This window comes from Dryobates pubescens, chromosome 11, assembly GCF_014839835.1.
Source record: "Dryobates pubescens isolate bDryPub1 chromosome 11, bDryPub1.pri, whole genome shotgun sequence".
Lineage (NCBI taxonomy): Eukaryota > Metazoa > Chordata > Aves > Piciformes > Picidae > Dryobates > Dryobates pubescens.
In genome coordinates this window covers 15782009-15926187 of record NC_071622.1, presented here as the reverse complement: position 1 = coordinate 15926187, position 144179 = coordinate 15782009, and positions in this window count along the sequence as shown.

Genomic DNA, 144179 nt, shown 5'->3' with positions numbered 1-144179 from the left:
GGGGCAGAGCAAGAAGATTACAGGGGTAATGATGATGAAAGGCCAGATGTGGCAAAAAATTAGAATGAGGCAAGAGAACACTCAGCACTTGTGAGACCTCGCCTCAATTACCCTGTGCAGCTCTGGGCCACTCACTTCAGGAAGTATATTGAGGTGCTGGAGTGGGTCCAGAGAAGAGAGATGAGACTGATGAGGGGGCTGAAGGAAAGTTGTATGAGGAAAGGCTGAGGGAGCTGGGGTTGTTCAGCCCAGAGAAGAGATTCAGAGGGGACCTTATCACTCTCTGCAACTACTTAAAAAGAAGTTGTAGTCAGGTGGGAGTCTGGCTCTTCTTCCAGGCAACCAGCAACAGGATGAGAGGGCATGGTATGAAGCTGTCCCAGGGGAGGTTTAGGTTAGATATTAGGAAGCACTTCCTCAAAGAAAGGCTGATTAGGCACTGGAATGCACTGCCCAGGGAGGTAGTGGAGTTGCCATCATTGGAGGTCTTTAAGACAAGATTGGATGTGGCACTTGGTGGCATGCTTTAGCTGACGTCGTGGTGTTAAGTCATAGGCTGGACTTGATAATCTCAGAGGTCTTTTCCAGCCTCAATAATTCTGTGAGTCTCCGATTCTGTGAAAACCTGAAATCTTAAGAGCACCCTGTTGGGATGAGATATAAAGCACTGCATTTTGCAAGGTAAATTAAAAGAGAAGACCCAGGCAAAATTGTCCATTATTTGATAATCAACCAAAATTAATACTTTTCCATTCTGACATTTCAAATTATAAGCCTAGTTCTTAATTACTTAACTGCTATCTATGTGTGTAATTGCTTCTTAATTGTCAGAAAGTGTATCTGGCTAGGCAAATGGAATTTAACATGGTTTTGGCATTTCTGGAGAGTGTAGGGTCATATGTAAAGAAATCATAAAAGCCATGAGTGGGTTGGGCAGACATGGCTGCAGAGAGAGGAATACTATTAAATGCACTTTTCTTAGAAGAGGAAAACTGAGTCACATTCTCTGTTGCTTTGCTGGTTTCATTATCTGAGTATTTAGATCCTTATTTTCAAAGGGGTGTGAAGGCAGAATTAGCACCTGCTGTAAGTGTACAGAAAATTCTCATTTATTATTCAAATCGCCTAAGTGACAACTGATGGTGACTAAATTAGTAGGCAGCTTGGCAAGTGGATTGTTTATAAACTGCTCTGAGAAGTGAAAACCAGCTCTTCTGCTGAGCTGAGCACTTTAACTGGGAACTTCAACTGAGAGTTTTAACTGCTATCTGAGAAAAATTATGATTAAATACAGGAGTATCCAAAGATTTTTTGGGTAACCATTAAACACAGGATTTGGTTTTCTTCCTGACAGAAATGGTAGTCTCATATCTCCTGTTATTAGTAAAACATTGGTCAAAAAGTAACAAGCTTTTAGGAAGATGTATGCTTATAAACCCCCTGAGTTTCTCTTCTACACTGCAGTGCTTTGAGTTTAACAGTAGGTCTCCCTTTAGTCTATAAATGTAGAAGGAAGCACCTGCAGAGTGATAAGGTAAGGGCAGATCTAAAGAGCAAGCAGGCACCAGCAACTGACCTGCAATCAAAGCAGCATCCTTCCTGGCAGAGTGGCTAACCATGGAGATAAGGAGACAGGCAGTGTGGCCCATTGTCCAAGTGTGATCTGCTCTGCTCTTCCCTCTGTTGTCACTAAGCCTTTTGATACACTTGGTGGGAGAAGCTACTGAAGTGATCAGCAGAGTCCGGAGCAGCCTAATCTTTGTAGACACTCCTCCCAGATTTATTTCCCACCTGGACATGTGCCTGGGTGATTCACTTTAGGTGATCCTGCTCCAGCAGAGGGCTTAGACTAGCTGATTTGCAGAGCTCCCTTCCAACCCCTACCATTCTGTGGTTCTGTAATATTCCCTTGGAAAAAGGGCTTTTCTTTTGGCCTTTTTTAGGAAGTCCAGGAGGAGTTGAAGCCAGGTGAAAAATGGGGAGAATATTTGCAAGCAGCCCACATCCCTGGGTTTTGTGGACATAAACCCCACATCTATCAGTCTGGCAAGGCATTGCTTCCTGAGGCTATTAATGACTTGAGCTAACGAGAGACTTAGAGAACTATTTATAGTAGTGATGTGCCCTCAGTTCTTCCCTTATAGCACTAATGAGGCATTTCTTAGCTGTTGAAGGGAAGAGATTTTAATTCCTCACTCTAAAATCATGACTAGGCTCTGTGGTTGCAGATCTCAAGCATCTGGTAGATCATTTGCTAGCTGTCAGCAGCAGAGCCTATCTATTTTCTGGATCAAACCACCAGAATACCACAGCTCTTTAATTGGGGCCCTGAAAAAAAAAAAACCAAAAACTTGGAGGGTCATAAACTTTTATTCAGCTCCACTGCACAACAGGCTCAATGATATGCACATCCACACAGAATCAGGACAGTCTCTAATCCTTTCCTTCACTGATTAATAGGGTCATTTTTCTGTTGCAGATTTAAGGCATTAGTGTAGGCAACTCCTGGAGCTATTGTGTGGCTTAAAAGACATTGATTTTGCACAGTGGTCTTCTGGTTGTAAAAGTACCGGTAGGGAACAGTCCATCTGAGCACTGTCTGAAGACAGCATAAAAATATTGGAGTGCTCACTACTGTCAAGCTATTCTGATGGAGAACTGCAGCAAATTAATTCTTTTCTCAGCTTTTTCCATGTTGGGTTTGCTCCTCCTCTCTCTTCTATCTACCAGAGGGCCAGCTGGGATGTATCAGCATCAGAAGTATGGGAAGGAAATCCGAGCTGTTATGTCTTGAGTAGAGCAGACTAACTGAGTAACTGAACACTTGGGCTTTTTACTTCCTTTGCTGGATTTCAATGCTTACCAGAAATGATCTTTTGGCAGCCATGTTTGCAACATGCAGCAACAGTGGTGGTTTTCCACCTATCCCTTGCAGATTCCTCAGATCTTATGAACCCTCTAAATGTCTCTGCCCTCAGGCTGAGAACTGAGGCAGAAACCAGCCTCTTCCTAGAAACTCCCTTCTGAAATCTGCCTCAGAATGCAAGTGCAGAGTTTGACATTGGATGTTATTTTATTTATGTTTAGAAAATTCAGTATCAACTCTACTGCTACTGCCTTATGTCCTTGGATTGTAACCCGAGGATGAAAGTACAAGGATTTTGGATTACTGTCCTCCAAAGAACATTCCCAAGAACAGGTTATTTCTCTCCAAAAGTCCATACTTGAAATGTAAACCTGAACATAGAAGATGCTCCTAGAGGAGTTCACAACATATTGTAATTCAGCAACTCAATATTGCACAAGACATAGGACAGCACAGACTTGGCCAGATGGATCTCTTATACCACTCAGATTTGGCCTCAGTGAAGCCTGGATCAATATTATGCCCAGCTCTGAGTGTAAAATTCTTTCACTGTTTAGTTTTTATCAGTACTGTTTTTTAATCAATAATTCAGCTTTTCCCTAGCAGAACACCATCAACAAATACACTGTTATTTAGTCATATCGTAGCATAATATTGTAACGTGGACAACAACTTCACCAACAGCCAGCAATGGGCCCTGGTGGCCAAGGAGGCAGATGGTAGCCTGGTGCATTAAGAAGACTGTGGCCAGCAGGTGGACGGAAGTTCTCGTCCTCTACTCTGCCCTGGTGAGGCCACATCTGCAGTATTGCATCCCCAGTTCAGGAGAGACAAGGAACTGCTGGAAAAAATGAAGGCTATGAAGATGCTGAGGGGGCTGGAGCATCTCTGTGAGGAGGAAACGCTGAGGTGTGCAGCCTGAGAGGGGATCTTCTCAAAGCTCGCAAGAGCTAAAGGGTAGGGGACAAGAGGATGAGGCCAGACCCTTTTCAGTGCTGTTCAGTGACAGGACAAGGGGCAACAGGCACAAACTGGAATCAAGCAGGTTCCATCTGAACAGAAGGAAAAACTACTTAGCTGTGAGTTTTATGAAGCCCTTGACTCAGGCTTCCCAGAGAAGTTGTTGAGTCTTGCCTGGAGCAATTCCAAACCCACCCGACCACTGTGATCCTGGGCAGTCTTTTGTGGGTCACCTTGCTTTAGCAGGGGGGTTGGACTCAGTGATGCCAAGAGGTCCCTTCCAAGTCCCACCATCCTGTGATTCAGTGATTTAACAGCACACATAAAGCATTACAGAATATTTCCAAGCCAGACCTTTCATTTCTGTGCCAGCCCAAAATAACTGTCCTGAAAGTCTTCCTCTTATTTTATGAGAAATTTACAAGATCTGAGCTGAAAAGATTCCTTGACTCTCATTTTCATTGATCTATGGGAAAGTGATCTAAAGTTCTACAATGCAACATGCATAGCTGAACAAAGCAACTGATTCTTTTCACAGGAGGAATGGTGGAACTACTTATTCATAGATGGATTCATAAGCAAACCTCAGACTGCAGCGTATTTAGGTATCATATCACACTAACAGACATCTTGTCAATGATTTCTAGTCAGCAAACCCTGCTTCAGAGCATGTCCACCGTCCATAATTATCTTTATAACATTAAGGGGATTTACTGGATTGGCAGAGACATTTGTTTTGTCTCTTTGCATAAATGTCTACACTGACAAAGTCACTCAACAGACTCCTTTTACAAAATTACTTTCACAGAGTCACAGAATATTAGGGGTTGTAAAAGGCCTTGAAAGATCATCAAGTCCAATCTCCCTGCCAGAGCAGGATCACCTAGGGCAGGTCACAGAGGTTCTGAAAGTCTCCAGAGAGTCTCCACAACCTCTCTGGGCAGCCTGCTCCAGCACTCTGTCACCCACACAGTAAAGAAGTGTCTTCTCATGTTGAGGTGGAACCTCCTGTGTTCCAGCCTATACTCATTGTTCCTTGTCCTATTACTGGACACCACCAAAAAGAGCCTGGCACCTTTACCTTGCCACCCACCCCTCAGTTATTTATAGATATTGATAATGTCACCTCTCCAAACTAAACAGCTCCAGGTCTCTCAGTCTCCCTTCACAGGAGAGCTGTTCAAGTCCCTTCATCAGCCTCATAGCTCTCTGTTGGACTCTCTCCAGCAAATCCCTGCCTCTCTTGAAGTGGGAAGCTCAAATCTGGACACATTATTCCAGGTGTGGTCTCAACAGGGCAGAATAGAGGGGAAGGAGAACATCCCTAGACCTGCTGGACCTGCTAGAGGGCTGGAAGCCCTCTGTTGTGAGGACAGGCTGAGAGAGTTAGGATACCTGGAGAAGGTTCTGGGAGGACCTTATTGCAGCCTTTTAACTTAGGAAAAAACTTCTAAGAAAGAAGGAGAAGATTTTGTCATGAACCTGTAGTGGTATCACAAGAGACAATGGTTTTAAACTGGAAGAAGGTAGGTTTAGGCTGGTCATCAGGAAGACATTTCTTCATTATGAGGGTGGCTACCTAAAGCAGTTTGGATACCTCACTACTAAAACTGTTTATGGTCAGGTTGGACAGTTCTCTGAGCAACCTGGTCCAGTGCAAGATGTCTTTGCTGATGACAGAGTGGTTGGACTAGAATCTTTGAAGGTCCCTTCTCACTTAAACTCCTGTGTGATTGCATGACCCTGTGCTTTTTCTGAGCTGTTCCTGTTTCCGCAGAGCTCGTAATCTACATATGAACCATCTGGTTTACAGGCTTCATTCAGATCTTTGCTCATCCTCATTCTCTCATCTGAATGAATTGCTCATCCTGGAGGTCATCTCTATGAGGAAGATTATCAGCATTAGTCAGCATGGATTCACAAAGGGGAAAGCTGCTATAGCAGGGGTTGGAAGGGATGATCTCCAGAGGTCCCTTTCAATCCCTACCATTGTCTGATTCTATTATTCTGTTACTCAATGATTCTATGACTAGCACAGTAAAGGGCTGAAAGATTACTGCTAGTAGTCTGGAATGAGATTTGGGGTTATATTGGATATTTCCACGCAAAGTAGCAGCTCTCTGCACATTGTTGGAAAAGTACTTGAATGGCTTTGAATAATTAGTAGAGGACTAAAGATCAAAACATCATTAAGCTACTTAATAAACCCAAGGTGAACCAAATACCTTGAGGGTGCCTTGCCTGGGTTTCTAATCTCTACAAAAAGACATATCTGGCAAGCACAAAATAGTAGGGGTTGGAAGTGACTTCTGGAGAACATCCAGTCCAAACCCCTTGCTAATGCAAGTAGGCTTAGATAAGGCTGCAAAGGGATGCATCCAGGCAGGTTCTGAAAGTCTCCAGAGACAGAGACTCCACAATCTCTCAGGGCAGCCTGCTCCAGGGCTCCAGCACCCTCACAGCAAGGAATCTCCTCAAGTTCAAGTGAAATCTCCTGAGTTCTAGTTTGTGCACATTTCCTCTTGTCCTGTCACTAGGCATCACTGAAGAGCCTAGCCCCATCCTCTTGTCCCCCACCTTTAGCTCTTGCTGAGCATTGATCAGATCCCCTCTCAGGCTGCTTCTCTCCAGGCTCAACAGCCCCAGGGCTCTCAGCCTTTCCTCCTCACTGAGATGCTCCAGGCCCCTCAGCAGCTTTGTAGCCTTTGCTGCACTCTCTCCAATAGTTCCCTGTCTTTCAAACAAAGGAACACAGAACTGGACACAATACTCCAAATATGGCTTCAATGGGGCAGCAAAGGGGAGAAGAGCCTCCCTTAACCTGCTAGTCACACTCTTCTTCATGCACAATAGCAGACCATTTGCCTCATTGGCCACAAGGACACACTACTTGCTCATGGTGAGCTTGTTTTCCACCAGCAGTCCCAGGTCCTTCTCCACAGAGCTGCTTTCCAACAGACCAATTCTTCACCTGTACTGGTGCAGGGAGTTCTTCCCCCCCCAGGTTAGGTCAGGTTAAACTGGGTCTCTCCACATGTTTTACTTCTACCTGCAGTGAATTTCACCTCCAAACTAATTCTTCTGCCATTCATTCTTAGAAATTCCTGCTGCAACCCTTGGTCCCAATTTTTGCTGCTCTCCCCAGCTCAGTGTAATCTGCAGACTCTGTTGTGCTTCATCTAGGTTTCAATATTGTCACTTAAATTGCCAAACAGCACAGCTGCATTAAAATGTAACAGACAATTTAACAGACACAATGTGGAGGGCTAAGTTGGACTCCTGTTTCAGAGAGTATTCCACAGGGTGGAATTCTGCATGGAGACAGCATGTTTCCTGTTTATCCATCCTTCCTTCCTTACCTGTTGCTTTCCAAGAAATTCTGCTTGAAATTTGGACATAAGGAATGCAATTATCTTACATTAGCTAACATTATTCCTTCTCCAAGAGCAATAATATTTCATACCTGGTTTATGAACTAAGCAGCATGTAGGAGAGTGTAAAAATTGAAATTTGATAACAAATTATATTGGCAGGCCCTAAAATAACAATTACCAGTGGAGAGCCATTCCAAATCAGTTTATAATGGCAAAACTCATCTCTAGTTCTGGTGCAGACTGAAAGTTGTGCTCCTTTCAGATAAATCTATTTTATCCACTGATGGGTAACCACTTTGATAGCAAAACAATTGCAGTCTGCAGGCCACATGATAGAGGGAATTACATCAATGTGCTTTGGAAGAAAAAAGCTAAAGAAAATAAATGCTTGAGCATGCTAACAGAACTTTGGGGTTAAGGCTCCAATGACTGTTTCCCCAATTTTCATTAGAAAAAGGTAATGATTTATTAAATAGTAATCCCTTGCATCTGACAATATCTGCAGGTGCAGTCTGGAAATGGGAAACTAACCTGTGCAATTTCAACTACAGGAACTTCTTTTGACAGGACCGTGATAGGACAAGGGGCAATGGTTTGAAATTAGAGAATGGCAGACTTAGAGCGGATGTTAGGAACAAGTTCTGCACCATGAGGGTGGTGGAACACTGGAACAGGTTGCCCAGGGAGGTGGTGGAGGCCCCATCCCTGGAGATATTCTAGGTCATGTTTGACAGGGCTCTGAGCAACCTGATTTAGTGCAGGGTGACTGCAGGGTGGTTGGACTAGATGACTTCTAGATTTCCCTTCCAATCCAGTGCATTCTAGGATCTTAAAGGTCTTTTCCAGCCTGGAAAATTCTTTGGATCTATGATTTTATTAATACACAACTGGCTGCTTGAAGCTGACGAGTGACTTGTTCACAATTTGTGTGTTTGGAATAAAGTGTGAGGTAAGTTTGTGGAAGGATAATGATTTCCTTATAAAGGGAGGTGGGAAATTGCTTGTGTTAGACACATACTGAACTCAGGCTGATGTTAACTCAGTTCACCAGTATTTGAAGGACTGGAGAAACAAGTGGAACAGAGATTGAAAGGAGAATGACATCATCTCCCCTTGAATCTTTTTCACAAAGCAAAATGTGTTGCAATAAGCAGCATTCACGCCAAGCAAAATACTCTGGGTGGTAAACCCCTGCAGCCTTGCCTCCAGGGTCCCTGTTGTTCACAATGGGTGTAGGAATCAGCCCCAGCTCCTGCTCTTCTCTTGTCTATATTAAATGGAGAGAGACATAGAGACACATGATCATGCTTAACACCTCAGATTATAGAATCATACAATTATTTTGGTTGGAAAAGGCCTACAAGAGTCCAATTGCCAAGCCAAGACCACCATGGCCATGCCATCAAACTGTGTCCCAAAGTGCCATGCCCACACATTTCTTATAGAATCATCGAGGTTGGAAAAGTCCTTTAAGATCATCAAATCCACCTGTAACCCAACTGCCATAAACCATATCCTGTAGCACCACATCTACAGCTTCTTGAGCACCTCTGGTCATGGTGACTCCACCACCTCCACGGGAAGCTTGTTCTACTGCCTCTGCTCAGCTCCAGGTCAATCTTTCTGAAATGCTGATTTGCTGGCATTTTTCTTGGAGAAAAAGCATCTGTTTACCTCAGCCTACTTTACTGTAGATACAAATTTAATAACAGCACTTGAGGGTAAAGAGTGATGAAGCCAGTAATAAAAATTTTAAGTAAAATTGGGTAATTAAAGCTCCACTGAGGACACAAAACAACTACATGCACACAACCCTATGTTTGTGATCAGGTAGCTGTGTCCATCATTACCTGGTAGACACATGAGCTACCAAAATAAAATGTAAATGCTGTCTTTCTGCATGAGAGAGAGAATTAAATCTTCATAGCTGGATTTACTAGAGATGCATTGAAATCAATCTTTTTAAAAGACATTTTAAGGGCATAAACAAGCGTTGTATATACCCAGGGCAAAATTAAACATAAAAATGTATTGCCTCTGAGGCAGAACAAAATAGTTTCTTGCAGTGAACAATATTGCAGAGTCGCAGCATGGGTTTTGAATTCTATCTCAGCAAAGAGGCTCAGAAAAAGAAAAACACATTAATAATAAGCTTCTGTCTGTGATAATGGAAGTGTGGAAATTCTTGATTTTAGTGTGCCATACAAGTGAAGAAAAGCTTTATGTGTTTTATTTTTTCCTTTCCTATTTTTTTTTCTTCTTAATGCATAGCAACAACCTGTTCTCTCTCCTCTTGGTGACCATGTTGTGATTATATTTCACTTAATAGACAGCTAGCAAAACCAGAAGAGAGGCAAGCTCACTCACCAGGATAGGTTTTGCTTTTCCTCCCTTCTACTCCTTTCCTTCCTTCTACTCCTTTCCTTCCTTCTACTCCTTTCCCCCCTCCACCTTTCCCTCGTCCGAACTGGTTTCTCATATTGCACCAGGCAATGCATAACTTGACTGAGAGAGAGAAATTGTCATTCCTTGTAGTGTGATTCCCATATGGGAGATCTGAATCTTTGTCAGATCAGAGCATCATAACCAGTGTGACAGCACAGAACTGCAGCGTATTTCCATAAAACCTTGGGATAATTTGCCTTTTATTTTACCTTTGGGTATCTGTGCCTGCTCTAACCCCTTTCCCTACCTGTGCACTGGCTCAGAGAATGACTTCTGCTGGAGGATGTGAGCAGGCATTGTCCCCCTCAGACTAGGTTGGATCATTAGCACTTGGATGAACTCACTTGTAGTTGATGGATTTGGGAGCTAACAGAGCCTCTGAGGGTTTTCAGCTTCCAGATATTTAATCATTATGCACAGGACATGGAAACAGTTGCAGAATTCCAGAATCCCAACATGATGGTGGTTGGAAGGGATCTGTGGGAATCATCCAGTCCAAACCCTCTGCTAAAGCAGGGGCACCCACAGCAGCTTGCCCAGGGTTACAATGCCCAGGTTTGGAATCTCTCAGAATCACAGAATGAGAGGGCATGGAAGGGGTCTCTGGAGATCATACAGTCCAACCATTCTGCCAGAGCAGGGTCACCTACAGCAGGTTGCAGAGGACTACAACATGAGGTGGGATTTGAATGACTCCAGAGGAGACTGCAACCTCTGTGGGCAGCCTGCTCCAGGGATCCAACACCCTGACAGCAAAAAGTTTTTCCACATGTTCTGATGGAACCTCCTGGGTTCTAGTTTGTGCTGCTGCCCCTTGTCATACAACTGCACACCACTGAGAAGAGTCTGGCCCCATCCTCTTGCCTCTCACCTCATAGATATTGATAAGTCAAACTAGAATTCTTCCAATTTCTTTGCTGTAGCAGCAGCATGACTTGAGTGAGGCATTTATTCTACTTTTTTTCCTAATGGCAAGTTTGTCTGGTGTGTAAGATACTGAAGAAGAGGAATGGGAATACACAGAAGCAGAGCTGAAAGCAGATGATCACCACGGAAGCTCACTCCGTGGTGCATGGTCTCGCTGCTGTACAGCAGATGTACCATATTTACTTTAATATCTTTAAAACAGCATGGATACAGCTTTACACATTCTGTGGTTCCCCACAGGAAATCATTGCTAGTTTCCATAATTTTTTCTTTTTAAAGATCCTGGAAGACTCTCTTCCTTTTATATCCATTTCTCCACTCCACCACATCACTTTTCCCATTTTTTTTTCAGTCACTATAACTCCTTTGAGAAGTGTCATATTCAGAGTTCTCCCACTGATGAAAACTTGAATGGTAATTCTTATGAAGCCATAATGGATCCAGCAAAGAGAATAACAACCATTGTCTGCTTCGGCTTGTTTTCCTCCCTCTAAGCAAAAAGAGAGTTTCAGGGTTTTAATTTACACTGAATTTTGCCTGTTCTTTTATTTGATTTCTTTCTTTCTTCTTTCCACCCTGCTCCCCCCCCCCCCCCCCCCCCCCACTCCCCCCATGATATCTTTACCATAGCTGGAGACCTGGTTTTGTATTTGGCTAGTTAAAAGCTTTTCATCCCCGCTCCTGCCTGCTATACATATTTCCTTTGGGAATACTAATATCTGCCAGTGGGAAATAACTGCTGAACAGCAGCTTCCTTTGTGCTGAGCTAATTTAGGACGGTATTCACCTTGCTCTCCACTTTGTAAAACCAACTAGTGGTTGGAGGCTTTGACCTTCTATTTCTAAATATAAAAATAAAAATGTCAATGCAGCTGTAGGGAACAGATTAGAAAATTGCCCTTCCTGGAAGACAGGAGAGAATGAGGAAGATCTAAGTAGAGAAGATGCATATTAATCCTCTCTTACCTTCTTCTTTCTACTTACAGCCAGGGAAGAGAGAATTATAGACTCATTGCATTGTCTGCCTAGTGTTGGGCATGGATGAATATAGTTGAATTCTTGTTTGAGATGACCTCAAAGCATTGCACTTTGTGCAAACTACTTTAATCCCATAAGGCTCCTGGAAGTCTGGCTTATGGGACTCCTGAGTCACTTGGGCTTGATTCCCTAGTTTAGTTCTACTTGGTAAATGGTGGAAACTCTTGCTAAACCATGCTGGGTCATGGGAGCACTGGAGCAGGTTGCCTGTGGCATCAGCCTGGACAGGCTGGAGAGTTGGGTGGAGTGGAACCTCATGGAGTTCAACAAGGGCAAGTATAGAGTCCTGCACCTGGGGAAGAATGACCCCCTGCAGCAGTACAGGTGAGGGCTGACCTGCTGGAAAGCAGCTCCATGGGCACAAAGTTCATCATGAGCCAGTAATATGCCCTCATGGCCAAGAAGGCAAATGGTGTCTTGAGGTGCATTAAGAAGAGCGTGACCAGCAGTTTGAGAGAAGTTCTGGAGTCTCCCTCTCTGGACAGATTCTAAACTCACCTGGACATTGTGGTCCAGGGCAACCTGCTACTGGTGAACCTGCTTTAGCAGGAGGGCTGCATTAGATGATCCCCAGAGGTCCCTTCCAACTCCCACCATGCTTGTCCCCACACAGCACAAGCAAAAGCTCATGTAGCAAAGGAAACACAGACCAGAAGTAAGCAAGAATTTCAGTTATAGAAGCAGTGTGGAAAAGGCAAGGCATGGACTGGGAAGGGATTTGAATTGTGGCGTGGAAGAGAGATTTCAGTGTGCCCTTCTCTTGGGGCCTGGGCGTTTCTTCCTCCCCTTCCTGGGACTACAAGTGACCATGGCTTCTCTCCACCTTGCAGCACACAAGACCTTTTGGCAGCACTGGTGCCAGTGAGGGGGATCAGCTCCTCATCCTCAGCTGTCCCCAGACAGGGCAGGGGCCACTCACTCAGGGGATACCCTGGTGCCCCTCAAAGCAGAGGAGCCTGAGTGCCCAGGTCTGTTCCCAGCCCTGCAAGAGGCCTCCCCATTGGCACTAGCATAGAGTTGACACTGAACTATAGAAACATGGAATCTTAGAATGGAAGGCACCTCTAGTAATAATCAAGTGCAATGTCAGAGCAGGGTCACCCAGGGCAGGTCACACAGCAACACATCCAGATGGTTCTTGGTAGTCTCCAGATAAGAATACTCTACAAGCTCTCTGGGCAGCCTGCTCCAGGGTTCCAGCACCCTCAATGCCAAATTTTTTCCTCATGTTCAGATGGAACCTTCTAAATTCCAGTTTGTGTCCATTGCCCCTGTCCTATCACAGGGCATCACTGAGTAGAGCCTGGTCCCTCTTCTTGACACCCACCCGTCAGATATTTGTAACCAGACCATTTCCTCTTGTCTCATCACTTGTTACTTGCGTGGGCAAAATGCCCTTCAGGGTTGTCTCTATTTCATCTTGTGTTTTTGCACAGGTTCAGGCCATCCGGGAGCAAAACCAAGGGACTTAATATACTCCAGAAAGCCAAGAACTGTTCCTTTCAGTTTTCCAAGTATTCTCCATATCCTAAGGTAAAAAGGCTGAAACATTCAAGTGAATCCCTTATATTCCCTTTAAGAGTAAAGAACATAGTGCTGAGGAGAGGCTGTCTGAGGACAAAGAGGAAGGGAGATTTATTTCTGCACTAGTAGGAACAGCACCGTGCTGGGATAGAATCTATGTAAGAGATAAATCCTCAAGTGCCATCTGAGATCCGAGATACTTCTCCAGACTGGAAATTCTCACATCCACTGCTACAACAGGATCACCTAGGAACGCCTCCAGGTGAGTTTTGAATACATCCAGAGCGGGAGACTTAACAACATGTCTGGGTAGCCTGCTACCCCCTTTTGTTTGAGTGAACATTGCTTGAAAACCAGAAATATTTAGGCTGTCATCCATAGTGGTCCAGGGAGGGCTTCTTGGCTGCTAAATCATGGTAGCACTTTTCTGAATGAATCAATATTTTCTGGCTTATAAAAATAACTCATGAGTTAACAAAAGGGCTTATATTACATGCTTAATTGTGGCATATCTGATGCTGATGTTTCATAGATCCATGGAACAGTTTGGAACCTTAAAGTTGCGATTCACCTGCCATGGGCAGGGACACCTTCCACTACACCAGGGTGCATCCATAACCTCCCTGGGCAACCTGTTCCAGTGTCTCACCTCCTGCACTGTAAAAAATGCCTTCCTAATCTCCAGTCTAAATCTCCTTTCTTCCAACTCAGAGCAATTGCCCCTTGTTCTATCACTACAAGCTCCTGTCAAAAGTCTCTTGCCAGCTTTCCTGTAGGCCCCTTTTATCAAGAACATGTTATTTTATACATTTAATTTAACTTTCACCATTTTGGCAGAGAATATTGTATAGAAACAGGAAAATGTAGCCAGCTACTAGTGCAAATTGGTGTTTTAAAATCTCAAAGCCTTTTTCAGACACAAAACCTATGTCCCACTCATATTCCCTCCTCCTACATTTTACCTAGCTCAGATAATACCTGAGGAACAAATTAAAAGTGCAGCTACTCCACTTACAATGTGGCATTGTGAACAGGGCCTCTTCTACATGATAACAAGTGTACAGGCTTAATTAGGCTGCTGATAAAAGACCTATTTGAAGCCTGTTCAATTCTTAAAATTATTTCTCCCACACACCTCAGTGGACTTTAAAAAACCTCTAACTTGGTGTGTGGTGAAAAACCCCTCGCAGTTTGGTGTGTCTGGTTTCTGTAATAGCTGGCTGATGGAGGGCGTTGGGGTGACAAGGTCTTGTTGAGGTGACAAGGTCTTTTTTAGGGTGACAAGGTCTTTTTGGGGTGAGGTTTTCCCTTGGAGAGGTACAAAACTTGGTATCAGATACAGGGGGCTGGGAGCTCTCTGCTGTGAGGCCAGGCTGAGAGACTTGGGGCTGTTCAGCCTGGAGAAGAGAAGGCTGCAGAGAGTCCTTCTGGTGGCCTTTCAGTTCTTGAAGGGATGGATCAGAAAGCTGGGGACAGATTTTTGAGCAGGGCCTGTTATGTTAGGGCAAGGGCTGATGGGTTTAAACCAAAAGAGGGAGGTTTAGGCTGGAGAGAAAGAAGAAATGTTTGATGCTGAGAGTGGCAAGACCCTGTCACAGGTTGCCAGAGAGGTGGAAGATGCCCCATTCCTGGAAGCATTCCAGGTCAGGTTGTCTGGGGCTCTGAGCAACCTGCTCTAGTTGGCCATGTCCCTGATGACCGCAGAAGGGTTTGGACTGGATGAGCTTTAAAGGTCTCTCCCACCCCAAACCATTCTATCATTCTATGAATCAGCTTGTAGCATCCCTGTGTGCTCCCAAACAGCCCGTCAGAAAGTCAAGCCAGCACATACCTGAGGTCTGCTGGATGTTTTCTTCAGACATCAGGTCAAAGCATGTTGCTGGGCTTTGGTGTGACAGGCTGCTGGAGGTTAAACAAGATGATTTTGCCAACTGGCTTAGCAGCAGCTGTGACAACTTCATAAACTACAATGGTTCTTTTACTGTCTGGCCAAATGACTAAGCCAGGCTGATTCACATTATGTCTATTTATTAAGTTGTTTACATAATAACCACCCAAGGACTCTAATAATAAGGAGAAACTGGATTTCATCCATATGGCATTTATTCCACTCCAGTTACTTAAGGCAGAAGCATCAACAGGAACTTCAACCAATATAATTGCCAACCTTCCTTACTCTAAAGAGAAACATAAATGTTGTAGCCTGTGAAAAATGGTAAATTGATAAGCCCAGTGAATAGAAACTTTTCAGTATGCTCTCAGAAAACCATAGCAGGGCTGGAAAAATTGTCAATCCCAGTGGCACAACACAATTTTATTAAAATACTGCTTTTAAGGCAACAGACTAATATTGTTTGACCTGCAGGTTCATTAAAGTATAATCTTCTGATGGAACTTTCTATTAATATTCCAAAGAGGTAGCAAAAAAGAGGAGGAAGGCATAAAGGGCTGTGAATGGTGCAGCTAAGTGTTTGGGAGACAGAATATTTGAAACACAGGATTTTCTGGGAGGATTTTTATAAAAGGCAGAATTCTCAGGGGAGAAATATCATGGAAATTGTGTTTTAACAACACTGATTTCCGAATTTGCAGGCGATATTTTCCTGTGGAGCATTCTGTTGGCATTAAAGGGCAAGCAGACAATACGGAGTGACTGCACTAGGCACAAGATGAGCTTTTACCAGTTAACATAAGACCTCCCGACAGGGTTGTGAGCTGTGCCATCCAAGGTTTACAGCTCAGGTACTGCTGACCTATGCATTATTCAGAGCTGTAGATCAAGCCACTTTGTCCAACTACTGACTCTCTGTTCACTGCAGTCATTTCAAAACTGAGGTAGAAAGAAAAGGTAGTTCTGGGATTTGGTAAGAAAAAAAAAAAAAGAAAGGAGACAATTTTCATCCTTTCTGTTTGCCACAACAATTCCAGTGTCATCTGAGCTGGCACTTAGAGAAGGAAGGATTTGATATAGAGTGGTAAGGAAATATCTGAGTAGGACCATGAGAGGTGACTGAAATCATAGAATCATAGAATCAATAAGTTTGGAAAAGACCTGAAAGATCATCAAGTCCAACCTGTCACCCAAGACCTCATGACTACTAAACCATGGCACCAAGTGCCATGTCCAGTCCCCTCTTGAACACCTCCAGGGATGGTGTCTCCACCACCTCCCTGGGCAGCCCCAATGGCTAACAGCTCTCTCTGTGAAGACCTTTTTCCTCACCTCGAGCCAAACATCCCCTGGCACGGCTTAAGACTCACCCTCAGGTTCTCTGTGTCTGTGCAGCTTCAGGCAGATTGTTGTCCTAATTGAATAAAGGTAATGCTTCTAATTTTCCAGCCTTCCCATATCACTTGCTGTTATATGCTCCAAGCTTTCCTGCTCTTCAGCCTGCAGCACGTTTTGTGATTTTAGATTCATTAGCTGTTGCAAATGTAGTGGATAACAAATGGCTGTGCTGCCATTCATTGACACCTGGGCAGGCTGAAGATCCGGGTAGTGGGTAACCACATGAAGTTCAACAACCCTTTACTCCAATACAGGTGAGAGGCTGACCTGCTAGAAAGCAGCTCTGTGGAGAAGGAACTGGGGAGTGCTGGTAGACAAGTTACTCAAGAGCCAACCATGTGCTCTTGCGGCTAAGAAGGCATATATGCCACAGGAACATTAAAAAGAGAGTGACCAGCAGGTCACTGCCCTGGTGAGGCCACATCTAGAGTACTATGTCCAGTTATGGGCTCCCTATTTCAAGAGAGGGGACTACTGGAGTGAGTCCAGCAAAGGGCTACAAAGATGATGGGACTGAAACATCTCTGTCAGGAGGAAAGGCTGAGACCCCTGGGACTCTTGAGCCTGGAGAAGAGCAGCCTGAGAAGAGATCTGATCAGTGCTCAGCAAGTACTGAAGTCTCAGGAGCAAGAGGATGGGGCTAGATTCTTCTCACTGGTGCTCAGTGACAGGACAAATGAGCACAAATTGGAACCCAGGAGGTTCCATATGAAGAGGAGATAAAAATTCTTTGGTGTGAGAGTGCTGGAGCTCTGGAGCAGGCTGCCCAGAGAGGTTGTGGAGTCTCCATCTCTGGAGAGCTTCCAAACCCGCCTGGTCATTGTGACAGGGGGCAAGCTGCTGTGGTTGACCCTGCTTTGGCAGGGAGTTCGGACTGGATGATTTCCAGAAGTCTTTTCCAACCCCCACCATGCTGAGATTCTGGGATTCTGTTAAACTCTCTGCAAAGGATGTAGGGCAGAATTAGTTTCTTTTTTTTCATTACCTTCCCTTTCTTATGCTGCTGAACAGTGCCTGTGGTGTCAGTTTCATCGTCAAGTGCTGTGTTGAGCACTAAGCTATGTGGGCCAGTGACTGTGCTATGGCCTGGGCATCTCCTGAGCCACTGGGTAAGGAGCTGTGGGTCCAGACATGGAACTTAGATGCTGCTGTTTGGAGGGTGTGTGGATACAAGTACTGGTAGGACACAGTACAAGGATTGGTATGGTATGGCAAGAGAAAAGCTAAATCTGAAATTACCAATTTTATCACAGCAACCTGAGGGGTCAAAAGGGCAGAGATGAAAGAAAGACCCTTTCATGAGGTGCATTAATGAACCAGAGGAGTGTGTCCTGGTGATGGCTGTGAAATAGATCTGCATTTTTACTGGAATGTGCTGGGTTTATGGCACGATTTCAGAAGACTAATGAGCAAAGCTATGGCTGTCAGGTGATCAATAAAAGATGAGAAAGTTTTTAGGATTAGCATCAGAAAACTGTTAAAAGGCAGCAGGAGAGAAAGAAAAAAAATACAACTTTCATATGAATGCAAAATGGACAAATGCACAGAGGGGCTTAGCTGTTGCTTTCCCTTCACTTTCTTCATGTTTTCTCTCTGCATCATTTTCCCTCTGCTCTGAACATTCAGCATGAAATGACTTCCATTTACTCAACTACTAAGACCGGTGGAGACACCACTCCAATTTCTTGCCCTTCCTTGATGCAGTTGTTAGATGATTCCACATAAGTGAGCATTACTTGACATGAAGCAATTGTCAACAAAACACAGATGAGAGGAGGAAAAGATCAGTCTGACTCAAAATCACCTCCATCAAGTATGTTCTCCAAAGCAGCTGGAAAATATTCTGCCTCTCAGATGACATTGGGAGCTGTGACATGCACTCAGTGTCATACTAATGCCTGAGGGCATTGCCTAGCTATCCATTTAGCAGACAAAACTCTGTTGATCCATTGTCAAAATCAGAACAAATTTGCTAAATAAAGCCTTGTAGCTCCTGCAAGCTAATTCCATGTATTTATTCTGAGCAGGATCTGGTTGTGATTGCCCACACTGCAATGCAGCAGACATGAAGGTATGTATTTCAGCTGATGAGGAGTAATAAATGATTAATGCAGTCTGATATCAAGCCAGAAGTTTTCAACTTAAATAAATCTTGGTTGACTGATATGAACTCAGGATCCAATCTGATTTTCATTGATGTAAATACCAATTAGCACCACAGAAGTCTCTGTTTGCCATGAGTGCAATCAATGAAAAGAAGGGTTTCATTTGAACCACTCTTTCTTTGAAGGATTGTAAGTACACACAGTGTGTATCTCAAAGAGAAGCCATCATTAGAAGCAAAAAATTGTAGTTCTTTGAAAGTCTTTGAAAGTATTATTGATATTTATGCTTGTTTTTAAAGTATGGGGCAGGCAGAGAGGAGCCAGGATAGCACCATATATCTTTCTCTGTTAATTATATAGAGTTTGTGGTGGTCCAAAAGTTCAGTCACCTACAGCACTTCACAGAATTACAGAATGGTTTGGGTTGGAATGGATCTGCAAAGATCCTCAACTAGATCAGATCACTCAGAGCCCTGTCCAGCCTGATCTTGAAAATCTCTAGGGATGGGGCCTCAACCATCTCCCTGGACAACCTCTCGCAGTGTTCCAGCACCCACATGGTGCAGAACTTGTTCTTAACATCCAATCTGAATCTGCTCTTCTCTAGTTTCAAAGCATTGCCACTTGTCCTGTTATGCAGGCCTTCTTGTAGCTCCCTTCAGGCACTGGAAGGCTGCTATTAAGTCTCCCCAGATCCTTCTTTTCTCCAGGCTGAGCAACCCCAGCTCCCTCAGCCTGTCCTCGTAGCAGAGATGCTCCAGCCTCCTCCTGATCATCTTTGTATCCTCCTCTGGACCTGCTCCATCAGGTGGATGTCTTTCCTATATTAAGGGCTCCAGAGCTGGACACAGCACTCAGGTGAGGTCTCACCAGAGCAGAGCAGAGGGGCAGAATCACCTCTCCTGACCTGCTGGCCATGATGAATTTGATGCAACCTAGGAAGCAATTATGCATTTAAACAGCTAGTTTCATTTATGCTAAACATAATCATATTACAGAAGAATAAAAGTTAAATCTACACAAGAGAAATATCACAGAATTAGCACTGCATACATAGCCATGTCATCTTATCTCAGCCCTGCCATAGCAATGCTGAGATTATTTTCTTTAACTACATGTTGAATAAGACCACAGTTTACATTTCTTGACCAACTCTTAACCTGCCCACTGGGCTGCTCCAAATAGATTAAAGCTTTTGATAAAGGCTGAGGTCAGAAAGTTTTTCTTTTGTTTCCTGGTTTAACACCACCCCAGCAGTACTGATTATTTTGAAATGCCTAAATGTGGGAAGATTGAAACTCAGCAGTCATTGAAAGATCATCAAGTGTCCTACATCAGCTATTTAAACCTTCTGGCTTTGGCAGTCACTGCTTATGCAGCATCCTTCTTTACTCTTCTTGTTGACAGCATCACAGAAAAGAAGGATAACAAATATTTCAGGAGGTTCTCCAGGCTGAAATGTAGCACCTTAAGGGAAGTAAATAGAACCAGAGAATCACTTTGGTTGGAAAAGAGCTTTAAGAGTATGTCCAACCATTCTCTAACTCTACCTAGTCTACCAGGAGTTCTGCAGCCAGTTCTGGCCTCCTTAGTACAAGAGAGGCATGGTCTTACTGCAGAGTGTCCAACAAAGGGCCACAAAGATGAATAGGAGACTGGAGCACCTCTCATGCTTTCCTCTTAGGAGAGCTGGAACTCTTCAGCCTGGAGAAGAGAAGGGTCAGGAGGATCTTTATCAATGTAGATAAATACCTAAAGAGTCTGTTTAAGAGTTCCAATCTCAAATGTGGATTTTTTTTTCTACAGCAAAATTTCCATTATTTGCTGTTGATCTTCACCACAGAGAAAAAGAAAGCAAAGCCAACTCCTCTTTATCAATTAAAAATGTTTTAGGAAAGAATTAAAGAAAAATTCTGTCACTGAGGTGGTGTTTTGTTTATTGTGACTAGAGCTCATTAACACTTGTCTTTAAGGGGTAATACTAGCAACCAAATACACAGTCATAAAATCATTTTGGTTGGAAAAGCTCTTTAACATCATCAAGTCCAACCGTTCTCCAACTTGACAAATTCTGTTGCTAAACTATGTCCCTCACCACCACATCTCTGCCTGTTTGAAATGCCTCCAGGGATGGGGATTTATCCACATCCCTGGGCAGTCTGTTCCAGTGCTTGAGTACCTTTTCCCTGAAGAATTTTCTTCTATTGCCTGACCTAAACCTCCCCTGGTCCAACTTGAGGCCATTTCCTCTAATCCTATCACTTGTGACTTACTGGAAGAGACTAATCCCCACCTATCTGGAATCTCCTTTCAGGTAGCTGTAGAGGGCAATGAGGTCTCCCTTCAGCCTCCTCTTCTCCAGACTGAAGAACCCAGTTCTCTCAGCTGCTCCTCACTAGACCTGTTCTCCAGACCTTTCACCAGCTTCATTGCCCTTCTCTGGACCTCAATGTCCTTCTTGTAATGAGTGCCCCAAAACTCAGCTCAATATTCAAGGTGTGCTACCAAGCATATTGTCTTTGGACTGTCTCTACTGATGATGCATCGTGCTTTTCCTCACACAGCTATCCCTGGCTGCAGATTAAGGCCATTACTCTTGTTTAATTGACACAGAACAGATTTTTGCCTGTTTCCCCCTCCCCACCCCCCAGCTTCTTGCATATTTGATGACTGTTCACTCATTCTCCTTTAGTCCTCCCTTGCCTCAGTTATCTCAGTTTTCAATCTCCCTTTGCAGGTTGTGATTTCTGGATGTCTAATTATTTTTTATTACCTATTTTCTTTTCTTATATTTCATTAAAAATGTGAACACACCTTTTCATTAGGGAAAATTATTTCTATTCTACTCTTTGGGGAGAAGAGATGGAGTAATTCTTCACCTGCTCTCTTCACTTTCCTTACTATTATCTTATTCTGCTTGTTTCATTATTTGAGATTTATTTTGTTCTAACTGCTTTTGATTCTTTTCTAACCTCTGCTGTCTTTACCAGCCATCCATGGACAGCTGGGTCTCTTTCAAAGTTTCCTTTTCTATTAAGGAAATCTGAGAAGTGAGCAGTTTAGTGTGCCTGATGTACAATAGCTTTCACAGCTGGGAAAATGCATTTGAAAGGACCCTTTCTATCACTGGGAAAGGAAAGATAGACTGTCAGAGAAGCGAAAGTTCTGAAAATGTATATTTTATACCAATTTATTCCTCTTCACACTCAGGATATTGCAGAATTTGTATTTAGGATATCAAATAGGGAGCAAGGCTTAGAGAATATTGAACTGAAGGCAAACAAAACTCGTGTGTAGACTGGAAAAAAATAAGATGAAAAAGGAGAGAGAGCTGAGAAATACACCGTTTTTCTCCTCAGCAATATTTAGGTCTTTTGTTGCAGCCCAGGCTGCCATTGGCCTTCTGTGCTGCAAGATCCCATTGCTGGCTCATGTCCAGTTTCTCATCCATCAGCACCTCCAACTCCTTCTCTGCAGGGCTGCTCTCAATCTCATCACCCCCCAGCCTGCACTGATATCTAGGATTGCCCCAGTTTGGTTAGAATAGAATAGAATAGAATAGAATAGAATAGAATAGAATAGACCAGGTTGGAAGAGACCTCAAGGATCATTGAGTCCAACCTGTCTCCACAGACCTCATGACTAGATCATGGCACCAAATGCCACGTCCAATCCCCTCTTGAACACCTCCAGGGATGGTGACTCCGCCAGCTCCCTGGGCAGCACATTCCCATGGCTAACAGCTCTCTCCATGAAGAACTTTCTCTTCACCTCGAGCCTAAACTTCCCCTGGCGCAGCTTGAGACTGTGTCCCCTTGTTGTGGTGCTGGTTGCTAGAGAGAAGAGACCAACCCCCACCTGGCTACAACCTCCTCTCAGGTAGTTGTAGAGATCCTAACATCTAGCCTAAACCTCCCCTGGCACAGCTTGAGACTGTGTCCTCTTGTTCTGGTGTTGGTTGCCTGGGAGAAGAGACCAACCCCCACCTGGCTACAACCTCCCTTCAGGTAGTTGTAGACAGCAATAAGGTCTCCCCTGAGCCTCCTCTTCTCCAGGCTAAACAACCCCAGTTCCCTCAGCCTCTCCTCATAGGATTTGTGCTCCAAATCCCTCACCAGCTTTGCCGTACTGAACCTCATGAGAATACATCAGGTGAAGTCCCTATATGCGCAGACATTTTAAATGCATACAGTGTCAGCTATTAGCTTTGGCACCATTGTGACTGCTGGTTGTAATGCTCTGATTGGACTTTTAAGACTTCAAACTGGCAGTAAATCCTTGGCTTTGGATTCAGGGTGTGTTTCTTTTGTCATTTGAGAGATTATAAGTGTAAGAAGCTTGTGGGATTTGAAGCAGCTTATTGTGTAACTGGGATGCAACAAATTGGCAGTGCTGGACCTTCTGAACCCAAGCTCCAAACCCACCTGCCCCTGCTGTGTAGGTTTAGACAAGTCACTTCTGTCTCTCTGTGCCTCATTATTTTTCATCAGCAAAATAAGGGAAGGGAGACTGACCTCTGCTCATGGAAAGGACTGAAAAAAGAGGAGCTGGGTAGTGTGCATCAAGCTGAAACCTGCAGAAAATTCAATGCTGAATTCCAGGACTTGTCTGCCTCTCGAAATTTGAAGTCCAAAAGTTCACTGGTGATCAGACAATGTCTCCAACAGCACTCAAGTTTTATTCTTCTTGTTGACTCCAATATCTGAAGAGGGCCTATAGGAAGGATGGGGAGAAACTGTTCACAAGAGCCTGCGGTGACAGGACAAAGGTCAGTGGTTTCAAACTAGAGAAAGGCAGATTTAGATTGGATATCAGGAAGTTCTTCAGTATGAGGGTGGTGGAACACTGGAACAGGTTGCCTGAGGAGGTGGCTGAGGCCCCTTCCCTGGAAATATTCACAGTGAGGCTTGACAAGACCCTGGGCAGCCTGCTCTAGTTGGGGATGTCCCTGCTGATTGCGGGGAGGTTGGACTAGAAGACCTTTGGAGGTCCCTTCCAGCCTGGGCCATTCTATGATTCTATGATAACGAGAAAGAGTGACAAATGTTGGTTGTATCAATTTTCCCATCATGTGCAATTTGCTAATTGCATGTCAGCTTCCAAGGAAAACCCAACCCCTCAGAAGCATCACCAGGGAGACAAGTGGAAGATATGTGCCAAACAAATGTTAATCTACTCCCGGTTTTGGAAAGTAATTTGTACACTGTGATTACTATTAACTACTGCTCTAATCTCTGGATCAATCTTTACTACTCCTGTTTTACTACACAGACAAAAAAAGGTTACCATTTTAGAGTTGTTAGCCAACCTGAAATGCATGTGCCTTAACTCACCTATTAGTGTTTTGCTCTGGGGCAATCTGCTTCTATTAGGTGCAACGTCTGAGCAGAGCAGCAGTCATCAGCAGGCAGGCAAGGATGTCTGTAGACCTGCTGGCACACAGTACTGGATCACACTGCTTTCATCTTGTGGGAGACAGTGTACATGGGTAGCATCTTCCCTGTCAGTACTTAACCAGGAGGCCACGAGCACCGTCAGAGCTATCAGACATAACACTGACATTAGAGCCCAGCTTCAGCTATGTGCTTTGAGCAGTGAAACTTGGAGAGTTTATGCAAGTTCTTGAAGATTCACATCCTGGCTTCACATCACTTCTCTTTGCTTAAAATCTGGAGTTCACAGAATCACAGATTCACAGAATGCATTGAGTTGGGAGGGACCCTTGAAGGTCATTTTATCCAATGCCTTGCAGTCAGCAGGGACACCTCCAACTAGAACAGGCTGACCAGGGTCACATTGTGTCTGATCTTGAATGTGTCCAGGAATGGGCCTTCAACTACATCTCCAGGCAGCCTGTAACTCTCATCACCCTCGTTTTGAAGAACTTCCTCCTGATGTCCAACCTAAATCTATCCTGCTCCACTTTCAAACCTTTTTCCCTCATTCTGTCACCACAGGCTCTTCTAAACAGTCCCTCCCCAGCCTTCCTGTAGGTCCCCTTCCTATATTGAAATCCAGCTCTAAGGTCTTCCTGGAGTTGAGTCTTCTCCAGGCTGAACAGCCTCAATTCTTTCAGCTTGTCCCCATAGCAGAGGTGCTCCAGCCCTCTGATCATCTTTGTGGCCCTCCTCTGGACCCTCTCCATCAGGTCCATATGTTTCTTGTGTTGGAGGTCCCATAGCTAGACAGAGTACTCCAAGTGAGGTCTCAGCCAAGCAGAGGGGCAGCATCACCTCTCTCCATCTGCTGGCCTTGCTGCTTTTGATGCAGCCCAGGATGTCATTGGCCTTCTGGGCTGCAAGTGCCCATTGCTGGCTCATGTCCAGCTTCTCACCACCAGCAGCACCAAGTCCTTTTGGTCCAATCCAGGTGCAGGACCCTGCACTTCACCTTATTCAGCCACGTGAATTCACCTTTCCTTTTGAAGGGTTTTTGTTATTGTCACTTTTTGTTTACAAATACTCAAATTACCACTACATTTTAAGAGCAGTCTTGGGGATATAATCGATGTTAACTTGACTGTTACCCAATTTGTAGCACTATGACAGTGTAGTCAGGAAGTAGTGTGAGTATTTTACCTACATTTGTCACAGGGCTGGGCTGGCCACTTGACATGTGATAGAGGCTCTCCACAATGCCTTCTGCCTTCCCAAGGGGAAGAAAAAGGAAAGAAACTCTGCCAGGGGAGGGTTAGGTTGGAGATGAGTGGTCAGGGATTGGAACAGTCTACCCAGACAGGTGGTGGAGGCACCCTACCTGGAGGTGTTCAAGAAAAGTGTGGATATGGCCCTAGGGGACATGGTTTAGTGGCCATGGTGGTGTTAAGTTGATGGTTGGACTTGGAGATTCTTGAGGGCTTTGACTTGATGATGTTAGAGGTCTTTTCCATCCAAAATAATTCCATGATTTTATGATTCTATGAAATACCTTGTTTCCTCTTCAAGAAGTTTGTTCTTGATTGTGAGTTACTTATGTCAGAGGGAAAGTGAAGAAAGTGCCTGAAAAACTGAAATAAACTTTGTAGAGAATGGAAGGTTCTCCATGTGATAGCTTCTGGCTAACAGGTACAAAGACATTCTTTGCTCATATAAAACCAGTGATGTAATTATCTCAAATTTACCTTGAGGATAAATTCATCAATAGAATAAATTTGTTCACTTACTCAAAGCAAAATATAGTGATGAAGGCAATTCAAGACCCAGCTGGAGAGTTTCATGGAAGGGACTGTGGAGTAGAGCAGCACTAATGAGGAGGGATGCAGCAGAGGCTTTTCCTAGGATCCAAAACTTGAAAGACTCTCAGTGCACAGGAATTTTGTTGGAGGCTCTATGAAATGAAGTCTCAAGTAAGACACTGACAGATCACTTGTGGGGGAATAGTCACCACATGCAGCCATTTCAGAAATACAGACATTTCAAAGGCATTTATTTGCTGTGTTCTCCAAGGGCTTTACAAACTCCCCAGTCAGATGAAAGTTAATAGCAGTAGTAAAAAAAAAACACTCTGTAAACATTAGAAGTTCTTTTAGAACTTTTTTTCTCTTCCTTTTTAAATCAAGCCATGGTGTTTTCATTTTGGACTGTACCTTTGAGCATAGTTATCTCCATTCTCTTTGCCCCTAGACTCAGTACCTTGTACATTGTGCTTAGGGATGTTTTGCTGAGGTGCTGGACGTGTCATCAACCTTCTTTCCATAGCATAGGGCAGGAGAGGTTTATAAATACCTCAGCATCTCCCCTGCAATCTCTGTTTGCTCCTTGCCCACTGCATGCTGATGCTGAATTGCTGTTTCTGGGGTGAGAAGTTCAGCAGATATGAATCAGTCTATAGCTCCTGATGTAGTGGGACAGTGACACTGAAATGCCAAATCTGTCTGAGAGCCAGATTTGGGAAGCAAACTTGATATGTCAGTTTCAAGAGATGAGGCTGGGCTAGCCACCAGACCTGTGCCAAAGGCTCTCCATGAACCCCTCTGCTTCCCAAAGGGAAGAGAAGGGGAAGAAGGGAGAGGCATTGATGGGGTGGGAAAGAAATTAAACCATCTGGGATGGAAAGAACTCTCCACATCAGTTTCTCCCTGCTAGAAGCAGCTGCTGGCTGTGCAAACCTGCCCCGAACTTCAGAAAGTGCTTCACTGAGCAGAGACCGAGCTGGGAAGTGACAGCGCTGAGGAGAATTGGTTCTACTCTAGCTCAAACTAGGACAGTTATTCATAGTTTTGAGCAGCCACCTCAATTCTACAGGAAGCTTCTGAGTATCCTACATCATTCACTGAAATTCCTGGGAAACATCTGTGCATATATGCCCAAAGGAGAGCCATGGAGTGGTTTAGGTGGTAAAGGACCTTGAAGATCATCTAGTTCCAAACCACTGCCATGACGCCTGACACCTTCCGATAGACCAGGTTCCTCAAGACCTCATCCAGCTTGACCCTGACCATCTCCAGGGAGGAGTCATCCACAATCTCTTTGGGCAATCTGTTCTTGTGTCTCACCACCCTCCCTGTCTTACAGCAACCTTAAATGCAGCGCAATACAGTTTTACTGAGTAGACTGTGGCAATAATGTTTAGAATTTTACCTAAAAAGTTAAAACCTAAAGGTTAATTCTGGTCATTAGAAAAGGCAACCACTGCAAAGCTGCAGGTTTTCTTAATGGCTTTTCCTCCAGGGACAGTTGTTGCAGAGTGATCCTGCAATGAAAGAAACAGGAGTTCTTCTCTCCTGTTCCTAACAACAAACCCTTGCTCTTATCTTACAAGCCCCTCCGTTAATTATCTCTGAGAAAACCTCCATTAAGGCTTCCATTTATTTTTCTTGATACTTTGGCTTAGTCAAAGAAGTCCATGTTAGCTAAATAATGCATAAAGGAAACCTCCTTTATCAGGAGCTGAAACCCACTGATGATATATGCACAATTAATTAAATTTTATTATTTTTTTTTTGCCTTGGTTTCTTTCAACTGAGAGATAAAACAGAACAAAAATAAATACATTAAAAAAAATGCCACTTATCTTCACTAGCCAATAATTACACACAAAAACCTCTCAAGTGTAATGAGAAACGAGGTGAAGTGAGAAATATTTTGCTGTGCATGGAGCTTAAATAAACAACAACAACAACAACAGCAAAAAAGTAATGGCATGTTAAGGATCTTTCCTCATCTATCACTGCTTAATGACAACATTTAAATGACAGAACTGGGTGAACTCCATTGCTATAACAAGTTTCAGAGGCTGGAACAGAGCTGAGATTGCAAGATGAGGTTATTTCTGAAGCAGTGTCCTGACAAGGAAACATTTTGAACTCAATTTATTTCTCACCTAGAACAGATTTTTAGAACGATACGGATTTAATACGAGCCTCTGGTGTCTACAAGGACCTGCAGCCTCATTCTCAGAGAAACCATGACTGCCCTCCAACTGGAAAGACTTGAAACCTTAAATTTCATGGACTCAGTGATAAAAAATATCCTGTTGTAATTGTGTAGTAGGCTAAGAACAATGGTTCTGAATTGTTTTTTTCATGGACCATGCTTTGCAGCAGTTAATGTCACAGCATGGTAACATCTAGGTCACATAGCTCAATGGGACATCAAGAAGGGTAAAACATTTTCAGTCTGACTCAGAACTGATTGCACAACAGTTCTTATGCTGCAATATCCATGAGCACCAAAGAAGTGTGGGCTGAGTGATTTGGCCAAGGCTAACTGCAGGTGAGGGCATTGGTGATGCTCAACAGAGAGTCACCATGCCATTGCTTACCTTCTTGAGCTGCTAACAATGTGTGGGCTTTTGGATATGCCTTATTGTATGATTTAGAACCTCACAGGAACTCTGATCTTTCCCTTGCTTTAGTTTTATGTGTAATGTCTCTCCGTCTGGTGCTTCCACAGCCGGACTCTCCCATTCATTCACATGAACCTGAACTTCTAGTATGAATGTCTGTGTAAGGACAACTCCACGGGGCATTTGCATCAAAAAGTAGCAGGAAAGGTACAACACTATCCAATGGTGTTTAGCAACAAAGAAGGAACCAAGTTTTGACAGGTTTTCAAAGAGTCATAGAATTATTTTTGTTGAAGGACACCTTAAATATAATGAAGTCGAACGGTTGCAAGTCCACCGCTAAATCATGTCCCTCAGCACTGTATCCACAGGGATGGAGACACAACCACTGACATTAACAGCCTGTTCTAGGGCTTGACTGACTTCAAGGGGAAGAAATTGTTCCTAATATCCAACCTAAACCTCCCTTGGCACAACTTGAAGCCATTTCCTCTCATCCCATTGCCTGCTACTAGGCAGTAGAGGCTGAACCCCATGTAGCTCCAGCCTCCTTTCAGGGTGTTTTATAGAGTGCAAATTTCTCTCCTCAGCTTCCTTTTCATCCAGACTAAGTAACAGTTTACTCAGTTGCTCCTCACAAGACTTGTGCTCCAGACTTTTCACCAGCTTCTCTGGGCATGCTCCAGCCCCCACAATGTCCTTCTTGGAGTGAGGACCCCAAAATTGAACACAGTATTCAAGGATCTATTCATGTTACCTAACACAAGGCATCTGATTTGTTCTATTGGTCTCCAGATATTCTTTACCCAAGGAAAGGTGGAAGATGCCTGAAGATGCTAGATTACCTAATTGAGGATTGTATCCACTACATGTGCATGTATTGATAAGTATTCATGTGTACATAGATTATACACAGATCAAAAAACTCTAGATACAATCCAACTCTGATGCAGTCTTTCTAAGATAAAACCTGCTTTGAGAGATTCCATTGAAACAGAATTTTTTGTATGTATGTATATGCTTTCTGCTTTGCTCTGGTGAGACCCCACCTGGAGCACTGTTCCCAGTTTTGGTGCCCCAGCACAAGAGGGACATCAAACTGCTGGAGCAGAGGACACAAAGATGACCAGAAGGATGAAGAACCTCCCCTGTGGGGACAGGCTGAAAGAATTGAGGCTGTTCAGCCTGGCTCAGGGGAGACCTCAGAGCAGCCTTCCAGTACCTGACTGGGTCTTACAAGAAAGCCAAGAGGGGAATTTTCTGTGGATCTCTGTATATGCATATGTACAGATCTGTAAATCTAATGGAGAATATGGACACAGCACTGCTGTGACATTGCTATTAGTGCAGACAGAACCACCACCAGCAGCACCAGCAGTTCTGCCAACAAATAAATAACCACAAGTTTAGATTCTGCCTTGTTGACTCTCAGATACTGCAGAGACAGGGGGCAAAAGCAATCTCAAATGAAATGCCAAAGCAGCATCTCCTTGGATAAAGAATGTCATGGAGGTGACCAAGCAGTAACAAAAGCAAAAGGAATATCAGAAATGTTATTCAAGGGTGCTGATTCAAGAGGATTTTGTGATTCAGGTCACAGCTGTTAGAAGTGATTCAATTGCTGGGTATAGATGTGTGAATTCAAAGGCGGTATCACACACAGCAGGTCATCTCTCACAAGCTGCATGTCCCTGCTATGTTAGATTTCTCCAGTTTTATGGCTTCTTCAAGGGCTTTCTCAGCCCTTGTTTTTCACTTATACCCTTTAGGGGCTGGTCCCCACAGAAGGAAAACAGTTCCCAGCCTTAGAGTCTGTACTGGAAGCTCTGGGAGCTACAAGCACTACCTCTGAGAAGACCCAACTTAGCTTGTTCTGCTTTCACTCACCTTCCCCCAGCTATTGCTAAAAGTGATTTGAGTTTTTACCCTAATGTTCCTCTCCAACACTTCCCTGGGACTGACAAACATCTCCTGCATTTCAGTGGTGCTGACCATCTCCAGACCCAGGTCACAGAACCCTCCCATAGATGCTCAGGTAGGGAGGGCAGAGGTGTGAGTGTGTAGGTGCAAACTGTTTTGCAAGGCTCCCCAGCACCCAGAAAGAGGCTGTGAGGACACAGCATCCACAGACAGGCTCAGTCATGGCCCCTAACTTCTGGCAAAACCCTTGGGGTGGTGTTGGGTGAAAAGCTGGAGGTGAGTCAGGTGTGTCCTGGGCTGATCCCCAGCAGTGTGGGCAGCAGGGACAGGGAGGGGTTTCTGCCCCTGTGCTCAGCTCTGCTGAGACTCTACCTGCAGTGCTGGGGCCAGCTCTGGAGTCCTCAGCACAGATATGGACTTGGTGGAGAATGGCCAGAGGAGGCTGAAGCAATGCTGGGAGGGCTGGAAGCCCACTGCTGTGAGGCCAGGCTGAGGCAGTTAGGGTTGTTCAGCATGGAGAAGAGACTTATTTTATAATGTCCAAACTAAAAGAGAAAAGACCAACACCAGCCTCACTCCAACCTTTCAGGCAGATGTAGGGTGCAGTAAGATCTCCCCTCAGCCTTCTCCAGGCTGAACAACCCCAGCTCCCTCAGCCACTCCTTGTACAATGGCCTCCAAACTCCTCACCAGCCTCACTGCTCTTCTCTGGGCACTCTCCAGGACCTCAAAGTCTTTCCTATACTGTGGTGCCCAGAACTGAAGGCAGTACTCAAGCTATGATCAAACTGCAAATTTTGTTACTTCTGAGAAGACAGCAGAAGAGAAATGTGATCAGCACTTGTGTACTGATAAAACAGCAGCAGCAGTCAAGGTAGCCACCCATGAATTAACTGCCCAAACATATTGATATCCCAGAAAACAAACACCATGTTTCAGTTCCCAGGCTTCATCAATATAGAGGAATGGAGAGAGACACAGAAGTGATGATGAAAAATGATCTGTAAACATTGGTAGGGTACTGTGTGAGATGCATCGACACAGAAGTCCCAGCAACCGATATCTGGCAAATATTCTGGGACCTTTAACATTCCAGGGCAATTTTGAAACTGCTCAGAGTTTCATAGCTTAAGAAAACAATGAAAAGAAAGGAATCTCATTCCAGCATGAAATCAACAGAAGAGAGAGAGCTGTACCATTGTATTACAGAAAATCTTGAGGCTATCGATAGTTTTCTGTGGGACAAATATTGATTCAGTCAGAAGATAAATATGCATCTATTTCAGGAGCTCTGGAGAGTTCATTCATGCTGGATATTAATGCATTGATCATGCCTTCAGGTTTGCTATCCCTTTTCTCCTTTCTGCAAATACTTGCTGCAGGCATTCTTGAGTTTTGAAGAAAGGGAATGCTTCTTCTATAGCTGTGCAAAATTTACCAATATTCCAACATGTCCAGGCTGTACAGTTGCACATGCAAACACAAATGCTCATATGTGCACTCATTTATGTACAGAGTCATAGAATGGCAGGAATTGGAAGGGACCCCTGGATATCATCTAGTCCAACCCCCCTGCTCCAGCAGGGCACCCACAGCAGGCTGCCCACGATCACAACATCCAGGTGGGTTGGGAATCTCTCCAGAAAAGGAGACTCCACAAGCTCTCTGGGCAGCCTGCTGCAGGGCTCCAGCACAATCAGAGCAAAGAAGTTTCTCCCCCTGGCTTCCAGCTTGTCCCCATTGCCCCTTGCCCTTTCACTGGGAACCACTGGCAAGAGTCTGGCCCCATCCTCTTTCCCCCCATCCTTTAGCTCTTGCTGGGCATTGATCATATTCCCTCTTACACTGCTCTTCTCCAGGCTCAACAGCAAAATGGCTCCAGCCTTTCTTCCTCACAGAGATGCTCCAGACCCCTCAGCACCTTTGTAGCCTCCACTGGACTCTCTCCAGCAGCGTCTTTTCTCTCTCCAGAACTGGACATAATAGTAGAGGCATTAGTATAATGTACCAATATATGCATTAGTATAATATACTAGTATTAGTATAATGCACTAATATTTTATAACCAGTATATTATTTTTCCAATAAAACTATGTTAGCATAGATATTTTTTTTTAATAGAATTGCAACAGAGCTCTAAACCAGTAAGTGAAAAAAAAAAGTAGCTTCAACTATCCTGAATCAGAGCAGCTATGAAAACAAAACACGATTGATTTTCCTTTCAGTTCTTTGCTTGTAATAGGCTAAGAATAAAGTACATGACCCAATATGTATACCATCAAAATGCTGACAGGTAATTAGCTAACCCCAGAGATGCAGATGCCCATGAAAGTGCTGATCAAGTGTTTACCCCACACAGAAAAAAATATATGTTGCACCTAGAATGGCTGTGTGAAACATTAAGTCATCAGCAAAAAAACCCAACATGGCTACAGGAGAAGAGAGCAAGGCCATGAAAGGAAGAGATGAAAGATAAGGAAACGTCCAAACAAAAGGTCCAAAGGAACTTGAGAAGGAGCGATCCAAATGTTTCTATAGAATTCCTATCTAGATTGTTAATTCATTGAGAGCACTTTGTGTAACAGACCAGTATCTTACTTGGAATCAAGATTTTATTGGGTGAGTGGAGATATTAGGATAAGGAGAATATTTAAGTAGCTAAAAATATGTATCAAACCCACAGAAGGGAAGGCTCAGGAGAGACCTTCTAACTACACGTCAGTTCCTGAAGGAAGGATGGGTAGGGAATATTTCAAAGGGCCTGTGGTGATGGGATGAGGGGCAGTGATTTGAGACTAGAGCAGGGGACATTTAGGTTGGACTTCAGGAGAAAGTTCTTTACAATGAGAGTGGTGAGATACTGAAACAGGTTGTTCAGGGATGTGGTTGAGGCCCCATCCCTGGAGACATTCAAGATCTAATCTGACGTGTCTGTGTTCAGCCTGCTCTAGTTGGAGGTGTCCCTGCTGAGTGCAGGGGCGTTGGACAAGATAACCTTTGAGGGTCCCTTCCAACACAATGCAATCTGTGAATCTGTGAATATGGATTTGTATAAGACTTAGGTGACTTCTGCTTAATAGTATTTGTATGTGGACTTGATTTAGTGAGGGATTCTGTGCCTGATATGACCAAAATTTTTTAATGAGCTGTCAATGAAGTGTCATGATTTGAAATGCAGAGAAACATTTGCAAGTGCTGTGTATTGCTCGTGATGTTGTCTTGATACACAGTTTGCATTCACATACCTGTTACAGACACATCTCTAGAGTGGTCAAGCATTGGAACAGGCTGCCCAGGGAGGTGGTGGAGTCACCATCCCTGGAGGGCTTTAAAGGTTGTTTAGATGTGGTACTTAGCAATATGGGTTAGTGGTAGACTTGGTAGATTGGGGTTAATGGTTAGATCTGATGACCTCAGGGGTCTTCTCCAACCTGAATGATTCTAATGATACTATGATTGTAAGATGCCAGGTTAAATAACTCAAAACCAAGCTCCAAAACTGAAGGAAATACTTTAAAGTATTCGTTATTCATTTTTCTGTCCTCAGCTAAAGTGAAAAACCAACTTGTTCCCAACTTCCAGGTAAATATGTGCAAGCATCCATCTAGTTTTAATGTGTGTCATGGTGCCCAGTACTTCTGGGCAAGTCTGGTATGGAACAATGAGAATTCTTTATCATAATTGCAGCTAATTTTTGATGTGAAAAATCAGGAAAAGCCTCACACATCTCTTTTGTTCTATTTTTTAAGCCAACTGGATAATTTACATTTTAAGTGCTCATTAAGGTGAAAAATGTCAGGCCTGTAGAACGAGCAAATAAATTACCTTCATGTCTTTTTCTTTTCTCCCCCTTCCCCCCCCCCCCCCCCCCCCCCCCCCCCCTTCTATTAATCTGGCCACCACCAAAAAAAAATAATTCTCAATTAATAAGGGAATGAATTTATTATATGTCAAATCACATGCTGGTTGAACACTGTTACAGTTCATTTTAATTAGGCCTTTCTCACTGCCTGCAGACAAGAGGACCTGCAGTAGAGCTTCAAATACTATCATTGCTGTTACAGGGTTACTAGTGGTTAACATCAATTATATTTTATGGAATGTTATTGCTCCGAATTTTATGGCTTCTACTGGAAGATTGTAAGATTCACTGTCATCCAGATGCTTTGCAGAAGCAGGTTCAGTGTGTCCAGTTCTTGGGTTTTCCAACAGCCTTCACAGAGAACAATTGCACTTGCCAAAAGCCATCTCAGAGTGTTTAGAAGGGTGTCCATTCACTATGGCTGGCTCTAGAGAAATTGCTAAAAAGGATAAAGCTGATGGATATCCAAAACAGTTTATGTCCACAAGCAGCAGATCCTTGTATCTCTTGCAAAGCCTCTCTTTTCCTCAAAGGAGGTTTGTGGAGGTTTGTTTGTGAAGTTTGCTCCTAAGAAATAGGAGCTAAAGAAAGAAACTTATTGATGTTTATGGATCTTGCCTCTGGAGGACAGAACTCTGTCTATAGGCAAACTCTTCCATGCAGCTATGTAAGACTCAGTCCAGAGAGAGACAGACAGAGAAAAGCCCTGAACCAACAAATAGACCAATAAGACAGATTGTGTAGCTGCTGTAGCCACTGGCAGGAAACAGCTGGAGTTTATTATGCGTGCATTCATAAAGCAACCTTGCCCTCCAATCTCCCTATTGTGATATACAGCTCTTGTGTTCCATGGTCTTAGCAATGCTTGAAGCTGATTAACTTCACCCCTGCTGCAGGAGACAGAGTACAGAAAAATTAATAAATTAAAATGAACTAGGAAAATGTACTTCTGAAGGGACTGGGACTGTGCTTGAGGAGACATGGCAGGAACAGCACCCAGCATGGTGATCAATAATAAATCACAGAATGCATCAGGTTGAAAGTGGCCCTCAAAGGTCATCTTGTCCAATGCCCCTGCACTCATCAGGGACATCTCAGGATCGATCAGACTGCCCAGGGCCCTATCAAGTCAAACCTTGAATGTCTCCAGGGATGGGGCCTCCACCACCTTCCTGGGTAACCTGTTCCAGTATTTCACCACCTCATTGTGAAGAACTCCCTCCTCATGTCCAATCTAAATCTCCTCTGCTCCAGTTGCAAACCATTGCCCCATGTCCTGTCACCACAGGCCCTACTAACAGTCCCTCCCCAGCCTTCCTGTAGGTCCCCTTCAGATATTGAAATGTAGTCAGGAGGTCTCCCCTGAGCCTTCTCTTCAGGATGAGCAGCCCAAACTCTCCCAGCCTGTCTTCGTAGGAGAGGTGTTCCAGCTCTCTGATCACGTTTGTGCCCTCTTCTGGACCCTCTCCATCAGGTCCATATGTTTCTTGTGTTGGAACTCCTATAGCTTGACACAGCACTGTAGGTGAGGTCTTTGCAGAGCAGAGGGCCAGAATCACCTCTTTCCATCTGCTGGCCTTGCTGCTTTTGATGCAGCCCAGACTGCCATTGGCCTTCTGGGATGCAAATGCCCATTGCTGGCTCATGTCCAACTTCTCATCCACTCCCTACCCCCCCACCCCCAAGTCCTCTGCAGGGCTTCCCTTAATGTCTTCATCCACCAGTCTGGATCGATATCTAGGATTACCCTTACCGAGGTGTAGGATCTAACACTTTGTTTTATTCAACCTTCTGAGATTCTCCTCACTGGACAGCATCTTGTTCTTCTGTTTTATCAGTGACACATCTCAACTTCTGCAAACTTGCTGAGGGTACAAAGGATGGATTTTGGAGCAGACCAACATACTCCTGAAAAATTCCTGTTCTGCAGGGTGCTTCTGTGCTCACCATCCTCAGCGCTGATAAAAAGCAAAGAAGCAAACAGCAAGCAAACTTTAAGATATCTGCATAGAGGAAAGAGGCTTTACGCTTCCCAAAAAGGATATCTGCTTGGATAGATCCTTCAATCAGAGATTTCTGGGACAATGAATATTGTGCAGCATGTAAATTCCCTTCTTTTCCTTCTCAGGGAAGGCAGATGGCAAGTGAGCTTTAAGAAGTCTATTAAATCAGATCTGATAAAGAGCAGACATAGCCTAGCAGGGGTTATAAACAATGCACCCTGCCTGATTCAGACAGTCAGTGAGAGGCAGACAGATACCTCCAGCTCATACCCTGACACAGCCATTAGGTTAGAACAAAGGAGCTGAAAGCCTTCAGACTAAGCGATGCTCATTTGAAAATAGCATGTGAAGGGAGTACAGGAGATAGGCTGATCTTCATCTGGGTACCCAGGTCATTACAATCTTCAAGAAAGACACTTTTCCTAATCTCCAACTTAAACTTCCCTTGGTACAGGCAGACCATTTCCTTTTGTCCTGTCACTTGTTACTTGGGAGAAGAGACCAACTCCATCTCACTCCTTTCATGGAGCTGTAGAGAGCCAGAAGGTCTCCTCTCAGCCTCCTTTTCCCCAGGCTTAGCAAGCCCAGTTCCCTCAGCTGCTCCTCACCAGACCTGTTCTCCAGACCCTTCACCAACTTTGTTGTCCTCCTCTGGACATGTTCCAGCTTCTCAATGTCTTTCTTGGAGTGAGGGGCCCAAAACTGGACCTATTACTTGATGTGTGACCTCACCAGTGTCTAGTATAGGGGGGTAATCACTTGTCCTGCTGGCCACACTATTGCTGATCCAGACCATGATGCTGGTGGCCTTCTTGGACATCTAGGCACACACTGGCTTATCTTCAGATGGCTATCAACCAACACTCCCAGGTCCTTTTCTGCTGGGCAGCTTTCTAGCCACTCTGCCTTAAGCCTGGAGTGCCTGAACTGATATCCAGGAGCTGGAGACAGATGTGGGAGGGGAACAGCACCTGTCTGGGGGTCTGAGTCTGGGTATGAGGTGAAACACTGAACAGAACAGTCTCCAAAAGGGGAACCAATGTTCTTTAAAATGAGACTAGTTCAGATTTAGCTGTGCACCACACTGATTCTGTTGTTTCAGCATGCTTTTCTTCCTTTTGGTGCAACAGCACACGCTGGTTGGAATATCAGGAAATTTTCCTTAAATAGCCTTGGATAGAAAGTTGCCTTTATTGTGTAAGATGCAAGAATGAAGGAAAGGAAGTTGTCTGATGGAGAATTGGAAGGAAAAAGGCATGGATGAGAATAAAAGGAAGAAACTGAAATTGCTTTGGGTAGAATAGAATAGAATAGAATAGAACAGGAGTAGAATAAACCAGGTTGGAAGAGAACTTTGAGATCATCGTGTCCAACCCATCATCCAACACCATCTAATGAACTGAACCATGGCACCAAGCACCCTGTCAAGTCTCCTTCTAAACACCTCCAGTGATGGTGACTCCACCACCTCCCCAGGCAGCCCATTCCAATGGCCAATCACTCTCTCTATGAAGAATTTCTTCCTAACATCTAGCCTAAGGTGGGGAGGTTAACATATGAGCAAAACCATAAATAATTGAGCCTCCTTATCTGTAATCTGTGTTTCTTAAACTACACTTTAGAAACACACACACACTCAAATCAAAAGGGAACAGACCGAAGGCTCCAGGGAGACCTTCTGGTGGCTTTTCAGTACTTAAAGAGGTCAATCAGAAAGCTAGGCACAGACCTTTGATCAGGGCCAGTTGTAACAGGACAAGGGGTGATGGTTTTAAACCAAGAGGGAGATTTAGACTAGTAAGAAGGATTTTTGTCACCGAGGGTGGTGAGACCCTGGCCCAGGTTGCCACAGAGTTGGGAGATGCCCCATCCTTGGAATCATTGTAGGTCAGGTTGCTTGGGACTCTGAGCAACCTGCTCTAGTGGCAAATGTCCCTGCTCAGTGCAAAGGGGTTGGGCTTGATAAGCTTTAAAGGTCCTTTCCAACCCAAACCATCCCATGATTTTATGAAACCCAAACCAAAAAACAACCCACTGAACCTCCCCAAGCCCCTACACCAGTTTTTAGCTCTCTGATTAGCAAGAATTTAGGCCCTGGCTCTAATATAGCCCAGCTTGGATCATATTGCTGTGATAAAACTCTGACAAAGGGCAAATGACAGAGACAGGCTGGGCTGTTGAGATGGGGAATGTCAGCAGCTCATGGCCTCAAGAGAAAAACCCCCATGGAAAGGTGAAAAATGCTAGTCTGAAGCTCTGAGATTGCACATAGTTTTTGTTGATTAGATAGTGTTGGGTGATAGGTTGGACTCGATGATCTCGAAGGTATTTTCCAACCTCCTATTCTATTCTATTCTATTCTATTCTATTCTATTCTATTCTATTCTATTCTATTCTATTTCTATTTCTATATCCTTCTTGCAGAGTTCCTCTGTAGCTGGCTACAGGTGCCTGAACAAATTGATGTAAAAAGGAAGAGAGGATTTGCAGACCTTACCCAGAATATTCTTTTATATTCAGTTGCCAGACAACTCAATAGATAGATTTACATTTCTCTTCACTCTTGGGTCCTCACATCCCCCCAAAAGTTATTTGAAATGACACTGAGCTTTTGAGATTCATGTAGGCATAGCATTGTTCTTTTGAGTTTTGCATCATGAGCAGTGGCTTTCCATTAAAAAGAAAGCCCAGTGAAGGCCCCAAAAAATGTTGTATTTGTTGGTCTGAAATACAAAAGCAGCCTGGCTTTGAATTCAGAGAATCAGTTTGTCACGCTAGCTGCGTCTCTGACTTTCCTGGGGGGGTTGTGGTTTTTCTGTTTATTTTTGTTTTGTTTTGGCATTTTAAAAACAAACAAACAAACAAACAAACAAACCCCAAACCAACTTTTATCAATTTTTTTTCTTCTCTCTAATTAAAAACAAAGCAATCTGCTTAGATGAAACATTTCCATTCATTTGTTTAGCAACAAGACACCTGAACATGAAACAATTATGGTTAGTAGAGAGGAGAATTGTTGAAGTATCCCAAGTTAGTGCCCAAGGCTGCTTTTCCTTGTCTCCAGTGAGTGAACAATTCATTGACTTTGGTAGCTGTTGCTGTTGGTACTTTGCACCACTTCCTAGAAGCAGAGGGCAAACCAGAGGTGTTTGTTTGCAGAGCTTACCCGGGATATTCTTTTATATTCAGTTCAGACAACTTGATAGTTAGATTTAAATTTCTCTTCAGTTCTGGGTCCTTGCATTGCCCCCACCCCCCAAAAAAACCCCCACAACAACCAACCAACCAGAACACCAAAAATATCTGTAATGACACTGAGCTTTTGAGATTCATCAGGCATAGCATTCCATCTTTACAGTACATAGCATTGCAGTTTTACAGTGAAGGTGGTGAGACACTGGAACAGGTTGCCCAGGGAGGCTGTGGATGCCTGGAGGTGTTCTAAGCCAGGCTGGATGAGGCCTTGAGTAACCAGGTTTAGTGGAAGGTGGTTCTGGCCATGGCTCAGGGGTTGGAACTAGGTGACCTTGAAGGTCTATTTCAACCTAAACCCATTCTATGAATCTATGAGTCCTTTGATGCTTCTTACATTTGAGATTCAAAACGAGTTTAGCTGCATTTAGAGACATTTGGTAGATTGAAAACCTTAAAATACCTAAAATATGGAGATATTTTTTCCCCACATAAATGAAATAAATTTTAGATTACACCTTTGCATAAATAAATCACAGCAAAGTCTGTTTCTCCAACCTTCCAGAACTGTTTCTCCATCATTTCCTTAAATGTCTGACCTTCTTAGAATGTAGAAACAGTGGCTTCAGGTGCTGAAATAGCACAAGACCCTTGCAGCTTGGGCTGAATTTTTGTCATTAGATCTCATTTTTTGTCATTAGCCCGAGAACTGTAGGGTTTGCTTCCTCAGGAAGAATAGGAGATTTTGGGTCATGTACAAGAGGATTATCTCCATCTTTTAGGGTGATGATCCATGTGGGGTCAGCCTGTGGTGGACTCTCAAAGTCAGCTCCACTATGCTCTTTCTTGGCAATAGCTTATAGCAGTTTGGAAGTAAAATCCTTTGTCCCTTCAAAGAGAGAGAGGTCAGGCAGTCTAGCACGCCTCAGATGCACCTGCAGCTGAAAGCAAGCCAGACAATCTGTCTGCAACCTCTGGAAAGGAAAAAATGAAATCCTCATAAAGAAAAACTTCTGGTGACAGATCAAAACAAAGTGTTTTGTTTTGAGGACACAAAGATGCTCCAGCCCCCTCAGCATCTTTGTAGACTCCACTGAATTCTTTCCAGTAGTTCCCTGTCTCTCTTGATCTGGGGAGCCCAAAACTGGACTCAGGACTCCAAATGTTGCCTCATTAGGGCAGAGGAGAGGGAACAGAATAGAATAGAATAAACCAGGTTGGAAGAGACCTTCAAGATCATCACGTCCAACCCATCATCCAACACCACCTAATCAACTAAACCATGGCACCAAGCATCCTGTCAAGTCTCCTTCTAAACACCTCCAGTGATGGTGACTCCACCACCTCCCCAGGCAGCCCATTCCAATGGGCAATCACTTTCTCTGTGAAGAACTTCTTTCTAACATCCAGTCTGAACCTCCCCTGGCACAGCAAACCTCCACAGACCTGCTGGCCATACTTTTCTTAACACACCCTGTGCTTTCAAACAACACAAGACCATTGTGATGGACAAGAGGAAGACCTTTTCAGAGACATCAGACACTCCCTTTGCAAACACTGGTTTACACTGTCCTGTCAGCACAAACTCTGGTTTACACTGTCCTGTCAGCACAAGCTCTGGGTTGCAATATTTCTGTACTGTGACTCTGCTTGGGTGACTCAAGGTAGGTCAGGGGAAGATCAGCAGCTGTATTCTAGGACTCAGGAGCTGTCATTTAATGTTTCTGAATAATCAGTTGTGCTCCTAGGGAATATCTCCTTTCCTTGGAGCCTACTCCAGGCCAGAACCTGAACACAGCATGAAAGAGGGATATAATTTTTCTGATGAAGCATTAAGCTGATCCCATGTCTGTGCTTTTCTATGAATGATTTCAGTGCATTGTTTTATTTCACTGCTGTTTCCAGTTTCTCTATCAGCAAATTATTTTCCCTCTGCTCTTAATTCTGGGTTAGAATCACAGAACAGAAGAAGCCTTGCACATCTTTTTTGTTCATCTAAAAGTGATGAAAAGTAAAGTAAAGATGTCAATACTCCTGTCTCCCAAATTCAGGACAGTGTATGCTGAGATGAATGTGAAGCTTCATAAGCTGGTAGAACAAGCATCACTGGACAACTATTAGGAGTGTGAGGAGTATTAAATGACCAAAATAGGAAGTTGGTGATGTTTTATGGAGCAGGGTCTGATATTGTCTATCAGATCAACAAAGAGCAAAATCTTGAACTGTAATAGTTCATCCTGTGGGCAGAAAAACTGGATTATAAAAACAGACATCAAAGCTGTGTTAATGAAACAGGCTGATGGTGTGCTAGTAAACTGGAGCTGATGAACTTGGGAAAAGCTAGAAGCAAGAGAGGGAAAGCTGAGAAGACATAAATCTGATGTCATCATTTTGGCAATAGCTCCTTAAATGGTTTCTTTCATTGAACACCTACACTTAAAAAGCTATCACATATCTTGAGCTTCATCAATTAGCTTCTCCTTTCTTTTTTTATCATTCCAGGAAAAGATGATTTATGAGGTTTTATCTCTTGGAGACTCTGGTTGGCCATGTGAAAGGTCCTGAATCTGGGTTGGGCCAATCCCAGGCACAAATCCAGAATGGATGCAGAGTGGGTTGAGAGTAGCTCTGAAGAAAGACTTGGAGCTGTTGGTTGCTGAGAAGATCACCATGAGCCACCAGCATCTTCATGCAGCTCAGAAGGCACTTGTGTGCTGGGCTGCATCAAGAGGAGTGTGGCCAACAGAGCAAGAGTCATTCTGTGATGTTCACATCTGAGGACCAGTGTGATACTTTACTATTACAAGCTTGTTTTACATTCCTGTGGAAAACCACCTGCTTTAATGTGCTGCAGACCTTGTCAGGGGTTGTGTCCCACAGGAGAAGCTGATCAATGCTGCCCTGGGTCACTTGAGCAGTCTGGAACTTCTGCTAGTTCAGTGAGGGCAGTTGTATGATTTACTACCAGACACCGCGTCATTACCTGAGGCCAAAACATGAGACATGCTCAGTACATAGAGAATCGGACAGTTTGCAGCTCAAATAATTGCAGTGAATTTAAGGGGGGTGGAGAAAGGTTTGTTTGCTTCAACCAAAGGATGTTTTCAACGTGAGATTTCCAAATAATGAAGTAGCATCCTGATCCTCACCTAGACGTTCGCTCAAAAAGCAGAGGCAAACACACAGAATCTGGGAGGTATGACAGGAATTTTAATAGGGACTGAGCACTGCAGAGCTCAAAACAGGACCCAGAAGAGTAATTCTGAGATGGCTGAGGAGAGCACAGCTCTGTGAAAAGGCAAGCACCTTGAGCTAGTGGAGACCTTCATCACTGTCACAGACCTCTTCCTTCCTGTGCTTTTTTCTTCATAAACTCCTTAAACAGACTCTCTAATTAAATACCACAGGATTCTGTGTGCCAACAGAATGACTGAAAGTGAGCCACTGCTCTTGCAGGGATGAGGGTAACCAGAAGCCTATCAGAGGACAGAGTCTTGGGGAATATTCTCCCCCAGTTTGTGGGGGATAGTGATGGAATTAATGGGAAATCTTTGAAAGACCACTGGACTTGGATTTAATTAAGAATCCCATGAACCATGGCATATCAGCAGCAGCATAGTGCACAGTGTGAAATATAATTGTTAATGTAAAGGTTAATGAGTTAATTAGCCAGATTTAAATGTTTAATTCAAATACATGTCCCCCCATTCTCTGTAACAGCAGCCATTTTGTTTCCTGTTTACGCAGATCTAGGGCATTCTATCCCCAATATTCTCTATAAGTATAAAATCCAACAGATTGCAGAATCACAGACAACCCATTTCAGACTCTCACCACTTTCATACCAAAGAACTTCTTCCTAAAATCCAGTCTAACCCTACTGTACCTCAGCTTAAAACCCTTGCCCCTTGTGCTGTTGCCAGACATATTGCTATGCAGATAAGACCTGCTGTAGAACACACCAACGACTTCATGTTCATTCTGTTTTCCCATCAAGTCCTTTTTTCACTGTTTTATCACTGTTGGTAACTGTGCCGTGCTGTCCTTGAGCAGTGCTTGCCTGCATGCACCCATTCCACCAGCTTTCAATCACAGGGCACCACTTCTCACCTCATTTAAACAATGTGATTTAGACGGCTGTCTGAACACCACCATTCCCATGCTGCTCAGGGGAAACAAGCACTCGGTATCTTTTCAAAGCTGTGCTCCTGCTTCCCTTGGTTCAAAGGAGGAATCAAGCCAGGTATCTGCTAGTGCTGCTTCAGCTTGAAAACAAGCTTTTGTTCAGAGACCCAGCCTTTGAGTCCCTGTCTGCCACTTTTATTTTCCTCCAGAGGAAGCCAGCATCAAAGACACCAAGAAATAGTGACAGGTAACACAGAGGCATAGAAGTGTCATGACAGTGCCAAGGCTCAGCCTGCTATTCATCTTTTGGACAATAGATGTGTGTATTTTGGAGGGATGCTTTAGAAATTGAAAAGCCTCTTCCTTTTTCACCCTTTCCTCTCTCCCCCACCTGCCTACCAGAATCAAAAGTGCTCAGTGATTTGGTCTTCCTTGGTTTGGGAAACATCTCCTGCAATATTTGTCAGTTTTTCAGCAATAAATTACAGCATCATTGAATCTGGAGATTAGGAAAATATTCTCAAGAGTGAGGGTGGTGAGACACTGGAACAAGTTGCCCAGGGAGGTTGTTGATTCCCCCTCCCTGGAGGTGTTCAAGGTCAGGTTGGATGAGCAACCTGGTCCAGTGGGAGGTGTCCCTGCCCATGGCAGCAGGGTTGGAAGTAGATGATCTTTGAGGTCCCTTTCAACCCAAACTCTAAGGATCTCTCAAAATCAAGAAAAACACAATAAAAATGACTCATAATTTCCGTGGTTGATTATATACAAAATGCAGGATAGATCTCCTAATTTTTAGCACAGTTTTCTTATAAAAATGGCATTTTTAAGTGTATTTTTTTTGTCTCCATAAAACTCTTAAACTCACTGGGTATTTGCACTCAAATTTGGCAGAAGGGCAAAGTCAAAGACATTTTAAATTGATAAAAAAATTATTAAAAATAGAAATGGTTAGAAGAAAAATTCTGTTGTTATTTCTCACTGGCAGAAACACCACTTTATGGCCTGCATACACAAAGTGTAACATCTGAGCTTCACAATGGCCTGGGAAGCCATAGGTTTTGCTGCTTTTATGGCTCAAGAACTACCTGGCCTTATGTTCTGGGTCCTGAATCTCTAGTAACCTAAAGGAAGAAGGACTGTGTAAACAGCAGAGTTAAGTATGCCCTAGCAGGAACACATCTGGAGTACCGGGTCAGGTCCTTGGTTCTTCATTTCAAAGGAGACAGGGAATTGCTGGAGAGTTCAGCAAAGGTCTACAAAGATGCTGAGGGACCTGGAGCATCTCTGTGAGGAGGGAAGGCTGAGAGCCCTGGGGCTGTTGAACCTGGAGAGGAGTAGCCTGAGAGGGGATCTGATCAGTGTTCAGCAAGAACTAAAGGACAGGGGGCAAGAGGATGGGGCCAGACCCTTTTCATTTGTGCCTAGTGACAGGACAAGGGGCAGTGGGCACAAATTGGAACCCAGGAGGTTCCATCTGAACAGAAGGAGAAACTTCTGGAGGCCTGGAGCAGACTGCACAGAGTGGTTGTGGAGTCTCCTTCTCTGGAGAGATTCCAAACCCACCTGGACATTGGGATTCTGGGCAAGCTGCTGTGGGTGTCCCTACTTTAGCAGGGGGGTTGGACTGAGTGATCTCCAGAGGTCCCTTCCAACCACCAGCAAGTGGGATTCTGTTATGAATTGACTAAATCTTCCTTTTCCTATTTGCTCCTACCCAGATACCTGAGAGATGAGAAATAATGCAAACAATCACGTGAAGTAGTGACTTGTTTGCAAAACACCACAAGCCAAGTCAAGTTCTGCCAGGAACTCTTTCATCCCACCCACCATCTATTCCTGCCAATTTTTGTTTCTCACTGTGACAGTTCAATTTTCAATTTGATTAATGACTTCATTTCAGTGCTTGGAGTATGTTTTATATTACTAGTTCCAGAAAAGAAAGGCAGGTAATTAGATAAATACAGTGAAGTAGCTCAAAAGACTTCTCAAAGTTGTTAATCTAGTAAGAAAGTAGCATAAATAAATATGACAGAATGAGGGGGCTCTAAAAATATCCCCTTCAAAGTGAAGGTTGCTTTTTTTTCCCTGCATATTTTTGCTGCTGATTGGAAGAAGACAGCCAGGTCAGAAGACAGCTAAATGCATGAAGGAGCATGAGGAGTATCTGAAATGTTAACCTGGTCTAATTTATGGAGCAGGCCTTAAAAGTGAACCTTCATGTTCCCCTGCAGGTCAGTGCTCATAAAGCACAGAAAAATCAGTTCAAACAACTCACTTTAATTATGGCTCACAAATGCTGTTCTTTGTGCCAAGATGATAATTGAGATAGTTATTTGCCATGAGGTGCAACAGCAGCTGTGGGCTATAACACAGGCAAGTCATCATTGCAATGCTCATTATTTTTCACTAATTGACTAATTTCATCCTTCACACCTGTCTTGTATAAAGCCTGGTGGTATCACAGTAGCCTAAGAAGTTGATATATATCCCCTCAGACAATCTATAGCTCTCTCTTTTGGGACATTAGAAAAAAAAAACAACTCAAAAATCCATATTTTAACTGTTTGTTCAAGAGAGCAGCCTTACAGAAAAAGGCTTGGAGGTGGTGATGGATGAGAGGCTGGACATGAGCCAGCAATGGGCACTTGCAGCCCAGAAGGCCAACGACATCCTGGGCTGTACCAAAAGCAGTGTGATCAGCAGATGGAAAGAGATGATTCTGGCCCTCTGCTCTGCTTTGCTGAGACCTCACCTGGAGTACTGTGTCCAGCTATGGGACCCCCAAGGCAAGAGGGACATGGACCTGATGGAGAGGGTCCAGAGGAGGGCCACAAAGATGATCAGAGGGCTGAAACACCTCTGCAATGAACATGGGCTGAAAGAATTTGGGCTGTTCAGCCTGGAGAAGAGAAGGCTCTGGGAAGACCTTGGAGCTGCATTTCAGTACCTGAAGAGGATCTAGAGGAAGGCTGGGGAGGGACTGTTTAGAAGGGCCTGTGGTGATAGGACATGGAGCAATGATTTGCAACTGGAGCAGAGAAGATTTAAATTGGACATGAGGAGGGAGTTCTTCACAATGACGTGGTGAAATACTGGAACAGGTTACCCAGGAAGGTGGTTCAGGCCCCATCCCTGGAGACATTCAAGATCTAATTTGACGTGTCTGTGGCCAGCCTGCTCTAGTTGGAGGTGTCCATGCTGAGTGCAGGGGCATTGGACAAGATGACCTTTGAGGGTCCCTTCCAACACAATGCAACCTGTGAATCTGTGAATATGGATTTGTATAAGACTTAGGTGACTTCTGCTTAATAGCATTTGTATGTGGACTTGATTTAGTGAGGGATTCTGTGCCTGACATGACCAACATTTTTTAATGAGCTGTCAGTTAAGTGGCATGATTTGAAATGCAGAGAAACATTTGCAAGTGCTGTGTATTGCTCGTGATGTTGTCTTGATACACAGCTTGCATTCACATACCTACTACAGACACACCTCTGCAGCCTTAATAAGTAAGTCTGAAGAGCAGATAGAAATATAAAGAGATTTATCAGTCTTACTTCAAACTGTAAACATCACATCAAACCCCCAGTCTCTACTCCTGTGAGAAGTAAGATGTGTACAGATTCTTTACAAAGTACTAGCTAGTCCAAAACTGCAACACATTGTGGTTGCTTTTGCTCTACCTGCCCATGTTTTGGGAGTGTTTCTCCTGAGGAAGGCTTTGAACACCAGAATTCAACATGAAAAGAAACTTTTTTGATGTGATGGTGCTGGAGCCCTGCAGCAGAATGCCCAGAGAGGTTGTGGAGACTCCTCTTCTTCTCTGGAGAGATTCTAAACATACCTGGACATTGTGATCCTGGGCAAGCTGCTGTGGGTGACCCTGATTTAACAGAGAGCTTGGACTGGGTGATCTCCAGAGGTCCCTTCCAATCCCCACCATATTGGGATTCTGTGACTCTGACAAAACCCCTTCAAGCTGCAACATAGCCATGATACATGTGCTGCTCTTCTACTGAGCAGGAAATAACAGAGAACTAAACCTTGCAACCATCAGTGTTACCTGAGAAGTTCAGAGCAGCAACACCAATCCTACAAAAGCCATTCACACAGTTATTAAAGAACAGGCTGGAGGAATGGGTTGAGAGGAAGCTCATCAAATTAACAAGGACGAAGGTAAAGCCCCACGGCTGGGATGGACCAACATTCCTCAAGGGTGTGGGCTGGGCCTGCCGGGCCAGTGATGAAAATAGGATAGAATACTGACAAATGTGGAACCAGAAAGGAGCACTAGAAGAACACATTACTTTTGTTCAAATTCCCATGCTCTTTCAGTTTTATTCCTTAGACACTTAGCTCCTTGACTTTGAGCTGATCTGCTTTATCTCCTGCCAGACATTTCCTCTGGTAGGAGATAAAGCACATAGGCAGGAGCAAGTGAACACAGGCACATCACCTCTTGCTTGTTCCTCAGTTTGAATTACTGAAACAACAGCTGACAGGCTTTTAATGGTATGGCTCAGTGGAGGTCAGTGCTAAGGAAGAAGTCATGATATTCAACTTCATCACCCATTTCCTCATCTTCACGTCCAGAGATGCAAAGATGTATGAAGAGCTGGCAAATGACCTCTGCATGCCACCCTGATTAATTGGTGGGATTTGCTTTCACCACTGGGTACCAACTGGTCTGTCAGATTAATTATCATTCCCTCAGAAGGCTATTTCTCTTCCAGTGCCTTCTCCTAGAGTCCCAGCAACATGCATCACACAGGATGAGGAGTTTCCAACAAACTGGTTTAGGTACCATGGAAGCCACTTTTAAGCATCCTCTTTCTTTTACATGGGTTGAAAAAAGAAAGCAGCACCAAAGTAAGGTTTGAACATGTTAAAAGGCAGGTTGCCACATCACATGACAGGAGTATAATATAATGGACAGTAACATTGTCAGAATTTTAATGAACAGGTCTGCTTTTCAAACATGATTAGATCCAGGAATTTCCTGAATCTCATAGGGTGCCTGAAATCTTGCCTTCTGCAGAAGTGAAAAAGAAGGAGCCAAGTTCTCTATTCCAAGCTTTATGCTGGTCTACTTCCACATGCATTCTGGAAAAAGTTTCAAGCTCTCAGTTTTCTTACTGAGACAGCTTAGTGGTCACCAGACTTGGATTTAGATAGTGGTTGTGGCCTAAAAAATAAAAGTCCTGTTGTGAGCTAGATGCATATGTAGTTCTTTCTGTGTCCTTTTCACAGAATGATAGAGGCTGGAAGAGACCGCTGGAGACCCGCCTGGGTCACCCACAGCAGCTTGCCCAGAATCACAATGTCCAGGTGGGTTTAGAATCTCTCCAAAGAAGGACACTCCACAACCTCTCTGGGCAGCCTGCTAGCACCCTCACAGCAAAGAAGTTTCTCCTTCTGTTCAGATGAAACCTCCTGGGTTCCAGTTCATGCCCATTGACCCTTGTCCAGTTGCTGGGCATCACTGAAAAACAGGTCTGGGCCCATCCGCTTCTTCCCCACTCGTTAGCTACTGATCAACATTGAGAAGTTCTCGTCTCACACACCACTTGGATCTGATGACATTAGGGTCACAGGAGTTTTCCTTAAAGAAGAAAAAGACAAAGTATGTGCTACAAACTGTGGTGCAGTGTAAGAGCCAGTACAGTAAAGCAGATCCTTGAGTAGTATTGTAGACCAAAGTGCTTGATCTAATTGAAAATCTACCTGGACACTGTGACGCTGGGCAACCTGCTCTGGGTGACTCTGCTTTAGCAGGGGGGTTGCACTAGGTGATCCCTAGTGGTTTCTTCCAACTGCCACCATACTGGGATTCTGTGATTATCTAATTCCAAGCCTGGCTCCTGTGCACAGCTCAGAGTTTGTGCAGCTGCAGGTTCAGCCCCAGCTCTGGAGCTGCCTGTGTTACCGTGTTATTTTTCCATTCCAAAAAGTTGCACACAGAGCCATAGGTAGGAAAATTCAAATGAAAAAGTTCCTAATGCAGCCTAGCTATGACATGATTACAACTAGGTTAAATATATTAGTTCTCCACATATTACACTAGAGGTCATGCAACATCTAATTTATTTCCCTGACTTTCACATTTCACACTCCCCTGAATGTAATTTCTTTCAATTCTCCCCGCTGTCGGTAATTGGTGTGCCACACATCTCTCTTCTCAACAGACCCACTCTGATTACACTGGCACTGCATTTTGTGTATCTATTAAGAACCAGGGATCAAACTTTCCCCCAGGCTTGGTTTCCATTTCTGTCTCTCATACTCATTCATTTGTTAAGGGCATGAAGTCCTCGTATATTTCACATTTAGAAAGGTTAGTTCTCTCTTAAGAAGAAAAAAACCACCATGCAACACAACCCCACGACACTTGCCAGTGGCTGAGGTTGTCGTTCAGACCTCACATTTTGTTTTGCACTTCACCTTCCCCTGAGATGTGCTGTAGTATTTTCAGAAATGTCCTGTTCCATGCAAACAGGGAAGCCTTCAAATGTTAGCCATGATGAAATGTAAAGTTTGGGATATTTTGCACACTGTTGCAGGAGCAATGGAAGATTGAAGGAGACAAGAGCTCAGTTTTGTTTTCAGATCTCAAAGTTCTTGCTACTTCTCTTACGTTCATGAACAGTTTCTCCACATCTGCTTCTGTTTGTAGCACTGATTTTTATGGTTGTGGCAATCTGCTGAGTTCCAGCAAGCAGCTATTTCTTACATCCAGGTTTCAAAGAATCACAGAACGACAGAATGTTAGGGGTTGGAAGGAACCTCTAGAGATCAAGACACAGTCTCAAGCTGCACCAGGGGAGGTTTAGGTTGGATGTTAGGAAGAAGTTCTATACAGAGAGAGTGATTGCCCATTGGAATGGACTGCCTGGGGAGGTGGTGGAGTCGCCATCATTGAAGGTGTTCAGGAGGAGACTTGATGGGGTGCTTGGTGCCATGGTTTAGTTGTTTAGGTGGGTTGGATTGGTTGATGAGTTGGATGTAGGTCTCTTCCAACCTGGTTTATTCTATGTATATTCTATGTATATCACAGAGTCAACCCCCCATGCCAAAGCAGTATTGCCTAGGGCAGGTCACATAGGAATGCATCCAAGTAGGTTATGAAAGCCTCCGGAGAAGGAGACTCCACAACCTCTTTGGGCAACCTATTCCAGGGCTCCATCAGCCTCACAGTAAAGAAATTTCTCCTCATGCTCACACAGAACTTCCTGGGTTCCACCTTGTACCTGTTGCTTCTTGTCCAGTAGTAACTGAGCATAATGAAAAAGATCCTGGCACATTCATCTTGACACTCACCCCTCGTATTTATAGACATTGAAAGATTTCCTCTCAGCTTTTTCCAGACTAAAAAGCCCCAGGTCTTTCTTTGTAGGACACTTGTTCCAGTCCCCCAATGACCCTTGTAGCTTCCAATAGTACTCCCTCCCTCAGATCCATGTCTCTCCTGACTGGAGAGGCCAAAATTGGACTCGGTATTCCAGATGTGGTCTCACCGGGGCAGAGTAGAGGGGCAGAAGAATCTTCCTACTCCTACTGGACACACTTTTCTTGATGGACCCCAGGACAGCATTTGTAGTCTTGGCCACAAGGCCACATTGCCATCCCATAGAGAACTTCCGGTCCACTAGGAAAGGTTTAAAATACATCTCAGAATCTGAACTCTCATTTAAAAAACCCACCTGTGCAGAGCCTTATGGTGGAGACCATATCATTGTTCCTCATCTCCAAGTGCTTCAGTCTCCAATGAAATATTCCTACAGTATATCTCTTACATATTCCCACTTATTAATCCTGTGGCAGACAGAACCAGGATCTCTTTGCACCTGACCTTTCTCTATCATTTTAACTGCTTCACACTGTTTCTCAGGTTGTAAGAACCTGTCTTTTGTTGTTCTCTTGGTACCTGACTGAAATTATTATTACTTTCCTTTCACATTTAGAACTCTAAGTGATGTGAAAAAGACCTGTGAGCCAGTAACAGGACAGGTTGTAAGAAGGAGAAAGGAATACATGAGGATGTCTACCCAGCATGTTGTCTCTCTTGGCAAACCCTCCTCTTCTCATCATAGAATCATAGAACAGTTGGGGTTGGAAGGGGCCTCCAAAGGTCATCTAGTCCAACCCTCCTGCAGTCAGCAGAGACATCCTCCATTAGATCAGACTGCTCAGAACCTTGTTGAGCCTCACCTACCTCCCTGGGCAACCTGTTGCAGTGTTCCAGCATTCTTGTGGTGCAGAACTTGTTCCTCACATCCAATCTAAATCTCCTCTTCAATTTCAAACCATTGTCCTTCATCCTATCACTGCAGGCCTTTGGAAACAGTCCCTCTACAGCTTTCTTGTAGCCCCCTTCAGGTACTGGAAGACTTCTATTAGGTCACCCCAGAGCCTTCTCAGGGCCATTTCCTCTCCTTAATTGTTACTTGGGAGAAGAGTCTGACCCCTACCTCACTCAAACCCCCTTTCAGGGAGTTGTAGAGAGCAATGAGGTCTCCTCTCAGCCTCCTTTTCTCCAGGCTAAACAACCCCAGTTCCCTCAGCTGCTCCTCACCATACCTGTTCTCCAGATCTTTCCCCAGCTTCACTGCCCTGCTGTGGACACAGTCCAGCCCCTCAGTGTCCTTCTTATAGTGAAGGGCCCAAAACTGAACCCAGTATTTGAGGTGTGGCCTCACCAGTGCTGAGCAGGGGGGGGCATGATCCCTGCCTGCTGCTGCAGGTCATTACTACATCCTGCAGCCATTACTACACAGAAGTATCTCCTGTTGCCTACCAGGGAGAACAAATAATAATTCAAATTAACCTTACTGTGTAATGAAATTTTGTTACATATCATTATGTTATACTATATAATAGCTATAAATCAATCCTAGGAAGCCATTTGTTGAAATGATGGGGTTTTTCTGTGTGACAGAGTGAAGCTAGAATCCTCCCTATGATTAATTCTTCAAATAACAGCAAAGTACAAAGTGGAAAACATATAATTTTGTAAAATGACAGCGGTTTGGGACCCTTGAAACGATTCATTACGTTTAAGAACCAATAGAGAGGCCTCTTCAACAATATATATCATGTAATTTAATTATAACAAGGAAGTTGGTTTTGCCTGACAGCCTTCTGGAGGAAAATGTGCTCAAGTGCCCGCAAAGCCAGCTGTCACACTTTCCCCGCTTCCCCTGCACCAGACTTGTTTGCAGTCTTTTCTCTAACTTCTGCACTTAGGACAAGGGCAAATGGTCTCAAGTTACACCAGGGGAGGTTAGGAATCAAAGAATAAGAGAATCGTTCAGGTTGGAAAAGACCCTTGAGATCATCAGGTCCAACCATTAACCCTGCTCTACCAAGTTCATCACTAAACCATATTGTCAAGTGCCATGTCTAAACAACCTTTAAACACCTCAAGGGATGGTGACTCCGCCACCTCCCTGGGCAGCCTGTTCCAGTGACTGATCACTCTTTCTGTGATTTTTTTTTTTCCTAGTGTCCAACCTAAACCTCCCCTGTTGTAGCTGAAGGCCATTTCCTCTTGTTCTATCACTAATTACCTGTGAGTAAAGAACAGAACCTACCACTCTCTATTGTCCTTTCAGGTAGTTGTCGAGGGCTGTAAGATCTTTCCTCAGCCTCCTCTTCCTCAAACTAAACAGTCTCAGTCCCCTTAGCTGCTCTTTATCAGACTCATTCTCTAGGCCCTTCACCAGTTAAGTTATTCCTGTTTGCCCCTGCTCCAGCCCATCAGTCTTTCATGTATCAAGGTGCCCAAAACTGAGCCCAGTACTTCAGGTGTAGCCTCACCAATGCTGAGTACAGGGGGATGATCACTGCCCACTACTGCTGGTCATACCAGTGCTGATCCAAGCCAGAATGCCATTGGCTTAGATTGCATATTAGGAACAACTTGTGTACTACAAGAGTTGTCAGGCATTGGAACAGGCTGCTCAGGGAGGTGATGGTGTTAAAAAAAGTGTAGACAGGCACTTTGGGAGAGAATCTTTAACATTCCTTCCAATCCAAACCATTCTGTGATCCTATGATTCTGTGGTTTAGTGGGCACAGTGGTGTTGGGTTGATGGTTGAACTTGGTGATCTTTAAGGTCTTTTCCAACCTTAATGAGTTTATGATTTCCAGCGCCTCAAAAGCAATCTGTTGGCCATTTGCCAAGAACATTTCCAGTTCAGAAACATATCCACAGGCTATTTTTGACGTTGTGAAGTGCTGTGTTTCATCAATAGGTGGTGCTTTCAGAGGTTTTCCATTTGTTGTTTTAAATGTTCCTGACTTAATCAGGCAGATTGCTCCCCTGCCTGTTTGCTTCTCCAGCCATTGTGTTATGCATAGATGTTTCATTTTAACATATAAAAGTAAAGCTTCCAGTCAGGTTGTTTTCACATTTCCAAGCCAATCTTTTCCAAGATATGGAAAAACCCCAAAACCCAACAGGACAATGAAAGAAGGGAAAATATAATCTTTTGGGGGAAGCTACTAATGTTTGCAGTTGTTTTCTTCTTTCCTGCTCAGAGACTTCTTACCTTTTTAAAGAGCACAATTACAGAAAGGTGAATTGGGCTTGATTCACCATCACTTTTTGCTGGTTTTATGTTAAGTGTTGCTTTTAATGTCATTACAAAGGCATAAAACTAAAATAAGGCAGTAGTAATTCAATTCCAACACACATACCAGGTAGTAAAAATGTCTGTAGGGAAGGAGCTTTAAATATATTTAGATAAATAGATGCTTCAACCCACCAACACACACAGGTTTATGACTATCCCCGATCCATAGCAGACTGCTCATCTCCATCTCTGGGAGTTCCAAACATGTGAACTGAGGGTAGGTTATGCCTCACAGAGATCATAACATCTTTAGTATTTTGGTTTTCCTTCTCTATCATGCTTGGTGCTGCTGGAGAAATCAGATTTGCAAAACAAAATAGTTTAGACCTCAGGTCGCTCGGTAATTCCTAGCAACCAACTTCATTCCTGGTGCAGCTCCATCTGTTCCCAATGAAATTATGTGTGGTGAATGTTGCCCAAAGTATTTGAAGCTTGAGGAGCCATTAATTTTTGTAAATTTTGGAGGCACTACCAAGATGGGAAGGAGAGGGGTTAGTGATGTAATTTGGGAGGCAATGGGTAAGAAAAGGATTTAATTAAGTGTAATGAGGAGGCATTAAAGCAAAGGAAATTTGCCAGTAGGCTGATTTAAAAACATATACATATTCTCAGTGCTCAGATCAATTTAACAGTTCAGTAGTCATCAGAATAACGTTGAAGTCCCACTGTTTGAAGCAATTAAATGCATGGGCTTCAAATAGAAAACACATATAAACCAGAAACAGCAAATCACACAGGTCTGCTTCACCACCAAGTACTGCTAGTTTGAAATTGTTCCCACTGTGATGGCAATGCTTGGTGAGACATAGGAACATTGTCAATTAAGTGGATTATTAATTTGTCATCTTTGATGCATGTTTCTTTGTTTTAATCAAGGGTCAGGGCTGGGCTGGCCATCAGATCAGTGCCAAAGGCTCTCCATGATGCCCTCTGCCTTCCCAAAGACAAGAGAAAGGGAAGAAGAGAGAGAGGCTGATTGGCTGGGAAAGAAATTAACCCAGCTGGGATGGAAGGAAGAAGAATACAATGGAACAGAGGCAAAGAGACACAAAGCAAGAGCCAAACAAAACTCTGATGGCAATGATCTCACCATTGGCACCACTGATGATGCAGGCAAGCACTGGGCAAGTCCCATACTGGACTCAGAAGCAGATGGGAACCACATTCAGGAGCTGGATTCTGAAACTGGATTCAGGAACACACAGATCAGAATGGAAGGCAGAAGGGACAGAGACCTCCTGGGACACCAGCCAGTGAAGAAAAAGGTTTGATCCTGGTGATCCCTCAGCTTTCTCCTGAAGATGCCATCCATGGGATACAATCTCTTATTGGGCAGTTGAAGGTCACCTTTTCTGTCTGATCCTCCGTACAGGTGCCACCTCTGCCTTCGTACACCCCAAGGTGAGGCACAAGCTGTGGCAGTGCCCTTGTTCTGCAGAGGAGCAAGTCTCAGGAAGAGCCTTTCTGCAATTCAGCCTTTGGCCATCATCTTCTCCCTGCTAGAAGCAACCCCTGGCTGTGGAAACCTGCCCTGGACTTCAGAAAGTGCCTCAGTGAGCAGAGACTGAGCTGGGAAGTCACAACACTGAGTAGAATTGGTTCTGGTTTAGCTCACACCAGGACAGGTTTAAAGCTAGGTTACAACTGCCCTAACAAAATGCAGTTAAGTGTTTGCTTTTCTTCTTCCCTTCAAGCAAACTGAAACTAAATATTTTGCTGAAACAGTGAAGAAAGTAGTAAAAGTCTCCAAAGAGCTGTGTAACTTGGAAGAGTGATCCTCGATAGTAAAAATTAAAGGCTCTTATGTTTCATTGGATCAAAAGTACTTTAAATGTTATCTATGTAAATTTATCACTGCTTATTTGCATTCCATTCCATGAGTACTTAATACCATTGATTTCCCTGTTTGGCATGGCCATTAAAGGACAGGGCAGACACACATGCTCTGGAGAGGAGTTATTGAGTGCGGTGTTAAAAAGTGAGCAGATTAAAAAGGCTACTTGCAAGAGACAGGCATGGAGAGTTAATGAAGTGTGGTCCCCACAATCCATCAGTTGTCACACCGCAGCTATCCAGCGATAGAATCAATCGAGATGCCGTCAGATACACCCCACTGCCTCACTGGGAAGCCTGCCCTCAATGTGTCATCACGCAGGTATTTAAGCATGGGGCCAAACTGTGTACAAAGCTTAATGTGGCTCTGGGCTTGTAAACTCTGACAGAGGCTTTTATTTATTTTATGATTTTTTGTTTGCTTTCAGCACACTGCTGTTTATTGTACATGGCCCAGCAGGTGTTTTCCTAAGGTGGAGCAAGGTGGTTTTGGAACCAAGACTTTCTCACCACAGTTCAGACATGAGAGATTGTGGTTTAATTAGTTTTAATACAGGTAGAAGAACTTTTAAAACTAAGATGTTTTGACAGCTATTTCCCCCTGACTATTTTTTGCTGTGAAAACTGATTTTGGAGCTCCATCCTTTCCCTCTAAAAAGTGCAATTTCTTGCAGACTGATGACTCTGACCCTGTTCACGCAAGCAAAACAAAGCCAAAAGCTAGATATAGGCTGAATACAAATTTAAACTGAAATCAGCTTAAACTGTAACACAGCATCTTTAGGTAGAGAGAAACAATTCTTATTTGAATGCTCTTGGTTGGTTTGAGAAGGGCATTGTTTGCAAACAGACAGCTGATTATTATAGATGCCAATGGGACAGAAAAGGAGAGAAGCCCAAACAAATTTTCACATCTTTTTGAGAAGACTGCTATCTAGGTTGTGAACATTTGAGTGAGGCTTTCAGAAATGAAGAGACAGATACCAGCAAAAAGACCTCCTTACCTCAGCTCTCATTACATTTAATAGTCATGAGTCAAGTTGAAAAAGGCATCAGAAATTATGCCATATATAGTGGGTTTAAATGTTAGCATCACATGAGACCAGTATAGAATGCACGGAATTTCACACAATCATAGAATGGTTTGGGTTGGGAGGGACCTGAAAGATCATATAGTTCCAACCTAAAAGGGACACCCTCTTCTAGATCAGGTTGCTCAAGGTCCTGTGCAGCCTGTCCTTGAAAACCTTCAGAGAAGAGGCATCCACAATCTCCCTGGGCAACCAATTTCAGTGTCTCTCCATCCTCATTGTAAAGAATTTCTCCCTAATCTCCAGTTTAAATTTGCCCTCCTCAGGCTTAAAGCCATTGCTCTGCTCTGCTGAGACCCCACCTACACTGCTGGTGTGGTTTGGTCAACTGTATGAATCAAAGTTGCTTCCAAACTGATTTCAACAATCTTCTTCCACTGTGTACTGCTTCTGGCTACTGCTGTGCCCACCACCTGCATGAGCCCTGTGCTTCACCCAGTTCCCCACCACTGCTCCATTCTTTGCCGCTCCTGTCTGACTCTCCTGTTGCTCCTTCTTCCCCTGTACCCCATCCTCTCCACACAGGAGCCTCCATCTGTGTCTTTCCAGTTTGTCTTGTCCTTGATTCAAATCAAGCAGCACAGAAGAGCTTGCTACCCTATCCAATAAAGCTCAAAATCAACATCATTCCACGTGGACATTTCAGAGTGTCTGTTCTGCCCTGGCAGGTCAACTCATTTTATGAGTCACCTGCCATAATTTTATTTCATCTCAGTGAAGCCAGCAGCCACAGAAATGGCAGGAACGTGCTCCAAATGTCAGCCTCATTAGGGTTTTAAACTAATTACCTAAAATCAAAGTTAGGTATTTTGAGCAGAAAGCACATAAATTTTGTGATTGTTGCAAGTCAGACACTAATATCCCCTCACAAGAGTGAAAGACAGACCAGATGAATGAGGATTATTTTTACTTCCTATTGCATTAGCGCTTGCATTTGAATGCTGTGGTGTTTCATGTTCTTTCATGGCTTCATCAGGTGTGATCTTGGAGGAGAAGGAAAGAGAAAAATGTCACCCAGGGAACTTTTTATCCTCTACTTGAACTACAGCTCATCTCGATGCCTCATGTTTACCTACAGAGATTCATAGAACGGTTTAGGTTGGAAGAGACCTTAAAGATCATCTAATTCCAACCACCCTGCCATGGGCAAAAACATCTTCCACTAGAGCAGGCTGCTCAAGGCCTCATCCAAGCTGGCCTGGCGCACCTCCAGGGAGGGAGCATCCATAATGAAACTGGGCAACATGTTCCAGTGTTTCACCACCCTCCCTAGAAAGAATTTCTTCCTAATCCCCAGTTTAAATCTTCCCTCTTCCAGCTCAAAGCCATTGCCCCTCATCCTAGTACTACAAGTTCTTGTAGTGGCCTTGAACACCCTCAGGGAGGGGGCATCCACAAACTCTCTAGGCCACTCCAGTGTCCTCCAGTGTCTCACCACCCTTACTGGAATTTCCTCCTGATATCCAGTCTCAGTCTGCCCTCCTCCTGCTCAAAGCCATTGCCCCATGTTCTGTCACCACAAGCCCTTGTAAAAAGTCCCTCCCTAGCTCTCCTGTAGCTCCCTTCATGTACTGGAAGACTGCTCTAAGGTCTTCCTAGTGCCTTCTCTTCTCCAGGCTGCACAGCCCTAACTCTCCCAGCCTGTCCCCATAGGGGAGGTTCATCAGCCCTCTGATCACTGTCACTGTAGGCCAGTGACAAGTGGCATCCCTCTTGGCATCCCTGGTACTGGGACCAGTGCTGTTTAACATCTCTGTCAAACACACGGACAATGGGATTGAGGCACCCTCAAAAAGTCTGAGGGTGACACCAAGCTGTGTGGTGACACACTGGAGGGAAGGTATCAAGGCCAGGTTGGACAGGACCTTGGGCAACCTGGTCTGGTGGAAGGTGTCCCTCCCCATGGAGTGGGGTTTGGAACTGAAAGATCTCTAAGGTCCCCTCCATCCCAAACCATTCTGTGATTCTATGGTTCTATGTTTGTACTGTGCCACTATGATCTGTCTCACTAGCTGAGCTAGATAGGCAATATCCCCTAAAAATATTCATATTCTTCATTTACCCAGTTCATGAAATACACTCAATGCCACATCAACTAGAACAAAGAGTCAGAGGTTGAGTCTCTCAGGAGTCCTTGAATCTAGAAGTAAAAGAAGGTGGAAAATCAGTTTAAATTTCAACCCGCCTGTGAGCATACAGCTCTTATGAATGGAAATTGAGGCTCCTGAAGCTCACTCACACTGTCAGATGTTTAAATTCCTAGTGTGAGAGGAAGTCATTTAGCTTGCAGGGAATTAACAACAAAATGTTTTCCTAATTGAGCTTTTAAGTTGTTTCTCTTATCACTGAATTATAATCATGCATGGAACCAACAGAAGGAGATCAGTTCAAAGCATGAGGCAGCAGGAGTAGGGTGATTAGCATTGTTACCCTGAGGTAGAGATCCAGCAAGAGAAATGCAGTGGGTTTTAAAGATCACACATAGAATTGTTGGGTTTTAAAGATCACACATAGACTTGTTGGGCATGAAAAGCAAAAAGATTTGAAGTATGAAACATTTTGAAACCAAATCCATTAGACATCTTCATACTTACATAAACAAAATCATAGAATAAATCCACTTTTTCTACATGTAGATTCACAGAGTGATTTGGGTTAAAAGGGACCTTAAAGATCATCTAGTTCCAACCCATCTGTCGTAGGCAGGGACACCTTCCACTTCCTTCCAGAGTGCTCAAGGCCTCATCCAACCTGGCTCTGAACACTTCCAGGGAGGGAACATCCAGAACCTCCCTGGGCAACCTGTCCCACTGTCTCACCACCCTCACTGTCAAGAATTTTTCCCCAATCTCCAGTCTAAATCTTCCCTCTTCCAGCTCAAAGCCATTGCCCCTCATCCTAGCACACAAGCTCTTGTTCAAGAACTGTGTGGACATGGCACTTAGGGACATGGTTTAGTGGCTGTGGTGGTGCCAGTTTGAAGGTTGGACTCGATGACCTTAGAATGCTTTTCCAGGTATAACAATTCTATGATTCTCAGGCTTCACAAGCACATATATGGTAGCAGTTTTCCCAAACCCAGATCCCTCACTAAAAGGACTTGGGAGCTTTAATCATTTGGTTTTTTTTGTTTGTTTTTTTTTTTTTTTTCCCCAGGAAACCAACAACCTCCTTCAGACTGATAGCTCTGGCCTATTGGAGAGGTACATCCAGTGCCTACAGACAGAGCCTTGCTTGGTCTATCAATATGAGGAGTGATCCCTTCTGCCTTGCTGCCTGGAGCAGGCCACCTTTCCAGAAAGTACATGGCTTAGAGAACCTTGACCACAAATCATTTAAAACATAAATGAAGTTAAGGTTTGGATGCTCATTTTATTGAAGAAGTGTCTTCTTGAAATGTCCCATGGAACCATTTGATTAGGTGGTGTTGGGTTGCTAGGTTGGATTTGATGATCTCAAAGGTCTTTTCCAACCTGGTTAATTCAAAAGAAAAGAAAAGGAAAGGAAAGAAAAGAAAAGAAAAGAAAAGAAAAGAAAAGAAAAGAAAAGAAAAGAAAAGAAAAGAAAAGAAAAGAAAAGAGAAGAAAAGAAAAGAAAAGAAAAGAAAAGAAAAGAAAAGAAAAGAAAAGAAAAGAAAAGAAAAGAAAAGAAAAGAAAAGAAAAAAGAAAAGAAGAGAAGATAAAAGAAAAGAAAAGAAAAGAAGAGAGAAGAAAAGAAAAGAAGAAAAAAGAAAAGAAAAGAAAAGAAGAGAAAAGAAGAGAATAGAAAAGAAAAGAAAAGAAGAGAAAAGAAAAGAAAAGAAAAGAAAAGTAAAGAAAAGAAAAGAAAAGAAAAAAGAAAAGAAAAAGAAAAAACAAAAGAGGAAAGAAAAGGAAAACCACAATGTATTTTGTGTTAAATGGTGGTGAAAGAGATGCTTGACTCTTGTTCTGCTTTTCCTTAGTCCTTCCTTCTTCCCCTTTGGGGAAAAGAACAACAAAAAAAAAGAAATAGAAGAGATGAGCACACCAAAAATTATGATGTCATCAAAACAAAGTTTCTTTTGTTTAATAAACCCCAAGTAAAACTGCTGTCTGAGCTAAGTACTGAAAGAAATAGGCAATAATTCTAAATGCTTGTAACATTTGGAAATGCACAGCTGCTCAAAACTTTTCCCCAATGTTGAGTTGCTTCCTCAATAAGGGTTTCTCATCACCTGCTAACAACAGGAGCACCATTGGAGCTGTCATCTACATAAGCTACATCGCAGAGCAGGCCTGCAGTGTATTTCCACAGCAGTTATGCTGGGAAAGCCACAAGAGCTGCTTCAGCTGATTCCCACATCTCAAACCCAAGAATAAACATGAATGCTGTTATCAATGCATGCCACAGAATCACAGAATGCCAGGTTGGAAGAGACACCAAGGATCATCTGGTCCAACCTTTGTATGTGGTAGTGGAGTTCAAAGGAGCCTGCCCAGCACCCTGTCAAGCTGAGTCTTAAAACTTGCCACTGGAAAGGAATCCACTGCTTCCCTCTGAAGATTCTATGAAGGCTCTAAGTTCTAGAGAAAGTCAACTAAGTGGCAGATTTCTGCCACTTTACACTATCAGAGATCTGTGGGCATGTTCAGGCAAATAAAAATGAGCCTGCTCAGATTGTTTGCAGAACCTCAGCCACTGTCAGCATAACACCACAGCTTTATGTTTTTATGTACTTTGCTCTGAAACATTTCACTGTCACCACTGCAGTTTGCAATTACAGTGAAGTGAGGCAGAAAATAGAAGTTCAAGAACGTATGAGAGTAATGAAGTTTGAACTATTATTGGAAAGGTTGTTGTTATTTTAATAAATATTTAAGTTTCCCAGCTGCATGGATTCCTAATTGATCTTTAACTGTTATTGTTCCCTGACATTTCTCATCAGCTTCTAATTGCTGTTTTAAGGCAACGGGGAATAGAGAGGATAATGTGCAGTGGCTGTGGGAGATTGTTGCACTCCACCATTCAAACATGCCTAATAAAGTGATTTTAACAACTCTTTGCTGGAAAGCAAAAGGTAAAGCTCATGTCAGGTACTGGAGTGTCCTTCTCAGAGCTTCCTGGTTATATGCCAACAAACCATCACTACCAATTTAGAGTTTATAGCCAAGTTAGATGAATGGAGATTGATAAAAGCTTTTCACATTAATGGAGTGAAAACACTTCATATTACTGAAATAAAGCTTTTTGATTGGTTGTTGAGTTATTTAGTTGGTTATTGAGAAATCTCTTCCAGGATTCATGGAGACCAGAAGATGTTCAGAAAAGAAAACTTTATGATCCTTTCGTTATTTAAAAAATGCTACAGAATCATGGAACAGTTTAGTTTGGAAGGGACATTCAAAGGTCTTCATGTTCAACAGCCTGCAGTGAGTGGGGGAGTTGGGAGAGGACACAGCCTGAAGAGCTGACCCCAACTGACCAGAGGGATATTCCCCATTACACAGATTCATAGATACATAGAGTGGTCTATGTTAGAAGGGACCTTAAAGATCATCTTGTTCCAACCCACCTGCCATGAGCAGGGACACCTCCTACAAGACCAGCTTGCTCAGGACCTCATCCTGGATCTGAACACCGCCAGGAAAGGGGCATCCACAACCTGTCTGTGCAATCTGTTCCAGTGCCTTAACCATTTAACACCTATTGAAGTCACAGATATCTTTCCATTAATTAATTGTTTCTCATCTTACATTTGATTTCTTAAATCAAATTTGATTTCTTAAATCAAATGTCAGGATTTCTTAAATCAGTTTTCCTTTTTAAACTGTCTCCCTAAGAGTTCATGGAATCATAGAATCATCACTGAGGTTGGAAAAGACCTTCTAAGATCATCAAGTACAACTGTCAGCCCCCCACTACCATGTCCACTAAACCATGTTCAGTGGAGCATTCTAATTCACACAGAGAGCTTCAGCTTCATAGCTGTGGCTTCAGGGGTGGTGAGCTCAGACTGCCATGAGGATAGCTGACCTGATAGGTTCTGGTGAAATCCGGTTAGCTTAATTCACTCTATCATAATAGTTGTGATGAGGGCGGTGGTTACAGAGCAGGCTAGTGATAAAAGCATGCAGAATAACTGGCTAATTAAAGTCACTGCCCTTTTGGATGTTTTTCCTTAATTAGTCCTGGGGGAATATGGGGAGGATGTTGAATTACTCTGCTGATTAGAAATCCAGGAGCTGCTGCAGTTTGGATTTTATTTTGGAGGAAAAGATAGTGGCAGCTGGAGAGTCATCAGAGGAGAGGAGCAATGATCCTGTCATAGTACCACATTTAATAAGCACTTTGTCAAGGCACATTCAGGGCTTTTTCCCCCCACTCAGCAAGCCTGTAATGGACATTCTCTGAGAAACCATCATTGTACATCTCCTGTGAGTTATTTTGGTGAACAGTGCAAGAGGTACCCAGAAGGGGTTGAACAGACATGTGCACTACAGAAGCAGGATGTAGAAAAGAATATTCACAGCTGAGAGCTTTAAATATTTCACAGTAACAAGCAAAGCCTAACCCTAAGTATTTCTGCTGGTGTGAGCTAGAGGAGAAATTATTCTGGACAGTGCTGTCTCTTCCCAGCTCAGTCTCTGCTCACTGAGGCACTTTCTGAAGTTCAGGCCAGGTTTGCATAACCAGGGGCTACTTCTAGCAGCGAGGAGCTTATGGGCAGAGTTCCTTCCAAGGGCTGGGCTGCAGAAAAGCTCTTCCTGAGACTTGCTCCTCTGCAGAACAAGGGCACTGCCACAGTGCCTCACCTTGGGGCGTAGGAAGGCAGAGGTGGCACCTGTAGGGAGGATCAGACAGAAAAGGTGACCTTCAACGGCCCAACAAGAGATTGTATCCCATGGATGGCATCTTCAGGAGGAAGGTGAAGGATCACTAGGGTCAAGCCTGTTCTTCACTGGCTGATGTCCCAGGAGGTCTCTGTCCCTTCTGCTTTCCATTCTGATCTGTGTGTTCCTGAATCCAGTTTCAGAATCCAGCTCCTGAATGTGGCTCCCGTCTGCTTCTGAGTCCAGTCTGGGACTTGCCCAGTGCCTTCCCCCAGCATCAGTGGTGCCAATGGTGAGATCATTGCCATCGGGGGTTTGTTTGGCTCTTGGTTTGTGTCTCTTTGCCTCTGTTCCATTGGACTGTTCTTCTTTCCATCCCAGCTGGTTTAGTTTCTTTCCCAGTCCATCAGCCTCTTTCCTTTTCTCTTCCCTTTGGGAAGGCTGAGGGTTTCACGGAGAGCCTCTGGCACTGATCTGCTGGCCAGCCTAGCTCTGACCTTTGACACTTCCAAAGGAGCAGAATTCTTTATTCATTCACATCTGCTGTAACAATACCATGCACCAAAAGCCTCCCAAACCTGCAGAGACACCTTGTCATCTCAGTTAAAATTGTGTTGTTCAATATTATGCAGTTTCATTAGAAGAAGAGCCCTGCCTTGTGCTCAGCAGTGAGTGCTGGTGTTCTGTCAGACACCAGCTGATCACAGATGTGGAAATGGAGCTTCATTGTGCAGCAGTGTGCTAGGCAAAGCTGTCTGGAACAGAAAGGGATATTTGGCAGGAGGATGAAGGGAATGAGTTTGGTTTTCCTGGTCAGATCAGCACTGGAGCTGTATGTGTGTGCATGTAATGAGAAGGCATCCAGGAGAGTGATTTGAAGTGCCAATGAGCGTGGTGAAGTGCTCTATGCATTACAGTAAGTGGAAGAGGAATCATGAGATGCATCTGCTTTGGAACATTTAGAACATTGTAATCTAAATGAAAATGATCTCACCACTGAAATTAGTGTACTAATTAGATCTGGGTTTTACTCTAGGATTTCACTTATTCTTCATGACAGGCAACTTAAAAAGCCCCCATGCAAACAGGAGAGTTTAGCTCATTCCTGCTGCTATTTAGAGGAGTAATCATTCTGAGAAAAAGCTTATGCTGAATCTGGTGCAAATAAACCTTCAACAATCCTCACTATCAATATAGACTGGGGGATGAGGTGTTAGAAAGCAGCCCTGTGGAAAAGGATTTGGGGGTGCTGATGGATGTGAAACTGGATGTGAGCAGGCAGCACGCACTTGCAGCCAAGAAGGCAAATCACATCCCAGGGTGCATCAAAAGATGCATTGCCAGCAGATCCAGAGAGGTGATTCTGTCACTTTGCTCCGGTGAGACCTCACCTGATGTACTTTGTGCAGGTCTGGAGACCTCAGCAAAGGAAGGATATGGACCTGATGGAGAGGGCCCAGAGGAGGGCCACAAAAATGGTGGAACACCCCTGCTATGAGGACAGGCTGAGGGAGCTGGGGGTGCTCAGTCTGGAGAAGAGGAGACTCTGGGGAGACCTAATAGCAGCCTTCCAGTACCTGATGGGGTCTACAGGAAGGATGGGGAGAGACTGTTTACAAGGGCCTGCGCTGATGGGACAGGACAAGGGGCAATGGCTTCAAACTAGAGAAGGGAAGATTTAGATTGGATAACAGGAAGAAGTTCTTGACTATGAGGGTGGTGGAACACTGGAACAAGTTGCCCAGGGAGGTGGTTGAGGCCCCATATTCAAGGTGAGGCTCAATGAGGCCCTGTGCAGCCTGGTCTACTTGGGGATGTCCCTGCTGACTGCCAGGAGGTCAGACTAGATGACCTTTGGAGGTCCCTTCCGGCCTGGACCATTCTATGATTCTATCTTAATTTAATGTTTTTGTCTGTGGATGTGTATGCACTTCTGTGTAGGTGTGTTATCATAATGAAGTTTTATTGAAGAAGTAAAAATAGCCTGGGCAATAAGTGTATATTAAAACATCAGTTATCTTTTTTTCCCCCCTAAAAATTACATGTATTTCCTTTGTTATTTATATAAATGAAAATCCATGGTGTCTTTATGAACCCAAAAGAGCTTGTTTAGGCTTCTGAAGTACCTACAGCATGCTAATTCAAAATCTGGTGAAAGGTTTTATTACTGCATAAGTAAGTCACCTAATTCTGTTGCTTTTGCAACTTAATATTTGAGTGTAGAACTTGTCTGAGTTCAGTGTAAAGCATGGCTTTTGCTGTAGCTAAAATAGAGGATGTGGAAGCAGCTCACTGTTGGGATGAGATGGGGACACACAGCTGGCTCTTTCTGACCCCCTGTTCCCACAGATATGATAGTGGGTCCTTGAGTAGAGTCCCCCCTGTGGACATCTGTGTGATATGAACATGGTTGGTGCCTATTAGACTGCTGGAAAGATGTCTTATTGACCAGGAAAAAAATTAATGTTTCCAGATTTGCCTTTGGCAGATGGGATAGAGGGTAGAAGAACAACATGCAAGTACCAGGTCATGTATCATGGAATGACAAAGGCTTGTGGCAGAGTGGCTGGAATGCTTCCTACCAGAAAAGGAATGGGGGTGCTGTTTGACAGCTGGCTGACCATGAGCCAATGTGTACCCAGGAGGCTAAGAAAGCCACTGGCACCCTGGCCCAGATCAGCAATGGTGTGGCCAGCAGGAGTAGGGAGGTGATTGTCCCCCTCTACTCAGAGCTGGTGAAGTCACACCTCAGTGTTTCAGTTTTCATAGAATCATAGAATCAATAAGGTTGGAAAAGACCTCAGAGATCATGAAGTCCAACTAATCGCCCAGCACCTCCTGACTAACTAGACCATGGCACCAAGTACCATGTTCAATCCTTTTTTGAACAACTCCAGGGATGGTGACTCTACCACCTTCCCAGGCAGCACATTCCAATGGCCAATCACTCTTTCTCCTCATCTCATGCCTAAACTTCTCCTGGTGCAGCTTGAGACTGCATCCTCTTGTTCTGGTGCTGGTTGCCTGGGAGAAGAGACCATCCCCACCTGGATACAACCTCCTTTCAGGTAGCTGTAGAGAACAATAAGGTCTTCCCTGAGCCTCCTCTTCTTCAGGCTAAACAATCCCAGCTCCCTCAGGCTCTCCTCATAGGGCTTGTGCTCAAGGCCTCTCACCAGCCTCGTTGCCCTTCTCTGGACACGTTCAAGAGTCTCAATGTCCTTCTTAAATTGAGGGGCCCAGAACTGGACAGAGTACTCAAAGTGTGATCTAACCAGTGCTGAGTACAGAGGCACAATGACTTCCCTGCTCCTGCTGGCCCTCACTATGAGAAGGATGTTGAGGTGCTGGAGAGTGTTCAGAGAAGGGCAATGAAGCTGGAGAACAGGTCTGGTGAGGTGCAATTCTATATCTTACAGGAAGGCTAGAATGGGACTTTTCATAAGGGTGTCTAGAGCAGGCTGCCCATGGAGATTGTGGATGCCTGCTCACTGGGGATGTTCAAGGCCAGGTTTCATGAGGCTTTGAACAGCCGAGTCTAGTTGAGAGCTGTCCCTGCCCATGGCAGGGAGGTTGGAGTAGATGATCTCTAAGGTCCTTTCCAACCTAAGCCATTCTGTGATTCTGTGATTTGCAATTTTATGTAAGATCTTTAGGAATCCTTACAGTTTGCTCTGGAGGATAAAACAACAGTTGCTACTTTATGGGATGAACTTTTCCACTATTATCATCACAAAGTTTATGCACGCACGACTAAGAGTGACAGAATACCTCTGTACTGAAATAAAAGACATGGTCACCAACCTTCCACTAGCAGATAAAAGCTTCATGTCAAGTGATGGCCAAGCAGACGGTAACCTGGCAACCTGCAATAAATAAAGGTCCCCCAATGGAATAGGCCAGGCAGTCATCAATGAACCTTCTGTTCTTCCAAAAGTTCTTTTGGCATAATTTAATGAACAAAAAGATACTGCTTCCCAGGTGTCCAACCAGCACAAAACATACTGCTCCAAATGCCTGATGTCTATTGATGATTACATCAGGGACAGGCATTTGTCTGATGGTGGAAGTAACGGAGCCATCTCTAAAGGAGTTTTCTAATACATGGTCTTACACTGACATTAATTTTCAGACCCTTATCTTGTGCTAATTACTCTACAGGATTTTACAGGAAGGCAACAAGAGATGCCATGTAAATAACAATGCTAGGAAGAAGAAATAAAACATATTACTTTGGGGCAGAGTACTCCAGAACTGGGGAGAGCAGAGATGGAAGAGAGCCTCTCTCCCTCAGCCTGCTGGTCACACTCTTAATGCATCCCAGGAGACTATTTGCCCTCTTGGTTATGAGGGCACATCACTGGCTCAGGGTGAAGTTGTTGTCCACCAGCACTCTCAGTCCTTCTCTACAGAGCTGCTTTCCAGAAGGTCATGCTCTCAACCTGTACTGGTACAGGGGGTTATTCTTCCCCATGTGCAGGATTCTGTACTTTTGTTGAACTTCATGAGACTCCCCTCTGCTCACCTCTCCAGCCTATCCAGGTCTCACTGAACAGCAGCACAGCCTGACAGGGTGTCAGCCTCAGGTTTACAGAGCTCTTAAGAGAAAGGTACCCATGAGAAGGACTCTCTGCCTCATTTCAGAGATTCATAGATTAGATTCATAGATTCATAGAATGGTTTGGGTTGGAAGGGACCTTAAAGATCATCTAGTTCCAAACCCCCTGCCATGGGCAGGGACACCTTCCTCTAGATCAGGTTGCTCAAGACCTCATCCAGCCTGGCCTTGAACACCTCCAGGGAGGGGGTAGCCACAACCGCCCTGCCAACCTGTTCCAGTGTCTCACCACCCTCACTGGAAAGAATTTCTTCCTAATCTCCAGTCTAAATCTGCCCTTCTTGAGCTTCAATCTGTTGCCCCTCATCCTATTGCTACAAGTCCTTGTCAGAAGTCGCTCCCCAGCTTTCCTGCATGTCCCTTCAGGCAACGGAAGGTCTCGCTGGAGCCTTCTCTTCTCCAGGCTTAACAGCTCCAACTCTTGCAGCTTGTCTCCATAGGAGAGGTGCTCCAGCAGTAAGAGTAGAGAAAAGTTGTCTACCCTCCATAGCTTCAGGGCAAGAAAGACCCAAATGTTCTCTTTTCAGGAAGGATGCAGCAATATCAACACCAAGGGTAAATTATTTCAAAGATTAATCCATAATTTTTCTTTTTAATACTCTATAAAGCAGAGTTCTTCCTCTCTTTTTTAACTCAACAATTTCACATGCTTTATTAGATGTTGCAAATTGGATCTTGCCTTGTTGATTTAAGATCCTTGGCAAATGTGCTCTTTCTCTCGCTGCCTCACTCATGCAGGGTCAATTTTCTGCCTACATTACAATTCCCACACTCCCATTGGGAACAGAGAACAGTTTGTCAGAAGCCTGCAAAAGGAGACAAATGATCTGTGCTCTAGTCTAATAACCTTCCTGAAGAAGACAAATGTGTGAATTGCAAAAGTTTCACCTGCAAAATCCCTACTGATATACTAATTAAGAACTAGACCTCTTCAACTACTGGGGGAAAAAAATAGAAGTGAAAAAAAAAAACAGTCCACTGAGAAAAGATGAAGGAAAAAAGAAATTAATGGATGAGAAGTGGCTCAATGCTGTCCCAGAATCCTTTGCTGAAGTAGGTTTACACTCAACCACAGTGTGTTTTAAACCAGACTCAAGGGTTTACTGATAACTTGGAGGACCTCTAAACTGTATGTCATTTTCTGTTGGTAATCTCTGGCTCTTCCCTGTTTTCCTGACTTACTTACAGCTCTAACTTGATAAAGGAGACTCTCCATGTGACATTTTTCTCTCTTTTTGCTGATGTCCTTACTGAAATTTGTCTTGAAGGGGTTTTTCTCCTTGACAGGAAGGCTTGTGTGGAGAAAGGTAGTCATACCTACGATGGTTTAAACTGCTGAAATGAGACCACAGTAGCTGTCACTTTCTATCCTGTGTGCATCATCCCAAACACAGAAGCACAGAATCCCATGGCAGGGGCTGGAAGTGACCTCTGGAAGTCACCCAGTCCAATCGCACTGCTAAAGCAGGGGCACCCATAGCAGCTTGCCCAGGAGCACGAAGTCCAGATGGGTTTGGAATCTCCCCAGAGAAGGAGACTCGACAACCTCTCTGGGCAGCCTGTTCCAGGGCTCCAGCACCATCAAAGTGAAGAAGTTTCTTCTCATGGTCAGTTAGAACCTCCTGGGCTCACATTGCCCCTTGTCCTGTATCTGGACACCACTGAAGAGTCTGGCCTCTTTCCCCTCACCCTTCAGCTTTTGCTGAGCATTGATCAGATTCTCTTTCAGGCTACTCTTCTCCAGGCTCAACAGCCCCAAGTTTCTCCACTGTTCCTCCTCACAGAGATGCTCCAGGCCCCTCAGCAGCTTTGTAGCCTCTGCTGGACTCTCTCCCGTAGTTCACTGTCTCTCTTGAGCTGAGGAACTCAGAACTGGACACAATATTCCACATTGTGGGCTCACTAGTGCAATGCAGAGGGAGAGGGGAACCTCCCTCAGCCTGCTGGCCACAGTCTTTCTATATGCACCCCAGGAGATCATTGACCTCTTGGACATGAGGGCACATTTCTGGCTCCTGGGCAACTTGTTGTCCACCAGGACTCCCAGATCCTTCAAATCACTGAAATACCACCAGCAGACTAATTTATAATGCTGACTATGAACAGCTCAATTCAAAATATGAAGGATAATGCATGGAACTGGTAAATAATTTTTGCTACTTTGCCATCTATTTCACTCTACACTTGGAGCACAAAACCTTCACACTGGCTTCCATCTTGTTTTTTAAAAAACATAATTAAAATCGAACTACTGCTTACCAGAATTAGCCATGATATTTCACCCAGCTGCTGAGCCCTATTCTGAGTCCCATCATTCCAAAACACTTCAAAGTAACTCATTTATGTCCTTAATGCTTTTGGAAATGACTTCTTTATCAGCAGTAAACTCTTCATGAAAATGTTAGCTGTGACATGTGAATATCACAGCCCTGTTAAACGAGGCTCATTAATCTTTATCTTGAGCAGCACTACTTCCTGAGTTTTCTAAGACTTAATAGTATCTAAATGATATAGATATATATATGTTTGCTTTTTTTAATTCCAAGTACTTTGTCTTGCTGTTCCCACATCTGCAAAGCATGGGGGATAGCAATGCGTTTCAAAGGGTTGTGGGAAGAAGAAATAATGTCAAGAGTGTGAGTTGTTCAAATCCTACAGAACTTATCATGACCTAGAATGAATGGATCAAATAATCCAGTGGGTTTGCATAACCATTCCATGGTTATTTTTATTGACAAAGTTGTTACTTGAAGCTTTTTATAGAAAGAGAGGAAATGGACACAAAACTTTCTCAACAAGCACAATCAATTTATCATGCTGAGGTGGATCTTCCCAAGGTAGATTTTCCATCTCTGCATGAGGAAAGATTATTTTGCTGGAGCCCTGGAGTAGGCTGCCCAGAGAGGCTGTGGAATCTCCTTGTCTGGAGAGATTCCAGACCCCTCTGAACGTTGTGCTCCTGGGCAGCCTGCTGTGGGTGCCCCTGTTTTAGCAGAGGGGTTGGACTGGACAATCTCCAGAGGTCTTTTTGAACCACCACCATGATGGGATTCTGAGAATATCCATTGAGCTTAAGTCTTGAGCAGGAAAACTCTGGCTCTGAGCAGGCAAAATGTTACTCACAGCAACAGCAGTGAGTTCTTACAGCACTTCAGCTCCCAGAAGGGTTTGCAGACTGAAGCCTTCTCCTTGTCTGCACAAGCAGACTGCAGCATTGGCCCTGGCTACTTACAGTAGCAGCACCACTGCATAAAGCTCTTTCCCCTTACCTGATCCAAGTCTTCCTTTGCATCCCTATGCTAAAAAGGCTCAGCCAGCATGCATTAACATGGTGGAAGGGGAGGACCTTGTAGCTTCTGTGCAGTTACAGATTTTCTCAGGCAAATAAGCAAAATCCTGTATTGCTGTAGCAGCAGAGTTTGTTCTATGGCTGGGGACAAAGAAAAGGAGCAGGATTCTATGAGTGAGTGATTACCACTCCTTGTATACCACCTCTCTATCAGCAGCAGCAGAGAAGAAAAGGCTAAGCAGAGAAGAAACAGAAGTTGGTTGTGTCTGTTGGAATGCTTAATTCCTTGTCTCTCTGACTTGTGGAAGAGGCAGTTTGTGCTTTCCTACTCTGCTGACAGTCTGCTCAAGATGTCTGCAGACATTTAATGTGGCTAAGTGTTGAGCTGGCATATTGTGTCTTGAAGGGATTCTTAGGCTCAGTTAAAGTAAGTGCAAGAAGTGATAGTACAGAAGGGCATCAAAGTCATCAGACCATCATGTGCTGGTGGCCAGAAGTGTTTGGCACAAGAATGGCATGATGGTTGGCTAAACAGAGTAACAGAGTTCATGTGTGCCATCAAAAGGCACATTTCTGTAAGTGATAAAGGTGCACTGACAAGTGGACGAGCAGCAGAATGCTTCTGTAACTGTTAAATCATTGCTCTTGGAGAATTTCTGTTCAGAATCACGGTATAGATTCAGAGAATCCCAGCATCCCAGCATGGCTGGGGTTGGAAGAGACCTCTGGAGATCATGCAGTCCCACTCTCCTGCTAAAGCAGGGTCACCCACAGCACGTCTCCCAGGATGGCAGCCAGGCGGGCTTGGTTTGGGGCTGTAACAGTGTGTGTTTTCATAGAATCATAGAGACACAGATCTCCTGAGGTTGGAAGAGATATTTTGAGATCATTGAGTCCAACCAGTCACCTAGAACTCACAACCCCACTGCTTCTGCTAAGCAACTGCCGCTGAACCATGTCCCTGAGCACCACATCCATGCGGCTTTTAAATACCTCCAGGAATAATGACTTCACCACCTCCCTTGGCAACCTGTTCCAGTACTCAAGAAGGAATTTTTCCTAATATCCAACCTGAACCTCCCCTTCCACAAATTGATGCTTTTCATGCTGCTTCAGATCCACTTGACAATTTGAACGCATTTCAGAGGGAGCTTAAATGGAAGGAGCTGGAGCCTTACCATGCAAACAGTCCAATTTTAAACTGGAGTGATTAGCTTGAACTAAATGCCCACCCATGTGGAAAGTAATGTGCAAGGAAGCTACTATTTTAAGGATATCAGGAAAAACAGAGCACTCAGATATTATTAGGCTACTTAGATAAATTTTCCATGTGATCTCCCCATGTAACAGTCACCAAAAGAGATAAAAGCTCTCCAACTCTTCCTACTTGCTGCTGGCTTCATTGTTTCTTAGATGCACCTGAGGACCACTGGAGGTACATGTGTCAGTTACAGATGTGCACTGAGTGTATCTGGCTGGGAAGAGCAGCTGCAGCAAGAAAGAGCCTGCATGACATATTGATGTGGTGGGTTGGCCATGGTTGGATGCCAGGTGCCCATTAAGCTGTTCTCTTCCTCCCCTGTTCAGCTGGACAGGGGAGAGACAATACACCAAAAGGCTTGTTGGTCAAGATAAGGACAGGGAGAGATCACCCACTAGTTACCATCACAGGCATAACAGATCTGACTTGGGGAAATGAATTGATTTTGTTGCCAATCAAATCAGATTAGGCTAATGAGAAATAAACCCAAATGTTAAAGCACCTTCTCTCCATCCCTCCCTTCTTCCCGGGTTCAACTTTACTCTGTATTTTCCCTGCCTCCTTCCCACAGGCAGCACAGAGGGACAGTGAATGGGGGTTGTGGTCAGTTCATACCATGTCTCTGCCACTCCGTCCTCCCAGGAGTAGGACACCTCACTCTTCCCCTGCTCCAGCATCAATGCCTTCCACAGGAGACAGTCCTCCACAAATTTCTGCAATATGAGTCCTCCTCACAGAACTCCAGTTCTTCATGACCTGCTCCAATGTGGGTCCATTACATGGGGTGTAGACCCTTCAGGAACAGACTGCTCCAGTGTGGGTCCCCCAACAGTTCACAAGTCCTGCCAGCAAACCTGCTCTTCTCTCTCCACAGATCCACAGGACCTTCAAGGAGTCTGCTCCAGCAGAAGCTTCCCACAGATCCACAGCTCCTTCAAGCATTCACCTGCCATAATGTGGGGTCCTGCACAGGTTGCAGGTGGATATCTGCACCATTAACCTCCATGGCTGCAGGGGGACAGCATACCTCAGCATGGTCTTCACCAGAGGCTGCAGGAGTATCTCTGATCCAGCACCTGGAGCATTTCTTCCTCCTGTTTCTTCACTGTCCTTGGTGTCTGCAGATCTGCTTCTCTCACACATTCTCCATCCTCACAGCTGCTACCAGGTGTTTTTTACCCTTTCACAAGTCTGTTATCCCAGAAGGGCCACCAGTGGGGATGGGCTCAGCCGTGGCCAGTAATAGGTCTGTCTTCAGAAGGTGACATAGGTGAAGTTTTTAGCAGCTTCTCACAGAACCTACCCCTGAAGCCCTTCTGCTACCAAACCCTCACCATGCAAACCCAGTACAAGCTGCTCCAGGGTGCTCTTGGAGATGGCTGAAAGTTCATCACTACCTGCTGTTGTGGGACATTCCAGTCAGGGTGCCTGACTTTGGAGAAGCTGTGGAGACCATGTGTGATTACTCCTGGGAACTTGCTGGAAGCAACAACCCATTTACTCTCTGCACCAGTGCTTCCTATAAATATATTTATAACCCTGGCATGCCTGCCTTCCCGTAATCTCCAGGGTTTGTCTGCTTCAGAGAAAGCCATAATGGGAACTGTAAACTTTTATGCTTGCCCTCTCTAGAAATTGTGTTGAAACTTTTATAATGGAGATTTTTCACCTTTTGCTTGCTTCTTCTGGAATCTTAGTCACAAAGCAGTTCTATAAAGAATTTTAAAGTGTGAGGTGGACCCAAGCGGGTTTATTGTCTGCACCTGCTACAGCTTCTTGTCTAGACACTTGACTACAAGAGCTCAGTTGTCACAGTCTGAGTGCTGTGTTCATTGCAATAACAGTGATGAGTATTTTTTGTTCTCCTAATTACACTTGTGTTGAAGGCAGCAGAAGACTGCTTAAGAAAAATCCTTTATGCAAAGGTGTCACATTCTCTTTATTCTCTCCCAAAGAAAGGAGAAAGGAAGAGACAAAACAGAAGCACTTTACAGGTGTTGCAGTTAGTAATATTTTGTCAGGCTCCTGATTTGAAGAACTGGAGCAATTATTGTTGTCATGCAAATCTTCTCTGTTTGGCTTCATGAAACTACTGCTGAAAAGTTAAAATATTTCATGAATGTTAAGAAAGAAGGAAAAAAAAAAGGATGTAAGACATGTTTCACAGTGTGGGAGAGGCTGAGATGCACAGCTAATAGACAGCTTGCAGAACCTTCTGTGACCTTACTGAGGAGGATACCAATTACCATGAGAAATGTTCATAATTGTCCATTTGCCAAGAGACACCTAACTGGAGTTTTCTGTGTGTGCAGGAGATGCTGTTGTGTAATTGTTGTTGGTGAGGGACACTGTTGCAGCCTGCCGCGAGGGCTATGTTACCTTTGAGGCACAGGCTGGTGGACTGAAGCAGCTCTCTTGGGAATTCATCATTAATGTTTATAAAGTCTATGCAAACCCTCAGCTGACAACCAAGGCTACTGGCATGGACATAATGTCATGCTCCTGCCATAGCCAAGGAAACTGTTTCCTTCATCTCTAATTAAATTCTGGAAGCCTGCTTCTCTTCTGCTGCCTTTTGCTCCCCACAGACCCCTGAGCAAACTGGAGATGTTGGGAATTGCTCCGGCACTCTTTGGAGCTACAGAGGGGATGTCAGGCAGGTAGTGAGATGCACCGCCGTGTGACTCCAGTGACCAACACCTACTGTCATGCACAGCCCCCAGGATGAAATTTGCTGTCTCATGAAGTTGATGAATATACCTGTCACTGGAATAAAGAGTTGAGCCAAGACCTAATGGGAAAGTAGGAGGAAATACACACTCTTTATTCCAAGCCCAAACTGGAATTATTTACTCTTTAAATCCAGCAATTTAGCCAAGCAGTAAGCCAGAGGGGAAAATAAAATGTGCAGCCTTATCAAATTCCACTTAAAGCTATTTGATACACTGAATGAATGCGAACGGAGTGCTGACTGTGGTTCATCCTTGAACATGGATGAGAAACAATTCCCCAGCTTCTGTACGCCCATGTGGAGGCAATCAGAACAACAGCCCCTCCAAGACGGGATCTCTTCAGGTTGAGATATCTCAGGAAAGAAAAGGAGTGACATGGGAGACAAAGCTGTATCATGGCTTGCCCCTTGCTGGCTTGGTTCGGTACAGACAGCAATGTGAGCCATCATTAGAAATGGGTCACAGCATCTATTAACCAAAGCAAGAAAGGTGAAACTTTAGATACTCTTTTTGCCTTTCCCCCCCACATACCTCTTCTCTCCTGTAAATCACATAATGCAGCATAGAGAATCAGAGGCTCTGTGACATGCTGCATTTTGGCTTTCCCCCCTGCCAAGGCATGTAACAAGAGAGTGAAATGTTCCTTCTCTGCCCTGCTGAAATGGTGCTCTCCTGCCTGCTCTGCATTAGATTCACAGTCTGACTATCTCCCTCTGTGAGCAGCTTTCATTGCTAATAACCAGCTCATTCTGCCTTCCTGGAGCAAGAGCTTCAGATTGTTCAGACATTTCAAACAGAGGAGCGCACAAAGACTTCTAATTAGTGCCTAAACGTTCTACTTTTTGCTAGCTACACACAAGTGTAAGTGCAGGCTGGAGAGGATGTTAAAAAAAACAATCCAAGACACTGATCAGATCAGTGACAAGGAGGTGCGTTTTTTCCTTCTTATTTTTTTTCTTCTTCTTTCCCCCCCCCTTCTTTTTCTTTTTCTTTTCTTCTTCTTCTTCTTTTTCTTCTTTTTCTGCCACTACACAGCCATGGGTGCAGTTTGTGGCTTTCCCTGTTTCAGCCCAGGATGTTGCCTAAACCTCTATCAAGTTTCTCAAAAGCATGTTCCAGCCAGCATTACCCTGTCTATTAGTGCCTGCATTGGAACAGAACCACAAAGTCACAGAATCCTTCTGGTTAGAAGAGACCTTCAAGATCATCAAGTCCAACCACTAACACAGCACTGCCAGGTCACCACTAAACCGTGTCCCTCAGCATCACATCTACACAGCTTTGAAACCCCTCCAGGGATGGGATCGCCTTCCTGGACAGCCTGTCCCAGGGCTTGACAACCTTTTGGGGGAATAAATTGTTCCTATTGTCCAACCTAAATCTACCCTGGCATAACCTGAAGCCCAAAACTGAACCTGATACTCAAGGTGTGGTCTCACCTGTGCTGATACAGGGGCATGATCGCTTCCCCGCTTTAGCTGGTCACACCATTGCTGATCCAAGCCAGGATTCTGGTGGCCTTCCTGGCCATCTGGGCACACACTGGCTCATCTTCAGCCAGCTGTCAACTAACACCCCCAGATCTTTCTCTGCTGTACAGCTTTCCAGCCACTCTATCCAAGCCTGGAACATTCATGGGGTGATTGTGCCACAAGTGCAGCAGCTGGCACTTGGCCTTGTTGAATCCTGGTTTTGCATTGTTCTCCAACCTCACCATTGCCTTCTGTAGTGGTGATATGAACATCCTTGTTCAGCAGTTCCCTGGACCTCATTCTTATTTGCTCTTCATTTTGAGGCATATCTATCCCATTTACCATTCTTTTTCCCAATCGTTAGCTCTGCTTAAGAAGTTAAATTCTCTTCCTCCTGTACTCCTGCACCCTCAAATAATTTTTATGGGGAAAAGGTGAGGGAAAGATGATGTATTTTACATGAAGCAGATACCAGATGTCTACTTATCTCTCAAAATGATGTGCTTGTATTTGCTTTTATGCGTGGCTGATCATTTGAGAGCAAAGGTTGCTCAGCAAGGAAAATAAGATTCTTTGTCTGCAGTATGCCATCCACTGGTTTGTGTGTCTTCATCATAAGCATTTTCATGCATCCCTTCACTAAATTAACTAGGTCACACTGTGTAGTGATTCATAACCTGGAGTACAGTGTGATTTCAAAGGGACAGCACAGGGTATAAATCAAAGCCTGAGTCTGACCCAACAATCTCCCTGAAATACGGACTTGCAGAGCCCCTATTCTTTATTTCTGATGCACCCTTTTCAAGATGGGCTGACAAAGCTGAGTGCCTGGTTCAAGGTGAGCTCACACAGGGATTTACAGCAGGGCCTGTACTCTCTGTTACCTCCTTAGCACCTTGTAACATCTTGTTTGGGTTTTAATCATCGCCAAACACCAGGCAGATTTTCCCTGAGCTGTTCACAATGACAGCAAGGATGTTTTTCCCTGAGTACTTACAGTTAATTTAGATCCCATCAAGTTATCAATTGTTCCTTCCAGTGTGCCTTACCTTGCAGCTGTCACAATGAGTTTCATCCCCTATTGTGCTGATGAGATACTGTGCTTTGTTAAGATCTCCTGCCCTGTGGAGATTAACCTGCTCTTTGGAGTTTGGAGAGAAGAGTTTCATGACAATTTTGGGGCTTCACAACTCTCATCTTTCCAGAGCAGGTACAAATGTTTAAAAAATCCCTACAAGCTCCAGTACAGAAAGGAGCAGTGAAGCTGAAAATGTCACAAATATACAAATCCCACTCAATCAATACAGATTTACTTAATGCTAGCTCCCTGAAACCCAGGCAAAAAGTGGCTTCCTTCCCATGACTTGCTCAGTGAAGTTAGAACAAGGTTAACATTTGGCTTTCCTCCTCTTAGGAGGAGGAAAGGCTGAGGAGCTGTTTAGGCTGGAGAAGAGCAGCCTCAGAAGGGATCTTCTCAGTGCTCAGCAAGAGCTAAAGGGTGAAAGTCTTGAGAATGGGACCAAACTCTTTTCAGTGCTGCAACAGGCACAATCTGGAATCCAGCAGGTTCTAACTGATCACAAGAAGGAAATTCTTCACTTTGAGGTTGCAGGCACAGGCTGCCCAGAGAGGTTATAGAGTCTCCTTCTCTGGAGAGATTCCAAACCCACCTGGACATTGTGGTTCTGGGCAAGCTGCTGTGGGTGCCCCTGCTTTAGCAGGGAGGTTGAACTAGATGATCTCCAGAGGTCCTTTCCAGCCCTGACCTAGATGGGATTCTGGGATAATTACCTGTTGTCTTTACCTTGAGAGTCTAGGGAGGAGGCAGAAAAGCTCAGGAGTGCTGCTTTCTGAACTGTAGCTCTGGGTGGCATCAGGGCAAAATGGTGCTCAGCCTCAGCTGCAATAGCATTTTCTTAGCCCAGAGATGAAGCTCCTGGCAAAGAATGGTCTGACTACCCAGCTAAGGATTTTGCAGGATTGCTTTACCTTTTTATTACACATTGTTAGTATTTTAGATAGCACCCTGCTTGGAAACAACCAGCCTATAGCAGCAGTACATGCACCACTTCCTTGCTCATTCATCTTTCCACCACTCTTTAGGCCTTTTCCAGGGCTTAAGGTGACCTTGCAACTTATGAAGGAAAATAAAGGATTGGTGTTAAACATGTTACAAATGATTGACCTACCTGGATGGCAGCTGATAATGTGCTGGAGGCTGCAAAGTCCAGATACTGAACTTCCTTCTGAATGATAGAGGCTATAAAGTAGAGATATCTCATAATGTAATAGCAACATTTCCAGCCAAATGGAATGAGAAATCAGGGGATTGTCCTGCAGGCAGGGAAACAGCATGGTGCAAAGAGGAAAAAGGAACAATTATTGCAGCATTAAGCTGATAAGGCCAGTATTTGAGAATGATGTAGTGAGTTCAAGAGCAACTCGCTCTTTTCTCTGCTCACCCAGGTAAAGGGGATGTCACCTGAAAGGCCAGCCAGAATCACAGCAGCCACTGCTGGCAGAGGAATCCTAATTTGGGGAAAGGAAGAAAAAGGATCAGAGATGCCAAAAAAAAAAGAGCTGAAGAGATGAAACATTTCTTCTGCCTGGATATGAGGACACTTTGAAGACAAGCTTAGCCTGAAGAATGGTGAAGAGAAACGAATTCTTTTCATGCACTCATGCTGCAGCAGATAATGGAGTTGCTTTAGGTCAAAATTAGAGCTGATTGAGACTTTAAACAAAGAGCCCTTAAAAATACATTTAGATAATTATATATATTTTTAAAAGTACAATAAAACTGGTAATGTAAAACATTTCTAGGGTCCAATGGAGACACTGAATAACAGTCTGCACTTGTTACATACATGCAGACCTGCAGTTTCAGACTTTGGTGTTCACCACCTTCTCCTACCCCAGTTAGATGACCTAATTGCTGATGTTGGATGGTCCATTAAGAATCAGGGATTTCACTCATTTTTTTAAAAAGGTTTTGAAAACAACGTTTATTTCCTCTCAGAAACTGGAACCACATTTATGAAACCTCAAGACAACTCTGTAAGAGAGAAACTTGATTTGCTGCTCAGCATAGGCACCTGGCTAGTCAGAGGATGCTCAGGCCTCAAGACCACTGTGAAATTTCCATTCTCATTAGTCAATGTTTAGGCTTTGGGGGACTTCAAACAATTTTGTCTTTTAGTTTCTTTATTTTTACATCACTTTCCACAGTAATTTATATGCTAACACCAATACTTTTGTGACACTCATAGAAACTGCCTCAGAAACACGACTCCATGGAGAACATTTAGAAAAGAAAAGAGAAGAAAAGAGAAGAAAAGAGAAGAGAAGAAAAGAGAAGAGAAGAAAAGAGAAGAAAAGAGAAGAAAAGAGAAGAAAAGAAAAGAAAAGAAAAGAAAAGAAAAGAAAAGAAAAGAAAAGAAAAGAAAAGAAAAGAAAAGAAAAGAAAAGAAAAGAAAAGAAAAGAAAAGAAAAGAAAAGAAAAGAAAAGAAAAGAAAAGAAAAGAAAAGAAAAGAAAAGAAAAAAAGAAAATAAAAGAGTAGAATAGAATAGAATAGAATAGAATAAACCGGTTGGAAGAGACCTTCAAGATCATCATGTCCAACCCATCATCCAACACTATATAATCAACTAAACCATGGCACCAAGCACCCCATCAAGTCTCTTCTTAAGCACCTCCAGTGATGGCGACTCCACCACCTCCCCGAGCAGCCCATTCCAATGGGCAATCGCTCTCTCTATGAAGAATTTCTTCCTAACATCCACAGTCTGCATGACATCCAGGGGTCTTTTCAGGCTGGAATTCTGGGATGCTGTGATATAAATAAGGGGGAAAAGGGAAATAATTTCTTTTCTGCAGTGTCTACATTAGTACCTCTGTATGTTTTAAGCCGCATGCTTTGTATGGGAAATTTGCACACATGACAGCACACAGTTATAAGAGGAGCTCTCATTCATTAGCAGCAGGAACGCTCAAAAACTGTGGCATCAGGCAAAAAACCCTTCCAGATATTCTGAAACTGTGGTAATGAGGAAAGACTCACAATTCCATAGCAGATATGCTGTCTTACATAGCAGAGTTTTCTGAAGACACACCTCTCTGATGCCAGGAATACTCACATGGGTGACTTTATCTTGTGTCATGGTAGCTTGAAGCAAATGATTTCTTCCTCTTGGAAATCTTTCCCACAGCAAATCCAACAGCAATTTTTGGGATATACCACACAGAACATTTATCTGATAACTATTCAATTGATTTACAATAAGGGTAGTGAGACACTGAAACAGGATGCCCACGGAGGTTGTGGTGCCCCCTCCCTGGAGGTGGTCAAAGCCAGGCTGGATGAGGCCTTGAGCAACCTGCTCTAGAGGAAGGTGTCCCTGTCCATGTCAGGGTGCTGGAACTAGATGATTGTTAAGGTCCCTTACAACTCAAACTATTCTGTGAATCTATGAATTCACACACCATGGGGTGTCCTACTCCACCTATTGCCTATTATATCTACTGCTGTTATGCCTTTTCCTCTGTTTTAGCTTTTATATATGGAGTATTTTAATGGGTATTTCCAGTAGCCACTCAGTGTACACTTTTACTTTATATCTGGTTCTGTTTTTTGTTTGTTTGTTTTGTATTTTTTTTCTTTCCTTTTTTCCCCTCTTAATTCAGAAATAAGAATTTGTTCATAACACAGGGCAGCAAAGATGATCAGAGGGCTGGTGCACCTCTCCTGTGTAGACAGAATGAAAGAAGAGAAGGCTCCAGGGAGACCTTAGAGCTGCATTTCAATATCTAAAGGGGACCTACAGGAGAGGGACTGTTTAGAAGGGCTTGTGGTAATAGGATGAGGGGCAACAGTTTGAAACTGGAGCTGGGGAGATTTAGGTTGGACACCAGGAGGAAGTTCTTTACATTGAGGGTGGTAAAATAGTTGTCCAGAGATGTGCTTGAGGCCCCATCCCCGGAGACATTCAAGATTAGACTAGATATATCTGTGGTCAGATTGCTCTAGTTGGAGGTGTCCCTGCTAACTACAGGTGGGTTGGCCAAGATGACCTTTGAGGGTCCCTTCCAACCCAAGTCAATCTGTGAATCTACACTGGACAAAGCTCACATGTTCTAAAAAGCAAACATTATACACACTTCTGCACACAACACAATACATTACAATATATGTTTAGTCTGCAGAAACAAAACTCCACATCTCTCTGTGCAAGTGGAAGCACTTTTTGCTGCAGTTCTAACAGGTGAGTAAATATTTACAGAGTTGTTCTGTGTGCACTGCAAACATCAGAGCAGGAAAGCACATGGAAACAGTGATTTGTAATTCCAAAGATTTCCATGTCATCCTTCACTCACTTTCCTGAAGATATTTGGGAACTGTAGTTTTCTAGGTAGCCACCTATATTTCAAATTAATTTTTTTTCTTAGTGAATTCTTCATCAAGCTTCCTGCTTATAGAATAGAATCATAGAATCAGCCGGGGTGGAAAGGACCTCCAAAGGTCATCTAGTCCAACGCCCCTGCAGTCAGCAGGGACATCCTCCACTAGATCAGGTCGCTTAGAGCCTCATTGAGCCTCACCGAGGATCTCCGGAGATGGGGCCTCAAACACCTTACTGGACATGTTCCAGTGTTCAGCTGCCCTCATGGTGCAGAACTTGTTCCTATCATCCAATCTAAATCTGCTCCTCTCTAATGTCAAACCATTGTCTCTCATCCTCTCACTCCAGGCCTTTGTAAAGAGTCCCTCTGCAGCCTTTTTGCAGAGGTCTGAAAGAGGATTTTGTTTACTGCCAGCATAACCTCTGCTGAGTATCTGAAAGTCAAACTGTTTTTCTTTCTTCTGCTTCATACATCACCTTCAAGAGCAAAAAAATGTTGAGCTCATAGTGGAAAATTCTGTTGTTGCTAAAATAAACAGGAATAAATTTGCTCTTCTTTGATTTTGTCATGCCAGAGGCAGGACAGCATGTGTTGTCAGTAAGAGCATCAGATGCTATGCAGGATTTAATGCTAAAAAGTCACCAGGAAATTATAGGACATAGTAGAAAAAAAGGATAAGTTTTCAATATTTTTTATTCTTAAGTATTACATTATTAAGTCTTACATTAAAAGGAAGTTTGCATATAAAACCATTTAAAATTGGTTTTGATAAACATACAGGGTGGTTAAAGAAAACCTTGCTTTACAAGCAGTATCATAATCAAGCTCTGGCATCCAAAGCTATTTCTACCAACCACTGGATTGAATTTCTTGACAAGGAAAACAACAAGGGCTTAATGATCTGGTTCCAGCAGGTAAAGAACCCTGCATTGATTTCCCTGGATCTAGAATTTCACCTTGTGCATTTGAGTCTTCAAAACTCATATTTCTTTGCATCCTTCTCCTAACCATTCATAACGATAGCTGCATGCCACTAACTGGGGATGGCAACGCTTAATGGAATTTCAAAACCAATTTGTGCATTAAAACATTTAGACATTTCTATAGCTAGGAGAAAAAACAAATGTTTTCAGTTTTGAGTAGCTTTCAGTGGGATAGAATCTTTCCTCTGCAGCAGGACTATCTCCATACTTTATATGAAGCATATCCTTAATTCTCCATGGGGTTAGAATCAAATATAATACAATCCAAGATAGCACCAAATGTTCAAAGCTATATCTTTAGGGAAAAAAAATGGACACACATAACAGCTCCCTCACTACCCCCTTATTTCAGCTTTCAGCTTCCTACTTCTCTACAATTTTCTTGCTTTATTTTTATTTTCTTCTTATTAGCAACTGCCATCTGTAATGGTTGGTTGTGCTGAAGTACAATATTAGCCATCACAAGTGTGTTTCACAGCTTGCTAGAACTGTTATCATTATTTTAAAGATAACTATTGAAATGAAAGCTTTCCTCTTCTGAACTGATGGTTCCTTTATTTGTTGAAATACACCTGCACACATCAAACCCACCAGCTGAACAGAACACATATCTCTATAAAACAGCCAGTAGAACTCACCTGGCACCTGATATTTTCAAGTCTGTTTCAGCTTTCTGCCGCTGCTAGAACTATTTGCAGTCCACTTGACTGTGCTCCATGGCTCAGCTCTGCATTCTCAACCAGACTGCCTCACCAAAATGACCAGGAGGACCCCTTCCACCAAACCTGCCCCTAAGGACCAGAACTCTACCACAGGAATTTCTATGTCTGTGTTTCAAGATCTGATGAGATTCTTGCACGGAATTCAGTACTGTGCATCCTTCTCACTATTGACTTCAGTCAAGCTCCCCTGTGGGGACAGGCTGAGGATGCTGGGGCTGTTCAGTCTGGAGAAGAGAGGGCTGCAGGGACACCTTAGAGCAGCTCTCCAGTACCTGAAGGGGGTCTACAAGAAAGCTGGGGAGGGTCTTTTGACAAGGGCTTGTAGTGATAGAATGAGGTGGGGTAGATTAAAACTTGGAGAGGGGAAGAGATGTAAACTAGAGATTAGGAAGAAATTCTTTACTGTGAAGGTGGTGAGACACTGGAAAAGGTTACCCAGGGAGGCTGTGAATGCCCCCTCCCTGGAAGTGTAAAAAGGCCAAGTTGGATGAGGACTTGAGCAACCAGGTCTGGTGGGTGGTGACCCTTCCCATGGCAGGGAGGTTGAAACTAGATGATCTTTAAGGTCCCTTCCAACCCAAACCATTCTATGAATCTATGATAGGGAAACACTTTTAAAGGTCATCTAGTCAAACCTTCCTTGGAGTGAGCACAGACAGCTAGAGCATGTTGCTCATAGCCCCAGAGAGCCTGATCTTGATGAAGTTGTTTAGGTGAAGCTTATGTGAAGTGTATTTTAAAACTAAAATCACTGACTAAAAGCTATCAATAAATCATAATAAAACCCTAAAAGATCTTTGCTTCGTGTACAAACTGGGAGCTGTGAAGATATTTATTCCCTCACACTATCTGAACATCTCTGCTACAAAGAAAGATGGAGAGACCTGGGGCTGTTTGGACTGCAGAAGAGAAGGCTGAGAGGGGATCATATCAATGTCTATAAATATATATCTGAGGGGTGGGTGCCAAAATGAAGGTGCCAGGTTCTTTTCAGTGGTGGCCAGTGACAGGACAAGGTCCAACAAGTACAAGCTGAACACAAGAAGTTCCAGCTCAACATGAGGAGGCATTTCTTTACTGTGAAGGTGACAGAGCTTTGCAGGTTGCCTGGAGAGGTTTCCTTTTCTGGAGACTTTCAAAACCCACCTAGATGCATTCCTGTGTGACCTGCTCTAGGTGATTCTGCTTGGGGGGAGAGGGGGGAGGTTGGACAAATTGATCTCCAGAGGTCCCTTCCAGCCCCTACTATTCTATGATTCTATGAGTCTGTGATTTCACTTGGATCAAGCTTTGGGTTGGAAAGGTCAGGAGAACAGCTTAGCCTCTCCTTTGTTCCTTCTCTGTGTCAGTGCAGGCTTTGGGAATGGATTTCTTCTCAGTGGCAGCTGGAGCACAAATCCTGGTGCATGCCTAATAGGCTATAGCAGAGGCCTTAAATCCTTCCAGCTTTATGACAGGTACTGGAGAGGTGAATGTCATTGTGACCTGCTCCTAAACCAACCCATCTGCTTCATCAGCTTCCCAGACACCTTTTCCTTTGGTAGGGAGGCATGTCATGGTTTCCTGAAAGCTGTGCATCCGAGGGGATGAAGGCTTTAAAACCCACCATTCCCTCACCTAATTGTTTATGATCCATGCCACTTCACCCAGCTGCGGCTTCTTGGCCCCAGCTGTGGAGGAAGCAGCCTTCTGGTGCAGCCAGCAGCTTGCAGTGCTTTTGTGCAAGAGACCAAACATTGAGGGGAAAAAAAGATTTTTGAGGCTGGAGGCCTTAAGCTGGCAGAAGTGATGTGCATCGTTCAGGTAAAACTGCTTAATGCCTGCAGGGAGGATGTTGGCTGCAATGTGCTTACCTTGGTCCTTGCCAGCAAATTACAGCAGGAGCTGGGATGGAAAAGGAAAAAGCAGCAGAAGCATTTGTGCTCCAGCTGCTGGAAAAGTGGAGCTTTTGTTTAGACTTTATAGGTCTAATTCTCATATTGTTTACTTATCCTGTCGGCTTAGAGTAGGATTCAGAATTACTGAGGTGTGCCTGACATATCCTAACAAAAAGAGAGATGAAGCTGCTCTGCCAGCTCCGTCTGCTGGCTTCCATTAATGTGTATTTAACAGGAGTTATTGCAGAAATGCCTCTTTGCAGCATCCTCCTCCAGCAAAACTAGTCAAGAATAGAGGATTTGCTGAGAAATAGGCCAGATAAAACTTACACAATTAGAGAAAGAGAAATACGTCCCTCTGATCTTCCTGCGCAATCCTTATCACTATTTTCCCCTCCTGTTGTTAATTCCTTGATCTCCTGTTTGATTTTTATTTTAATTTACTAATGAATGGAAACAGGTCCTGTTTAGAATTACATCTTTCTTCAAACCCAATTGACAGGCAAATGTCTTTGGCTATTTCTTCACTGACACATCAAGACATAAAGGCCTGTATTCATAAAGGTTTTTAAGGCAATTTTGTATTTTCTGAGCCCAAAGCGCTACCTGAATTCATCTCTCAACAAGGGACAGCTCTGTGCTTCCCTAAACACCAGACTTTCATCAAAGCTTAAGCAAAACTTCCATAAGTTTGGTGGTTTTTTTCCATGTTAGTCCAGGCTTTCTTCTCAGATGCTGCAGCGTTGTCTGCCCCACAAGTTCCATTCCTGCTAGTTTGCCAGAGATGTGGACTCCTGCAGCTCCTCAGAGGTAACTTATTAAGCCCAAAGGCACTGTCAATGAAACCTCATCTCTAGTGACCAAGCCCTAATTCTTTTCTTTTTCTCCTGCTTCTTCCAATATGTTGCAACAGGTTGCCCAAAGATGTGGTTGAGGTCCCATACCTGGAGACATTCAGGGTCAAACTTGAGAAGGCCCTGAACACTCTGCTCTAATTGAAGATGTCCATTTCTTCTGCCCCCACAGGCAATTACCTGTTCAGGATTAACAACTGAATCCTTCTTCTGGATTGGAAGTTCATGACTTGGTGTTTCTCCTCTTCTTATAAGTCTTCTCCAGTTTGTAGCTCCTTAAGGATTTCAACTTGAATAAATAAATAAATAAATACAAAAGCTAATTTCAGCTAATTTATTCAATCATTTGTCATTCCTTCATGGATAACCATCTGATCCTTAAAAAAAAAACCTCCAGCATTTGCTTTCTTTTCCAATATCGAGTGGTGGATTTATTTCTAATCACTGCCTCAGAGTTTAATTTGCTCATTATTTCTTGCCAAACTCAGTGTGTAGTATCAAGTAACAAAAGCACATTTGGTTTATGGTTATTTCAATTTATTGCAAGAGATTTTTACCACCGAACTGAACAGGGAAAAGCTCCAGGGCATTCCTTTTCTTGTCATCCAGTTCCACCAGTATATTGTCATGCTAACTAAAGGAAGAAGGCCAACAGACATTGCTGTGCTTGTATCAACAGAATCAACCTTGCTTTTCAGTAGCTCTTCATTTATAATGCATTTAAATTTTTATGAACATCTACATTTTTATCTGCTGATCTGTCTCCTTAAATGCAACAGGACAAACCAGATTTCAGAACACATCCTAGTGAGAAGACAAAGTAATTTTTGCAGACAGGAACAGGATTTCTGCCTATGTTCCTGTGGCAATTTCAGGACAAAACCAGAGCCAGCCTACCAAATGCTTCAGTAGATTTACAGTGTGACCCAGTCTGAGCTAGAGCAGAAACACTTCTGCTCAGTGCTTTCACTTCCTACCTCAGCGAGGCACTTTCTGAAGTTCAGGGCAGGTTTGCACAGCCAGGGGCTGCTTCTAGCAGGCAGAAGCTGATGGACAGAGTTCTGGCCCAGGGCTGGGCTGTAGAGAGGTTCTGCCTGAGACTTGCTCCTCTGCATACCAAGGGTCCTGACGTAGCTTGTGCCCCACCTTGGGGGGCAGGAAGGCAGAGGTGGCCCCTGTAGGGAGGAACACACAGGACAGGTGACCCTCAACTAGCCAACAAGGGATTGCATCCTATGGATGGCACATTCAGGAGAAAGGCGAAGGAACATCAGGGTCACGCCTCTTCTTCACTGGCTGGAGTTCTAGCAGGACTCTGTCTCTTCTGCCCTTGATCCTGATCCAAGTATTCCTGAATCCAGTTCCATAATTCACCTCCTGGATCTGGTTCCCATCTGTTACTGAGTCTAGTCTGGGACTTCCCCAGTGCCTGCCCCCAGCATCAATGATGCCAATGGTGCCATCATTGCCATCAGGGATTGGGTTGGCTCTTGGTTTGTGTCTCTTAGTCTCCATTCCATGGCATTGTTCTTTCCATCCCTTCTGGTTTATTTTCTTTCCCAGCCTATCAGTGTCTCTCTCTTCTTCCTTTTCTCTTCCCTTTGAGAAGGCAGAGGGATTCATGGAGAGCCTCTGGCACTCATTTGGTGGCTGGTCCAACCCTGACTCTTGACACTGTACCATCATCTGGTGGATGGTGGATATTAAAAGAAGGTACCGAAGTGCCATGAAGTTATTTTGAGTAAACTCTCTGACTTTCTACCAGCAGTTTATATCCCAAGTCTTGCCTTAAAGTTTCTTGATAGAGTAGCAAAAGTTGTCTCAGGGGAGATATTAACGTTTGCCCATTTAATTTTAAACAGTGTCATTAATATCTGACTGTATTTGTCACTTAGAAGCAGCTGGCCTGCCCGATACTGGACTTGCAAGACATCTGCATCACTGGTTTGCTGTTTCTTCATCTGAGAGATTTTTTTGAGCTGTAGCTGTGAGATATTTTTATCTCAAGATATTTTGCTGCTGTACATGCAAACACAGATCTGAATAATGGGCAATTTTAAACTGCTGTTCTTAATAATGGATTTGTCTGACAACCTGACATTAGAATTTTCTTTTTAATATAATTTCATTATTTCCCTCCTTTTTTTTTTTTTAATTTAATTTTTTAGAAGAATATTTTTCTGTCTATGTCCTCATGGTGCATGGTTACACAACATCCAGGAAATTATTTCACAGATGTCAGCCACAGGGCAAGTCTGAAACTTACATTAAGATTCAAACCTCTTCTCTTGATGCTGAACACTTCAAATGCCTTGATAACCAGGAGACCTGGACTCAGAGGAATCAGCAGGTACCAGTTTTAAATGCTCTCCAAATGAACACATTCCTTTTGCTTCTATTTGCCTATAAGAAACTCAGACCAGCTGGGATATGCTCAGAAGTTTTTCTGTGCTAAATAGAACTATTCAGATCAAATTGTCCAACATCTAGTAAGGAATCCCTAAACAAGTTTCTGTCAGTGCCTTATCCACCATCCAAAAAATCCAGAACAGAAGTCTTGCTGGGCTCTTGAGGATGAACAAATGTAGGAACTAAGTATGCAAACAGCAGAACATATGAAACTGTGTATCCAATATTCTCAAGGCCAGTTCTCATAAAACAGTGTTGTTCTTACATCTGTGTTGTTCTTACATCTGTGTTGTTCTTTCCAGAAGACAGGAGAGCAACAGCATAGGAAATAGAGTATAATGTGTGCCACTGTCGCAGTTCAGGACTGTATGAGCAAATAGTTGAATGTCAGAGACTCTCCAAGAACTCCTTCCAGAAGGGAAGAGAAAGGGAAGAAGAGAAAGAGAGTGATGGCCTGGCCAGTGACCCTAGTGATGCCTCAGCTTTCTCCTGGAGATGCCATCCATGGGTTGAAATCTCCTGTTGGGCAGTTGAGGGTCACCTGCCCTGTCTGCTCTTCCCCACGGGTGTCGCCTCTGCCTTCCTGCCTCTCAAGCTGTGGCAGAGTCCTTGGTGTACAGAGGAGCAAGTCTAAGGGAAGGGCCTTTATGCAGCCCAGCCCTTGGCAGGAATTCTGCCCATAGGCTTCTCCCTGCTAGAAGCAGCCCCTGGCTGTGCAAACCTGCCCTGAACTTCAGAAAGTGCCTCACTGAGCAGAGACTGAGCTGGGAAGTGACAGCACTGAGCAAATTTCACACGGCTCTAGCTCAGACTAGGACAGCTGCTCAACTACTTTTATTTTTTTTTACCTCCTGCAGAAAAGTCTTACTGCTGAAGCAAAACAAACATTTGGATAGAGTTTAGCAGACCTTGTAAGGCCATCATATTTCCATTGAGACATGATTTATGGTATTGATTTTTTCTTAACCTTGCAGAAGTTCGCCTACAGAAACAGACATAATTTTTTTGACTAAGCTACACCAATTATTTGGTTGTCCACAGCTGACGAATTCTTTATTTTCTCCCAGTGCAGTGTGATGGCCAGTAAAATACAGAACTGACTGGGACTATAATCAAAGGGTATTTCTGCAAATCACTCAATGCCAATCTGGGGCAATTTTCAATTACTCTCAGTACAGATTTTTTCCAATCGACTAGACAGAAATTGGCAAGAAAGATTGAAGAAATGCCTTGTAAGTGCTGATCTGAGGACTTAGTACCAAATATTACCAATCTGTATCCCTCTGAGACCAGAAGATTTACAAAATAGGTTACAGAACTTGTATAAGCATTCAGTTCTAGGATCATATACCTGATGGTTCAGCATCTTGGGATTCTGGGTGTTAAAGGGAATAGCTGCAGACCCACACTTTGGTTGCTTGCAATTATCACACTCTTCGTTAGATTAATGACTGTCTGATCACTGACCCACTTTCTGTTCTGGAGGTACTCACAAAGGTGTTTCTCTGGGTTACCAGTAGTAACATGGGCATTTACACCAGCTTGGTGTGAAGAAAGCTAAACTGGCAGCCTTGACATAGCAAAACCCCTGCAATATAACTGATACAGAAATGTTGCAGAAACTCTCAACTAAAAACCTTCTTGAAACCAAATAGAAGACAAAATTGGTTAAATATTGTTCAGGATTTTTAATGTTCTTCATGCATTTTTACATTTACAACACCTGAATGGTTGTACATCTAAAGATGAGTTGCAGTGCTAGAAATTCTGATCTGTTTGTAGCCCAGCAGAGCTAACCAAGCTGTAGCAGTGACAAAACCTCCTTACAGTCCCCAGTCTGGTGTCTCAGACTTTGTCACCCTGGTATGCAGAACAGGGGAGGAAGGTGGAAAGAAAAAATACTAATTAGAGAGATGAGATGTAGGGAGGACACTACCTGATAAAGGATCATGAGGGGTCGGGGATCTTGTTGGAAACCAAAGACATCCCGAGACAGCCCGGGCTCCGTTGTGCCTCAGGCTTGGCAGCAGTGTGTTGTGAGTGCCCTCCAGACCTTCAAACCCTCATTCCTTGTGAAGGAGGCTGCTTGCATGCCTGTTGAGAATCATTACCTTAACCACTGGTGGGTATCACCCTCCTGACATCATCATTCTGCATCTCACAGAATCCCAGCATGGTGGGGGTAGGAAGGGACCTCTGGTGATCATCCAGTCCAACTCTACCAATAAAGCAGGGGCACCCACAGCAGATTACCCAGGATCACAATGCCTAAATGGATTTGGAATCTCTCCAGAGAAGAAAACTCCATAACATCTCTGGGCAGCCTGTTCCAAGGCTCCAGCACCCGCAAAATGAAGAATTTTCTCCTCCTGTTGAGATGGAACCTCCTGGGTTCCAGTTCGTTCCTACTGGCCCTTGTCCTGTTATGGGTACAATATCTCAAGGCACACAAAAAAACCCCAAACCAAACCAAATCAAACTAAAACCCAAAATACTGTAGCAAAACTTAAGCACCAAAACGACCCTCACAGTGCATGGTGTGTGTCTGCATCATTGATTACTGCAGCCCTCCTCACTAGCATACCTTCTTGTGAACCTGTGTGTTAAATCATCACACACCACCCTCAGCTCCAAACCCACAATGTTGATCATCAGCCTAAATACCAGGAAATGGTTTTTCTTGTCCACAAAACTGTATTTCTGCAGAAAAAAAACACTGCTAGGTTTAGAGAATCACACAATCACACAATGGCTTGTGTGGGAAGGGAGCTTTAAAACTCATTCAGTCCAACCCCTCTGCACTGAGCAGAGATATCTACAACTAGAGCAGCTGGCTCAGAGGCCCAAACAGCCTGACCTGCAATGATTCGAGGGATGGGGCATCTCTCACCTCTTTGGGCAAAAAACCCAAGGAGTTCGTAAGCTCTGAGATGCAACATTAAGTTCTTCTTCCAACCTACAGTATGGTTCCTTGGAGGAAGCTCTGCCAGCCACTGCATTAGTAATTGATTTCTTCATATATATATTTCTTCATATGTGTCTGAAGATATGCACAGCAGCAAAGTTCAGCATCTGAGATCTTCTAATATGACAGCTCATCCCTATGAGCTCGTGAGCAAGACAGAGAAAATACTCTGCTGAAATGTAAATAAGAATGTAGCTGGGTACTCCAGTAAATTGCTCCTGTTTTATTTCTTTGGGGAGCAGCCCAAGCACAGGCAGAGGATTGTGAATATTTTCTGTAGAGGAAGCACTTTAATAAGGAAGCTGCAGTTTGCTCCTAAGGCTGAATCCAAAAATAATTAATAAGTCTGTATTAAGATTCTGCACACATGGGCATTTAGCTCAGTGCAGCCAAGCAAACAAGTGAACAACTGGCAGCACACTGATGTGGAGAGAAGCCAGCTTTGCCAGAGCCATCTCTTTCACACAGGGCCAGTTCACAGAATCATAGAGTCATTGAATGGTGTGGGTAGGAAAGCATCTCAAAGATGATTTAGTTTCAACCACCCTGCTGTGGGCAGTGACACCTCCCACTAGAACAGGTTGCTCAAGGCCTCATCCAACCTGGTCTTGAACACCTCCAGGGAGGGGGTATCCACAACCTCCCTGGGGAACCTGTTGCAGAGTCTCACCACCCTCACTGTCAAGAATTTCTTCCTAATCTCCAGTCTAAATCTCCCTTCCTCAAGCTTCTATCCATTCCTTCTCATCCTGTCACTCCACGCCCTTGTTAAAAGTTCCTCCCCAGATCTTCTGTAGCTCCCTTCAGGTACTGGAAGGCTGCTCTAAGGTCTCCCTGCAGTCTTCTCCAGACTAAACAGCCCCAGCTCCCTCAGCCTGTCCCCATAGAGCACTGTCCCCATAGAGGAGGTTCTCCAGCCCTCTGATCATCTTCATGGCCTCCTCTAGACCCTCTCCAGTAGCTCCATGTCCCTCTTGGAGGGCACCAGAACTGCACACAGTACTCCAGGTGGGGTCTCAGAAGAGCAGAAGGGCAGAATCCCCTCTTTATCCTTCACGATTCATGTGCTCCTCACCAAAACACCAAATGACAATATTTTGATGTGTGACATCTTCTATCTGCATTTATTTCTGTGCTGAAAGGCTAATTAAAGTGGTAATTGTCAGACATATCTCTTGCTATTACACTGGTATTCAGAATTGCAGTAGATGCAATCTGGGGGGAGTGTGTGTTTGTATTTTTCCTTTTCCCCCCCCTCTTTGTTTTAAGTTTTGTGGTTTTGTTTGTTTTGTTTTATTTTAATTAAAGGAGTTTAAAATTAATTTGAAGCTCTCCAACAGCAATCACACTCTAATTAGTGAGATAATCAAATAATAAGCTTTTAACTAAGGGTTCTCGTGTTGTAGATGGGGATGATTTCAACTGGGGTGAAGTGCAATCACTGTATTAACAAAAATACAAAGACAATAGTGAATTTCTCCTGCAGCCAGGAGATAAAGATCCATCTATTTGTGAAGAGGCATCATTGTAACCCCTGTGCTGTGACAGTGATTCATGGGGCTGTAACCGCAAGACTTCCATTACAATAACAGCTTTCTGTGGCCAAACCAGCATGCCACTCTTGAAGTGTTCTCTCCCCTGTTAATGCATGCAAAGTGATTCCATCAAGCCATTAAAGAAAATATAAGAAATGAGTTCAAGAGAGCTGGTTATTTGTGTGGGGAATTAATTGAAGGATGCAGGGATGAAGGAGGGAGGAGGCTGAAATTAATAAACCTTTAAGTGCAGGCTTGTTGTGCCAAATGGCTTTTGCCCCTGTAACTGTAAACAAATTTGGATCTTGAACAATTTTAGACCTCAAGGTCCTGCATTAACAATGACATTGGGTTCCTCAGGGAATCTCTTGCATTGCTTTCTTGCCAGAAAATCCAAGGAATGACAGAATCCCAGCATGGTGGGGGCTGGAAGGGACCTCTGGAGTTCATCCAGTCCAACCTCCTTGCTAACACAGGGTCACTCACAGCAGCTTGCCCAGGAACACAATGTCCAAGGGTTTGGAATCTCTCCAGAGAAGGAAACTCCACAACCTTTCCAGGCAGCCTGTTCCAGGGCTCCAGCAGCCTCACACCAAAGAAATTTTTCCTGGTGTTGAGGTGGAAGCTCCTGTGTTCTTGCTGGTACCCATTGTTCCTTGTCCTATCACTGGGCACTACCAAAACCAGCCTGGTGCCTTCATCCTGACACCCACCTCTCAGATATTTGGTTGATAAGATACCCTCTCAACTTTCTCTCTTAGGATATCAGGTAGTGATAGGACTAGGGGGAATGGAATGAAGCTGGAGGTGGGAAGATTCAGACTGGACATGAGGAAGAAGTTCTTCACCGTGAGAGTGGTGAAGCCCTGGAATGGGTTGTCCAGGGAGGTGGTTGAGGCCCTGTCCCTGGAGATATTTAAGACCAGGCTGGATGAGGCTCTGGCCAGCCTGATCTAGTGTGAGGTGTCCCTGCCCATGGCAGGGGGGTTGGAACTAGATGATCCTTGTGGTCCCTTCCAACCCTGACTGATTCTATGGTTAAAATGACCTAAACAAGTAGTTTGAGAGGGATTTTGGAGCTTGTACTGTCCAGGCAAAGACCTTTGCCTGATTATTTGTCGAACAAATATTAATGTGAACACTCCTCTGCAATGTGAAAATCTTCTTAATGTTGTACATGCTAAACATCTATCACTGTGTTACCCAATGACTATGTTATTCAACTCTGCACCCAAATCATGCTAAGATGTCATTTTAGGAGTAGAAAGAATGCAGCTAAGGTGTAAAAGCTTCGGGCAGGAGGGCCCAAAGACTGAAGAATTAGCAGGACCTTTCAACAGGCCATGCTACACCCAAGGCAGGGTCTTAGGAAGAATTGCACCTTCCCTGCACAGCTTAACTTTTGCTGTATTTCTGGTATGTATCAGTGCTGCTACAATGCTTCAGACAAGAAAGCGAGGAAGGACTTTTTACAAGGGCTTGTAGTGATAGGATGAGAGGGAATGGATTGAAACTTGAAGGAGGGAAATTTAAACTGGAGATTAGGAAAAAAATTCTTGACAGTGAGGATGGTGAGACACTGGACAGGTTGCCCAAGGAAATTGTGAATTTCCCCTCCCTGCAGGTGTTCAGAGCCAGGTTGGATGAGACCTTGAGTGCTGTTCTAGTGGAAGGTGTCCCTGCCCATGGCAGGGAGATGGAACTAGATACCTTCAAGGTCCCTTCCAACCCAATCCCAAGTCTATGAATCTCCAAGTATCAGCTGTTACCTGAGAATTGCTGACTCCAGCTCCATGTTTGCAGTCAGTGCATTTCCCACTGGCAATCCCAAATCTGTTGTATATGTCACTTCAACCATCTAAACCAAGCAGTTGTTAACTGGGTGAAACTATCTCACTGAAAGTCTTACTGGGGCTCTGAAAGCAAGAAAATTACTAAACTCCTTCAGTGAAAGTCCTTGAGTCTCTGGCAGGCAAATGTCCAGTTCTTACTTGTAGGGTGACGGTGAGTATATACTAGTCCCTACCTGTGCTTAATGGGACAGGAGGCAAAGCAAACTACCATGTGGGTAATATACTCAGTAGCCCAGCTACTCCATAAGTGCATCCTTTATACACTTATGTGATACCTTGAGGAAGCTCAGCTTCCTGTAGTCTCATTGCTGAGCAAGAGGAATGAGTCACCTCATCTCTCAGAGGCACTGCTGGGCAACATCAACCCCTGTACTGGATATGGGATACCGGACTATTGATATTGCTCACAGCAGGCACTGCTGGGGAAAGTAATTCCATTAATGAACTTCCTGTAAAAACAGATAATCCTCTTTGGGTTTGCTGAGAATAAACACTAATAAACTTCAGCTGAGGGGATCCTCCTGACCCAGTTCTTTGCCTTTAATTTAGTCTCTGCATGTTTGTGGCGTGTTACAGTGTTTATCACCTCAGTGCTATTAGCAGCTTTATGGCAAACATCATTATGAGCCCATTTCTTGGTAATTTAGCTCTTCCATTTTATAAATACTTACAACTGAAGTTTTTATTTAATTGTATAACCCACTGCACAAGAATCCTCAACAACCAAACTACTCAATGTTAATGGGCCGCCACATCCTTGCACACTCAGCAAGTTTGCAGATGCCACAATGCCATGTGGTTAAGTGGAGACATTGGAAGGAGAGAAGGCCATCCAGAGGAGCTTGGACAGGGTGGAAAGGGGACCTGAAACAAACCTCATGAAGTTCAACAAGGCCATGTACAAAGTCCTACATCTGGGTCAGGGCAATCCCAAGCAGAAATATAGGCTGTGTGAGGAGTGGCTCAAGAAAGACTTGGAGGTGTCAGTTGCTGACAAACTCACCATGAGCCAGCAATGTTCACTGGCAGCTCAGAAGGCAGCTGTGTGCTGGGCTGCATCCAAAGCAGTCACAGCAGCAGGACAGGGAGAAGATTGTGTCCTTCTGCTCTGCTCTGCTCTTTTGAGACCCCACTTGCAGTATTGCATCCAGTTCTGGGGCCTCCAATACAAGAAGGGTATGGAACTGATGGCCAGAGGCCACAAAGATGGCCAGAGGGCCAGAGAACCTCCCCTATGTGGACAGGCTGGGAGAGTTGGGTCTGTTCAGACTGGAGAGGAAAAGGCTCCAGGGAGACCTTAGAGCAGCCTTCTAGTGCTTGAAGGGGGCTACAGGAGAGCTGGGGAGGAACTTTTTACAAGGATTTGTAGTGATAGGACAAGATGGAATGGATTGAAGCTTTGGCAGTGCAGCTGAACAAGATGGTGTCCAGAGGTCCCTTGCAGCTCCTAACACTGTGATTCTCTGATCACATGCAGCCTTTAGGATAACATAGAGTGTTAGAAGGCACTTCTCCAATTCATCTGTTAAGCAGTGTGCAGTATCAGCATCATGGTGAAACCACTCAGGATTCATGCAAAACTTTCCCTAGCATCTCAGACCTAAGATACCTTTCATGGACTGCTGGCAGTGTGTGTGTCAATCACATACCAAGATGTGCCTCTTCAGAGAGGAACTTCTTTGATTGAGTTTAGTAGAAGCGTAAGATAAATTTCTGAATAAATCTTGAATAGTTTTCGAGTGCATGAAATCTGTGTTTTGCCTGAGTTAAAAAAACAGAAAGAGAGAAAACAAAAAGGGTTTATGTTAGTTACAGGTTTGGCACCAGATAAAGCAAAGTAATTTATCCTTTCTCTTTGCAGGACTTACAGAGATAACCAAAGTCCTGTTTCCAGAGTCTTATCTGAAAAGTTGAAGCCTTTGAATTTGTGTGGAGTCTTGATGCTTTAAAATCACTTTTCATGGATCTTGGGTACATTGTTGTGAATCAGTTTAAAAGATCCTTCCCGATAGTTGCTCAGCAAAGCCCAGAAGTGATTGCTCCCACAAATGCTGCTCAAGATTCTCCAAAATACAAGCTGTTGAGTTTTAAGGTAGCTCTTTCTAGGAGAGCATCCCTAGGTACGAGGAACAGAACATACATTCCAAAGAGAGAAGGGATGTACTTCACTAGTAGTTACTTCAACACACAGTGGCTCTACCTCAGCTACTTTTACTGGTCATTTACTCGGATACTGGATATTTACAATGCTTGTATTGCTGCCAATATTCCATTAATAGAATTAAACTAGCCTCATTGCAGAGCAATAGGAATTAAATACAAGAGGATATTACAAGCCTTGTACCTGGAGTATCAAATACAGAGGAACATTATGGCCCCTGGGTTTCAGTTCTGGGGCCTGTCTTTAATATCTTTATCGATGATGTGGATGAGGGGATCGAGGCACCCTCAGTAAGTTTGCAGATGACACCAAGCTGGGTGGCTGTGTCAATCTGATAGCATGTAGGAGATCTGGACAGGTGAGACCAATGGACCATTGTATGAGGTTCAACAAGGCCAAGTGCCAGGTTCTCTACCTGGGCTACAACCACCCCATTGTAAGCTACAGACTTGGGGATGTGTGATTGGAAAGCTGCGATTTGGAGAGGGACGTGGGAGTATTGGTTGACAGTCAACTGAACACGAGTCAGCAGTGTGCCCAGGTGGCCAAGAAAGCCCATGGCATCCTGGCTTGCATTAGAAACACGGTGGCCAGGAGGAACCAGGGAGGGGATCATCTGCCTGTACTCAACACTGGTGAGGCCACACCTCAAGTATTGTGTTCAGTTCTGGGCCCCTCACTACAAGGACATTGAGATGCTGGAGCATGTCCAGAGAAGGGCAATGAGTCCAGAGAAGGGCAATGAGTCCATTGAAGGACATGGAGTATGTGACCTACGAGGAGCATCTGAAGGAGCTGGGGTTGTTCAGTCTGGAGAAGAGGAGGCTGAGGAGAGACCTCATTGCTCTCTACAGCTACCTGAAGGGAGGTTGGAGCAAGGAGGGGCCCAGGCTCTTCTCCTTTATGACAAGTGCCAGGACTAGAGGAAAAGTTTACAGGCTGCACCAGGGGAGGTTGAGGCTGGATATTAGGAAACATTTCTTCACTGGAAAGGTTCTCAAACATTGGAATGGTCTGCCCAGGGCAGTGTTGGAGTCACCATCTCTGGGGGTGTTCAAGTGTCGTGTGAACCTGGAGCTTAGGGACATGGATTAGGATAGACCCTAAATGGGGTCAAAGGTTGGACTGGATGATCTTTGAAGTCTTTTCCACCTAGATACATTCTGTGATTATCCTTGAAGGGCATTATGAGTTGGCAGTTTATTTATGCTGTTTGCAACTGTCTAATGAAATGGTTGCATTTTGGTACATACCCATATTTCTTTTTCCAGAATATCCCTGAATTCTTGGCTTTCACTAGTCATGATTTTAAAGAAAGAAATCAGTGTAATTAGAAAACATTCATCAGCACTAAAAGAATATCAATAGCTTCTTTTTTTTAATTATTATTATTTTTTTCCAGCATGGTGTATTGCCTATTACAACCAATTTGCAAACACATGAGAATTTTTATGGTAATTTAAAATAAATAGCTTCTGTATAATACAAATAGATCTCATTAAAACACTAAGAAGTAATAAACAAGAAAAAATAAATTATTTTCAAAGTCCTAATTCTACTGTGAGAGCACATTGCCAGTGTTAGTCTGGATTTGCCCTTTGGAAGGAGAAATTCCATTAGGATTTCCTTGCAGAGTAGAATAAATAAAGCAAACAAAACATATGTAAATTCAGATCATATTAGCTCTGATTCATCTAGTCCAGCCTCAGTGTATCCTGAATTTGTTTTATTTAATACCATTCATGTGAGGATGTGTGACTGAACACTATCCAAACAGGCAGTGAGACTTAACATTTGGAATGTCATAACTAATTAAAAAGTAATCCTAGGATTTCCTGACTTTCTATAAACATGGGGTCTGTCTCAGGGCTCCCATTGAAACATCCTTGGAGACCATGGCAAATTTTATAGCACTTTCCTAAGCACTGGCTCAGGAGGATTCTACTTTAAGCATTTAGTAATCTTGCAGGTAATGCTTAAAGTAGAACCAGTCACAGGACTATGGAATCCCAGTGTTGTGGGGGTTGGAAGTAACCTCTCTGGAGATCATCCAGTCCAACTCCCTGATCTTAAAGGTCTTTTCCAACCTTAGTGTCTCTTCCAACCTGGTCTATTCTATTCTATTCTATTCTATTCTATTCTATTCTATTCTATTCTATTCTATTCTATTCTTCTAAAACAGGATAATCCACAGCAGCTTGCCCAGGATCACAATGTCCAGGTGGGTTTGGAATCTCTCCAGAGAAGGAGACTCCACAGTTTCTCTTGGCAGCCTTCTCCAGGGCTCCAGCATCCTCACACCAAAGAAGCTTCTCCTCCTGTTCAGATAGAATGTCCTGGGTTCCAGTTTGTGCCCACAGCTCCTTGTCCTGTCACTGGACACCATCAGAAGAGTCTGGTTCCATGTTGTTGACATCTGAGAAGATTCCAGGTGTTCCAGTCCCTTCAACATCTTCATAGCCATCACTGGACTTCCGTAGTTCCTTATTTCTCTTGAACTAGACACTTTGCTCCATATATGGCCTCACCAGGGCAGAGTAGAGGGAAAGGAGAATTTCCCTTGGCCTGCTGGCCACATTTTAATTCATGTAGCCCAGGAGACCATTGGCCTTCCTGGCTGCTGGAGCACCTCTCCTATGGTGATGGGCTGAAAGAATTTCAGCTGTTCAGCCTGGAGAAGAGAAGGGCTCTGGGGAGACTTTAGAGCTACATTTCAGTATCTGAAGGGGACCTACAGGAAGGCTGGGGAGGGACTGTTTAGAAGGGCCTGTGGTGACAGGACAAGGGACAACAGTTTGTAACTGGAGCAGGAGAGATTTAGGTCGGACATCAGGAGGAAGTTCTGCCCAGTGAGGGTGGAAAAGGTTGCCCAGGAATGAGGTTGAGGCTCCATCCCTGGAGACATTCAAGATCAGACTTGACATGCCCCTGGGCACCCTGCTCTAGTTGGACATGTCCTTGTTGACTGCAGGGAGGCTGGACAAGATGACCTTTGAGGGTCTCTTCCAACCCAGTGCAATCTGTGAATCTGTCTTTGTCACAAACCTTGGCAGCTAACTGAATAAATAGTCCTCGAGAATGCAGTTGTTAAAAAAGTTATTTCAAGCTAATTAAATTGATAAGTCTCTGTTCTCTCTCTTCTCCCAGACTCATGTTTTATTCTGTTTTTAACTTATGGATGTGCCTGTGCCTCCTGTAATTTCAGGGAGAGCTGGTAGAGTGTGAAATCGGGGAATACCATTTCAGAAGTATCTCTTTCTCAAGACTGTAGAGCTACACAGATGTCATGACTGTGCAGAGCTGCACGATTTCACTTAGCTCTACTCCCCACTTGCTTTCAAACAAAACTTTAGTTCTACCAGAACAGACAGAGTACAGCCAATCCTTCTAGGGTCTGCCAGATAGCAGTGTCTCAGTTCACTCTGCCATCCCTGTGCCTAATGTTCCCAGAGTACCCTGGTGTGCTCAAAACACCTCCAGATATTAATTTTCACATTTGTAGCCTGTGTCATTCGTTCAGAAGCTGAACTTCACTCCCTCCAGCCACAAAAACTGGTGATATTTGCATTTTACAAAAGGTTCTAAAGAGAAATGGGAAGTGTATCTGAATAATGATGAAGTCCACATGGCTCACAGTAGCAGCTCTAAAATAATGGTTGAGATAGAAAGTAAGGAGAACCAAATCTTTAGGGTGGTTTAGCACCACCACCCTGGGCAGCCTGTTCCAGTGCCTGACCACTGCATTGGCAAATTACAGAATCATAGAATCCCAGACTGCTTTGGGTTGAAAGGGACATTTAAAGGTTATCTAGTCCAACCCCCTGCAGTCAGCAGGTGCATCTGCAATGGCAGCAGGTTGCTCAGAGCCCCAAACAGCCTGGCCCATAATGGTTTCAGGAATGTGACAGCTCCCACCTCTCTGGGCAATCTGGGCCAGGGTCTCACCACCCCCAGTGTAAAAGCTTTTTTCCCTGTATAAAGCCTGAAGCACTTAGTGTAAGCGAACTAAATCTCAGAAGCTGATTATGTGAAGCACCAGAAAAAGAGAGGACAAAATGCACAACTTTTAACTCGGACCAAAGTGACTGGGAAGAAAGTAACAACATTTTCTTCTCAAACACTTTTGTCCTTCCTTTTGTTTATCCAAAGCAAGCCCAGCATCAAGGATTCTTAACACTGACTGACATTTCATACTTTTAACTTAATTCAGCTTTACTGCTTTCCCAGCCATCCTTCTCTGACAAGGAAAATATACAACGTGCTGTTACAAACACTTGATGATGACCCTGTCTCCCACACTCTTCATTCCCATCATACCTATGCCACTTACCACTCATGTCAGCTTAGATATATAGAAGAACCATAAAAGTAAAGCCTTCTCTCCCTCTTGCCTTTGAATTATCTTTTCTTTCTTTTTATTTTTCCTTTCTTTTTTTTTTTTTCCCCAGATGGCCATAAAAACAAAACTGCAATGAATTCATGTGGAATATCAAAGCACTAACAATTGCTTCTTCCCTCCTCATGGGGCAGAGAGAGGTAAGTGCAATCATGTCTTCAAAGTCCTGATTGAAAAATAAGCAGCTTCCGTCTACACCCTGTAAATTTATTCAGCACTCCAATTGCACTAGTCCATGGAGAGTGCACATGTGCCTTGTTTTTCTCCTCCTGTCAGCTCTTCAAACAAACAAGACAGGTAGGAAAGGGCAATGTTTTCCTCCACGCTGCTTTGGATGGCAGCTGAGGAAACAGTCGCTGAAGTTCTAGGACTGTGAGGATACTTTGGTGATATCTGCAGGAGGTCAGAGTGAAGTCACTATACTTAGCCTCTACATCAGCTCCTGAAATCCTTCTCCAGCTACAAGAAAGGGTAACTGAGTGCACAGAATCACAGAATCATAGAATCCCAGAATCCCAGCATGGTGGGGAGTTGAAAAGAGCCTCTGGAGATCATCCAGTTAAACCACCTTTCTGAAGCAGGCTCATCAAGTGCAGGTTGCCCAGGATCACAATGTCCAAATGTCTAGAGAAGGAGACTCAACAACCTGTCTGGGCAGCCTTCTCCAGGGCTCCAGCACCCTCACACCAAAGAATTTTTCCCTCCTGTTCAGATGGAACCTCCTGGGTTCCAGTATGTGCCCATTGCCCTTTGTCCTGTTGCTCGGCAGCACTGGGAAGACTCTATCCCTATTATCTTTCCCCTACCCTTTAGTTCTTGCTGAGCATTGATCAGATCCCCTCTCAGGTGATCTGACCCCTCCCTTCCAACCCCTAACATCCTGTGATCCTGTGATCAGGCTGCTCTTCTCCAGGCTCAACAGCCCCAGGTCTGTCAGCCTTTCCTCCTCACAGAGATGCTCCAGGCCCATTACATTAGCATCTTTGTAGCCTCTGCCAGACTTTGTCCAGTAGTTCCCTGTCTCTCTTGAACTGGGGAGCCCAGAACTGGACCCAGTACTCCAGGTGTGACTTGCTGTTCAAGCCAGCCATAAGGGATGATACCACAGGGATTAAAGTGGTCCCTGATATGAAAGCTGGAGTTCAGTGAGCAGAGGGGAAGGGAGGTGCTCTGGGTAAGGATATCTTAGGGTTTAAGTTGCTTTTATAAAATATCAGTTGGGGGAAAACATTTCTAGCTAGTCTTCTAGTAAACACTTTCATACTTTTAGCATATAAATTAACTTTTTCAGTTGTTTACCATTACAGTTATTATTTTTTTTCTTTTCCTTGGGCTGTTACAGTGCAGGGCAGCTGATTTATGCTCTGACTTCTCCAGCAATATGGCTCCAGTCCACCCTTCCCTGTGGTATTTCTTACTGTACCTCTTGCTGAAGTGGAAACTGCAGTTCCCTCACTCTGTAACCTCTGCCAAAACCTTCCTCCCCACAGGAGGGACACAAAGCCAAGGACACAAAGCCCCACTCTGGTCCAGGATGATACTTAACCTTGGCTCAGGCTTCTGAGAAAATTGCTGAGCTGTGAGCAAGAGTTCTGAAAAGGCTGCAAGAGAATGCGAGAGGTGAATTGCAGAGAGAGGTCGGACAGCTGAGATGGGCAACCTGAGTAGCTCAAGGATTCAAGAAGAAAATTGACAATGTGAGAAGCTATTAAATGCTTATGGAGTGAAAACAGGAAGGCTGAATGGGAGCTAGGAACTGGCAGATTTGACTCAAGCCCTTGGGGCTGTCCATGGTGATGGAGCAGGTGGAGGGTGGCAGTTCAGCAGCACCAATGTCCTGCTCAGGAGTTGCATACTCACGATCTATCCCCCCGCTGACCAGTACCTGCCTGGAAAGCAAAGAGCCTCTGAGTCCTCAGCCTGAGCAGTGAGCATGCTCAGCCTAGCTGGTCCTTAACTCCTGTTTCTCTTTTGTGTGTGTCAGGCAACAAACACTTGCTGCATGCTGACGTGGCATGTGTCCTGCTTGCAGGGTTCCTGTGCAGCTGGCTGATGGTGCTAGAACAAGCAAACCCCAAAGGGGAGCTACAAGGGACCAATCTACTCCACTTCCATCAACTTATCCTGGGTGATCCTTGGGGTCCCCTGCAATCTGTCATTTGGTCATTCTGTGCACAAGTTTTCAAACCACTCTATCTGTCCTTTCTGGAAGACCAGGGGGAAGAAGTGGAAAACATTTGACTGCTTCAGGATAGTGAAAAACAGGATAGAAGAGAGAATCGTCTTTGTGCTTCCTACCCTTCCTCTGTGAGTGACTGGGAGGTTCATGAAAAGGAGTAGAAGAGAGAATGGGTTAACTGGAGCAATGAGGGAATAAAAACCTTCTTCCATCCCTGGCAACAAACTGAGAAACATCCACTTTGCTTCAGGTTCTCACTGAAGCCAGCGCATTGCATAGACAGCTTCCAAGAGCATTGCTGTTGGGAACCTTCTGTGGTCCCTCTGGTATCTTCCTGTTCATGCTGCTGCTCCTCAGACTGCTCATCAGCCAACAACAGAGTTACAGGGTGAGCAATATGCCAAGCCCAATGCTTTCATGGCTCTCTGGAAAGGTTTACAGTTTGGCAGGTATAGAAAATGTGGTACAGCATGATGATTAATTTTGAAGGAAGTAAAGAGAGACTATAAAAATAGTGGTGTTTTATGAGACATCCCTGAGAAGGGGCACATCAGTTATAAAAAGGGGAGGCAGAGATAGAAAAAGCATTGAGAAAAATACCTCTGAATCCAACTACTATGTCCTTGTTTGAGCTAAAACAGAACAGACTCTGTTCAGTGCTGTGACTACCCAACTCAGTATTTGGTCACGGAGGCACTTTGTGAAGTTCAGGGTGGTTTGCACAACTAGGGACTGCTTCTAGCAGGGAGAAGCTGATGGGGAGAGATAGAATCATAGAATGGTATGGATTGGAAGGTCATCTAGTCCAGCCTCTTCTGCAGTAAGCAGAGACATCCTTAACTAGATCAGGTTGCCCAGAGCCCTTTTGAGCCTCACTTGAATATCTGCAGGGATGGGGGCCCCAGCTACCCCCCATGGCAATCTGTTCCAGTGTTCCACTACCCTCATAGTAAAGACCTGTTCCTAAGATCAAATCTAAATCTCCTTTAATTTCAAACCATTGCCTCTCGTCCTTTCAATGTGGACCTTTGGAAACAGTCCTTCTCCATCATTCTTGTACTGGAAGGCTGCTATTAGGACTCCTTGGAGCCTTCTCTTCTCCAGGCTGAACACCCCCAGCTCCCTCAGCCTGTCTTCACAGCAGAGGTGCTCCAGCCCCTGCTCATTTTTGTGGCCTCCTCTGCACCTGCTCCATCAGGTCCATATCCTTCCTGTGTTGATGGCTCCAGAGCTAGATGCAGTACCCCAGGTGAGGTCTCATCAGAGCAAAGTGGCAGAATCACCTCTCTCCATCTGTTGGCCACAATGCTTTTGGTTCAGCTCAGGATGCCATTGGCCTTCTGGGCTGCAAGTGCACACTGTCTGCTCATGTCCAACTTTTTGTCTATCAGCACCCCAAAGCCCTTTTCTGCAGGGCTGCTTTCTACAATCTCTTCCCCCAGACTGTACTGATAGAATTTTTCCTCAGTGGGGTGGGCTGCAGAAAGGCTTTGCCTTAGACTTGCTCCTCTGCAGAATGAAGGTACTGTCACAGCTTGTGCCCTTCCTTGGGGGCCAGGAAGGCAGAGGTGACACCTGTGGGGAGGAGCAGACAGGACAGGTGACCCTCAATGGCCCAAAAAAAGATTGCAGACCATGGATGGTATCTTCAGGAGAAAGTTGAGGGATTACCAGGGTTAAGCTTCTTCCTCACTGGCTGGTGTCCCAGGAGGACTCTATGTGTTCCAGAATCCAGTTCTAGAATCCAGGTCCTGAATCTGATTCCCATCTGCTACTGAATCCAGTCTAGGACTTGCCCAGTGCCTGCCCCAAGCACCAGAGGTGTCAATGGTGCCATCCTTGCCATCAGGGGTTGGGTTGGCTCTTGGTTTGTGTTTCTTTGTCTCTGTTTCATGGGGTTTTTCTTTCTATCCTGGTTGGTTTAGTTTCTTTCCCACCCTATCAGTCTCCCTCCCTTTTCCCCTTACTCTTCCCTTTGGGAAGCAGAGGGGGTCATTGAAAGCCTCCAGCATAGGACTGGTGGCCAGCCCAGCCCTGACCTTTGGCAGACTGTAAAAATAGCTCAGCAAATGTCACCTTTCTTGTGCTTCCCAGAAAATAGGGGTTTTTTGTCCCTTTGCATTCATGTATGACATGCAAAATCTCTTGGTGTGCACACCTTGGCTGCTGAAGACAGACACACCATAATACATGTGTCTCAGGAAACCTCAACTCACAGCTGCTACTAGTCCAGCATTTTGTCTGCACCTTGCTAGGGATATGTCATCTCTTGACATTGCTACAGGAGATGTTCTGCTCAGACCCTGTCCTCATTAGTGATGAAAAATTGCTGAGTGATATCTCAGCAAAGACCCTGTGAAGAAGCTGAGCAGAAACATGCCTCAGGAAAAGTCAGCTGAGCAAACCCAATCTGCAAGAAGCAATGGGATCTGCTCTTTTTATCTGCATTCTGAAAGTCCCCCATGTATTTGGGTAGTTGCTACCAAGCACTTCATCTGAGACAGGCAATAAAGACCTCTTTCTGCTCTTGCTGTTTCTTTGTTCCTTATTCCTGTGCACGCTCCAGACACACTCCCAGGGCTGCTGCTCACAGATGCGTGGTCTCCTTTGCTGAGTAAGGCAACAGAGCTCCAGGTCCTGTTCTCGTCCCTAGGAAGCAGGTAAATGAATGCCGCTGGTTAGAGCAAAGGAAAATACTTCAGGACCCCTTGTTCTTGTGGTTTGTGGGTAGATTCATAGCACATAGGACAAGATAGCTAAGGTTTTGTGTTCTTTTGATAATTTTTCTTTTTTTTTTTTTTTGCGTTCTCTTGTTCTTTTTTCTTTTTTTTTGTTTTCTTGTTTTCACCTTTCCTGCTACTACAGCACTGGAGGGGAATATTAGTGATTCTTGTTTGTTTGTTTGTTTTGTATCAAACCTAACTGGTATATTTCTTGTCCACCAATACTTTTCCCTAACATGCCAAGAGGGTTCCTGATGTTTTCTCTTGACTTCTGCCTTCACCGTGCTTGATGCTAGAATCATAGATTCATAGAATTATTTCAGTTGGAGGAGACCTTTAATCATCAAGTCCAACCATTGACCCAGCACTGCCAGGTCCCTCAGTACCACATCTACACAGCTTCTCAACCCCTCCAGGGATGGGGACTCCACCATTTCCCTGGGCAGCCTGGTCCAGGGCTTGACAATCCTTTCAGGGGCAAAAAAATTCTGAATGTTCCAACCTAAACCTCCCCTGACACAAGCAGAAGAATCCTTTAGCTACATATAGATTCCAAGAAACATCCCAACTTATTTTCTTTGAGAAAATTATGTATGCAACTCAAAAGCCTAGCTTTCATTTTACCATTCATCGGATGCAATTTGGTTTCTCCCCCAAACTCTGCTCTCTCCTCCAACGTGTTTCTCCACGCTCCACCCTGGAAGGATTACTGATGTTTTGGCAGCGCTGACTGAGAACTCAGCATCGTACATCACACCTCACTGCCAGCCTGCTACAACTGAATGTCTAGGAGGCAGTGGATGATGGGTGGGTATAGCAGGCATAATTTGTCTGGATTTTCAAAAAGACTTCAGCAAAGGCATTCACACATTCCTATTATGGGAACTAAATAGCCCTGAGGTGAAAGGTAAAGGTCTGCCATGGATTAGAAGCTAGCTCAAAGAGGTAGAAAAGAAAGAGGAGAAATAAATGGCCCATTTTCAGGCTGGCAAAAGGTTAACACTGAGGTTCAGTGAGTGTTGGAGAGACTTCAAGGACAACAGTTACTGAACACGTAATTTACCAACAAACTGAAATAAGCAGGAGAGATTCTAATATAGATGGCATTTGGTGAGTACCCTTTTCCATACAGACTGGGACTTACAGGTCAAGACCTCAATTTCCCTCCTCTCTGCTCCAAGGCTTGTAGGCACCAGACGTATCATTTCAAGCTCCCAAGTGATCTATTGTGATTTGAGCATTTGGGAATATTTGAGGAAAGAGCAAATACATAGCAAGTTCCCAGCCTCTTGAGCAGCCAACTTTAAATGAAGTCCATAGGGACTCTCATCTTTTATTACACTCAGCTGTACTCACAGTGTATGACCCTTAAGTAAGCAAGGCTTCTGCAGCTAATATAACAGGGCTTCTGAAAGAAGGAGAAATGAGGGGAAAAAAAAGAGCTGAAAAAAAATCCCCAAACATCTCTCAGCAACACACTGTAGAGAATGATCAAGGACCAGACCTGTATGTGCCTTTTTTTTTAAAGCTAATGTACAAACACTGATATCTCTCTATCCTCCAAACAAACACTTTTCATTCTGTGTAACATGGTGATAAAAGGTCTTATTTATGGCTAGTTTGGTCCAACACAACTACATATGAGAGAGATGCCAATTAAAATGTAATTAATGGGTATGGTTATTTACCTGTAATGCATTCTGTGGCAAGACTATATATAATATTACAAAACAAGATATGCAGGTGCTGGAAATGCTGAGCAAATGAGGAAGCCTGGTTTAGCTGCATATTTTTCAGAGTGAAAACAGGGTGCTCTGTTCTGCAGCCTTTCCAAGCACTTTCAGGGTAAAATATTGTCTATGAATGCATTTATAGATACTCTTGGAAAGAGGAGCAGACAGAGAATTAATGAGCTGCCAAGGCTGTATCATGACAGTTCTCTGAAGAAATAGTTTAGCCTTAAGACTGATTCCCGTAACAAAAGTCAAAGTGAGCTCCATCTCATGGAAAACTCTGGCTGTCATAGTCTGTGTATGGAATAATGGAGTACCTGAGCAAGGGAAGGTCAAATACCTACACATTTTCTGTGAGGCATGCAAGTATGAGAGAACAAGGTGTCAAATCTCAAGGTTAATATATTGCATCTTTTCTTATTATGGAAAGAAAGAATGAAAGAAAGAATGTAATAGAATTGCAGATGGCACGGCAGGTATCTATCTGTGTGATATCTGTGGAACAAGGGTCAGTTTTAGAACCCTATTTTTCTCTTAGTAGGATGAAGAAGAGCTTTTGCACTCCATTTTGGTGTAAAGTGGTAATGTAATTCATTTCAGTGCAACTGTCAGGATCAACAGGATCAGAGAGGCAGCAAGTCAAAACTGGCCTGGAAATCAATGGTGTGCAAATCTTGCACTGAGCAAGCTGAACATAAAAATGTGAGAGAGCTCTCTGCAAAATCAGTAAAGATCAATATGGCATTTTTAATAGGGGAAATATGATCCAGTTGTTCCACTTGCCCGCTCCTAAACACTAGGAAAATTCAGCCCCTGGATTTGATAAGGATTATGAAATGTCCTGTACCTTTCTGAAGATTCATAGAACCATATTGAGAATACAAACAAGGCAGTAATTTAATACACAGCCTTTGTCATATCTCTTTCATAAGAATAACTCAAGAATGAACATGCCATGACTTTTGTTTCTGGCAGAGATATAGATTACCTTCATAATTTCCCTTATTTTGCCTTGTAATTTTTATTGTCATGCTGGAAAATACACCTGGGATAAGTAGAATTCTGCTACATTCCTAATACTAGCAAAGGATTTCATTGCATCTGAACTCATTAAGTTGGTGCTTATTAAAGCATGCAGGTTGCTCATTACATCATGGAAAAGATCATTCTTTTTTTATTGCTGGTTTCATTTCTGTGGTTAGCACACGGTAGACCTAATTACTCTGAATGCTGGGATACATTTTTTTGCCTCAGCCTGCATTTTCATCTGACTCTGCTTGATGCTTATTGTTTTCAGGTTATTCTAAACCATGTCACAAGGAAGAGGAGTCACAACAGCTTGAAGTGATAGAGCGCACTAAAATCAGGCCCCATTAGTGGGTTTTGTACTCGCCCAAGTTTCTGAATGTCACAGCAGAATTTTCTTGCTTTGAATTAAAAGACCCCATATTGTGAAAATATTTTGGAAGCAGCTTAGCACTACATAAAAAATATGCAAAACCCACCCAAGCAAAGCAAAGATGTTGTGTTTTGCCTGAAAAGCTGTAGGAACACTGACAATTTCTACAGCTCCATCCTCTAAAGTATTCAGAGAGGGTTTCTCAGCTTTTATGCTGCAGCTTCTGTATAGTCTTAAAAATGTGGGTTTATATCCTTATGCCAAGGCAAATGTCAAATAAGGAAGGATTCTGCTTGAAATGAAGAAAAATAATGGTATTGTGGCCCTGACCTAGATGTTTAAGAGCCATTAAAACTCTTTTCTGAATAACAGGTCTCATTTACTATTATCACATTGGTGCATCAAAGAGAGGATTGGACAAAAAAAGGACATAAGAGCGATGAAGGATAAAGAAAACACTTCCTAGTGCTTATAGCTGATGCTTTGGCATCTCTGGTCTTTTCCTTCACAGCTGTGAAATTCCAAGAAATTATCTTTTTCCCTTCATAATTCCTGACCTGCAGAAACTCTCCTCATGGCCCTTAGGGCAGTTTTAATTATTTTGTTATCATACCCACTCAAAGCGCAATCTGTACAGCATCACCTTGATGGAGTATCCTCTGGAGAGTAGTAGACTTTACTGAGCCATGCTGCCTACAAATGTCTGGTAAGAGGAAAAGCTCTTGGGCAGTTCTTGCAATCTAAATAGGTAAGAGTGAAATGGGATGGGATGGAAAGCTTTAAGCAGAATGGTGAAGTAATTAGAGCAGATACTACAAAAGCTTGCGGCAGCACAACTCTAAACAACAAGGGCCAGGAGGATGATTAGTGTTTTGGAGCACCTCTCCTGTGAGGACAGACTGAAAGAGTTGGGGCTATTCAGTCTGGAGAACAGAAGACTCCAAGGAGACCTAATTGTGGCCTTCCACTGCCTTAAGGGGGCCTACAAGAAAGCTGGTGAGGGACTTTTTAGGGTGTCAGGTAGTGATAGGACTAGGGGGAATGGAACAAAAATAGAAATGGGTAGATTCAGATTAGATGTTAAGAAGAAGTTCTTCCCCATGCGGGTGGTGAGACACTGGAACAGGTTGCCCAGGGAGGTGGTGGAAGCCTCATCCCTGGGGGGTTTTAAGGCCAGGCTGGATGTGGCTCTAAGCAACCTGATCTAGCATGAGGGGTGACTATCCATGGCAGAGGGGTTAGAACTAGCTGATCCTTGAGGTCCCTTTGAACCCTAACAATTCTATGATTCTATGAACAAGGTGAGGAAAGGTGAGCCTTGATTCGTCGATAGCCAGCTGCACTGTTCTGGAAACTCAGGTGCCATCCCTTTATTAAGGTGCTGCTCAGGTATTCTCCCAAAACTTTCAGCCTAGGTGAAGCCTTTTAGAGCTGAATTAACCATCACTGTATTTTATTACAGACCTGTGCATCAATATATCAAATATCTGGGTCACTGCAAATTTATGGTCACTGAGGGTTTCAGAGACATCAGCACACTTTTGCTGTCAGCAGTGCTCAAATTTAGATTCATAGAATAACTCAAGTTGGAAAAGATCTCCAAGATCATCAAGCCAAACTGTTAACCTAACACTGCTAAGTCCAGCACAAAACCATGTCCCTCAGAACCACATCCACATGTTTTTTGAACACTAGTGATTTCATCACTTCCCTGTGCAGCCTGTGCCAGGGCTTAACCATGCTTTCAGCAAAGAAATTTGCCCTCATGTCCCAACTAAACCTCCCCTGGTGCACCTTGAGGCCATTTTCTCTTCCCCTGTCACTTGTTATTTGGGAGAAGAGACCACCCCCCACCTCTCTGTTACCTCCTTTTAGGGAATTATAAAGAAAGTCACCCTGGAGCCTCTTTTACTCCAGGCTCAACAACTCCAGTTCCTTCAGCTGCTCCTCACAGGACTTGTGCTCTAGAGCATATCTCAAGATTTCTTTGCTTGCTACCCATGCTGTTGCAAGATCTGTGAATGTGAACAGCTTACAGCTATATGGACAGTAACCAAATGGCTCAAGAAAAGACTATCAGGGCTGTATTCCAGTATTTCTGCATTGTCCCAGTTAAGAAGCTGAAGGTCTCTTCTCGCATGATAATTGTGCAAAGAGCCATCTGAGGACACAGTTAATAAAAAAAAACAAATATCAATATGAGTGGCAATATATTTTGCCTTCAAAAGATGAAGGATGTCACCAGTGATGTCATAATTTGTTTTGTGTATGCTTGACAATGACTTCACCAAAGAGTTCTGGTGGCCTAGGTGGATCATGGTGTTTGTGGGTGCATTATAAAGAGTGTGGCCAGTAGGTTGAGGAAGGTTCTTCTTCCACTCTACTCTGCCCTAGTGAGGTCACATCTGGAGTACTGGTTCCAGTTCTGGTCTTCCCATTTCTAGAGAGACAGGGAACTACTAAAGAGAATCCAGTGGAGGCTATGAGGATGCTGGAGGGCATGGAGCATCTCTGGGAGGAAGAAAGGCTGAGAGCTCTGGGGCTGTTGAGCCTGGAGAAGAGCAGCCTGAGAGGGGATCTGATCAATGCTCAGCAAAAGCTAAAGGGTGGGGGGTAAGAGAACTCAGTAATGCCCACTGATAAGATAAAGGGCAACAGGCACAAATTGGAACCCAGGAGGTTCCTTCAGAACAGGAGGAGAAATTTCTTTGGTGTGAGGATGCTGAAGCTCTGGAGTAGGCTGCTCAGAATCTCTGGAGAGATTCTGAACACATATCTGGCCTCTGTGACCCAGGGCAAGCTGCTGTGGGTGTTCCTGCTTTAGCAGGGGGGTTGGACTGGATGATCTCTGCAGGTTCCTTCCAACTTTCATCGTTCTTGGATTCTGTGCTTCTGCAGTTCAGATGAATCTCTAATTATGTAACAGAAGAAAGGGTTTATTTGATGAATAGCAGCTACCTGTTTGGATGAAACCTACACGTTTTACCGTGCCTTTTCACACACACAGGCAGTGCAAGTGAATATTCATCAGCATTAATTCATCCAACTCCAATCACAACTCGTTGTAGTCTCTGAGGAACTGGCAATTTTGGCTTTGTTATGAAGAAAGAGCAATCACATTAGAGAGCTTTCTCATTCTGCCAGTAATGAGTTTAAATGTGACATTTAGGAAAGTGTTTTTGTGCCTCACACAACAAGGTTGTTTATACATGGTTTAATGGGAGCTGCACAAAGGTATGCAGCATAAGGACACAGGTTTTTATTTTGTTCTATAAGCTGAATGTGAGTTAAATGTTAAATTACTGTATTTGTGAGCTGTTGCAGTACTGCTTATTATGTCCTAGGCTTCCTTTCAGAGTTGGCTTTCCCTTAACCAAATGGGAATGCTGAAGCTATGACACTTTGCTTTTCATGAAGGCCAGAGTAGTTAGGGAGTGCTGTGTTTCACAGTCAACATTTCAGTAGCTGGAAAGCAAATTAAGAATGTCTGTAGAAATGCATAACTTTGTTCTTGGACCCTGGGTACTTACAACCTTCAGCTCCTTACCATCCCAACCAGATGACCTTCCAGGGTCCCTTACAACCTTATGCATTCTATGATTCCAGCTCCTTTATTTCAGTTGTAGAGAGAGAGCTGCAGTGGCCAAGAAGGCCACCAGTATCCTGGTCTGGTTCAGCAATAGCATGGCCAGCAGGACCAGAGCTGTGATTGTTCCCCTGGACTCAGCACCGGTGAGGCCACACCTGGAGTACTGGCTTCAGATGAGGGACCCTCACCACAAAAAGGGTCTGGAACACAGGTTTATGAGAAGTGGCTGAAGGATATGAGATTGTTTAGTATGGAGAAGAGGCGACTGAGGAAAGACATTTTATCTCTCTACAGCTCCCTGAATGGAGGCTGCAGTAAGATAGATGTTGATCTCTTCTCCTTGGGGAAGATTCACCATGGGTAAAGCAAATAAGAAGAAAAGGGAATCCTACCATTGTGGGATGTCTTGAGAATAGATATGGTCTTAAAGGTAATCTCTCAACAGCACAAAGCCTTTGGAGAACTGGAGAGGCCTGTACACTGAGCACAAAAAACCACTGCAAGTACCTGAATATCGCAGAAAATATCACACATATCATCCAGAGATTTAAATGCAAAATCTAAATCTTGCTCTTACTACCAAGGAGAAAGTAGCTCAGGGATGTTCCTAGGTTTATAAGCTGCATAAAAAATAGTCATTTATACTGGTGTGAGCTGGACCACGACTAAATCTGTTCAGTGCTGTCACTTACCAGCTCAGACCCTGCTCACTGAGACACTTTCTGAAGTTTAGGCCAGGTTTGCACATCCAGGCATTGCTTCCATCAGGGAGAAGCTGAGAGGGAGGCGTCCTTCCAAGGGCTGGGCTACAGAAAGGTTCTGCCTTAGACTTGCTCCTCTGCAGAACAAGGTCACTGCTGCAACTTGTGCCCCACCTTGGGGGCCAGGAAGGCAGAGGCAGCACCTCTGGGGAGGAGCAGACAGGACAGGTGACCCTCAACTGCCCAACAAGGGATTGCATCCCATGGATGGCATCTTCAGGAGAAAAGAAAAGAGAAGAAAAGAAAAGAGAAGAAAACAAAAAAGAAGAAAAGAAAAGAGAAGAAAAGAAAAGAGAAGAGAAGAGAAGAAAAGAGAAGAGAAGAGAAGAGAAGAGAAGAGAAGAGAAGAGAAGAGAAGAGAAGAGAAGAGAAGAGAAGAGAAGAGAAGAGAAGAGAAGAGAAGAAAAGAAAAGAAAAGAAAAGAAAAGAAAAGAAAAGAAAAGAAAAGAAAAGAAAAGAAAAGAAAAGAAAAGAAAAGGAAAGAAAAGGAAAGAAAAGGAAAAAGAAAATATGAATTTCTTGACCTCTCAAGCCAGAGGGAGATTAAACCCATCCTTCTTGGAGAAGTAGCTTGAGGTAATCCATTTACATGGACACTGCCCTGCAGAAATTCAGTTGTCTGAGACGACTGTGAAGAATCCCCTAAGAAGAAAACAGGAATGGGATTAGTCAGATTTGGGGGTGGCCAGCAGGGTCTTCTAATGCAACAAGAACAGAAAATGTAAAACCACCACAAGAGAGACATCTTGCTGTAAAGTAACATAGAGAAAAAATTGTTTCTACAGATGGCTAGAGAGACATCTTAAGATGACAGTAAAATCCCATGGGATTTCCAGTATAGCTCTCAGCTAGATTTAAAGAAGCCCTCAGTTGGTCTAGGAGCAGGGGCAGGAGCAGTTGAAAGAATGCAGAAATTGAGGAGCATATTTAGGTGTCAGAATGGTTACTGCACTGCCCTAACCTAATGAAAATGTTGTATGCTGCCTGGGAACAGCCTGAGAGAGATGGGGATGTTGAGCCTGGAGAAAAGAGGCTCCAGGGAGACCTACAGCAGCCTTCTAGTACCTGAAGGGGGCTATAGGAGAACTGGGGAGGGACTTTTTATAAAGGACTTGTAGTGATAGGGTGAGGGAATACATTGAAGTTTGAAGAGGACAGATTTAGACTGGAGATCAGGAAGAAATTCTTTCCAGTGAGGGTGGTGAGACACTGGAACAGGTTGCTGTGGAGTCTCCATCCCTGGAGGTGTTCAAGAAACCTGTGGACATGGCACTTTGGCACATGTTTTAATGGCCAAGGAGGTTTTCATTTGACAGTTGGACTCGATGATCTCAGAGGGCTTTACCAACCCAAACAGTTCTATGGTTCTACACATGTAAATGTTCCTAGGGGAAAAAAAAAAGCAGAACCTATTTGTTCTGTCATTATTCTTACATTAACAATATCTTAGAGATAAGTATAAAAAATGAGATATTTTCATAGTGGCAGGGAGTGGTTTCCTCTGAAGCTACCTGAAATTATCAAGAAAGCCTTACCTCAAGGTAGCAGGATCGTTACTGGAATAGAGCTCTGTCATTATCAAGTCACACTCCAGGTGTTCATTCCCACTCCAATTGTGTGACAAATTAGTGGTTGTAATGAGCGCTCATATGGCAGCTGCTAGGATGGCAGATCCCTAACTCCTTTGCCTATGGCAATAGCCTATCAGGGGGGTAGCAATTGCCAGCATGTCCCATAAGTACTAATAAGAATAGACTGTTACATGCTTCTAGTAGAAGTTTATTGAGCGAGGAGGGCACTAGGAGATACTTCTGCTCAGATTGGGATAGTTAAAAATATGCTTTCCACTTAGATACACATTTTTCCCCAAGGCACCTGAAATGGCTTTACCCAAATTACAGCCTACTCCCGTGTTGCTCTTGCCCTTAAAATAGATACAGAGGAAAAGAGAATCAATGCCCCCTTTTATCACCAGTGTTTGAAAAAGCTCAGCATTTGAATCTGTGGAACACTCCTCATTTTATTTTATCTTTTTATTACATCATAATATGAAGGCTTTTGCTGCTGGTGTGAACTGGAAACCATATTACAAGGTCTATCTGATCCAGCCAGACTGATGGTCCATTCAAGGGTCTAACAATTAACCACTGAACTTAATCTGACTCTGACGGGAACTCCTGGAGAGAGTCCAACTGAGGATCATGAAGATGCTGAGGGGACTGAAATATCTCTTTTAGGAGAAGCTGAGATCCCTGGGGCTGTTGAGCCTGGAGAACAGCCTGAGAGGGGATCTGATCAATGCTCAGCAAAAGATGAAGGGTGGGTGACAAGAGGATGGGGCCAGACTCTTGTCAGTGGTGCCCAGTGACAGGACAAGAGGCAAGAGGCACAACTGGAACCTAGGATGTTCCATGCGAACATGAGGAAAAAAACTTCTTTGCTGTGAGGGTGCTGGAACCCTGGAGCAGACTGCCAAGAGAGATTGTGGAGTCTCCGTCTTGGAAAGATTCCAAACCCACCTGGACATTGTGATCCTGGGCAAGCTGCTGTGAGTGACCCTACTTTAGCAGGGAGGTTGGACTGGGTGATCTATACAGGTCACTTCCAACCCCTACAATGCTGGGACTCTGTGATTCTGTATCAAGAATAAGACATGAGCACTTAATACATTCTTCAATATAAAGATGAAAACTCACAAAAGGAAGTAAGAGAAAGAGAAAGTATCAGGAACAGGAGCTCTAATAGGGATACATGGTGAAATGTTTGGGAGACCAGACTGTTCAGGGGAAAAGAAAAAGAGAAGAAAAGAAAAAGGAAAAAAGCACGAAGTTGCTGTTCCTACCCTGAATTAATCCATTCTGACTTCTAATATCCTGCCTGCTCAATAAACTTTAACTAGGAAAGCAGCATTACACTCTCCCGGATACATGTGGGAAATCAATGTGGTTGCTAACCCTGCTAAACGTTATTAGCATAAGCACAAGTGTGAGGGATCTGCCACTCAGGCACTTCTGTGTGAGCACTCCTCTGAAATTAGTGCTTGTCTGTCACAGATTTCAGCACTGAGTATGGGCACCAGGGGGGTGACAGGATAAGAACTGAATTTCATCCTAGTAATGTGCTTGCATGAACTTCAGAGCTAGCTCAGTCCTTCCCTTCCCTGCTCTTCCCTGCCCTGCCCTGCCCTCCTTCCTTTCCTTCCCCCTTCCTTTCTTCCCCACTTCATTTCTTTCCCTCCCTCCTTTCCCTTCTCTCCCTTCCTTCTCTTCTCTCCCTTCCTTCTCTTCTCTCCCTTCCTTCTCTTCTCTCCCTTCCTTCTCTTCCCTCCCCTCCTTCCCTCCCTTTCTTTACATTTTGTTAAGCTGCAAACTCTCTCCTCAGATTGGAGGTTTTGCTAGCCAGTGTGGGATTCTTGGTATTTGGGAAGAAAATCCCCAAGCAAGCCCTTTCTGTTTTAATAGATCTGAATGTTTCTACCTCTCAGGTACTGAATCTTGAGGCTTTATAGGGGCTGGTACAAGGTCCTTGGAATAAGAGAACTGATGGTATTTAGAGGCCAGCTTCTTTCACCCTCTTTACACTCAGCAAACAGGGCGTAAAACTCAAACAGAGCTCAAAATTTTAGCGCACAAAACCTGGTGACATCCTTCAAGTACAGAGGCATGGTCTGTGTAAGGATTCAGGACATCCAGGAGTTAATTTAGAAGTTGTCTATACCTTCTGCCAGTATCTTCCCCCACTTCAAACTTGTGAGTAACAAATAGCTTGATTCAACTGGGGTTTAAAAATGTCATCTCTGTCTTGTACTTCACCTTTTAAATTCTTTCTTGTCTTTAAATCCCTAATCTAAAGTATGTTGAACTGTTGATCTTTAGGACTCATCACAAAGCCTTCTTTTCCTCCAGGTGCTCTGAAAGATTAGGGGCACAGAAAAGACGAAACAGATCTTGAAGGAATCACAGTGTAGGAGCTATTGTTCAACTGCTTTGATGTGACTGGATTTGTGAGGGGTCATATGAAGGGCTTCACAAGCAGTAGGGCCAAGAATGATGGACAGGTCTTGTTTCATCTTCAGAAACTGAAATAAGAGCAAAACTCCATTAATGCTGATAGGAATACCTACAAACAGTACAAGCACATGGCCTAGTAAACCTGATCCTTAACAGAAATTATGTTGTACATATTCTAATTAGAATTCCAGGGGATTGGACATGGCACTTGATGCCATGAGGTAGTCATGAGGTCTTGGGTGACAGGTTGGACTTGATGATCTTTGAGGTCTTTTCCAACCTTGTTGATTCTATGATTCTATTCTATGATTCTATGACCTCCTTCTGTATCCTGAGAGGCTGCACACTGTGGTGGTGTCGTGCAGCCACCCTGGGCCATGCTGTGATGTCACGACCAGCCAACATTGTGCTCCTTTGTGTATCTTTTTCCCTCTATGAAAAGCAACATGCAACTACAAAGAGAAAAGAACCAGGCTGTGGTGCAGTTACACAAAGAGGCCACAGGACAATGAGAACAAGCACACTGGAAGATCAGAACAAGGAATAGAGAATGACAAGTACAGTATCTGGTGGAACCTGGAGAATAGAATAGAATAGAATAGGATAGGATAGAATAGAATTAACCAGGTTGGAAAAGACCTTTGAGATCATTGAGTCCAACCTGTCATCCAACACTATCTAATCAACTAAACCATGGCACCAAGCGCCCCATCCAGTCTCTTCCTAAACACATTCAGTGATGTATCTAATCAACTAAAACATGGTGCAATTCAACAGGACAAGAAAAAAAAATTAAAAAAAGAGGGAAATTATGACAAAGACAGAGGAAGTCCTCAGATAGGTCTAATTAGGTGAAATACATTGAGATAGATGAGATCACTTTTTTTTGGGGGGGAGGGGACACACAAAGAAGTGAACAACCAGGCTCAGGTCACCATTGTTCAAGAACTGGAGGAACTATGGAAGCATCTCTTCCAGAGGATATTTCATGTTTAGAAACATTTCTGTATATCAGCATTATTATGTCCTCCTTGGACATAAGGAGGAAGTTCTCACAATGAGTGGTAAAATACTGGAACAGGTTGTCCAGGGAGGCAGGTGAGACCCTGTCCATGGACACATTTATGGTTAAACTTGATGTAGTCTTGGGCAACCTGATCTAGTTGGAGGTGTCCCTGCTGACTGAAGGGGGGTTGGACAAGATGACCTTTGAGGGTCCCTTCCAACCTTATGCAATCTGTGAACCTATGAATCCCTCAGGACTGGATGCTGACTCCATATTCCTAGACCATGGGGTATTAAAGGTAAAAGTTAAAACCCCCAACATTTTCATCCCGATTAGGGCTCTATTCAGGAGAGCTCTTATCTTCCATTTAACATTAAGCACTTATACAGGCTTAGAATCACATGTTGAAAATGTGTATACTTCAATTTCTCACTATCAATTGGTATTTATATAATCATAGAAATATTTTGGTTGGTCTTTACCTCCAAGATCATGTAAACCTAATACCACCATGCCCTTTAAACCAAAGTGTCCCAGAGTGTTCTGTGCCTGGACATGAAGCTGGATAGAAATCCTTGGGAATGATTTCTGTTGTTTTGGCAGGTCAGACTGCTTCTTCCTCAGATTTAGCTTTTTGGCCCCCTTAGTCACTTAGTTACACTTTTGGTCCAATATTATTGAAAGTGACCCATAATTGAGTACCTCGACCTGAATTAAAGAAATGCAGATCAGGGCATCATATCTAAATTAATTTCCTGACTTTGCATTTAGTCTTCTCTGCATTACTAATTATGAAAACGAAAGACAGAGCACTTGGAAACGGAAAGAGGACTTTGACAAGGTTGCAAGTCTGCTAAATTAAGAAGACCTTGCCAGTTGCCAGTGTTTGAGGGCACAGTCAAGGCCAGAAGGAATTCCGAAGCTATACAAAATGTATTCTCAACAGATATAAATCTAGGCTTTCATCTGGTGATATTCTACCTGCTGGTGACATCCTTGGGAGGAATCAAGCACCTTTGCCAGGAAATGGGGAAGTACAAATCCATCTAACGTGTACCTTGGTAGTGTTTGCTGTAATATCTTTATCTGTATATGTGTGCTGCTTGGCCAGCATTGGTAGCAGTACCTGAGAGGCTTTTCCACAGATATTTGACATGTTGCTACAAAAGCCACTTTGATGACTGCTCGCTGATTGACTAATAAAGATACAAGAGTTTCATACTCTGTGCAGAGTATGTACTTTGTACAAACTTTGCAAAGAAGGGCAATGGCCTCCTGGAGTGCATTAGGAAGAGTGTAGCCAGTAGGCAGAGGAAAGTTCTCCTCCTCTGCTCTGCCCTGGTGAGACCACATCTGGAATGTTGTGCCCAGTTCCAGGCTCCCCAGCACAAGAGAGACATGGACATAGTAGAGAGAGTCTAATAAAGGCCTGCAAAGATGATTAAGGAACTAGAGCATTCCTCCTAAGAGGAAAGGTTGAAAGAGCTGGGACTGTTCAGCCTGAAGAAGAGAAGGATCAGGAGGATCTTATCAATGGCAGTAAGCACCTGAAGGGAGGGTGGAAGAAGGATAGAGCAAGGCTATTCTCTGGTGTCCAGGGACATGACAAGAGTCAACAGACACAAACCAAAGTGCAGGAGGCTCTGCTTGGACCTCAGGTAACTCTTTTTTTCATGTAAGAGTGACGAAGCACTGTGACAAGTTTGCCCAGGAAGGCAGTGGGGTTTCTGTCCTTGGAGATACTCAAATGCTGTCTGGACATGTCCCGAGGCAAGCAGTTCTAGGTGGCCCTGCTTGAGACCAGATGACCTCCAGAAGTCCCTTCCAACCTCCACCATTCTGTGCTCGAGATACTTCCTAATAAATCTCCAAAACCTGTGAGAAATAATAAGGGGACTTAAAAAGAGCTTTGGACACTGTACAAGTAACCAGTGAAAACTGCAGCTGTCAGTAGAACCCTGAATTACTGTGGTGTGTGGTGGTTTTGTTGGGGTTTTTTTTGCTGAATGCCAGAACATTTTATTTAATTTAAATGTAAATTGTACAAATTATGTAGAATCATCACTTATCAGATATGCCTGACTTCATCTCTATCCTTTCTGTTAATTGCCTTCCCTTTGCCCTTGGCACATTGTTATGAAAAAAAAAAAGAATAATAATATTAAAAAGCCTGGTGATATTATTTATTTATTTTTAATATATATTTCTGTTTCCAAATGGTTTTATCAGCAGGCTGTTCATCCCAGGCACAAGTCCTGAGTTTGTGACTCTGTGGGTTTCTTCCTGCCCAAGTGTTTGTGTGACTGATCGCCCTGTAGGTTTGCCCCGTTATTTTGCTTGGTGTAACAAATCATGCTGCAATCATCTCTTGCAGCCAGAAACCTGAAAGCACAACAAGTCTCTCTTTTTTTTTTTTTTTTTTTATTTATGGAGAATGTAAATTGCATGAGTCATTGTTAAATCATTTGATGAAGTGCGAGACAGAACAAGGGGATTGTAAGTGTTGGATACTGCTTCAGTGATCACTCTCATTGTTACAGTTTGGTACTTTGCCTGGGTGCTGTGCTCTGCTCAGAAGCACGCTGCCTTTGCAGGAAACCTTCAGAAAATAAACACTTTGTGTAGATCAATAAAACCTGGCTTGGTCCTCCAACAGAACCTACAAAACCCAAAGCCACAACCAAACACAATGTTTGCATCTGCCACAAACAAATAAATAAGAATGTAAAACTTGATTTGTGCTCCAAACAGAATCCCAGAATCCTAGCAAGGTGAGGATTGGACAGAACCTCTGGAGATCATCCAGTGCTGAAGCAGGGGCGCCCACAGCATCTTATTCAGAATCGTAATGGCCAGGTGGGTATGGAATATCTCCACACAAGGAGACCACAGCCTGGTCCAGGGCTCCAGCAGCCTCACACCAAAGAAGTTTCTCCTCCTGTTCAGATGGAACCACTTGGGTTCAAGATAGTGCCTGATGCCCCTTGTCCTGTCACTGGCACCACTGGCAAGAGTGTCACCCCATCCTCTTGCCCCCTCACCCTTTAGCTCTTGCTGAGCATTGAGAAGATCCCTTTCAGGCTGCTCTTCTCTGAGCTCCACAGCCCCAGCACTCTCTGCCTTTCCTTCTCAGAGAGATGCTCCAGGCTCCTCAGCATCTTTGTAGCCTCTGCTCAACTCTCTCTAGTAGTTCCCTGTCTTGAACTGGGGTGCCCAGAACTGGTAGTGCAGATGTAGCCTCACTAGGGGAGGTTGGAGTGGGAGGAGAACTTCTCTTGACCTGCTGGCCACACTTCTCTTAATGCACCCAAGGAGCCCATGGGCCTTTTTGGCCACAAGATCACACTGCTGGCTTACAATGTCTGTAGAGGTGTTGGACTGGGTGACCTTTAAGAGTCCCTTCCAACTCAAAGCATTTTATGATTCTATGCTAGATACCTCATGTGAAAGCCAATTTGCCTGCAGATGCGTACACAGGATACAAAACATTTCCTTCCTCCCCCCTCCCCCCAGAAATAAGAATGCTGGCTATTATGCCTGGGAATTTCTTTTTCTCAGTGGGAGCATCAATAGCTGGGCAGTTTCTAGCTTCACCACCATACTTTGTATATTGATTTACAAACAGAGGCTTTGACTTTTGATTACTCCCTAATATACTTCTAAGCACAAAAAGAATTTCCTGGGATAGATTTACTTTGTAGCACATGGTAGTGACACATCAAAAATGGGTTTTGACATCTAACTTAATCCATAAATCAATATACCTCTCCTGCAGACACATGAGGGAGGGGAGAATCCCCCCCATCCCCCCAGTTTTTGTGAACCCATAATGACTCCAGTGGTGTTTAACAAAATAATGAACTCATTACAATAGGAAATAATTTCATTTTAAAACAATTTCCTTCTGATCCAGCTTTCTAGTATCACATTGTGAAAACTCTGTAACTGAGGCATGTCTGACTCAGAGTAGAAAAACAAGAAACTAATGTAATTTCTGGAAGAAATGTTCTTATTTCCTTGCTGTTTCCTTTGGCAGTACAAATATGCACATTCAGGCACTTCTCAACAATTTCACTACCAGGGATGTGAGTTGTCCCATGCATGGCCAGCTGGTGAAGGACAGTGATTATGCTCCTGTCAGAGGAGCAGCTTTTCAGAGGTGCCCTGTGACAAGGGGCAATGGATACAAAAAATGGAACCCAGGAAGTTCCATTTCAACATGAGGAAAAACTTCACTGTGAGGATGCTGGAGCCCTGGAGCAGGCTGCCCAGAGAGGTTGTGGAGTCTCCTCTGGAGACATTCAAAACCCACCTGGATCTGTTCCTGTGTGACCTGCCCTAGGTGAACCTCCTTTGGCAGTGGGGTTCAACTGGATGATCTCTTGGGGTCCCTTCCAATCCCTAACATTCTCTGATTCTGTGACTAGGGTTTCTCTAGGGAAAAAAAAACAACCCAATAGTGCTTTGAACTAAGTCATTAATGCAAGTGCAACTTTAAACAGTTGAGCTGTTGAGATCTATGTGGTAGACATCTAAAGATGGGTGAGATGAATTCCATCCTTGATTTCCTACTGAAGAAAGAAATGGAAGAAAATCTAAAGGCAGAGCAACCTTACTCATTACTTATGAGTAGCTTTAGTGTCTTTTTGAAAAGGAAGTGGGAGAAATTTCTGATGTTCAGGAAGAAAATTCCAAGTTATGATTGGAAGAAGCACCTGAAAATGAAAATAAAGAAGTTCTGTTAGTGGGATACAAGAATCAATTTCTATTTCAACATCAAATTGAGGATATGATTATACAGACTGGTTTTCTGTCTCCAATGCTCACCTTCTCTGTGTCACTAGACCTTAAGCAGTGATGGCTCTCACTGCACCTAAATGACCTTCTCTGATGACTTGCAAACCAATTACTTCAATTTCCAAGCTGTGAAGAAGATTAATTTTTTTTCATGTGTTTTCTATGGAACTTCTTGAACTCAAAGAGATAGTAGCTCAAGCTTCTTTAGAGAATGCCTGGAAAACACTCAAGGAATCTACTTGTCCTTTGGTATTGCTATCTCCACATTTTTTAATAACAGGATAAATAATTTCACAGTGAACTGAGCCATTTTAGCTTTTTAGGAGCTTCAAGAACTCTTTCCCTTTGCCGGGAAAAAATCTTTTGCAAGGGCTTGTAGTGCTAGGGTGAGGGACACTGGCTATGAGCTTGAAGTGTACTGTGTCCGGTTCTGGGCCCCTCAGTTTAGGAAAGATGTTGAGCTTCTGGAACATGTCCAGAGAAGGGCAACAAAGTTGGTGAGGGGTTTGGAGCACAAGCCCTATGAGGAGAGGCTGAGGGAGCTGGGGTTGCTTAGCCTGGAGAAGAAGAGGCTCAGGGCAGACCTTATTGCTGTCTACAACTACCTGAAGGGAGGTTGTAGCCAGGTGGGGATTGGTCTCTTCTCCCAGGCAACCAGCACCAGAACAAGAGGACACAGTCTCAAGCTGTGCCAGGGGAGGTTTAGGCTGGATGTTAAGAAGTTCTTCATAGAAAGAGAGATTGGGCTGCCCAGGGAGGTGGTGGAGACACCATCACTGAAGGTGTTTAGGAAGAGACTGGGTGGGGTGCTTGGTGCCATGGTTTAGTTGATTAGATAGTGTTGGGTGATAGGTTGGACTCGGTGATCTCAAAAGTTCTCAACCTGGTTAATTCTATTCTATTATAGACTGATAGAGGGGAGATTTAGACTGGAGATTAGGATAAAAATCTTTCCAGAGAAGGAGGTGAGACACTGGAACAGGCCAGTGGAATGTGCTGCCCAGGGAGGTGGTGGAGTCACCATCCCTGGAGGTGTCCAAAAAAGGACTGGATGTGGCACTTGGAGCCATGATTTAGTTGTCAGGAGGTGTTAGGTATTAGGTAATAGGTTGGACTTGATGATCTCTGAAGTCTTTTCCAAGCTGGCTGATTCTATGATTCTATGAATTTGTAGCTCCTCTTACAAAACAAAAGAAAATATTTGAATTCTGCATAATTGTTTCTTTTATGTAGAAAGTCAATTGCTTTAGTACAGGATTCAAATATAATAAAATTCAATGTTGTATTCCAAAATCTTCTTGGAGTGGCACAGAGGGTGACATCCACTACCCTAAATCTCTGTCCCCAGGGCTACCCCAGCATGGATGGTGCCAACAGAGAGGCAGAAGCTCCAGAAGCCAAGGTGAGGGTTGGATTACCAACCTCATAGTGGCAGGAATGGGGGGTAGGGGGGGAGAGGGAGGGAGGAGGTGGTGGTGGGGTGACTACCCCTGAGGTGTTGGAGTGACCATTGCATTGGGGTCACCATATCCATGACTGATGGGGTGACCATTTCTTTAACACAGGATTCAAATACAATAAAATTAAATTTTGTACCTCAGAATGTTTTATTTTTGTCAGTTAGCTTGGAAGCTGACAGCAGGGCAGTGGTACAACACTGATGATTTCATGGGTACAACACATTCAATTCTTTTCAGTTATGTTTTGAAGCACTGAGGTTGCTGGCTCAAAGAATCCTCCTTATTGCTGTCTATTTTTATACCCAGTTCCCTGGGATTTTACAGAAGGTCTTCAAGTCAGTGAAAACTTTTGGCTTTTGAAAATCATTTTTGAAAAGCCATCATTTTTGTGCAAGGAATTTTTGTTCCTCTGTGTATTTTGCAGAATGAGTGAAGCACATGAGGGCTAATTTTTGTTTCTAGAAAACCCCCTTAGTTCTCACAAAACAGATATTATCCTCAAAGATTTTTCAGCATGCTTAATTTAATGACACAGGGGAAAATTATGCCTTTTATTTTCCTTTATTTCTTTTGTTGTCTTGTTACCTCTGTTGTGGTTTATTTTGTCTCTATCCTTTTCTCCCCCTAGGATCCCAACAGTTCCACTCTCCGCATTCTTGGAATCTCAGTTCAGTTTATTTACCCAAAACAAAATGAAATGCAACCACTTAGTGGGGAGAAAAGAAGCAAGATTCTAAAGAGAGAACATCCCTTTTAAGCTAATCTGGATCATACACTTGGGAGTATATCACATTTCCTTGCCTTGCCTAATTTACTTGTCTAGTGATGCCTCACCAGTGAGCTTACACAGTTTGTTTTTAGAGCCTTCTTGATGTAAAACAAGGCATAAAAGAGATAAAAGGGAGAGGATCTCAATTGCAGAATGGAGGCACCTTTCACTCCTTCTGAAATTACTGGTAGCAGTTGTTGAAGGCAGAATGTCCTCAGTGACTGAACAAATACAGCAGTTATTTCCAAACACTTTAAAACATACTTCAGAGAAATGATCTCGATCTCTTTACCTCCATTTAGAGCAGTTCAGGGAACATTAAAAGTAATTAGGGATTTTCTAGTTTGTTCTGTGCAGTAATCTTCTGTCATTAAAGCTGTTAATATGAGTAATCAATATCCAGGAGCTGGTTTTAGCTTTGGTGAGCAATCTAGTGGCTTAAGTGAGTAGCTGTCTTGTATCCTGAAAGATACTCACAGAGGGACATTAAATCTAGTACAATTAGTTGCCTAAATATAGTTAACTGTGTAGAGCATCACTCAGAACTAAATAATGTATGTGTGACTCCGAAGAACGTCGGTTAACTTATGAATTTCTATTAAGCCTCTTTGACTCATTTTTTATTAAACTTGAGAGCTGTGACCTATCTAGAGATTTCTGGTTAAATTAAGCTAATTAAAGACTGGAAATAGCAAGAGTGAGCAAAGGCTATAAGTAAATTATTTAATATGAATCTAAGTTAATGAATAAAATGAGTTTAGAAATGTGATATATACATATATATATGTGTGTGTGTGTGTGTGTGTGTGTGTGTGTGTTCAGCTGTCTCATTTTGCTTGCTACAAGTGATATTGGCTCTTTGGATAAATAATTCGGTGCCCCTCTCTGAAATCCACCAACCACTATTGAAATGTCCTTGTTATGGTATTTTGCTCATCACTGGTGGGATGCAGTCTTCTAAAGGTGCGGGAGATTTTCCTCAGGAAGTGCTACAAAGAGTAATCTATAGAATCATAGCATCACACACTGGCTTGGGTTTGGAAGGACTTTAAAGGATCATCTGGTCCAACCTCCCCACAGGGAGCAGAGATATTTGCAACTAGAGCAGGTTGCTCAGAACCTTATCTAAGGGCTGGTCTTAATTTTTATGGATTGAAACTTTAACTTTTGCTTTCTTTTTTTAAAGTCAGACTATGCTCTGTTGCCACTATGTGTGTGTGTGTATACGTAGGTATATAATGGAATTAGAGATTGCTAGGATGGCATAGTCTTGAGAGAGTCCAGCACAGAGCCACAATGATGCTGAAGGCAGAGGAACATCTCCCTGCTGAGGAAAGGCTGAGGGAACTGGACCTTCTTAGCTTGGAGAAGAGGAGCCTGAGGGGTCACCTCATTCATATCTATAAAGATGTGAAGAGCAGTACTGGGAGGATGGAGCCAGGTTCTGCTCAGTGATGCCCAATGATAGGGCAAGGGGCAATGGGTGCAAACTGGAGCAGAGGAGGTTCCAACAGAACAGAAAGGAAAACTTTTACACTGTGAGGGTGCTGGAGCCCTGGAGCAGGCTGGCCAGATAGGTTGTGGAGGCATTTCCTCTGGAGATATTCAAAACCCACTTGGATGTGTTCCTCTGTGACCTGCCCTAGCTGATCCTGCTTTGGCAGGGGATTGGACTTTCGAGGTCCTTTCCAAACCCTAATATCCTGTGATTCTATGAAATGTCTGTATGTAGTACAGGAAAAGTACTGAATTGTAGGGACAAAGAAAGGCAAGATCCCTTCACTATTGGACAACAGCCATTCTGGACTCCCACACCTGTTTTTTTCCAGCTCTGCAGCAATCCTGTGAATGAAGTGTGCTCTCTGCCTCTGAGCACACATAAAGCTCAACTATGCACAGTGAAAGCAAAGATCTCTTTCGTGGTCCTCCAGCATTTAGTGCCCTCCACAGGATATTTTAGATGGGATTTTAAAAACTGTTTATTGATGTAGTTGCGGAGGTGCTAACAAAGTTTATGCAATAACCCTTTTGAAACTCACAGGAAAGTACACAGTCAGCTCAACATCACTTCTGTAAGAGCAAGAGACTAGGTATTTCACATAAATAATTGAGTCACTCCTACATTGCATAAGTTTATCTAAACAGGGAGGAAAGGTAGCCACCATTTTTTGAATATAAAAAACCCTCCACATTGTATCATTGTAAATTAAAAACTTCCTCTTACATTTGTGTATTCGTTTATGTCAAGGGTCAGGGCTGGACCAGCCACCAAGCAAGTGCCAGAGGCTCTCCATGAACACCTCTGCCTTCCCAAAGGAAAGAGAAAGAGAAGAAGGGAGTCCCTGACTGGACTGAATCTGGATTCAGGAGCTGGATTCTGGAACTGAATTCAGGAGCACATGGATAAGGATCAAAGGCAGAAGGGACAGCAGCTACTGAAGTAGAGGCTTCACCCTGGTGATCTCTCAGCTTTCTCCTGAAGATGCCATGCATGGGCTACAATCTCTTGTTGGGCAGTTGAGGGTCACCTGTCCTGTCTGTTCCTCCCCACAGGTGCCACCTCTGCCTTCTTGCCCACCTAGGTGTGGCACAAGCTGTGAAGTGTGCCCTAGCTCTGCAGAGGAGTGAGTCTCAGCCACAGCCTCACTATAGCCCAGCCCTTGGCAGGAACCCTCCTCCTCAGCTTTTCCCTGCTAGAAGCAGCCCCTGGCTATGCAAACCTGCCCTGAGCTTTGGAAAGTGCCTCACTGAGGTGGGAAGTGACTGAGCTGGGAAGTGACAGCACTGAGCAGAGTTGTTTCTGCTCTAGCTCAGACCAAGGCAATTAAATAATAAGCATCTGTGTATGAAACAGCAATGTATGGGATACAAGCAATGAAATTTATCATTAAGGAAATGGTTAAATACAGGGAAATTGTTGCATACAGTTGTGGCAGTTTTAAAAGGCAGATAGCATGAGGAAAAAAAACTGCATATGAAAAGAAAGCATAAATTAATTGGTGATTAATAGACGTTAATAAGCTATTTCAATATCAAACATAGAATAGCTTAGCTGCTGTATCTTGTTTCAACTTGGATCAAATTGATTTCCTCTATACTCTGGACTAGATAAAATATCAAGAAGAGTGTGTTAGATATTAAAAAAATAAATGCTTCTGTTTCAAGGTAAGAACTCTGGGAACTATTGATCCAGGTACTTACCACTGTGATGAAACTCTGAACCTGAAGCATATCACTTCCATTTAATGACCTCTGTTCTTCCTGTCTGTGTGTGCAATGAAATCAAAGAAAAGTTCAACATATTCTTAGATATTAGTATCTTACAATCTTCATCAATACAAATATTGCTAGAGGGGTTTTGTTTGTCTGTTTGTTTGGACAGGCCTGCATGAACCAATAAATATGTCAGAGCAGATGCCGAAAGGTATCCAGATGGTGGCAGTTTGCAAAGTCCTGTACTCTCAGAGTCATAACTGGCAAAGCCTAGAGCAGCAGGCACACAGAAAATGTTGCTGCTGAGCTTCCAAATGCCTGGCTACCATGTTCCATCTCATTGATGATCATAAATATTGACTTAGAGCATGAAGGACAGGCTCTGATTGCTGAACATTGAAAGACTGCTTCTGCTTCCTTTACCTCAGCAGTTCACTTTTTGCAGCAGTTGTTCTAGGAATGTTGTATAATTACAGGCTTGTAGGGTCAGTGCCAATGCAGCACATGAAATCATTTTGTACTTCCTACCATTATTTCACTTGGTTTTGGTTAGCAGAGACCAGAAAGCCTTCTAAGGCTGTCACTAAGCACAGAATTACAGAATGCTGGAAGGGAACCCCAAAGGTAATCTTTTTCAACCTCCTGCAGAGAGCAGAAACATCTCTAACTAGACCAGGCTGCTCAGGGCCCCATCAAATATGACCCTGAATGTTTCCAGGGATGGGGTCTCAACCCAGTCCCTGGACAGCCTGTTCCACTGTTTCACCATCCTCATTGTAAAGAACTTCTTCCTGATGTCCAATCTAAATCTACCCTGCTCCAGTTTCAAACTACTGCCCCTTATTCAATCACTACAGGCCCTTCTATACAGTCCCTTCCCAGCCTTTCTGTATGTCCCCTTTAGATATTGAAATGAAGCTCCAAGGTCTCCCTAGACCTTCTCTTCTCCAGGCTGACCAGCCCGAACTCTTTTCAGCCTGTTCAGCACAGTGAGCACTGAGTGGGTGTAAGCCTACAGAGTCAACTCTGTCACTGCTGCTTTGTGGTTAGGACTAATTATGGAGGAAGGAACCTCTATGACATTCTCTTGACCTGCTTTCCCTGTGTTGAAGTATTTTTATCCCACAGCAATATAAAAGCTTCCAGAAAAACATGTTATGAATCTGGCCACATGTAGTTCACAGAATCATATAACGGGTTGGGTTGTCAGGGACCTTAGAGATCATCTAGTTTCAACCCCACCAGGGACTGAACACCTTCCAGGGACACCTTCCATTTGGAGTGGTTGCACAGGGCCTCGTCCAGCCTGGCTTTGAACGCCTCGAGGGAGGGGGCATCCACAACCTCCCTGGGCAACCTATTCCACAGTTTCACCAACCTCACTTTAAAGAAATATTGTTAAAGGCAACGGGGTACCTTTACAGGAGTGTTTTAGGCTGTTGTCCTAGCTAAATCCCCAGTAAGATAATGACACTCTCCTACTTAGATAGGTTTGCCACCCTTAAAATGTTTTTATTTCTTCTCATAAACTGTTGTGGAGAGCTGCAGCGTGATGGTGAGGAGCTTGGCAGATGTCGCACACGATGGCTCACTCATAAAGTGCTCTCAGCCTCTTTGCTTTGAGGTAAGTTATGGACTCCCAAATTTACAGCTCTGGTGCTTAAATATTGAGTGTGTGCAGAAAGTGTGTCTCAACCCAGGCAAAATATTGCCACCATCAAGATGTTTCTCTTATATAAAAGGGGGAAAAGCCCCGGAGATTCTGTTCCTGAAAAAAATGAAGTGAAAAGAAATGAAATAAAATGAAATAAAATAAATAAAGGTGAAACACTAAAATGTAATAAAATGCAATGCAATAAAGTGAATATGTGAAAAGAAAATTATAAATTAAAATCAAAAGAAAATGAAATAGATCTCTGCAAAGAAAATAAAACACAAAATAAATAAACCAAAAGAACAGAAAAGAAAATGAAAATCGGATCATAAAATCTGGGAGATTATTTTGTCAGTCAAAGATGTGCTCAGATAAGGGAAAGCTCAGTAAAACCTCTTCTGCTTAAAAAATTCCTAGAACAAACTGAAAATGAACAAACAAGCAAAATGCTCTCTTTTGAACAAGGGGGAAAAAAAAATGTTTCTTGGTAAATTTATTGTTACTAAAACCTTGGTTAGCTTCCAAAGTGAAGTTCGGATAGCTGTATAGAGTTCACAGAGCTAAGAAGGCAAAGAGGGAACTATTACTAGTAGAATTCTGCTCATTAACATGCAAACTAGCTCCAGTTTGTTGTTAATTGTCAAGCCAATTGATTCTTAGATATTTCCAGGGGAAAAAAAAAAAGCAAAAACAAAGAGCAAATATTTGAGAATAGGAAACGTTTGGCTAATGTAATTAAGAAATCTTTTTCTCCTCTGCATGTGCAAACTTCACTTAGAACCTTTGCAGGAGGATTTGAAGGTGAATTGCTGCTGCTACACCCCTGTGTGTAAGGTACAAGGGGTAGGAATAAGAAGGCAGCTGTAGCATGGAAATATTGCTGCTGGTGGCACATCCTGAGGGTAAAAAACACACAACTTGTGGTGGAAAAACAACTTTGTTCTATGCAAGAGGAAGTCACTGCAGAGGAGAGCAGCATGGCAGGCTCAGACAGGGCAAAGAAGTGAGGCTGCATGGTGTAGGCACTTTGAAGATGTTTTTAGGAGCCTCACTACTGCTTTCCCACTGTTAATAATTCTCGGTGGAAATAGATACTTCTTAGAGCTCCAAGTAAAACTTTCACTAAGAGAACTTTCTCTTTTTTTATTTCTCATTTATTTTCCACGACCTGTCTGTTCTGGAAAAAATAATGTCTTTGGAGGCAGCTGCAGCACCTTGTAAAAAGAAATTAACAGGGTGCTCTGGAACAGGTTGCCCAGGAAAGTTGTGGATGCCTCCTCCCTAGGGGTGTTCAAGGCCGGGTTAGATAAGGACTCAAGCAGCCAAGTCTAGTTGAGAGGCATCCCTGCCCAGGTTGGAGTAGATAATCTCTGAAGTCCCTTCCAACCTGAGCCATTCTATTTCTTTTTCTCATTTACATTCATTTAGTTACATTTATGCTCTTCAGCATTCTCGGATTCTCATTGCCCCTGTAAATGAAGTATTTACTCTTCACCTTAGCTCTTGTTATTAATTATCTGATAATGAAGATCTTACCTGAGTCATCTATGACAATTATCTGTGTACCCACACATAATATTTTTACCACAACTGTATAATTTAATTCCCAGGTATGTGGAAGGTACAATCACACCACGTAGAAAAGTATTTTATCTGCTCTCAACACAGTTCTCTAAGAAAAGAACCGTATCCCAGTGTCCTGTGTGCAAAAAACCCATGTGGAGTCTGCTAAACAGTGGGGGAATCTGTGAGGGGGAATGACTGTAACTCGCCCTCAGAGGGGCTGACTCTGAGGAATGGGGAAATACGGACTGGTCAGAACATTGTGTCTAAGAAAAGAAAGAAAGAGAGAAAAAGAAAGAAAGAAAAGAAAAGAAAGAAAGAAAGAAAGAAAGAAAGAAAGAAAGAAAGAAAGAAAGAAAGAAAGAAAGAAAGAAAGAAAGAAAGAAAGAAAGAAAGAAAGAAGAAAGAAAGAAAGAAAAAAGAAAGAAAGAAAAAAAGAAGGAAAGAAAGAACTAAAGAAAGAAGGAAGGGAGGGAGGAAGGGAGGAAGGAAGGAAGGAAGGGAGGAAGGAAGGAAGGAACCCAAACAAACAAGCAAAACCCCCAAAAATCTAAAAAAGCTAACATTTTTGGTGATTTACAAGAAGCCTTTGAACTTAGTGCAGCCAAAGCAGGGGTTTGTGACAGCTGTGATTTGTAAGTGCATTAATCATGGTGGATGGAATTAGTATTAGCTTGTCTTGAATCCACATTTAAGCTTGCTAAATGAGCAGTATACAAACAGTTGGCCACAGGCTTCCACGTAGGCTTGCAAGTACTGCAAGATGTGTGTGGGAGCGAGCCAGGAAGACAAGAAGTTGTAAGAGACTGTACTATAGAGTTCTAATTTAAAATTTGAGCCTACCTTTTGAAAAACAAATTATAAAGAAATTATAATGGTTTTTATTTTTTTGGGGGTGGGGGTTGTGTGTAATTTTCAGGGGCTTGTGGGAGTGGAGGGTTTATTTCAGACCTAAGTTTCACAGCTGGCACTTCTCTGTATAATTGCCCAGTCTTGAGCCTGAATCCTAGTGGGGGGGGTTGGTTTTAAGCTGGAACAGGGGAGATTCAGACTGGACATAAGGAGGAAGTTTTTTACTATGGGAGTGGGAAAATACTGGGACAGGCTGCCCAGGGATGTAGTTGAGGCCCCATTCCTAGAGACATTCGAGACCAGACTTGATGTGTGCCTGGGCAACCTGCTCTAGTTGGAGGTGTTCCTGGTGACTATAGGGGGTTTGGATGAGATGACCTTTGAGATCCCTTCCAACCCAATGCAATCTGTGAATTCTATCTTTTGTCTTTGTTTCTGTTCTGAAGGACAGGAAAAGAAAGGAAGGAGTTGAAGCCTGAAGCTGAGTTTTATAGCTTATACTTACCTGTAAATTAGACCTAGCTGGCCTTTTAATTAAAGAGCTCACAAAAGATGATTGTTCCCTGTGATCTAATACATGAAGAGTAGAATCCTATTCCATAGGCAGCTAGAACAATAGCTAGACAAATCACAGACTAATTGGTGTAGGAAGAAGAAAGGCCTGGCTCACACTCTCAAAAGCACAGGTTTGAATCTTGACTTACAATTAAATTCCTCTCTGTGGTAATGTCACAGTTCTCTTATCTTGTTAAAGGCCAGATAGTGCATATCAGAGGCTCACTGATAAAAATCCTGCACAGCTAAAAGACTGTCTCCACCCTCAGGCAGCAGAATTTCACAGGAGTTGAGAGGCACTGCTTGGGAAGAAGCCTGTAACAAATCCCTGTGTGAGGGTGCAAACACACCACCAGCACACCCTGCAAGCACACAGACAAAGAGGGACTTGAAATGTGATGGCTTTTATGCAGCTGTCCCCAGCATTTAACTGTGGCAGGTTAGATTTTCATCACTGGCCTAACACAGTTGCAATTGAATTAAAATCTCCCTTTCTAGCTCAGCATTTCTGCATTTCTGCCCTTTCCAGAGTCATGGCGCTGTTCTTCTCTCTATCTTTACATACATCTGCTGTGGTTTTACCACAACCAGCAACTCACTCCATATAGCTGCTCACTCATCCTCCTCCAATGGGCTAGGGGACAGAATCAGAAGTGTCAAAGTGAGCAAACGCATGATCTGAGCTAAGGGCAGTTCAACTGGGGAAGCAAAAGCTGGGAACAAGGGAAACAAAACAAGGAATTCATTCCCATCACAGAGAAGTGTTCAGCCATCTCCAGGAGAGTAGGGCTCCATCCCACAGAATGGTGACTTTGGAAGACAAACACTGTTATTCTGAATGTCCTCCCACATCTCTCTCTTCCCCCAGTATGACATCATATGGGGTAGAATATCTCTTTGGTCAGTTAGACTCAGCTGTCCTGGCTGCGTCCCCTCACAACTGACCGTGCTCCCCACCCCCTGCCAAAGCCTGCTCACTAGTGGGGTGAGGAGCAGAAAAACTGTTGACTGTCAGCTCTGCTCAGGAGTAGCCAAACCCTCCCTGTGTGACCAACACTGTTTACAGCACAAACCCAAACCACAGCCCCATAACAGCTGCTGGGGAGAAAATGTCAAAAACTGTAGTCACTGTGCACCTCAAATCCTTCTGGGCTGTATGCTTCTTTAAGCCCTGCCCGCAAGCACCTTACTGTGACATAATTTCAGAGCTCTGATGAAGAACAGATCTGGACTTCAGAACCGGACCCACCCTAGACAAAGCACTTTTATGCAGTACTAAGCCCTAAGCAGTTTTATTTCTACAGACAGCAACTGGCCATAATATTGTGCTACAGATATTAATACTCTCCTGGAGAGCAAATCTAATTCCTTTCTGGCCAGGAAGGAAAAGCTACACCGCAATAAAGTGTCCCCTTCAGTGTTTTTGACAAGGGTAATCCCTGATCTGGAGCTCTAATGTGACATTGGTATTGACCTTGGTGCACACACAACTGTGGCCTCAGTAAGCTTCAGCATTCACACATAGGATTTGCTGAGTTATTGCAGGGGAAAAGCAGTGTTTGATCTTCTTCACTGTCTTTGTAGGAATTACAGTGATTATATCCTGCCTGGTGGCAATATACCAGAGAAAGGCAGAAGGCTGAGGGGAGGCTTAACTTGCTGCCACCTGTAAAGTTAAAAGTCTTCAGGGCTTACAACGTTAAACTAATATTTCAAAAGGGTTAAAACCAAGCTGTGACAATTCAATCAAGACTAGGAAAGACTGTGAAGATACTATAGGAGCTAGATTCTCTTTTCTTTTCAGATAAATACAAGAATGCCAGAATCCCAGCATGGTGAGAGTTGAAAGGGACCTCTGGAGAGCATCAAGTCCAACTTACCTGCTAAAGCAGGGTCACTCACAGCACATTGCCCACATTCACAATGTCCAGGTGGGTCTGGAATATTTCCACACAAGGAGACTCCATATCCTCTCTGGGCAGCCTGCTCCAGGGCTCCAGAACCCTGACAGTAAAGAAGTTTCTCCTCATGTTGAGTTGGAACTTCCTGTACTCCGTTTTGTATCCACTGCCTCCCTAGCCCTGTTGGACCCACTTTTCTCGATCCACCCCAGGATGCTGTTGGTCCTCTTGGCCACCAGGGCACATTGCTGTCCCATGGGTAACTTGCTGTCTACTAGGACACCAAGGTCTCTCTCCATGGAGCTGCCTTCTAGCAAGACAGCTCCTAGTCTGTATTGGTGCAGGGAGTTGTTCCTTCTGAGATGCAGCCCTCTGGAATTGTCCTTATTGAACTTTATGAGGTTCTTCTTCATCCAACTCTCCAGCCTGTACAGATCTCACTGGATGGCACCACAGCCTGGCAGGGTGTCAGACACTCTTTGGTCTGTCATCACTGGATGGCACCACAGCCTGGCAGGGTGTCAGACACTCTTTGGTCTGTCACCCCGTACTGTTGCAGAATCACACTTAAGAAATAAATATTCATGAACATTCTATTTGGGTACCAGGAACAGCAAGCTGAAGAAAAACAGAGGGATGCTGCTGGAGCTGCCCAAGATACATTCAGGAGCCAAAGATTGCTCCTTTTTTTTGTCACTCAGCACTCATAGTTTCCAGTGGAAGCTTTGCTACAGTTCCAACAGAGATGAGATTTTGGCAGAAGGCTTTCCAAAGTTCCTTCAAGAACTTTGCTATTCCCCTACACTAAATACTACATTTTCTGTACTAGCTGTTACAAATCCTCCTACAAGGAAATAGTGATTTCAGTGAAGAGGAACTCTCCTCCAAGTTTCACACTGCAGAGACACTCAAGGACCAGAATGGGCTTGATGTCTCCTAGGGAGAGATCTTTACACACCAACTCTGGGGGGGGAACTTCTTCTTCTTCCTCTTCTTCTTCTTCTTCTTCTTCTTCTTCTTCTTCTTCTTCTTCTTCTTCTCCTTCTTCTTCTTCTTCTTCTTCTTCTTCTTCTTCTTCTTCTTCTTCTTCTTCTTCTTATTCTTATTATTATTATTATTATTATTATTATTATTAAGAATATGGGCTGAGGGAGAAATCTAGAGCCTTTTAAAAAACCCATAAATCCTGGCATTTTGCTTACTTCAAACAGGGGATATATTAAAAGTGAAACTGGTTTCCTGAAAGCATTGTGAGAGCCTTTTTGTACATTTCCAGTTCTAATATTTTAGGATACCTACAGATATCAGTAAAAAACAGTTTTGTCATCTTACCCCCATGAAATTTAATTACAGACCTCTGAGGTTTGACATATTGTTAATTAAATATTGATTTGTTGGAGGATGAACCAAGCCATGGGTGTTTTCCTTCCTAATGTAGAGTAATGACTGCTCCACATGCCAACAGTTATGAACCTTACGGATACAGAGATGCAAAAAAACCCCAAACACTAAATAATGCAGCATACTGTGCCTCAATTATGATCAATAAATTAGATGTGGTGTAGTGGCTGCACTATTCAAATAGACTGTCCACATCTTCCCCTCTTGGGAAAAAAGAGCTGGGCTGTGAGAGCTTTCATTTCTCCTACAGCTTTGTGTTCCAGTTTGTCATGAGTAAGTGGCCTCAACATCATGAAATAAAGCCCAGTTATCCATTCCTCAGTGACATCAGTATTGTTCTTGGTGATGATAGCAGCAGAACAAATGCTGAACTGACTAAGCAAGGCACTATTTTGCTCTGAGAAGCTGAATATTAAATAGTTCAGTAGACAAACATTTTTTAATAGTTAATTTTTTGCAGTGCTTGTGCTCCACAGATGAAGAAGGGACTTCTGTTTTCAGTGCAATCAGTCTCTCACTTTTTAATCAACATTGATTTAATGTTAAAATCTGGTTTTCTGTGTCATGCTGACGTGAGAGAGATCAGGCTAATTTCTACTGACTGTTCCCTGATTAGTGAGTTTAATATGCAACTGTTTTCCCTCATCTACAAGTTAAATTTCCACTCAGAAAATGTCTCCTCTTTCTTCAGCTTTCATCTTCAATACCATGGGATCATTTCCCCTCAGCCAATGAAAACATAACTTCACAGCTCCCTTTCAAAATGTTTTGTGGTCTGTCTCTGTCCTCCCAACACTGTCTTTCACATCTCAATAAATACAAATGTGGTCACCCCTCAGTCTCCTCCTCTCCAGGCTAAAGAGACGTAGCTCCCTCAGCCTTTCCTCATTGGGGAGGTTTTCCAATGCCTTCAGCATCTTCATAGCTCTGTGCTGCACTCTCTCAAGCAGTTTTCTGAGGTCCTTCATGACATGAGTGGCCCAGAACTGGACCCAATATTCCAAATGTAGCCTCACCAGGCCAGAGTAGAGAGGGAGGAGAACCTCTCTTGACCTACTCACTACACTCCTTCTAATTCACCCCAGGATGCCATTGGTGTTCTTGATCACAAGGGCACATTGCTGGTTCATGGGCATCCTTCTGTCCACCAGGACTCCCAGGTGCCTTTACCCTACACTGTTCACCAACAGATCAGTCACCAACCTACACTGGCCCATGGGGTTGTTCTTTTCCATATGCAAGACTCTACTCTTGTCCTTGTTTGATTTAATTTAATTTCTCCTCACCCAACTCTCCAGTCTGTCCAGGTCTGGCTGAATGGCAGCACATGATGAAAATAGGCTGAGAAACCTGGTAATAGGAGGTTAGAAGATGATATGGAACATACAATTTTTAGTCCACAAAAGGATCATCTAGATGGCATCTCAGAGTCTTCATTTATCCCTTCCTCTTTAAGAATGTTACTCAGATTTCCATGCAAGAACATATTCTTCATGGAGCCTCTGCAGAGGTTTTGTGGGGAAGTCACTTTGATCCAGAATTTCTGTGCCACCATATAATCACATATGCATGGATGCAAAGAGTATTTCATCTGCTTTTTCTTTGTAGACTGTAGATTTCTACTAAGTCAACTGAGCTTCATCTTCAGAGGAATATAATAGTCTTTGCATATGATTTATTGCCAGGAACATGGAAGTGCAAACAGCATTTTTGTATTTCTGTATTAATAAGGAAGTGCAAATTCCTCTGCTTTAAGGTGATTACCATCAGTCTTCCAAGTACTGTCAATATATTAATTTTAAGGACACAGTCAATCTGGTGGAGATTATTAAGAGACCCCCTTGTATATAGCACAATTATCATACATCTGTTTGGAGCAGTATGAATTTCATAGAATCTTAGAATCATAGTATCAGTCAGGGTTGGAAGGAACCACAAGGATCATCTAGTTCCAACCCCCTTGCCATGGGCTGGGACACCCCACACTAGATCAGGGTGGCCAGAGCCTCATCCAGCCTGGTCTTAAACACCTCCAGGGACGGGGCCTCAACCACCTCCCTGGACAACCCATTCCAGGGCTTCACCACTCTCACGGTAAAGAACTTCCTCCTCACATCCAGCCTGAATCTCCCCACCTCCAGCTTCATTCCATTCCCCCTAGTCCTATCACTACCTGATATCCTAAGAAGTCCCTCCCCAGACTTCTTGTAGGCCCCCTTCAGATACTGGAAGGTCACAATTAGGTCACCTTGGAGCCTTCTCTTCTCTAGACTGAACAGCCCCAACTCTTTCAGTCTGTCCTCATAGGAGAGGTGCTCCGGCCCTCTGATCATCCTCATGGCCCTTCTCTGGACATGCTTGACCTGCTGGCCATGCTTCTCTTGATGCAGCCCAGAATCTGATTGGCACTGAAAGCTCATGTTGAGCTTCTCGTCCACCAGCATCCCCAAGTCTCTCTCCTCAGGGCTGCTTTCCAGCCAGTCACTGCCCAGCCTGGATTTGTGCCTGGGATTGCCTCGACCCAGATGCAAGACCCTGCACTTGTTCTTGTTGAACCTCATGAGGTTGGCTTGTGCCCACCTCTCCAGACTGTCAAGGTCCCTCTGGATGGCATCCCTTCCCTCCAGCATGTCTGCTGCACCACACAGCTTGGTGTCATCAGCATACTTGCTGGGGAACATTCATTAGCTTCAAGATTTCCTCTACCCACTTTGAAGGTCTTGTGGGTTTTAAAAAATCCTTTTACTCTGTCTTAGATGAATTCCTATATAGCTCCAGAAGGTCATGTGGAGAAGCTGCAATGAGCCGGAAGTCAAACATCACCAATCAATCCTTTTGGGACAGACAATGAGAACTGAGAGCTGAGTTCATGCTGTTTGCAGATATTGCTACAGATTACAGGTTTGTGCCATCTGTGGATTTTTAAATGCTCTCTTTTACATAATGTTCTCAAATATGGAGTCACCCATTTTAGTTTAATCTGTTACAATCTTCTCTATTGGAAGGGGATTTCATTTGGGTTTCTATCTATTTTTTTTTTTATTATTTGATCTAGGGTATTTTTTTTACATACAATGTGAATATTTATTTTTTATTATTATTTTAACTACCAATGGCTTACTAAAGCAGCTTGGAAAAATTAAACAGAAGAAATCCATAGAGGCTTTGGGTTCCCTAATTTGCATGTTGCTCTGTGCTGCTTCTATGAAAAAGGGAAGTTCTGCTAGGCATAAATGTTAATCACAAAAGCCAAATATACAGGAATCATTTATCACAGAGCATGAACTGGTGTAAATGAATAAATAATTATCCATAATGAAAAGCAGGATGGAGAAAAAGACTCTGTGTGAAATTGAATCTAGCTTTAAAAGACTTCGTTTGGCAGATTCAGAGATTCATGGAATGGTTTGATTTGAAGGGACCTTAAAAATCATCTAGTTCCAACCCTCTGAAGACAGGCTGAAAGAATTGGGGCTGTTTAGCCTGGAGAAGAGAAGGCTCTGGGGAGACCTCAGAGCTACATTTCAATATTTGAAGGGGACTTACAAGAAGGCTGGGGAGGGACTCTTTAAAGGGGCCTGTGGTGACAGGATGAGGGGCAATGGTTTGAAACCGGAGCAGGGTAGATTTAGGTTGGACATCAGAAGGGAGTTCTTCACAATTACAGTGGTGAAATACTGGAACTGGATGTGGGCACCCATGACCAGACTTCATAGGGCACTAGGCAGCCTTCTGACTGCAGGGAGGTTGGACAAGATGACCTTTGAGGGTGCCTTCCAACCCAATCCAATCCAATCCAATCCAATCCAATCCAATCCAATCCAATCCAATCCATGACTCTGTGTCGAAGCTCATACATGCTTCTTCAGCAAAGGATACCAAAAAATATTAAAGAGTTAAAAAAATTAAATAACTCTCTCAAGCATAACATCCAAAGAAGACAGAGCAATAAAGCTGGAAATCTTTCTTGTACCTTAACTAAGAAATGAGAAGAGGAAAGTGATGGGAGGTGAATGCATACAAAGTAAGCAATGATTTGGTGACCCCCTGTTGCAGTGACCACAGGGCAGATCACTGTGTGGGCTAAGACCTGTGCCTAACACAACTTCAGTCTCAGCAGGGCAACATCAGTGGGCTCTGCCATGAGCTTGATGAAGAGAGAACTGCAGAATCATCCTGCTGATAAATGGCAGATACAAAAAAAAATGTGATTCTTAACTGCTAAGGAAGGGGAAGCTGTAGCAAAGCACGTTGTAATGAATGAGAAACTAGAGTTGTCACCTGTGGAGGAGAAATGAGTCCTGGTTACTCCTTAGTGCTCAAATGCAGTGAGTGTTCCCAAAACATACACATTGTGGCCATAAACCTTAACCAGCCTACAGCCTGCAAGAAGCTTAGTTGCCACGGTCCTGTGCTTAAATAAATGTATTAGCACGAAAACAGGGTCAAGTTCAGCAGCAATGAGCTGGAGCAGTGCATTTATTTGTGGCAATAAATCTTCTGACACTGTGTAGGGGGCATTCAGCAGAAGGTTTAAATGGAGTGAGGAAAAGCTGAAGTGGTCTGATTAATTAGGATAAAGTTCTCTGTGGTGGGAGGAAGACCACACTGATGGAGGTGATTACAGGAAGGAAGGATGAACTGATGAGGTTTATTAGAACACTAACTCCCTGACTTGATGAATACAATTAAATTGGATGATTATCCTACTAGATTTTTATTTGAACTGCATTAGGCTGCAGAGATCCCAAAATAAAGTCTCACTAATGGGAGCTCTTGTCCCAAAGAGCAAGTAAAAGATTAGAGTTCAGCAATTCTTGTAGAACATGGTGTGACTCAAGTGAAAGGACTGGGGTAAACTTCTTGAAGTTTTGCTTGCTTTACAAAATGGAAAGAGAGTTTGGAATGCTTAGCTTACTAAAGACAGAATGTGAATTCAGAGATAGAGGACCTTCAAGATGATCTAGTTCCAACTCCCTGCTATGGGCAGGGACACCTTTTACTACACCAGGTTGCTCTGGGCCTCATCCTACCTGGCCTTGAATACCTCCGGGGAGTGGGTATCAATGACCTCCCTGGGCAACCTGTTCCAGATTCTCACTGCTCACTGTCAAGAATTTCTTCCTCATCACCAGTCCACATCTGCACTCTTCCAGCTTCAAGCCATTGCCCCATATCCTGCCACTACAAGCCCTTCTGAAAAGTCCCTCTCCAGCTCTCCCATAGAACCCCTCAGGTACTGGAAGGCTGCTCTAAGTTCTCCTCAGAGCCTTCTCCAGGCTTAACAGTCCCAGCTCTCTCAGCCTGTCCCCATAGGGGAGGTTCTCCAGCACTCTAATCATCTTTCTGGCCTCCTCTGGTCATGCTCCAACAGTTAAATGTCACTCTTATGTAGGGGTTCCAGAACTGCACACAGTGGGGTCTCAAAAGAGTAGAGGGGATGTTCAAGTATGAAATCTTTGCCTGCAGTCTTGGCACTCCATAGGATGATATTTGAATATGCTGAAATTTTGGACTTAAATAGTGTAATTATGAGGTATTAATAAATAGCTTTTACCCAAGATAAAAATAGGAAAACCTACTGTCCTGATCTGAGCAAGAGCAGACCAGTTCTGCTCAGTTCTGTCACTTACCAGCTCAGTCTCCCTTCAGTGAGTCAGGTTTGCTTCTAGCAGGGAGAAGCTGATGGGCAGAGTTCCTGCCAAAGGCTGGGCTGCAGAAAGGCTCTGCCTTAGACTTGTTCCTCTGCAGACCAATGGCACTGCCACAGCTTGTGTGCCACCTTGAGGGGCAGGGACTCAGAGGTGGCACCTGCAGGGAGGAGCAGACAGGACAGGTGACCCTCAACTGCCCAACTAGGGATCGCTGAGGGATCAGCAGGGTCAAGCCTCTTCTTGGTGGTGTCCCAGGACAACTCTGTCCCTTCTGCCTTTAATCCTGATCCATGTGTTCCTGAATCCAGTTCCAGAGTCAAGCTCCTGAATCTGGTTCCCATCTGATGCTGATTGTTGTCTGGGACTTGCTCAGTGCCTGCCCCCAGCATCAGTGGTGCCAATGGTGTCACCATTGCCATCAGGGATTGGGCTGGCTCTTGGTTTGTGTCTCTTTGGCTCTGTTTCATGGGATTGTTCTTCCATCTATTCCAGCTGGGTTAATTTCTTTCCCAGCCCATTGCTCTGTTGGCCTTCCTTTTCTCTTCCCTTTGGAAAGGCAGAGGGCTTTGTGGAGAGCCTCTGGCACTCATTTGGTGGCTGGTCCAGCCCTGACCCTTGATGCCTAAAGAATCTCTAAAGAAATAGGTATTGTCAACAACTTAAA